Raw genomic sequence first — 144,179 nt, 5'->3', positions numbered from 1 at the left:
ATCGAATTTTATTAAGAAATCGCCTTATTCTCCATTAAGATTTATACATTTTTCTCTTTGAAGCAATTATTGACCCACTTTTGCCACTCTGATTGATTTATCTCCCAAACATCCCTTTTGAACACATCAGCCGCCTCTTCAGATGTCGAAAAAGTTGATCTCCTAGTTTATTTTTTACGAACGGGAATAAAAAGAAGTCACTCGGTGCCAAGTCAGGACTATAGGGTTATTTCAGTCGATATGTGAGAGCTAGCATTCTCCTGTTGAAGTGTGATCCTCTTCGGCGATTGATTTTCCTTATTTCTTGAAAGACAACTGGCGAACATATGGTTTCATATCACTCAGAATTTACTGTTCTGCCTTCCTAAAATGGTGTGAGTGCGTCATGTTCAGTTTTTCCAAAAAAAAACAGGCAACCACCAACAACTTTCGTTGGATTCGGCTCATCTTGAAACTCACGTTCTATCGACTGCTCTTTCCTTTCGAGGTTATAGGCGAAATCCACGATCATCTATCACGAAGTCACAGACGTGTTTCGAAGCACCGATATCTTATTTTGTTAACATTTCTCTCGACCAATGGACACGAGCCGGTTGATAAATCGATTGGGAATTATTGCGAATAATTTTTTTTTTAAGTGAAATGTTTATGCAATATTAATGTATGCTTGTCCCACCAATTCCCATAGTTCTCTAAATCCCGATAGGACACATGGCAATCTTGCATTATCAGTTTGAAGTGATCTTCGACCAAGTTTGATGCACCATAACATCGATAAACACTGGTCCTTGATGGAGCTTCATCGCCAAAAATTGAATTAAGTTCACCTTTTTATTACCAGAAAGTTGTAAAAAATAATTGCGTGGAAATGTACGCGATCTAGTTTCATTCCCTTGTTAGAGAAAAATATTTTAAGTTACTGTTAAAAATACAAATAGCGCTCGTATGTGAAAACGTTCTGAGTATGCAAACCATTAAAAGTGTCAAATTTTCGATAAAATTGTGATGATTTGGATGGCAACACTAGTGCTCCCAAATTTCTAAATATAAAAGGCAACTTACGTATTCAAATCTCTAAATATCGTTTAACTTCCGGACTTAATTTCAATTAAATGGATGAAAAATTTAATTAACTTCTCATGTCATTTGATTGCATTATTTTTTGGAAAAAACAAACAATTTTATTTCCAATACACCTCAATTATATATAAAATACTTACTTTGTCAAATCATCCAAATTCATGACGCTGGGATAGCACTGGAAGAGTATGCGATCGGACTCTGGTATGTACATCATTTGACCCTGAAAAGGTCCAATTGATCGGAATCAGTTAAAAATGTTACATTCACAATTATACATAAAAAATTTGTATATTTTAATTTTTGAAAGAAATTCCCCAATTCATGTCTCGCCCTATACAGAACTCACCTTTAACCTCAGGTAGCGTTCATGCTTGCCCATCGCGCCTTGACGCGTCTGCAGTACGTAAATGGTGTTGATGTGCGACAAAATGTTTTCGAAGCTTAACTGTAAATGCGGACGTATGGCCTCGAGTACCTCCAATATGGAACAGTTTTCCACCGCAACTCTGTGAAAGCATTGGACAATTCAATATTTTGAAATAAAATAGAATATGAAAAGAAAAATAAACTGTGTTGTATATGAAGTTGTGTGCGTGTCTTTTGTGATGAACTTCGTAGTTTGCAGTGACATATTGTTTCATCGTATGCCATATTTTGCACATTGCTGTTGTTTGTGTCAACGTTTGAATTTACCTTGGAATGACGCGCGAAACGGATTTGCCGGCCTGCACAATTTTCATTTGGCGGTCGAACATCAAGTGGAATGGGAACACCTTGCAGAATGTGGCGGGCGAGATAAGCGGCGCTGCGTTCCACGGTTGAGTGGACATGAATAAAGGTGAAAAAATAATATTTATCTGCGTTATTATTTGCTATTGGAAATGCAGCCAAATATTGTTTTAAATAAAAAGCTTTATGCAGCATGCCACATGCATACCCACTATATATATTATACATTGTGCTTTTGAACTATAAGAGCATATCGATTAAACAAACGAATAAATTTCGAAAGGAAATGATTGTGTGAAGTTGTGAGAATTCAAAATAAATTTTTTTAAAACTAAAACAATCGGTTGAGAAAATAGCGATTATTTGTAATTTAATGACAGCTTCGAAGGCCTTCCGGACCGTGTTATTTAGAAAATGATAAACGCATGATGCTAGCCTCATTCCGAGGTACTGAAAACATATCTAAAAATTCTATAAAATTTTATGTGCGAATGAAATAAATTTTGGTAAGGGTTTTAGTAGATATTTAAAATGTTAAAAATTTAAAATAAAGTGGTTCATCGTTATTCGTAAGCATTCTTAAATTCAGTTTTAGACTGCGAACTTGTTTCGGTATCGCGTTCAGAAATTTAAGTCTCTTGGATTAGATTGCTATGTAATTTAGTTTTTATTAAATTACTCGGCATATTTGAACTTTGGGCAATCTACTAAAAGGAGAACTGTTTTCTCAAAAATCGATAGCTGCCGAATATATATGTTTTATTGTCGTTAGTTGTCTACTTTAGCTCGTCCTGGCGAACAAAATGGAAGGAATGAGCAGCTTTTGTTACAATAAGGACATGAATTGAAAGAATTTGAAAACTGAAATCAAAATTATTAATACAATACGAAAATCAATGCACACATAATTTAACTGAACACACATACACATTTTGCCTTTACATTTATCACTTCAAAACACATACACACGAACTTGTGGAAACTAAAGTAGTCATCTTTATACAAACCAAATGAAGAGCAAGCATAGGACAAGCACAGAATAAATTACCATCACCATTAGCATTGGCACACCACCCAGTACAGGTAGGTAGCATCGCAAACGTTTTTAGACACAAAATCAATATTGTATACATAAGTATGTATGTTTGCTGTATAAATTTGGAATAGATAATTTTGCAGAATACTGAATTTCACATCGACTATTTTACATGGCAAACAGCAATTCATATTTATGCAAGAGCGCATAATCACAATGACGCTCCGATTGCAACCAATTTACAAACTGTATTAAGAGCCAATTCAGTGCTCACCTTCGCTTATAAAATACACTTCATCCGGCAGATCAATCTCTTTGCTAGTGCTTGTGCACTCTGAATCTTCCTCACCTTCACACAAAAAGTCTATCTCATCCGGCGGCTCCTTGGCCTCCTCCCGGCAAGTGGCTATCGCGCGCTCGTCCCCGCTCGCCGACGACGCCAGCGACGTGGTGGCCGTTGTGGTAGCGTTGCCGGCACACGCCGTGGCATTGCTGCTGCTGGTGCCGATTTCACGTATTAGAAACTGCACATGATCGTAGCGTTCGATGTCGTCGCTCTTGTTTTTGAGCAAACGCAAACATTTCTGCTCCTGTTTGTCGGGGTCGCTGTCGAAACTATCCGTTTGCTTGCTGCCGCTGCTCATCGACGAGGCCGAGTGCGATTTGGTGCGGCCAAAAGGACAACGAGCTGTGGAAAGCAGTGATTGGTAATTCGTGTGGAAGAGAAGCAAAATATGAAATAAGTATGTATGTTGAGTATATGGTTGTTGTTGTTGGGTAACTGGTTGAAATTAATTGATTGCGGTATAGAAGATTTCACTCAAAATGGATTTGGGACGTGCCGCCCCTGCAAAGCTTCTGCAGATTTGCATATTTGCCGTGACTGTGCTGTAGTGTGTGTTTGTGTAATTGTGTGCCAAATTGAGCCATTTGTTGGCCTGATTCAATTAAGCCATAAATATGTGCCGAGTAAAGTGGAATTTTCTCACTTTTCTCGTTTGCATGCTTCTGCAGTCATTTGACTCGGGGCTATTAGATTACTCACATCCCCCCACGTACAGTATGTTTGTTTTTGGTGTTGCCTGCCCCCTTCCTGTTCTTCTCTGTCTCTCAATGGTGTTTGTATGCTTACCTTGCTTTTTATTGCTAACATCTGCGGCTGATAACACCACCACATCATCGTCGTCATCCGCATCGTTTTCGTTGTTATTGTTATTGCTGGCATTATTATTGGTGTTATTGTGATTGTTATTCTCTTCTGGTAGATTTTCAGTTGGTATTGTGCTACTTGATTGCTGCTGCTGCTGTTGTTGTTGTTGTTGCGTAAATACATCTGTGCGGTCTTCTTCATCGATGGGATCACCTTTCCGCTTGACGATCTCAATTTCCACCTCGACACCATGCAGTTTGGATGCCACCGCCTGGAACGATAGAAATTCTATTGAGATAACGCACACGACCTCAGCATATCACAAGCCCTAATGAATTATTGCGTGGAGCATTAACATTCATATATACTATATACTCGTATGGTGGTAACGGTCTAAGATTATGTGAAACTGTACAGTAATTTATGTACCTGGAGCGAGTTTGCTATGGTTGCAGGAGCTAAGAGCATGTTTTGGATATTTTTTTGGAGAGGGAGAGCAGTAAATAAGTTTTTGTTTTGAACAAGAAAAATCGTCTTATGCTTTAATGTTTGGTTTTGATGCTTTACCTTGCTAAAACCGTCCCTTACTTGAAATGATGGGATTTCAAACCCTAATTATATTAAGTATTCCTCCACTTGGGCAAGCACGAGGGTTCTTACATTTGGATATGATTTCAAATATGCGTTAATTCTCTTTCGCTAGGCCGAATTGATGAATCTTTCAATGTAGTTGAAACACATTCTTGACCCACATTTTTAGGTCTGTTTTTAGGGCTAACGCCATTTCTTTCTTTTAAATTTTCATAAAAAGACTTTTGTTGCCAGTTGAACTGAACTGGGGTTAAACTGAAAAGGGATTAATCTCTTCTATAAACTTTTTAGAACTACAAACTACCGCTCAATACGGACTATTCAAGCTCTAATTTTTATTTGTTTGCATTTCAAGTTATGGCATTTTTTTAATTGGGTTTCCTTCTTCTGCTTCCGAAAATTTAGCTTGCAATTTACTCACCTTAACAATACCAATTACGATGTGCTCCAAACCGGGACGTTCCGAGTAGTAGTGCAACAATAGTGAACCATCCTTTTCTGTACAACGAAATGAAGGTGCCCTCATTCCGGGGTAAAGGGTGCCCAGATGGTCATGCAGAGCATCTAAGTTCTGTGGAAAATAGTAAGAGTGCATGATAAAAGTGCGAAGAGTGAAATTTTTGAATGATATGTTTACGAATGAGATGGATACAGGTGAGGAAGATAATAAAGTGCATTAATAAATGGACACTTGAAGTGAAATTGCGATAAAATTCAATTTAAATTTCCATTATGGCGAACTGCTGAACGACTCAGACCGTGCGTGGCATGAATGGCGGTGGTGATAAGGCGTTATAAGTCTATGGATTGTGCGTTGCTGTGTCTGGCTCGCGCAGGAATCGAATTGACTGACGCCAAATGACAGGAAGTGCGGAACTACCGTTACAGTATTGGTTTTGCGGTTTCACACCCAGAGAAGCTTTAAAGAGGAAGATGGGGAATCGGGCAAGTAAGCAAGTAAAAGTGGACGCAGGTATTCTTGCAACATTTCTGAAGATGCGAAGACTTAAAATAAAATGAAATTAAATTAACGTGGAGACATAAAACCCATAGCTTTATAAAAAAATTTTAAAAGTGTATGTCCAATATTGCTATTTGTGACACAGATATTATAAAAGAACACCAGTGAAAAATATAAACACATTTTTCATCTATAAAATCTGGTTATTTGGCTAAATAAATTGCCTTAGTACCTAAAATGCTTCGAACATACATTTCTTCATTCAAAAAGTACCGGGCTTATGTTTAAACTAAGTTTTCCCGTTCGCTGACAGATTCGCTAACGTCATTAAAAATACTTTTTTCGGTTTCCAATAAACTAGAATAAATTGGTTTCTATATTTATATACAACATGCTTTTATTTCTATTATTTTCTTCGTGTTTTGAAGTTCACGGGCTAACTTTGGAAATATCTTTCTGAGGTACATATTAGAAGGGCGATTTCTTTAGTTGATGAGTATGTCTAGGCCTCAGGCATAACAGGCCACACAAAATGCCGTTAACATCCATTTTCTCACAGAGCTTAAGACTATTGTTCGAGACGTTATTTGGTTTTATATCTGCCATTAATATTTCTTTTATATTTAACCGGTTCAACATATTTCACTCTTTTTTCACCGCTTTTGACTTTTATACTTTTTGTATTTTATTTTTACGTACTGACTAACATTTCGGTAATGAGAAAGAAAAGGAAGATAAGTTAAATTAGTGAGTGGTTGGTGTGCCGTTACGAAAATAATGAAAAATGGCGGAGCTGATTAACTGTTCTTTGTGTACTCACCTGCAAAAAGTCGCGCGGTGTGGCGCCCAGCACTTGCAAAATTTTGTCATAACCCGAATCCTGGCAGAACTCGAAAAAAGTCTTACCAAAGAGCTCCAATATATCATCGGCTGGTATATCTAGGGGGGCGAAATGGGAAAAGCGGCAAAAACAGCAGAAGTATAATAAATCGTGACATTATCTACAGCCCCCATTGTTAGAGCTCGTAAGCGAGAGCGCTTAATTATGCTTATCGTGTATATAGCATTGCAATTTGTAAGTAAGCATGTCGGACTTACACCGTTACGTATACGTATTTATATATATATGTATGTATGTGTATAGGTATGCAGGCGTTCTGTACTCACGTAAAATTTCCACCGCCGCGCCGATGAGATTGTAGGTGATTTCATCGTCATATGTTTGTCGCACCAAAAACTGACCTTCCATGCTGACCATCGCTTTTTTTCTGCGGAGAGTGAAGTAAACAATAGAGCGTGACGTGAGAAAGGATATTCAAAAGCGAAAGTGAGATAAAAATAATTTTTAATTAAAACGCGTTTCTGCCTTTCATGTGCTGCGCGACCTTCCTCACTGCGCCGTGGACATGCTCGGCCGCTTTTGCACACACACACACAATCCTACAAGCGTGTACGTATTCCTGTGTATATGTGCAATGCGCAGTTGTGTGTACATGTGTTCGGCTTGTGCACACTTAATATAGTTTAAGTACTTATCAAAGGGTTAATTAAGCTGTGATTTTTTTTGGTTTTGGTTCTGCTTGGTGAAAAGTTTTGCGAATGAACAGGGTGCTGAAGAACTTAATTAGGCAATTATCCGATTTGCAGTTGGTTAATTCGGCGAATGTTCTTCTAAACTTTAAGCGCGGGAAAGCGCATCGATTGTAAACAATTTATTTTAATAGTGTCATCATTTAAAGACTGAAAAAGAACAGTTCGTCTTTTATGTGAGAATCCAAATGGGGAAAACTGTCGATGTCGAACATTTGCTTATGCTCCTATATTTTTGCCTTCAGTATCTGTCATTATTCTTTAAAGAGCAGGGAAGAGCTTCGGTTTGGTGCATATTTTGACAAAAAAGCACCTGGAAAGTGTAACTAATTTCCCCGGGTAAATTATATAAAAAAAATATGATGCATAGCTTTGTAAAACTGTCCTTAATTACTATGCCAAATGTGACCCGTATCAACTAATTTGTTTACAGAAGCTGCTTAAGTCGGTACGCCTCAGTGGTGCGCTGTGATTTTTACAATGGATAAAAATATCGAAAAAAGAATTTGTCTCAATTTTAATAATAATTTATTTATAAACAAATTTCGTGTGCGGAATCGTTGGGAATGCTGGATAAGGCGTACGGTGATTCAGTTTTACCAAAAACGTTCGTTGAAGAAATGACTCATTTTGGGCGACCTTCGACTTCAACTGATGAAAATGTTAAAAAAGTGAAGAATACTCGTATGGCGCTTGAAAATCGTCAGGCAAGTTTTGGAGAGATGGAAAGAGAAACTCGTCATCTCTCATGAGACTCGTTCCGGTAATGCTGAATTTTTTTTTCAAAAGAGTACGATTATGACCAAGTTTAAAGCCAAAAACGCAATTAATACCATCGGTCAACCACCGTATTCACCAAATTTGGCTCCGTGTGATTTTTTCCTGTTCCCGAAACGGAAACTGCCGCTCCGTGTAACCCGTTTTCAGTCGATCGAAAAGATAAAATAAAATTCGCTGAAGGAGCTAAAGGCAATCTCTAAAAGTGTTTATGAGAAGTGTTTCATAGAATGGAAAAATCGTTGGCATAAGTGGTTTACATCTGGTGGCGATTACTTTGAAGGCGACAAGATAAATATTAATGACAAATTACAAATTTGCATTTTATTTGCGATTTCTGGGTACTTTTTTTGTCAAATGTATGTATCGGATCGCACGAACAACTATGCCTTCGAACGATTAAACCAACTCAATAATTATGTCAGCAAAATTTTTTAAATGAATATAATCATTCGTTAATATAGTTAAGAATAAAGTGGAGGCACAAACAAATAAAAATTAAATTCATTACTTTTGAAGTTGAAAATACCAAAATATCGCATTACTTTCATATTAGAAAAGTTGGCGCATAACCGCACTGTGACGTGTGAATGGATGATGGTAATAATATGGCTCAAGCGCCTGTATGTATGCTGTAAATTAATTCGCACAACTGCTAGTTCCTTTCGCCGCAACATAACTTTCCCAAACGTGTTAAATTAGAGGAAGAAAACGAATTTTTAATGAGTATGAAATTACGATGAATCCCTCAACCTCTGCCAGTGATGGCTATGAAGACGGATGTAAGAAACTGTAGTAAATACATTAGTGCACCATGTGCGTGTAAGCTGTTTAGTTGCTTGTGCCTGAAAACTTTGCTGGCAATGTGAGAAATCGTGCTCTAAAAGTTTTTAATTTTGTAATTCATCATCACTCATTGTGCTGTGCGAAGCCTTTTGATGCTGGCTCGCATGTGCAATCATGAATAATGTATTTTCCAAGTATTCAATTTGACAGAAAATCTATGCAATTCGGAAAGTAATGGCGATGCGATGTATGGAACCTAACACCCAGTAGATGGTATTGCGATAGGTGTGGCTACCATTGGATTACCCGTGTGCAACGGGTTTTTAAATATTCGAGTAGTGAGCGGGTGAGAGATTAACCGGGCGGAGGATGTATAGAGCATCGTTAAACGTAAACGAGGATGTAATGGCGGCGATGCCGCAGACATTTGTTGACTTAGGAAATCAATCACTGACAAACATGCATCTTTAGATAATTACCTACATATGGTATATACATACTTATGTATATGTATTCCCGCTATTTCAGATTCTGTCCACCGCTCTATCATTATGCTTACAATCTCAGGAGACTGCTCGTCTATACTGTCTGTACTGTGGTGTTTATTACTGTGGATCCACCGCAGACAGTCAGACCCAGCAGCTCCGCCCACTCGCTTCACACACTCAATATTGCCAAAGCTTTACAATATTTCTGCCATCTTTCCTTTCCACAGTTTTTCTTCGACCATTTTTTCACCGGTTGTGTGCCCAGTTGGCGGTCCGAAGCTCTGTCCGTCGCTCGCTTTGTTGCTTGTTTGTCGTTGTCATCGTGCGATTCGTTGGAGTAACGGCGCTTGCCATCGTGTTAAATGAGCCAGGAAATTCAATCTGAACAAAATATATTATATATACATATGTATATATATATTTATATATATGTGTCCTATTACATATGTATGTATGTGTGCATGGCGCTTTCTATTCACTTTTCAGTTCGCTTGAGTTCCAGTGAATAAAAGTAATCGTCCATGCACATGTACTCATACACACACATGTATAGATGACTGTTTACTATATTTACACGAGTGAGTTTCTTGTAGCCGCTTGTCGGGAATGTGTTTTGGGATTTAATTTAAATCTTTTTGGTTGATGAAATGAAGGAAATGAAAAGTGAAAAAGTATCCTAAATCGATCACAAAAAATGCGATTTGTAAAATTGTACAGATTTATGTCATTGGTGGGTTTACGGTGTGCCTGTGTGTGGTAGTGATTGGCTCGGTTCAGCTGTCGCTTTTGCCAGAACATTCGTGACTTTGATTAATTTGCTTTTGAGACTTAACAAATGGCTTAATTAGCTAAACGAAGGAGTATAGGGCGTGCCCAGTATTTTTTGGGAGTGTGGCAAGTCAATTTTGGGGGTTTTGTTTTATATTTTTCCTTGTTGTTCAATAAGAGAAAATTTGTGTATTGAACATGAATTTCAATAAACTGACAGCCATCAAAGAATCCGGTTGTTAATTCCACCACTTTGTCTTGAAAAATATTAATATCTTTCATTATAGGAGATTAGATCTTTGCAAACCAAATACAAATATTAACATAAATACGAAAAATAATATATAATGCATTAAATTGAAATTGCCTCAAGAAACATTTTTGTCGCAAATAGTATACAAACGCGGCAATTAAAAAGTCAATACTTTGGCAAATGATACAAATTCAAATCCACCAAGCCTAAGTGTGGCCCCATTGCATTTCTTAATGACACTTGTCATAAATAGCCACCAATAATTAGTCAATCACGGAATGCCTCAACTGTATATGCTGCGTACCGTAGCGACTAGGTGTGGCGCCACTTGTGCTGCACGCCATGCCGCATGTTCAAGTGCGCAGAGCTTAAAAACTTCACAAACACCGGCGGCACAGCTGCCATTCCGGCACGCCGTGCAATCCAGTTATCGCGACAACAACACCAACAGCTGAAGCGATTATTGCTACTGACAAGTTCAGGGAGATGCCAGCTGCCGCCTGTTGGCATATCTGCTGTCGCCAGCATACCTTTCCACCTGCAATTTTCCACAAGCTTTTATAGATGACAGCACGAGGCACACCTGTCATCCGCACACAAAATTTTCCGCTTAGCCAAACCAGTCGGCTGTTTCAGCTGATACGCATTTGGGGAATGTTGGCAAGCTTTGCGGGAAGTGGTGCCTGCAAAAGTTCCCCAGTGCAAATAATAGGCACACATAAAGAGAAATACACGGTTTTATTCAGATGAAGATAGGAAGCTAAAGAGGTGGCCTGGTCCGGCGATATTGGGTTGCTTTGAGGCGCCCTTAAAAACGTACTTTAAAACCCATCAATCGCAGCAAAGTTTGAAACCATGACCATACCATGAGTGGCCATTTTTATTGTTGCAGGTTTTTGAAAATCAGTGGTCCGGCAGGATATACATATTAAACTTACTCAGAAAAAGGAATCTATTATGAAACTCAAAACAGAAATTCTCTTTATATTTATTATCAATTCACAACTGAGCACAAGAGGCAATAAAACGCATTGGCTTATTGCACGCAATAACGGTGATTGCTTTTGAAAAGCAACGCATTAATGTTTTTAACTTGCATATGAATATTTCATTCTCATTTAAAGTCCTCCAACTATTGCCATTACCATTTCCACGGGAGCATATGCTTATATGCATAAGAATATATTTTTTATTTTATCAGCGAGTTTAAGCGATTCTTTTATGATTACATTTAAATGTGTGTGAGCAAATATTTCCATATGAATAACTTAGCTGCGGTGCTTGACAAGCAAATTTGCACCAGAGCAAAGCAAGCAATATTATTGGTGTAGAATCACAAATCAGCGAAGCGTACCGGGTGCACCAGTAGCGGGTTACCTACCCGGCTGGAAAATTGGCGCAGTTTTACACTACAATTTATAATATCATGATAAAGCTGAGAGTTAAGACAAAGCTCTAGAAGAAGGCTATTACAATGGAAAGCAACTTCGCTTGCTCCTGGAAACATTTGGCATCTAGTTTACGTTCCCACACAGTTTCCTTAGATTATTCCACGAAATTGCTTGAAAAAACTAAAGCAACATCCTCGCTTTTTACCGCCGGGATTGGCATACTCGCGTCGATAAAGTAGTCTTTGTCGTTTTGCATAGTTGCGTTGGACTTAGTTGCAAGCTCTGCTACGGCTGATGATATACCCACAGTGATCTAGATGATATGTGCAAAGAAATGCTGCACTGCAGCGACTTGACAGTTGTGCCAGTGACTTACTTGAGCTAACGCCCTTCACCGCCTCCGCTCGCTCGCTCACGACAAAATAATACAAGTTCGTTGCGCTGCGCACGAAGTTGGATGTGCTTTAAGTGGCTTTTAACCTTATTTCACAACCACTTCCGCCCAACCATATAAACTCAAACTAACACAACTAAGCGATATGTCTGTTTGTTCTTGTGAGGGTGTGTGTAAAGCGCTTACAAATATAATATAATATTATTATCATTACGTAGCGATGCAAATATGTGTGGGTTTGTGCTTTGCAAATTTCATTTTCTTGTATTTATTGCGCTCGTGCTTCAGCCTTTCGCGTGTCTTCGCGGTTCGGCTTGAGTTGCAGTTGCCTGAATGTGCACGCTTGTAACCACGCACTTAATGCGCCTAGAAAAATTTATAACAATACAATAATCCGCATTTGTTCCTCTACATATATTAGTAAATGTTGTCATGCACCCACACATACAACAACACACTCGTTGCACGTTAACATTTCCCGACACTTGGCTGCTGCAGACGCCGTTCAAGCTCACATGCTTTCGGCAGTGGAAAGAGGTCGTCGCTGCAAGTTCATTATCTGGCACATTTGCAGCTACACTGACACATTATGTGCGCCTATGTGTGTGTGTGTGTGTGTGGGTGTGGAACTACACCCATACCAACACTCGTGTTCTTGAGGAAGTACACAAATCGTTTTGTTAGCCAACTCAGCGGCAGAAGCAACAATGCTGAGGCGTATTTTAAGCTGCTTCCACTTCAGATGCCTCACTTTACGCTTTTCGTTTCCAGCTCTTCATCACTGTTGGCATTGTGTAGAGGACATTTGTAAGGATAAGCATGTCAACTTAATGCTTGTAGCTTAGACGTTTAAGAAACATGCTTAAAAATATATTTGAGTTTTTTTTTTTTTGATTCGGCCCTGCTTGCGGGTGTGGAAATGGACGCCCCTCTTCCGGTGTGCTGTTTATTTGCTCTTATAATTTCCCTTGAGAATAGGAGAATAACAAGCACTCGGCCTACGAACCCTCGCTGTCACTCATAAAAATCAAACGAAGCGTATTAATCAAATTTATGAATGTTAAAACTGTCCTCTCAGAGTCAATTTAAGTAAATTACTCATTCACAATTTTTTTTTTGTTGAAAATTACATGAGCATGAGTGAGCTGCTCCCCGGGGAAGAAACGACCGCAACTTTGCTTGCTTTCAACCTGAGTGCTATTCTATTGCTTTTAAAGAACTCAGAAAAGTTCAATTGTGATTGCTTTTAGGTTTAGGTATAAAAAATGGATGCAGTTATGAGAATATTTGATGCTGAATAAATCAGATTTTTATGCGGATTCTTGGGAAACACTATAATTTATGATATACAAGTAAACATTATATGTATGCATATCATGATAAATATACTCGCATCTATACATATATATTAATCGGCTTTAGTTACGACATGAAAAGAGAGTTTGTAATTGCACACGATTCGCTTTGTCTAATTGTTCGCCCATTGTGTGTAAACACAGTCTAATTTTGTGAGTTATTTGCTAATTTACTGTTTAATTTAGTAGCTGCTTCCCCCCCTTAATGCGCTTGTAAAGGCGATTAGGCGCTATTACTGGTCCGGTCCAAAGAAAAAGTCGCTCAATAAGTAACAAGTAGTTCATAGTAATAAAATGTCGGCCGAGACATTTGGTCATGAAATGCCCATAAGCCGCATTAGTGCGCACAAGCCAACAATGAAGAATAAAATACCAAAGTAAAATCGCAGTCAAGAAAAAAATCAAATGATGATTGTGGAACGCATAACGGCAAGGGAGGAAATAAAAACGAAATGTCTTGTCAGCCGTCAAAATGGCTTTCGCTAGAGAAAATACAATAACACGATTTATGCTAAATGTATTTAAACAGCATTCATCATTAAGCGAATCAACAGCAGCAAACGAGACCACAGGCGCAATCCGGAGCTTGTCGAAGAAATGGAGCATCTGCCATGATGGCAACTGCAAGGAAGAAGTCAACATACATATATACATCAACTTCTTATATAAATTATATAACGAAATCATCAGCAGCTCATTTTTCTTGCCGCTGTAGAAGTAATCACAAGTAATGCTACCGCCGCCTATCTGATCCTTCCGGTTTCTCTCATAAATTTTCTTTAAATCATTGAGACTTTGCGGAATCGAAGGTGTGGTCTAAAACATGTTTTATCATAAATCATTTTATTCGATTGTGATAAAGTACAAGGGAAGCTACTGCGATTTGACTTTTCGCGGAACATTTTCAAATGATGTGGCTTCGAAAGTTATTAAAAGGCTTCAGCAAAGCGAAACCAGATATGAGGATAAAATTAGGCGGAAATGTAAAGTAATTAATATTATCTAAATATTTTTGATACAAGAATGCAATATTTATCTACGAAGATGTAAGTAAAGGGTGATCCATTTCAAGGTTCCCTACATTTTTAAAGATGAAACACAAAAATTTAAAGGGAAATGTTTATTATTTTTCGAAAGAATTTTCTGAGGTATTTATTTTTTGAAGATTATCTTTTTCAAATGTTGGCCGCGGCCTCAGAGGGTCCACCCGTTGAATGCTATTTTCGATAACTCGTTCGAGCATTTCGACCGAAGTGTTCTCTCAATAAATTCATTGATTAATGCGATATATGGGAACTGGCAAGGCGAAACTAAATATCGCTGAGATCACGTGCTTTCGATTTAAAGCATTTTATCGTACCGGCATCATTTGAGGAAATATGGACCCATGATATCACTGGCTCACAAACCACACCAAACCGTTGGTTTTTTCAGGATGAAATCGGTCATCATCTTCTCCTTGGAACTTCTCAAGAGCCCATAGAGCAAAGCAATGTCGCTTGGGAAGATCACTCAGTGGGCCGATTATGTTGACCATAAGTTGAGCGATGAGTGCGAAACACATTCTTGAAAACATTGTTTATGTGTTAGTCTTTCCATGATAAAATGCCAAACAAGTCTACAATGCAATTCTTGTGCATATGTGAAAATAGTGGTTTGATTACAGATATCTAAAGTCGGTCACGTATTATGTTAAGAAATATATGTCTCCAGTTTCTCTATATTGGTCTGACCACTTCTTCACAAAGGCATAACTCGAGTTTAAATACTTGTCAGATCTTTTAGCAGTTCGTTTGGGACCTTTAGGATGTTTCGTTAGAAAGGCTGCCTCAAAACGTTACTTAGCACTCATTTTTCTCTGTAAACTTAGTTTTAATTACCAACAAAATATTTTAATTCACGCAAAACGTCCTCTGCTCTTCCTTTCTACGTGAGTTACATATTCATGGAAAGCAAGCGGTCGAAAGGGCATCCGAATCAGCGTCTATTAAGGCGACAAAAGACAAGCGCAGCTGGATAGCGAGACGGTCGAGTTAAGCAGATGTCAAGCTGTCATGCCGTTGATTATTAAACAGTTTAGCACACCGGTTAACACAGACAGGTCAAAACATGTTCGTTCCCAAGCGCAATATGCATGAGTGTGTTATTGTTGTATGTGTCGTTGAAATTTAATCGTCAATTGCTGTGACCTTCACAAGCCAAACCAAGCTCGCCCTCATGTATGCGTGAGCACACTACAATGCATTCCATTGCCACTGTGACATACCGTCTGCTCTGAGCAGTAGGAGCCTTCAGGTATAGACCGACCACGGTGGCGTGCCGATATCGTGAATTGTGGTGGCGACTGTCTCTCACTAGTGGCGATTGCGTAGTTGATGATGCCGCGCTGTAGTCAGCAGTCGTTATTGAAATGCGGCAAGCTGGCCGACCGTGATGGCAAGAGCCAGCCCCCAAAGACTTGTGTATTTACATATGTACATTAAAATGTGTGTCTCTTGTCGCTGTCGGAAGTTCTTGTCCATAAAACGAACTCATTTTGCAAGTCCACCGTTGTAGTCGAAGGACACGGCGTTCGAGCATTTTACCTGTGCGAAGCGCATAAAATAGTTCTTACATACGACAAAATAACTACGAATGTGTGGAATCTTCGCACAATTTCTTGTTGTTATTTTTAATTTGGAACCTTGATACGTGGCGATTTTTGACAATTCTCAAATTGTTGAATCAAACCTGTTACAATCAAACTGCCGCTTCAACGCATCCTCACTCTGTCAATTCACTATTACATCTTTAAGTATATATAGACAAGTATATCATAATTTGTTCATGCTGACAGCTTCCATACTGAAAACCATTCACGAACTGCTTGCTCTCTGAATTTTAATTGATTTTGTTTTTTTCAAACTAACTCTGTACAGCCTTACACTAATGGACACTGGATAGGCCAACTGCTGGTACTTTACGCAGTAATCTTGCTAATCTGTTTATCACCGCAGCGTGGTATTTGCCCCATCAATGGCCACTTAAGATTAAATAGTCCGCCAAGGGGAATAGACTCAGCGGACCATTGCCTACACTTTTTTATTTTGAACTTCTCGCTTTGCTGGCATTCACTGACGGGCCACGTCGAATGTCATATTGGTTCTTGAAATTAGAACCAAGGTGGATTAAAAAAGTTTTTGTAGAACAATTTTTGTTGAATGTGTTTAAATTGTTGAAGAAGGAAAACCCGTATTTATGTGTGTTCGAAGACAAAAGTCGTTAAATTAAAAAAATGAGTTTCCGTAGTGAACAAGTTTAGAGTACCATTAGGTAATGCTATTAAGACATGTTTTAATTTTTCCTTAAACGAAACTTCAACTTTTTGGTTTACTTTCTGTCCGTTTTGTGGAGGGTTTTTTCATGCTTTTGTTTTTTAGTTTGTTAAACATGCACGTCGGCATTTAGGTTCGGGTAAGCAGCACGAGCGCGGGCCACCGTTGGATGTTGATTGTTTATTGATGACGGCGTGTCGAACACGTTGAAAGTGTCAAACAATAAAAATTTAATAAAGCTCGTTGTATGACAGGCTGTATTTACGCTTGTGTCTGCGTTATTTGATTGTTGACGTTTGTGTTTGCTTAAAAGCTTTTGCCTTTATTTATTCTTCTTTGCTAAAACACAGACGTGCCTCATTAGCTGGGGCAATTTTTCATCATTATAACTTGGCAGGTTTTGTTTGTATAATCGGAATTGATTGGCATACATATGTTTTCCATCTGCCCTTGTGCCTGTACATTCACCTGCAGAGGTCCCGGAGTAAGTGGAACCCAATGTTGAATAGACAAGAACCTGTGCTATGTCAATGGAATTAAAAACTTTTTCAACTCTCTTCTTCGTTGAATTGCAGGGAGTCTGGAGTCTGAAAGAGATTCTCAGAATATTTCAATCGACATTCTTAGCTGAGTGGATCGTAAAATTATTAACCAAAATATAGACCTTTTATCAACTCTCTGTTATTTGAGTTAATCATTGTTCTGATTGTCAAGTTGGAAACGGAAATCTGTGACCAATCACGTCCTGTCCATTTGTTATGGCAGCGAAGGGAATATCATTTTATGGACACAATAAAGTTGCGCAGTTGGAATCGGTCGGCAACGGAGCGGATTATTATTTCTTCGCCGTTATTCTTTATTGTGTCAACATTCCTGAAGAAGTGCGTAGACGCACTCGAACATAATGACATTTACGAGCATATGTACGAGCGGATGATAATAATATTTGTGTACAACCTCATCCATGTAGACGCACTTGATAGACATAAGCAGGCCCATATTGAATGGCATTACAAGCACCTAAAATAACATTAGAGAGCGGAGCGGTGCGGATAACTGTGTCTGCGGCATATGATACATAGTGCTCATGTGGAAGAGTCAAAACATAAAAGTATAAAAATAAAAGCCTAAAAATAACAGCTGCTTGTTGGCCGCAAACACATGGCAGCCCTGTAGACAGCTTTTGTAGAAGAGCGAGTGGGACTAGTGGGAGGGCAAAGCCACAACACTGCTAAATATACTTTATTTGTCTTCGTACAAATAAAAAAAGCACACACACATGTACACCGCCTCCCATTGATGGTTACTCATACGCACCGCAGATAAAAGACCGAGATTGTTGAGGTTACGCATACGCCCTGCCGACATTTTAAAGCGCACTGACACGAATTCATAGATATGTACATATATATATACGCAAGTGTGTTTTGGAATGGCAGAGTGCGCACTTAGCACACTGTAATTGATGAAAGTGTTGCTGCCACTGATACACGGTTGGCTTTCATTTTGTGTACCCTCGCTTTCGTCGCTTCTCGTGCGAAGCCGCCACTCTTCGGTGCCTTTGTTTGTCGCATCCGCTGATTGCATTAATGTGACGCTTGTTTCACACTTCTTCTTCGCACATGTTTTGTGTTTGTTATGAGTCCGAAAGCTGTTCTTTCCATTGCCTGCCCACAATATGCTCCAGAAGTCCGAGGACCGAGAGTTCACTATCTTCATCTTTATTTTTAGATATTTCTCAATGTCTGCCATTCACACACTCAATACATGCACATTCTGCCTTAATGCGTGGTATTCGTCTCCATTGTCTTGTGGATGTATGTGCTGTTTTAGTTGGCCTTACTGGGGTTTGGAGAATTACTGCATCATTAGCAGTTGTCGATAGCGCTTGATAAATGTGCGTTGTGGTCGGCTAATTTGTTTGTTTTTCGTTTTGCTTTTTGTTCTTATCTTTCTTTTGTCTTTTGCCTGCGTTTTGCACTGCGAAAATGCTTTCTGACTTTCCATTTGTCTAGTAAGTAACGCGTTTGTGAAGATAATTGTGTTTCATGCTTCCGCTTACTCGGGAGTATTCATTAAAGCAGATCACGATTGGAAAGTGAAAAGTTAAATAAAGGAATTTATTGTGGCGAGAGTTTGGTATTCAGTAGTATTCAACTGTAATTTGTGTTTAAAAATATGTGTTGTTAGCCAACTTAAGGTCGAAACTTGTCTAAATCCAACAAAGCCCCTGAGTCCCAAATATATGGATATGTGGATCAATAGTTTATTTTTCCGAAAATATTGATTATTGTGTCAGATTTATAATTGAAGTTCGAATAGAACCCTTAGCTGATAGTGTCATGTCTTTGTGCTACAAATGGGTCGAATCGGGTCAATAATTCCCTTAGCTCCCATATACCTAATATATATATTTTCGAACTTCCAGGTGACTTTATACCCATATATTGCCGAATATGAGAGCGTATTTTCTCAGAATACTCGTAGTGTATCTTATTGCCTAAAATGGGTACAATTGAACGAAAACATGACCTAGCCCCCGTATGACTTTAATCCATGAGACTGGTAATGAGAGGGTTAAAACGTGAAATTTTAAGTAAATTTTTAAAACGATTTTTCGTTTTTTCAAAATTTGTTTGCGTTGTATCTCAGATTAAAGCCAGATTATCGCAGTTGATACGCAGGGTTCAAATACGAATTTTTTGAAATATCTTTCAGAGGAATCACAAAATATTAAAAAATATCAACAACAATCTAATATAAATGCGAAAGAGCAACATGAAAAAGCACAACAAAAATGAAGCAATTAAATGTAGGCAAACAAGCCCATTAAGCATGTATGGGTGATTTACACTGTGTAACACTGACTTTTGGCACAAAACGCACACAAAAGGCGGTAACAACAATAGCAAAAAGTGATGCGCCGCATGCATGCCACTTGCTTCCGTTGGCTGCAACCATTCGTGCCACAATGCGTCGCATTTAGTGTTGCTGAAACTCTGCCACTACCCGGGCCGTGGAGGCTTGAATAGCCTTTGTGGCTGGTTGCGGTGTCGTTGGCAGTTGGGTTGACATTGTTGCTGCTGTGTGTGCGCTTGTGCTTGAGGAAGCGGCAATAGCCGAGATAATGCTGCCGCACAACTAATATTAATGCTGAGAACATGCAGCACAACAAGGCCACAATAATGACTGCTCCGTTTGCCACAACTAGCGCGTGGAATTGTTGAATGCATCCGAAAAGATTTCAATTTGCTGAAATGAAAAGCTCTTGTGGCTTTCCTAGCTAACATGGCACACACATACTCATTTGCCGTTACTTTGTCGTTTGCAGTGGTCAACCGAATGACTGCCGCCATAGAAGGATGTGTTTGTGATATCCCTTTAGCTAGGCTTAGGGCTGAATATTTTCAAGGAGAAATCAAAGCCGACAAATTTAGCAATATTTCAACAGTTTCCAGAAGCATCTGTAAAAAAGCACCGCAAGCAATAGCTCGTTATATTGCAATAAGTATATTTTTCGATAGTGCCTAAAGGGAACACAGGATCCGAGCAGAAGTTTGATAGCCATCAAATATTTTTGAGGAATGATAATATTTTACTTTTAATATAAAATTCAATCTAAACAGGCAGTGAAGTGGAAGTTGGAGAGAGTGGACATTTGTGTAGGAAGGGGAGGGCTGGTACAATTTAATTTTTGCCGCAATTTATATATTGTGATTTATGCCAAGAGGTTTTTAATTTTTCCGAAGTTGGCCTTCTGTACTATGATGTCGATGAAATGGAGATACTCTGGAAGTGTGAATGGGCAGGAGGTCTGCACATCACTGCAAAAGTAAGCTCAAAATGTAAGCAGTCTTAGTACACTCAAAGCTTTCTCTTCAGAGACACGAAGTAAAATGTAAAATCTAAAATGTATGGTTAGAAAACTTGTGTAGAAAATCCCAACCAAGACACCCTGGAGCGAGTCTTATAAACGAATTTGCCTGATTTGATGCCTCAACGTTCGTGAATTCAGTAGATTTGGGTGTTCTTCTTGTAGGTATTAAAAGTAAATCTATACAAGATACACTTAATAAGTAAAATCGCGGAAGTAAACGACAGCGCACAGAAATTAGTAAGACATTTTAATTTAAATTTCATGCGAAAATTTATCTAAACAATTTTTTTTAGGTTAGTATGCCTGTCTGTGACATCTGTACAACAATACTTACTATTTAAAATTGCTTTGTTTTCTGACTAACCAAACAAATTGATTTTGGCAAACTGAAAGCCTCAAATTATTTCCAAGAAGACAAATTACCTTCAGGCAGAAATTCTGAATTTATGGCAACCGCATGCATGGAATGTAATGACTAAGCCAATGAATTTCGCTATTACCTTATACAATGATTATATAATATATAGTTACTTAATAGGCGTATATTAACATAATATTTATTCAGAAATTTCAGACCTTGGTGGTTTGAGTGTTAAATATGGTTCTCACACCTTTTGCCAGCAGTAATATGCGTGATATTCTGCCAAATTGAGGTTATGTACATTACGTAGAAATGGAAATTTGCTGATTCACGCCTCAGAAATTACAAACACATAAAATGTGGTCCTCACACTACAACCCACATTCGTGCATTTCATTTAGCAAACATGGAATTCTAATTATCCTGTGTATTTAACGCATATAATTAAAATTAGCTAAGCGTGGTCGCAACGAACTTGCTCGCTTCTACTCTCGCTTTTCCTGGCTTTAATCTGTTGTGAATACACATTCAAGTATAAGTAGCTCTGAGTGTGTCTGTATGTTTACTTGGCAAGTAATTTTCTAATTGATTTCGCGCTTTTATAAAATGCTCGGTCTACCTTTTTACCGTATCAAATTTGCTCAATGAAAGGCACTTGGCGCGCGCCCATTTACAGCTAAGCAATTCTTGGCTTGCACGTATACAGCTAACCGGTTGAATATCTTTTTCAACTGATTGCGCTGATAAATTTCCGCAGTTAAGCAGGGTGTTGAACTCATAGACATGCATTCCCAAATACATACATATAATCAGAAATGATTTAAGGCAGTCTAGTTTAGCAGACTTGGACCTATTTTGATTGACGAGTTTAGCGAGTACACTGAATGTCAATTACAAAAATGTCTACAATTAAATATGGAAAGTAAATAATAAGTGATTGGATAATATTGTTATACATATATTTAGCAAATATGACACTCCTTTGGAAGTAATCTCGACTAATCTGAACATTATCACCAAAAGTGAGGTGAGCTGTGTGTATTTCAGCATGCTCCCATTCACCGTGTTTTGAAACTCACCTGCGGGCTGGTAAATACATTTCGTTGTTGTTTAAAATTTAAACCGTTTTAAAGTGAAATCATTGATACGAATAAAGGACCAGATCGGCCCGAGTTCTTGCTAAACCATAAAATGTTCCAAAGCATTTAACAATTCGATGCAAGGTGAATCATCATGAGAATTTCACACATCGTTAACCAAGTCACCATACATACAGACTTACTTTTATATGGACGTGTGTGTTCTCTGGCGCTTGCTCCCTCAGCTATTGGCAGTGGAAATAAACGTTTGATAAGCACTTCTACGCACACATTCGCACTAATTTACTGCTAATTAACGTCAGTATTGTTTTTACTGCATCACTCTGGCTCTTTTTGCTGCTGTACTCGCTGCTGGTATCATAATTGAAATGATAGGGTGCAAATGTGTAAATTTGCATAGCGTGTGAATTTATTGAGTGTGCTGAGAGAAAGTGGCGGGATGGAATTGTGTTAAGCATACATTTTCTTATTCGAAAGTACAATTTAACTTTCATCCAGTTATTTTGTGCCTGTGTATGTGTACTTATATAGAGTTCAATATTCTGCTAACATAAAACCAGGATTTGCATGGGTCGAAGCTGAGCTGCTAGTGTAAGCAAATATGTTTTTATATAAATTTTAAGCATTATCCTTTGGAATATTCAGACTGTCCTGACATTGTAAAGAAACTAGTCTACACCATACTGTACAGACTGTATTAGGTTTGATTAACTAGTAAAGTTAAGTTAGTAACTAAAGCTTGAACAAGCTATCAGCGGTTTGGTCATACTCGTATTTAATTAGTAGTATACCATTTATAGAGAAGATGAACTACATTAAAATCCTTTCCATATTTTCAGGAATATCGTAGGGAAAATTTCTTACTTGAGTTATTTTCCACTTAAATATAATCTATATTCATTTCATTAATTCGCCAATAAAGTAAAGTAAACTAATCTACTAGTTTCGAAAATTCGTACGAACAGAAATATTGAAAGTACCACCGGGCGTATGAGTAATATTGCATTTGAAAAACAATAAATGTCTGCTTACTAGTGCGTGACTTGCTATTTTATTGACTCCTAAGTTAAGTTTAAGTCAAAAGCTGCAGAGTTTTTGAAATTTTATGAATGTGTGAAAATGGTTATTTCTATGTCACTTCAGACGGAATCACAAAGCGACATGTTGCATCAACGAAGTTCGGGCAATTAATTTGACTAATATCAGCACAACTTTTTAATGTCTTCCGATTATATAAATCGATTTACGAAAACATAATAAAAGAATAACAAAACTTTTCAACTTTTCAATCCATTTGCTCTTCGAGTGTTCTGGCAGAAAGGCAGCAAAATACGTGCAAAGCGCACACACATTGCCGGCGCACACTCCCCGGCATGCAGTCGGGCGTGCTCTGCGGCTGGTCGGATGCCATGTTCACACACTCTGCGTTTGGAGCTCATTTCTATTTGCTTGCTTAGGTCATAATTTTAACATGGCATGACGGAGGTGTGGGTGAGTGCGAACGTGACTCCGGCTTGCACTGTCAGCTTCGAAGGGTGCCGCCATATGCGCCACTAGCCAGCTAGCATTCCCCCATTTTCTTAGGAGCCGGGTCACCCGGTTTGCTTAGCTGTTTATTTGTTTACTTTCGAAAGATTTGAGGTTTCCTCTTTATTTACATTTAATGATTCTCTTATATGCATGAATACGCTTTATCGTCTAAAATTATATTCAAAGTTACGCAGAAAATGTTATTCTTTTTACTGAAATTAAGAGTTGCAATATATTAGTCAAGTGCTGGAGTTGATGTGATAAGATCCACTCACAACGAGTTCCTTTCAGCATAAAGAATCTTCAATTTAATTTTGATTTTTGAGACCCGGGTGGTTTAAGACGCTGGTCTTTTTAGATAAAACAATCATTAACTTAGGCATAAGTAGGCGTGTAAATTGCTCTTTTCAGTACTATAGTGTGTTTCTGATCCAATTTGCTTGCTATAGTTCAACAAACGTGTTTGCTTTATAAAAAGTTCACATAAGTGACTTACCAGGCTCTCATTCAGCCAAGTAATATTATAAGAAAGGTCCTAGGCGCATAAATATGAGTAAGCATGTTCTCGCCTTGCAAATGACTCTATCAGCATATTCTCTCATCAAAGCCGTAAACTCACAAATCTTCGGTAAATTACAAGACGTCCGTTATTCAAATACAAACACAAGTAAAATGTTGCGACATGGCCGTGTAACGACTGCCATTGCACATTGTACTTAATGACCGTTAGATATGTACGCACGCGCCACTTGATGGCCGCCGACTAATGAGCGATTTGTAAAACAAATCACTGTTGACTATAGTTAAATAGCTGCAGAAATGTTGGTGTGTGTGTATGCGCATATGTGACTCTGGGAGACGAATGTCTGGAGGGACTCCTTGGCCCCTATTAACAAACACATAAAAAATGTGCTGAATAGCAACAAGCACTCACACACATGAATGCATAAATGTATGCATGGCTGTAAAATTCGGGCAAAGCAGCAACGTTGAATCACTGTTGACATTCGCTGAATTAACAGTTAGTTATAAATTGCGGTGGAAACAAATTTCTCGGCCAACACATCATCGACAAAGTGACACAAAGTTGTCCACACCACCCAAACACAAGTTTGCTCGAAGCCAACGCAACCCTTCCATGTTTGGCCTGAGTTTTGGAAGCAGATGAAAAAAGAGAGAGGGCGAGCAAGTGGAAGCAGAAATTGCGAAATGTGAAAGAGTAAATAATGCCAGAGATCATCAGAGACGAGTGCAGGAGTGAGTTTTATAATCACGCTTTGTGTTACATGACATGGCGCGCGTCCGTGCTCAGCTGAAATGTGAAAGCCAACATATGACAGGGGTACTTACGAACTCCTCCCAGACAGATGGAGGATATGATGAGCAAATGAAAGTGCTGCTGTCTGTGCTGTAAACAATTCGCAAAGTATACAGCAAAGTATTAAAGGCGAATATAAATGCGCGCCATTGGACTTGGCAGTGACACGAACGGAATTAACGGCGGCGACGACGACTACAACCCATTTGCTGATGCTTCCGCTTCACTTTTTTCTAACGGTCCTCTCGTCTTATTTATTTGCCGCCATTTTTGTGTCCCCTTTCCTGTATGCTCTTTGTTTGGTTATCTCGTTTGCTTTTACTCACTCAAGCAGGCAGGCTGCACGCCGCCAAGCGTTGCCAATATTTCAATAAAATTACGCACAATGCTAGACATAATAGCCCAGAAGCGAAGAATATGCATCAAACTCAGCTTAGACTTCGCCTATGCCAGCGGACGCAATTACCGTACGACCTTCGTCAATGCCACTTGCCTTGAATGAAATGACGCCGAGGGGAGGGGGACACATTTGGTATTCATAGTGGATTAGTTTTCTATGCCTACGAGGACCAATGTGAGCGGATTACTGAAGTCTTCATTCAAGACATGAACAAAATGACATCAGAGCATGTGAGTACGTGAGGGGGAAATTAAAGCAAACACTAAAATATTAAAATATAACACAATACTCAACTTTTGGGATTGAGTCCAACGGTTGAAATATGTTTATGTATCGACATAATTATGGGATTAATTACTTAGCCACTCTGCCTGCTCGACCAGGTTAAACAGTGTTCGACAAATGCGTTCTGTCCCTAAAGTCCTTTGATCTCTTGTAAATAAGGTCCCTTTAACGCTATGAACTGACATAAACATAACAAAATGTCGATTTCTATTTTTAATGACGTCGTAGAGTTTTAAAACCCCGTTCAGTTAAGGAAAGTTATGTGCGTACACACTGGCGTCGCGATGAACATGGAATACTGCGAGGAATTCAAATTGACGAACTCACACCTTGGCGCCATGCTAATGCCGGGAGCTTCATTTGTATCGTACTGGCGTTGAAGGCAATGAATGTGACAGGAATTCTGTAGAAATTTTCAGCGAGTGAGAAAACCTCATTGTAGATTCCGCCTACACAATTTTGGTGTGAAAATGAAAAGAATTTCAATTTCAATGTCATTGCTGATGCCACTGCCGATATGCCTTTATCACGCCCGGAATACATATAAATTATAAAGGCTGCGATGGCATGAGTAGAGAAGAACTGAAGTGATGAGCGAATGTGAGCTTAGATAAATACCGTTACATATATACGCATATGTCCTCATATGGATGAATGCCCTGCAGGAAATTCAGTTGACTGCATTCAAATAATGTGTGATACAACGTCGTTTCACCGAATCCCGTGTCTGGCTACCAACTCGAACTTGCTGCCTGTGCTTGTAGATGACAATAAAAGCACAGAAACTTTCATATTTCCCGTAACAGTATTGTTTTGACATTAGAGATGCTTCGTAAGTTGAGAAAGCGAAACTGCTTCGAGTCATGTCTTCTTAACACTCGCGTGTAGCAGTAAAAGGGCGATCGATTTGCAGGCCCACTAGGCGCCAACAAAGTTCCGTTCGCCTCGCGCTTAGCTCCGGGTTTGCTAAGCTTATTTATGTGTTGTACTTATGTGTGAGTGTATGTATTTGTTTGTGTTCATTCAGTTCGCTTTCGCTTGTTTTGCTTTGCAATATATCATCTGAGTGCGACTTCAGCCTCGAGTCGAACATTGTTTCCTCCCTTATTGATTACACTCTGCTGTATAAATACGAGTATGTGCATACTGCGGGGGGCGGTGGAGCTGCGGAAAATACTTGATTTCTTGGCAATTTTCTTTGTTTGCAAATATATGTTTTGTATTTTCTCTTACAAATTTTTATATGTTTGAGATGTTATCTGACAGCCAAGTCTAAATGGTGGCCATCCACCTCAATAGGTGCAATGCGAACAGTACTCAGGACTCTGCACAAATATTTGCGGAATTTCGTTCGATAGGTTTGTAAATACCTGAGTACCTGTGACCGTGTAGGTACTTATATACAGTTTGAAATTTCTCGTAAGACTTTAAGTATCAGTAAAAAAATGTAATTTTTCTAAAGCAAAAATGGTAACAACTTAAAGTCAACTGTAAACAGTAGCAAAGAAACTCTTAAAGCTATGAATACTCATTAAAACATTTATGCAAATACTTGTATATGTACATACACTCATTATAGACACAAAGGTTAGGAAATTCCTGGGAGTGCTGGCAAAGGTAGGGAGAAGTTTGAAGACATTTAATATAAATTCGTGCTTTTTGTGAGAAGTGAAACTTTTTTGGGTGTGGGAATGAAATCGATCCGATTACTAGAAAGTTTCAACATTATTATCACTTTGTATGCCACAACATTTATAAGAGAAATAGGTTTAAGAAAGTTAGAGCTAAAAATATATTTCGAGAATGTTTTACTTCAATTAAACTTGTTTGCTAAACATAATATCCCATAATAAAAGGTTAGAAACAATTTCTGTCGAGACCAAAGTGGCAGATTCATAGGGGAGAAATGAGGTCGTGCGATGTTTGAAGCTGAAAGGTGAACTTGATCACTTGTAGTACCAGTGGGGGCAGACTACTGCGTTGGAAACGTTGAATAACTGCGATGTTCCTGTGACGAATGTGAACTTTGAACGGTCTTTTTCGGCACATCACCGTAAGAAAATGTGACTGACGACAAACATACTTCAAGATAAATTGATCGGCCTGGCGCTGTTGCCCATCATCATGACATTGAAGTCACTGCAGAAATAGTTTTTGAAAGATTCTTGGCCTACATCGTTTTGTTTTGGGAAATTTTTCTATTCAATACACCAATTATACATTGCAATTAAGTAGACTACCCGTCTACGATTTGTAATGTGTTTTTTCGATTTAGTAGAATTTGACAAAAGATGGTCGATTTGAAATTTTTCACACATGATATTAAACTGTATAAAGACCACTGTATTTAATATAATGATCTTGATATAAATCTTTATTTGCCCCGAAAAACCGGTTCTGGAACCGCCTCTGCTACAACTATTTTCATATTTTATTTATTTGAACGTTTATTTAAGAAAAACATATATTGTATAACAGTATTGTTCAAAGTATCGTCTAGCTGAAGCTATTTCACATTTTCCTACCTTTCTGTCAATTTGTAGACTACATCCCACGAGAACTGCGCCGGCCTGACGGCCTAGGATGAACCAAGCTCACTTTGGCATCTTGAATATTAGACGTTGAGTTTGATTTGACTGATTCGCTAGGTTTCTCATATAGTTTTTACAGGTGGGTAGGCGTAGTGGATCCATTTTGGAAACAATCTTCATCGAGTAATGCTACCGGGTCCTTGGCCGCCCAGAACGTTCCTCATCTTCCAAGCCAAAATTACGACTCTTAAATATTCCAAACACTTTTGGCACATTCGCACAGCAAGATCATTTTCACTATAAAGTTCCACAAAAATACGATAACATTCTGCCAGAGTTTTCTTCAAATTAAAGTAATGAAGAAGAATGTCTCGCAAAACTTTTTTCGACATATTTCTGTATATCATCATCCACAAACAACAAAGTTTTCAATACAAGGACCTCACTTGGATTGTTCAGTTTGTATGGTAGCTATATGCTTTAGTGGTCAGATGTTGGCGGATCCGATAAATCAGCCGGATATGTGCAAACAGACAGACGGGCACGGCTAAATAGACTCACATTTTATATGGTCTTCGACGTTTCTTTATTAATGCTACAAACTTCGTGCTCACTTTGGGTATAAAACCTATTGTGGATTCCGCACGGTTATTGTTATAGACACAATAGAACACTTCGTTGAAAAAGTCTTTTCGTATTTTGTCAATAGATGTCATTGCAGTCGTATATCTCCAGTGCTACCACTCACATTGTGTCATACCATATAGTGTTGGAAAGGTGAGATTTTAAGTTTATTTAACCAAAAAATAAATAAATTTGGGGAAGTTGAAAAAAAGTTACAGCTTTTCAAAAATTAGTGAAAATAATGAAGAAATTCGCTACATTTTGAACTTTTTGTATAAAAACGGGAAGAATGCCACGTAAGTCACCAATGGAATTTGTGAAGTTTACGGAGACGATGCTGTATCAGTTCGTGAAGCACAATAATGGTTCGCTCGCTTCCGCTCTGGAAATTTCGATTTACACTGAGGGAATAATTTCTCTAAGGGAAAAATGGCAAAAAGTGGTCGACCAAAGAGGTACATATTTGTTTATTCATTAATTATTTTGATTTGATTGGAAATACAAAAAGGCTTTTTCGACTACCCAATATATTTTCTATGGAAACGGTAGGTCGAATATTGTGAATCAGTTATACCACATCAATTATGTCCGTCTGAACACATAGGGATATGAAATATCCTTTATACTTTTCTGCTCTTTATTAAATTAAATTTTTTTTCTAAATTTCACTTGAGCGTGCTCTTACCCACTCAGCTTAATGTGCGAGGATTAACAATTCAGAAATTTTAAAATCTCGACGTATTTCAAAAATCCATCTCTACTTTGCATGAAGCAATAAATTTTTAGGAGAGAAGCCGTCAACACTGCAAGCCACTTTCAACTTTAACGAACGTACTTATGCCACATTATTTTTATATTTACATGCAACGCAGCACGGTTTCTAAGTAAAAAGCAACACAATTTTATATTTGAATTTAATCACCATAATATCCGAAATAAAATCAAATAGCTCGCAAACAACCACATTGTGGCCAGGGCAATAAGGAGCCATAACTGCCGAACTGCGTGCATGCAGACGCAACATTTTCGAGCAGCCTCCATCATGCCTACTACCCTGTGTGTGAATGTGTTGAGCCTAATGTGTGTCAATGAATGTCCAATGAATGAAAAAAACGAACGTGCCACGAATACGCATTTGTTTCCGCATTTACGCTTCCACTTCCGCCTCCTTCAAGGCAAAAGAGTCTGCTAAATTTTCAAGTGCTGGTCACATTTGGATGAATGTGTGCAACTTGATTTATTTGTATCCAACCATTTCATGGCATTACATATACATACATATGGAAAATCCGACTTGTAAGCGATTTCATCAATGATTTCCAATAAAACAGAAAATAGTGGATGTCTGTGGAATGGAAATCATCTGTGTTCAAAATTACCACTCATACAGTCCATTACATTTGTTGTTGCCTTCTTCACTTTAATTATCGCCATGATTTTACCTTCATTATGAGGGACAATTCAATTGACTTTGATACGGCTATTTTCATTCACACAGGCACAAAGATGTCAAGGCCTGAGGAGAGAATGCTTGTACAATCTATTCTTGGCCCAGCGTTGCATACACAGGACACATCTTTTAGACGAGGTTAATTGCTTCTGACTTAGCGATGGACACACATACAAACACTGACAAACAGCAAATACAATTGTACTTGCATGTGGATGTATGTATGTGCTCGGTAATGTGTGCTACGTTCGCTTCGAGTGACTAATTGAGTTGCCTCAACCAAACCTCAATTTACTATACCTCCTCCTACGCTTTTACGATACATGTGATTTGTTAACCAAATTGATGTGGCATTCGTGAATACATAGACGGGTTCATATGTATAAGTAATATGGGAAGAGCGCGAAAATTGAGTATATGATTTATAAGTACTAAAATAGCTTCGAGTCTCGATTCGCGATTGATCCTTAACCAGTTTCCCTGTGGTGTGTACAGAAAGCCAAAAAGTTGTTTTTTGTTGGATATATTGTCATTTCCGTGAAGCATAATGTGAATATTGGCTTAAACTTTTATTCCTAAACATCCAATCATCCAACCGGTTTTACGCTTTACTGAAACATTACGCGATTTGGAAAGTTTTAGAAACCGCAGAGGTTCAGCAGAGGTTTGTTTGTGGAATATATGTCTCGAACTGTTAAGTACATAATGAATATGCTACATACATACATACATATATACACTTCTATTGATTTCTTAGATGTATTGGCGGCGGGGCGTTTTCGCTAACGGCTTATGGCCTTCAGCTTAATGCTTCTGTAGCATCAATTTACACGTTCTCCAAATTGCCATTTTCATCGGCTAGTAGAATTAATACTATGAAGAAGGGTGTTTCGTTATGTTACCGTAATATTCCATTTTACAAGCCAATAACAAAATTGGAAGCAAAAACTACAAATATTTTACTTAGGTACACTAAAGCCAAAAATGGACCACGAGGTTCTCGAGGTTCGGACAGAGAACTCAGACTCTGCGTTTTTGACGAAACCAAACAAAAAAGTAAATTTAATAAGTTCAAGTTAAAGGAGAGTTTTAGTGTAATTTAGGCACACTCGGAAGTTGCGTTATCCTGGTTTTGTAGGCTCAATAATAATGAAATCCGAAGGAGCAGTAAATAGTCTTCAGGAAAACAATTAATTCACAATGTTCACATCTCGTATCTGTGTAGCGACGTTCTTTTAAATAAATGGTGTGCTAACGGAATACTCGAGCGATGCGCCTTTATTGTTGCACCCTTTCATCAAGTTCCTCCTTTGTTGTGTGAACCGTTGCAGACCAAGAAACCGTTTCTCCTCGATTGCTTGCGGCAAACCAAAATCACCAAAAGTTAAATCGACTACTCAGCGTTTTCGGCGTTGACTGATTGGGGTCAATTCAACCGCATTCGAACTTTCACGATGAGTTTTCGATAAAAGTTGCAAAGCGGAATAACATACGATTACATTCGCTGTGTATGTGTGTATATGCATACTCCCACATGTAATGAATGAGTATTGAATTCGTGAGGCCTTCTCGTGCATGTGGGTGTTTTCATTGCGAGGGCGAGATTAACTAGCTGGCTCTGATAGCTTCTGGTGTTGCTGGCGTTATTGTTCAATCTTTTTATGTTTAACATTATGGACACGTTCGGCATTTTACATAACGGCAAAATGAATCTAATATGCGAACATGCTTACATGCCACGGCGGGGCGGGACGCGCTTTATGAACTGTTGACACTTTGGTCAAAGCATTTTGTGAATCTTCCTCTTTGTACTTAATGGCCAATACAAGGCGATGTATGAACATTGTGTGTTTGCCCTCAATAAATAAGACAGTAAATATGAGTTTTTTCTTCGGGAGTGCATAATCATTTGAAGCATGAAATTCCATGGCAGTAAGGTACTACTTCGAATCAAATTTAATGAAATTATAACTATTTTTGAATCACGCTCAAATAACAAACAAACCAAAAAGAGAATTGACGACTTTTTGCATACTTTCTGCGACATCTTGAAAATACACATACTTACAAATATATTACATTGGATTGGAAATTTGAATTCATCTAATGCTTGTCTTTCCTTTATCATAAATGTAATGCCAAGAGACATTGACAGCTGTACGCTTGAAGGTCACGTGCTTTTGTCACCGTACATATGCGCCGACCACATTAAATATGTATCAACATTTAACCCACAAACAATATCACACAGTTGTATAACGGTATCATTTCGCTCTTGCTCTTAGCCGTCTGATAAACCATTCACAATGATGGATTGCTCATGATCAATCATGCCAGCAAAAGGAATTAGCAAGTGACAACCGGAAACGAAGCATGTGCTTAATAGAATTGTGAAAGAATTAAAGTGGCTCAGTGCAAGTTCATGAATATGCGAATGATTTGTCTTGAAACTGAAATCTATTTTTGAAAATTTATTCAGCACGGTCAACAGCAATTTAAAATTCAATCTAATTTGCTAACTTTCTAAAAAAAAAAACAACAAAAACCGTTTCCTAGTTATCTTAGTTATTTAGAATAGTTGGCTGGTGAAAAGCTGGCGATACAGTTTAGGTAATAGCAGGTGGAAATAAAATTCAAGGCAGTCCATTTTAGAAAGCCAAAAAATAATTCGTTCGAAAGTACCAACAATCTCCGATTCAAAATGAGTCGATGATTAGTTTACTTACTATAACTCTGACCTACATTTTGATGTGACAACGTCTCTCGCTTGTAAAAGTAAATTGATCATATATTACATTAATTACGGAGATCTTTGAAGGTATATCAGAAACCTAAATATGTATATTACCGACAGTCGGACACACTTTTACAGTGACATCCTCATATAGCTCACAGCCGCTGTTAGGAGAAAATATCACTTTAGCAGTACAAAATTACCATTCCCCTTTATCTAGCAATTGAATAACCGAAATAATTTTTTGAGGAATATATACAATGTAATTTGTGATCTCAATTTGATGATTTATGTAGCCCAATTGTAGAGGTCATAAATGACTAATTGCAAATACCATTTTGAGAGAGAAAAAGTGTAGTTAACTTCAGCAGTGAGTGGGAGCGATAAAGGTTAAAGTGATGATAATTACTTGGAACATTGCGTGTTCGCTTGATAATTGGGTTGGAGTTATATTCAATGAAAGCAGCAATGTATTTATTATTGTGCCGATATTCTATCGAATAATCCGCTCTTTGCGTCTGTCCACTTATCTCTTAGCAAGGTTTGTAATGAAGGTGACCTTCGCTCTACTAAATTCATTACTTAGAGTAGCTGGCGTGCTGCCGAACTTCCATTTATATATACATATAGTCGCAACTATTTCCTAAATAAGCTGTTTAATTTATGACAAAATATTTGTTCTAAGTATAGCAAGATATTAGCAAGTTTCGCGAGGCCTTAACGACAACTTATTACATTGTATATATGAGGCTTAAACTGGGCGAAACTGTATTTTAAGAAACTTAGCAAGCGAAAGGACTCATTTAACACTTGAGACTATTGAATTGTATATTTTTGTCCCCATGAATGTATAAGTTCAATTATAATAAAATTAATATAAGCGTAAGTATGTATATTTGCGCACATTGTAAATAAAAGTTGCCACGAAAAGTGGAAAGCCACGTAAAATATGGTCGGATGTGCGGCTTAAACAATTAATTTGCAAAAATTCAATAAATTCTCCTCATTCATTGCAATAATCCGCTGCGCAGCGCTACTTCAATATTCATCAATATGGGCGCGTAATTAATATTGCTCATACGCAGTGTATTCCCACAGTGGAAATGAAAGTGTACAAACTCCATTTGTACATTTGCCCGGTCGCATTATAACTTTCATAATTTCCCATTTTATTGAATTTACCTGTGTGTGTGTAAATGAGGGAATCGAAAACGCCGTTTAACGGTGAATTCACACATGCGCGCACGAAATAAATAATATTTGCCGTTTTCGTATTTAATTAATTGGGATTGTTCGGAAATCCCTAGCCATAAATAAGCAACATGCCGTTATAATTCATTTCTGCTCATTGAACTGCTTTCGCTTCGGTTCAATAAACAAATGCCGTTATAATAGTTGTGATGAATTTATGGTGATATTTGCTGGCTCGTTTTAAAAAATCTTCTGTTCTATTATAAATGGGGCTAAGTCTGCCTTTCGCTTGAGCTTTGTCCCCCCCCTACTTGCTTAAGAATAGATTCATATAACAAAAATATAATAGATCTGGTACCATAATTACACTCTTCAGCCCAACAATTATCCACCTGAACTAAGCCAGCCAAAGTAAGCTCCAAGCGAACTGTGTGCCCCTCTATCAGGATCTTAAATTCTAGCAAACTCTCGAGTGCCTAAGCTACTTGTAAGCACATGCTAAGGCACTGCTGTTGTGTTCGTGAATAAAGGGTTTGTGTGCGGGGGCGAGTGCGTTTATTGCTTTGCCATCGTGATAAGGTTTTAACAACGTCCGTCCGAGCGTCCACTTAAATTAATGAGCTGTAGCCCAGCCTCGCACAAACGCACACAAACAAAGCTGCTGGGCCCGCGTGCGTACGTGTGCCTGTGGGTATGTGTTCCATCCAATCACTCGAAAGCTTGCAGACTGCACTTTTAGTGATTGAATTTGGTTCCGGTGCACCATTACAGATGCATCGAATGTGTGCAAATCGCAATCTACCGTTCGTCGGCTGTGTTCCGCACTGTTTGCTGTTATGATAGCTGTGTGCTAGAAAAGCAAGAACTTTGTGCATATGAATGAACTCAAACCGACAAAGTAAATAAGGGCGGAAGGCAATGTGCGCCTCTAATAATGTGCTTATAAGCCGTTAAGCTGTTGAAAACAACTACAAAGACAACAAAGCCGGCTGGCATACAAGCTTTCGTCACACACACACACCACAAAAAATGAGTGTGCGCCCATGTCATTGTACGTGTGTGTGTGTGGACAACAGGCAAATTAGGATTAAAAGCCTCAAAATTATGGCGACATATGTCACAGCACTTTACAGTTATAATTGTTTTTAAAATATTCACCAGCTTCCTTGTGCAATGCGCTGTAATGTGGAAACTTGCGAGCTCGGGAAGCCACCACCTCCTTGCTGCATGGACGGTCGTGCGTCCGCTATGTGCAATTATGTGCTTGAAAGAGTGCGGCGGACATTATGTTGTTTGGAAAATGATTTACTTTCCAGCACAAAGCGGGCACGAGAAAAATTATTGCAAAACTGCACTCAAACGGCATTACGTCATGTCAACGATGTGTTGCAGCAATTAAAAGTTTGCTTTTGTGAAGAGCTGCCACTGCAACAAACACATGTACACATGCTCATATATGTGAATGTCCAGGCAGTATAAACATATGTTCACAAAGCCCGGCTGTGCCCTCGGACTACGTGCCACATGCGCACAACTAAATTAAAGTTTTAAGTGCAGTTTGTGCGGGAAAAATTTAATTGGGTTTGCGCACGGTGCTTTCACACATACTCTCACAACACGGCAGACGGCACTCGTGCATTTTTAAAGAGTTGAAATGCCTGGCAGTGGCATTCTTCACTCTGGTTGCACTTTGGTGGGACCCTCACCTCCAGGTTGGTGTTTGTGACAGCACTAAAAACTTCACTTCACTTCACAGTTATTCGCCAAAATTGCTTTTGTAACTGTGAAAGTTATTGAACACGTATATTCAGGATTTTTCCAGTGTCACGCGTTTTGAAGGTGCAGTATGTATGTGGGTATAATGTACGATAGAAAGGTTACATTCCTGAAGATAAAATATTAATGGTCTTTTGCATTTTGTATTATTTAAGTTTAATCGTTCGGAAAACAAATCCTGCATGAATTTTATTGGGTAGTCGAAAAAGTCTTTTATTTAGTATTTCTAATCAAATTTTAACCTGTTTTTTTCATCAGAGTAAATCGAAATTTCTCGAAACTCCCAGAACGGAAGCGAGCGAACCATTGTTATTCTACATTCGACTACACAATACAAGTATATGCTGCAGTCGTTATTTAGGTTTGTTTTTACTAACAGTAAATTTAGTTTTCTCTGAATAGCAACCTACTTCCCGGAAACATCAAATCAAACATTTTATGAAAAACTGAGATTTTGATTCTTCTTTTTTTCTTCTTTTCTTTTAACTTTCCAAAGAAATTGGAAGTGGTATGAGATTTCGATAAGAAGACTGAACGTTTTCATTTAGCTTAGTTTTTCTATGAGTATTCTTCCTCGGCAGATTTTTTTCCAGAGTTAAGAACCAAATATTTTTCACCATTATCCCACAGTCTACTATTTAATTACCTTTTCAACATAAAAAGTATATGTATATACATATGTATGTACTATATGTAAATTCCGAGTAAGAATAATAAAACGAAAATGGGCTCGTCCGTGAATGTGGCACATTATCCGCCGGTATGACTTTAAATTCTCTTTGTCATGTGGAGCACAAAACATGTGACTGTGAAAACTTCTTGTGACACAACAAAAATACCGAAAAAATGTGGCTGCCACGTCTGCTTGTGTATGTGTTCGCCGCGACCACTAAAGGCAAACTCGGTGAAATAATATTATATTACTCTGTGAGAGTGCGCGCGGGGGTGGGTAAATATAAAAGCCGCTGCAAGCCGAGTGCAATTTGGCGAAGTGAAAAAATGCGAAAGATGAAAGTTATAAAAAATGCAAAGAAACTTTTTTGCGAGTGTAAAACTTTTCATGTCCTCGCATGTGTTTATTTTATATGCTTCGCTTTGGTAATTGAAGCATATAAAATATTGTGGTCATAAATTTATATATTCAAAAGTGTTTAATTGGCCGGGCGTTGTTTATGTTGATTTATTGTTGATATTTTATAGTAAAATATTGGAAGACATTGAGAAATGGAATTTCCGGAAATTCAAATCACTTACCTATATTCACTCATACCAATAACATACCCTTAATGCTAGATTAGTTGCTCCATAGAAATGGATTTCTAGCTTCTTCCCTAAAACTTCGCAAGTTGTTAATCTGAATTTATTTGTCTTTTAGTTAAGCCGATTTGAGTGTGTGACCGCGTAAAGCTGTAGCATATTTGTCTTCCGCACAGCGCAAAAAATAATTCATAAAATAGCAAATACCTTTATGATGATAAATGTGTACGATGGAGCCATGCGACTGTCTTGCTTACACAAAATTTTTCACTTTCTTCGCATTCCAGATGTGGAGTCTCTTGAGCCCGGATGTTGGACAAACATTTGCGCAAACATACCCGTTACACCACTTCCCTGACATAAATCTTGGCACACGTTTTCCTACTCTCAAACTCACAATTCATGCTTATTGCAGCTGTATAGTCATAAAACTGTGATGATGCATACATGCGTGTGTGTGTGTATATGTTAGTTGAAATGTTAGAACTCACGCCATTTCGCATCTTCATGCAGATAATATACCGCAAGCTTAATTACGGAAAATATTATATTATTTCTCCTTTGTCAATTTTTCGGATGTTATGTAAACGCTTAACCTTTTCTGTATTCTTTAAATGTTTGAATAATCCAAATCGAGATTTATTAATTCCTGAATTGTTCGCCTCGAGCCACTGGCAACACTCGTTCTCTATTCTTGTGACAACCTTAGACTTAGCGTTAATTAAAGACTGGTCTTCCAACACATAACCCCTCAAGCCAAAAACGGCAAGGTTCTGCAGATTGTTATGACCGTAGAAAGCAATAATTACGAACGCGAATTGTCTTCAAAGAAAATTCTATGAATAACCGCAAGCTTATTATAATCTCCCGTTATTGCTCTGTCATCTACATGTAACGTAACTTGGTAAGCCAAATAGGCGTAGACAATTGTGTAATTGATAATATATTTTCGCTTTCACCGTTGCATGCTTCAATTTAGCAGGGAAAGAATACCTATACTCAATAAATATTTATTAAAGTTTGCGCGTCATAAATATGTGTACACTGCTCTCTTAATGAACTTGTTTACTGGAAATAAGTGTGCAAAACGAACATACTACTCTGGCAAGGCACACTCGCTTACAACCTGGTGAAATAATATTTACTTTCGCCGCCCAAATAAACATATGTGTGTGGAGATGTCCAAGCAGACAACCAGGTAATTGTATTTGCCAACCTAAGCCACCTTTCCTGCTTACAGAAGTACAAAACTAAATATAAATAATACATAAGTAGATCTTGCGCGTCTGGGCGGCCGGCAGAAAACGTGTTTATAGCAGCAATTTCATGCCTTGAACAGCAACCAACCAAAGTACGAATGGCAAGAACTTCGTCACAAATGCGAAAAGCCCACAAAGTGTATGTATGTGTGGCAGCAAAGCGGTGTGTGTTTGTGACGACGCAAATCTATCAGTTCATTGCTCGTACTTAAGCGCTGCAGTTTATTTGCTGGTGCTGTTTGTTGGAATTGCTGCGGATTATCCCTTAGTCAAACTGAAAGCAAATTAATAGCGTCGCATAGTCAGCACAAGCACGTAAAACATATACAATATAATACCTATATATGTCGATTTGTACCAGCAAAGTTTGCAACAAGTATACAGTTCGGTCTTGAAAACACTGAGGTTACTTATACGCAGTGTAACCCACCTTCCTCAGAATATTTAAGTGTATGTAGTTTTGCTTATGCCTACTTGCGTTTAGTTGGGTTTCATAATCGTTTCAACTTCAAGCCCAATTGACCACTGTCATGAGCCTACGAAATTGTGTTGCAAAGGACAACGTTTAGGATTTTTATCAAAGGAAAAAGTTAGTTCAAAAATGATTCATAGTTTTCACATAAGCATTTGTAAAGATTTACGGATTGTAAAACTTTCTTTACCTTTATGCTTTTATATCATTTTCATTTAGTTTCATAAAAATTTTGTCACTGACGTAAAAGACGAAAAGGAAGACTTCATTAGTTAATTGGAATGCATTTCATATTCATAAAATTCCTATTTCTCTCACTTTCAACGAATTTGGATATAATTTCTTCTTCAATTAATTTCCTCCCGAAAGCCGAGAGCTACCGCAAGCAGTTTGGTTTGATGTGGATATTTCACACACCTCTGGTAATGCTTTTAATGGACACCCTCGTGCTTTAATGGGCATTATGAAAAAGTTTCTTAAACTTTTTTGTTATTTCAAATATTTTCAGAAATTTAAGTGTGAAGCAAGGCGATGAGTTTTTCTTCTGAATTTCATACAAACATTAACAAATACCATTTTTCTTTACGCTTTTCTCAATTATTGTGAAAATATGAAGATTGTCATAAATATATTCTCCGAAAATATGCTTACACTTGTGTGCGTACACACATATCCAATAAAGAAAGATAAAAATGTAAAAGTAAATGTGAATATTTCGATATAGGTTGCTAGTTTGCTAAATCAGCAATGCCACAATTGTCGGTGTGTCTGCAGACGGACAAAATATTTCTGAATTTATGGAAAAGTGTGATAAATTATGCAGAAATCACGAAAAAGTCAAAACGAAATTGCGCCTACGCAGTAGAATTCCTTAAGCTGGTCAATTTCTACTCAAATAATGTATGTAATATATATTTAAGATATATATATTGTCACCAAAAATGCAAAACAACGTATCATCAAAAAAATCAAAATTGAGTTTCTTAATTCTTATGATTCACTACAGCATTTTACATACATATAGCAAAAAATGTTCAGCATCCGTGGTCAGATGTAACCAATATATAACAATTTATAACCAAAACTCAGAATTTGTTTCAATATGCGTGATTTCTTTAAATCGTTTTTCTTTCGCCTGTAAACTTAGGAAAAGTGATGTTACGTTATTTTGTATTTTAGGTGAGGATATATACATATATCAAAGTGGAGGAACTGCATCTACTTGTATATGTGGTTGCCATGTCAACTTCTTCATAAAATGTAATCAAGCAATATTTAGTCTGATTCATTGGAAATATACGAATGAATACCATATTTACATTATTATAAGTGGGCAGATGGTCGAGTATTCGTGGCAGTCTAACTTCTTTGGTTAAAATACAGCTAAAAGAGAGTTTTGTATATTTAGTTTGAATTTAGTTTCAAATATTGCCAATTAAATGGAAAAATGTAGAACAACTTCTCACTGCGAAATGACAGCCGTCTGAGCTACATGACATAAATGCCAAAAATAAACTGTAGAAATAACGGAAAGAGAGTTTGAGTTATTGAACGCATTCCCTGTGGCAATTCTCCTCTTAGAAAAAGATGATTTACATTTTTTTATTGCAAATGATTTTATCATTTGAAATTCAAATTAAATGTCTCATCTAGGGCAATTTCAATTACTAAGATAGATAGTGAACTTTACAAAAGTTTTCTGGTTTAAAGCCACTTTATGATATTCTTTTTATTATTGTTATAGTTCTAACGGGTGATCCAACTAAAAATACTTTTTTCAATAGCTTACTTTTGACAGATCTCGCGTAAGTCGTGTCTAGAGGTCATGTTATTTTTCTTCAGTATTTTTTGGCATTTCATCGTGGAAAGACTTATACTTGAACAACGTTCACAAATCGCACAAATTCAAGTACTGTAAGGAATGTGTTACGCGCGGTTCGTTCAACTTATGGTCTACTGAACTTGAGACCCAGCATTCATTTTTCGGTAATATTCGACCGAATAACCACGTCCAGCACGCAGAGAAGAATAATTAGTAGCCGTAGCTGAGAGTGTTCACGATGGCTGTGGAGAGTGAACCATCCCAAGTGATATTGCTTCGATATATGAGCTGTTGAAAAGTTCCAAGAAGATCCGACGTTTTCGAACCAAATTTTGATCAGCGTTGAAGCCCATTTCTGGCTCAATGGGTATGTAAAAAAGCAAAATTGCCGCATTTGGGACGAAAAGCAACCTGAAGAGATTCAAGAGCCGTCGTTTCATCCAGAAAATACCACGGTTTGGTGTGATTTGTAGGCCGATGGAATCATCGGTTCACATTTCTTCAAAAATGATGCCGGTGAGAACATAACCGTCAGTGACGACCGTTAACGCGCCATGATGCCTGAAACTAAAGCTCGCGATCTTGGCGACATTTGATTTCAACAAGAAAGCCCCACTTCCCACACATCGAATTAATCAACGGATTTATTGAGAGAATACTTCGGTAAGCAGATAATTTCACGTTTGGGGCCGGTCGATTGGCCACCATTTTCCTGTGGAGATATGTAAATAAATGTCAAAGAATATTCTTTCGAATGATAAAAAATATTCGCCATTAAATTTGAAGTTTTCGTTATGTTTCTGGAAAAATTTCTTTTAAATTCCAGAAAATTTTCGATTCATGTTTTTATAGTAATTGTAGAAAACTCGCAACGATACTTTTAAGGGGCAAGTGCTCCACACATTCTCACAAAACCCCCTCCACACATATGTTTAGCAAGGTTTAACTGAAATTATTTGTGAGTATAGAAATGCTGACGGAATTTACTTACTTTATTTGGTCCCATATTTCTTCACCGAAGTTCTTCAGCACAAGCAGCTCCAAAGCGTAATTAACGAATCCATACTGAAAAGTAGGGGGAAAATATACATTTATTTTTAATAAGGCACTAGGCGAAACGGTTCTTAGGCAAATGAGTGTGGAATAAAAACTAGGCGAAATGAAAAGTTTCAAGAATTTCAAATTGTGTGTGTATGTGTGTGCGGAATCTCGCTTTAGTGCGGTGGTTTGAAAAAGTGGGCTGACAGCAACAACAACGTCAGCAGTGAGCCACTCAGAGTGTCTGTGGAAAATTAATTAATTTATCAAAAGTGTGAATGCGAAACGAATGCAAGGAGAACTGAAATTCTAATGGCATATAAATATGCGCATACATACAGACATACAAACGCAAATGACAAAAAAGAAAAACTGTTTCCCCATTCCAAGCGGAACCAAATAAATTTTGCGGCAGCAGCGCCAGCTTGCGTCAAGTAAGCGGCATGGAATCCGATGTGGCAGCTGCCAGAGTTTTTATTTTTCTCTTATGACTTTCGCCATTTCGCATCATATTTCACTTAACTGATGTAATTTTCTTTATCCAATAGTATTGCATTTGCGCTGCTGCGTGCTTCATTCAAAGTGTGAGGCACGCTTTCTCTTCCCATAGACACGGACATACTTGACCCTTTGTGTGGCTGAACTTCTAACGGTAGAGATCTCGAGCAGCGTTGTGGACGCTGAGCGGATAAGGATTTTTATCTTCACGCCACTGGGCACACAAAAGCAGGTGTTTGCTGGACTGCTTTGAGGCGCACTCAACCGAAAATGGATTGCCGCCTGCCAGCTTTTAATTTAATCTTGTTAGCGATTTTTTTTACGGTTGAGAATTGAAAAACGCGACGGATAACATGTATTTAGAAAAACTCGAAGTTTACGAGATAATTCTAAAAGTGAGTGATACATGTCTTATCGTTATGTTCAAAAAAATTAAGACGAGATAAATAAAAACTTTGGCTTTGCACGACGTGTAAATAACTGTAGGTTTCATTAAATTCATGAAGCCCACTGTTTCAGTTTTTATTTATTGTTTTCAAAATCAATATCATTTTATCCGGCAATGATTGTAAATACAGCTATGTGTATCAATAACTCTGTACGCTTGTATCCGGTTTCCTAGTGATACAATAGCTTAGAGGACAGCTTAAAATTAAGTGTACACAACTGCACTTTAGTGGGTGAAAAAACGAACCGTCCTGTGTAAAATTGCTCTGATGTAGTATATTTATAAATATTTGTGTGACTTGAATGAAAACCCCATTATTTTACGCATTTTTGCGGCTACATTTAATTTCAGGCAATGGAGATTTTTCAGTTACTACTTCCTTTCACGAACTCCAAAGTTTCGCACTTACAATTTCACTACTGCTGACTACACTTTTAGGGTAATTTGGTATGTGTTCCTGTACATACATATATAGTACACAGTGAATTCCTCTGGTTAGCCGATTGAAGATGTGAAATTCAAATCTCGGCGGCGAAAACCCGTCAGCAGTCTAATTTGCTTCATCATTTCTCATTTATTATTAGCCCACATCGCTGTTTACTGACATTGAAAATGTACAAAAACAAATACGCGAGCGAAAAGTTCAAGGCAGGACCGTAGACTGTCTGCTTAATCGCTTGTTCAGTCGCTCAGTCAATTATTCATACCTTCTGCCCGCTCATGCTCACACACACACATATATATGTATATGAACGCATTAATGCCCGTCGAGGGTATGAATTATAAATATTTATTAAAGCTTAATGTATCTGCCAACAACCGCAAAGAGCAACAACACTGACGACCCGCAAGAAACAAATAATACAAAAACACGAAATCATTTTGCCCTGTCAACTTCAATATTACAACAGTTATGTGAAAATTTAAACTAAACAAACAAAACTAAAATCCGAGCGTAGACCGCAAGCACTCTCCCTTCACGTCGAGGACTTTTAAACTTTTGCTAACGCAAATAAACTATATACTCGTATATACGTGTGAATGTATATGATATATATCAGCTGTATGTTCTGCCTCGCCCTCGCAATGATGCGCCAAGAGTTTTCGCAATTTTCCATTCACAAGCAGCCCCTTCGCCGCAAACGGTCGCCTATGGCGCGGGCGTTAATCCCGAGCTCACTGCTTACCTCATGACTTTGAATGTAGGCAGCAATGCACAGACATATGTTAATATATGGTCTGTGTGCAAATCAAAATGAATTGATTGCGCATATCCTTGAAGGTGTTCGCATGGAAAGGCCAGTCGTGCAGCCCGCCGGCTAGTGCAACCCGCGTATTCCCTGAGCGCAAGCAGTCATTATCGGTTTGGCCTGGCAGAGCTTTTGCTGTATTTAGCACTCCTTTTGTCGCTGTCGTGATTAGTTCTTGACTTGGCTTTATCCGCTTGGATTGTTGGTCTTTATTTGCCTGTCATTTCTTTCATATTTTATTGACTTCTGCTGGCTAACCACAAAGCCGCCTAAAAAGACGCGCGTTCCCACGACAGTCGGTTCTACGCAACCGGACATCCTTCCCGCACATGACACTTTCATAGTTTTAAGTGAAAAGCAACAAATTTTTTAAGCTATTTTGGCTAGATTGGAAAATATATTTCATAAAAATATTTATATAAGTATAAGGATGTTGTTGAAAAAGTCGAGTTGAAAACGGATAGCTTTTTAAAGAGAGCCGTCAAGCTCTTATTTTAAAGCTTTGTAAAAATGTCTATCGCTTCGGTTGACTTAAAAAAATATCTCGATCAATAAGAAAGTCATGAGATATTCCCGTGTGAATCAGTTAGGATCAGGAAGTTGTCAGATAACTTTAATTCCCGCAAGCGCATAAACCTAGTCTTCGGAAGTACTCAAAATTAGCGCTTCGTTCATTTTTGTCAAAAATAATCCACTTTTCAAGCAAAAATAAAAAAACCTCATCAATTACTCTTGATACATTAGTAATGTAGTTCTCTACATTCTGGATCTGAGTAGAATATGATAAACTGAAAATGTGTGCAATGAAAGAAAATAAAAACTGGTAAAAAATAAAACGTATATTTGTTTAAAATCGCAATCACTCACCATTTTGGGTTGGTGTGGCTATATCGTTTGATGAAGGAAACTCCGTAAATTTAACTGCTCTGCTTTTAGAACATATGCTCGTGCATAAATTCAATTTTGGTCTACAGGTAAGCTTCGTATTTCTTATATTATATTCCACCCATTTCAGGGTAATAAAACGTAGAGTTTAAACCCGGTGCCCCACTTGTTGAGTCACTTGCACAGTTGAGCGCGAATTGACTGTCGCGCGCAGATGTCGAGACCGAGCGGATTTTTGTCACTTTATTGAGCCACACCGGTGTGTAGGCACGCGGAACGAGCGATAAGCGACGGGATGACGGGACAGACTTAACTGTGTCTACACTCACACACACAAATAAACAAACAACAGTTTATTTTCACCATTGCATTTTGCACTTGCACACTCACGCCGACGGGTCGATACGGTTTCAGCGATTTTCCGGCTTCACTTCACTTCATGTTTTGTGTTGTTGCTTTGTTTTATGCACACCGGAAACACTATGCACCGTTATTTTATCGGTGACTTCAATGGAACGGCGAACTCTTTACTATTTTTTTTGCAGTGCTTTGGCTAAGGAAAACTTTTCAACTTATTTGCATGCACTTTCCTCCCGCCCTCTCTCTTACTCTCGTTCCGTCGCAATTGTTTATTTTATTTTGTTTTTATTTGTGTTTTTCTTAATTTTTCTATTGCTTTCGATTTAGTTTACATTTTTACTTTTAAATTGCCCGCTAAGCTTCGCTTTCCTGCTGAAATAAAAAATAAAAGTTTATTTTATATATTTTTTACTGGAACAGCAAAGCTCTCTACTCAATCTGGTAGAAGGCCATCAAAAACAGAGTTCAGGCAATAATTAATATTTATTTTCACGACAGCCTGAAGGATTACAAGGTTTACTTTTGTTAATACGTCTTCTGTCCAGCCTCTTAAGAAGGCTCATGCTAGCTCGATCAATCTTTTCTATATCAAATATCCCTATTAACTCCTGACTATGTACTATATAAACCGATTTGTGTATGCATAGGGCAAATTGAATCTCTTCAAAATCTTACTCAAGCAACGCTTTCACCGACGCAGAAGTATTTTGGCCAAGCCGAGGACCAATTAGTAAATCATTTAAAACAAAAATTTAAATCCTTTCCACCTGCTTTCAAACACATTTTTGTCTCTTCACTATTTCGGGTATGCTTTTGGCAAAAAAGACTGTCTTGGTTGCACGTTTCCCTTTGCTGCGCTTTTAAATTTTGTTTTCGCGTTTAAAATATCGATTTTTCCGCTTCGGTCGTTGTGTGAGCAAGTTCGTCGTGTTAATTTCAGCGGCCTTAGACGTGCCATTTTTCATACATACATGTGTGCATGTATGTGTGTATGTGTATGTAAGCATACAGAAATATGTTGCCAGAGCTGCGCTGGATTATTCTTTTCATGAGGAAGCTCGTGTGGAAATCGTATGAATAAGTACAAGTAGTGTTTTGAGGAAGACATATTTACCTCCATCAGGTGTGTGGCCACTGTGGCATATACAAACGTTGTATCGGTTGTAGCTGCTGGCGCTTAGGATGCGAATACATCAAGAAAAAGCATTCCGACACATACATACATACTTACTTGCATATACATGTAGTTCCTGTGTAAACTTCCACAATGCTCATAGCATTTACAAGTACAACACATATATACGACTGCACATATGTATGCATATACGTATGTTTAGCTATGGTAGAACATTGCCGTTATTGTTCGCGGTGCTGTTGTCTGTGCCGCATTACTCATGTTGCTATAAACCTACTGTTTGCTTGTTGTTGCTGCCACACAATAGCTCACGACGGCTCGGTGGTTGTCAATGACCTACTCTGCCAAATGGTGTGCAACAAGAGGCGAGTCTTTAGCGCTTGTTCCTCTGGCTTAGCGAGCTCGTTGCGGCTGCCTGAAATTGAGCCAATTCTTCGTAAAGCACAAAGCCACGTTTCCACCTATTTATGTTCATATATGTACATATATACATGTGTATATGCACGTTCATGCTCGTGTGGCAACATACAAGGTGTGGCCAAATATTAAATCGCACACATAAGTACCAAATATGACCAAACAAACCAAAAGCTGACACACACCAAACTCAACGAATTACTGTGGACACTTTCTTTACGCTTTACATTTATCACACTAACTTTCTACCTATTTCAGTATTGAGCTGTGGCAAAGTAACTTATCCGCCACTTTTTCGCTTTTCCATTTGTTTCTATATAGAACTAGTTTTTCGAACAGACATCGCGCTCGGTGCAAAATTCTAAAATATCGCATTTTGAAACAAAGCATAATCTACTTTTGTCAGAGCTTCGTGTTTTTTTCCTTGAAGCATTTTTTGCGATTTCAAATAGAAATTTGTTTGAACCGTGGTTTTATGGAACCAAATATATGAAAACTCATATGGAAGTTTCTATGGTGCTTTTACTAACAATTAAAATCAGCGAAAAGTCTACAACTAGTCGAGATAGATATAGGGCTATATACGTATATATGTAAATCAAAGTAAAGAACTTTTTTCAATAGCCTGTTTCGCCGCAACTCGGGCTGACATATGGAACGACTTAGCGCATTTTACGCCGAGATTTTAAACTGAAAGTGTACAAAATACAGCTTGTACAAGAACTAAAGCCGCTCAATCTTCCCAAGAGGCATGGCTTTGTTCTTTGGTCTCTTGAAAAGTTCCACGAAGATCTGACGTTTTCGAGCAAAATTTTGTTCAGCGATGGAGTAATTTTCTGGCTCCATGGGTATATAAGCAAGCAAAATTTCCGCATTGTGGACGAAGAGAGACCTGAAGAGATTCAAGAGCTGCCATTTCATCTAGAAAAAACAATGGTTTCTTCAAAAATGATGCCGGTGAGACCGTAACCGCCAATGGCGAGCATTTACGCGCCATGATAATCCACTATTTGATGTCTAAAATCGAAACTCGTATTTGGTTTCAACAATGGCGCCACTTCCCATACATCGCAACACTTCGGTGAGCAGATAATTTCACGCTTTCGGCCGGTCGATTGGCCACCTAGACTGTGTGATATCACCCCATTAGACTTTTTCCTGTTGGGATATGTAAAGTTTAAAGTCTATGTGCATAGTCCCGGTTCGATTCAGGCCTTGAAGCAAAACATTACGCGTGTCATTCGCCAGTTACCAGTTGAAGTGCTCGAACGAGTTATCGACTGAACGACTGCACAGATGGACCATCAATATGTAGACGTGGTCAACATTTGGAAGAGATAATCTTCAAAAATAAATGCCAAAAAATGTTCTTTCGAATGATAATAAAACATTATCCATTAAACTTGAAGCTTCTGTGTTTTTTCTCTAAAAAAGTAGGGAACCTCGAAATGAATCACCTTTTATTAATGATCATGATGACGAGACGAGTTAAAATCGGGTGACTGTCTGCCTGGTTTGAAAATTTTTTAAAAGTGGCACCGCCTCCAAGTTAGTTTAATGTGTTTATCTTCTGAATCATAAAGCTATATCACACAAATATGCACAGTACAGATCTTTTCAACCCTTCTCACGATAATGTGAAAAGTGAGGAAATCGGACTACAACAACGCCTACTTTCCATATTTCACAATCTCATATTCCATCTGCTTCTTTCACATTCACAAAAACGTTTCCCTTAGCAGTGTACCACCTTATAACCAAGAACTATCGTAATCGACCCAAAACTGTTCAAGCCGAATATGTGGACCCAAGTGCCTTTAGTTGACTTTTTATCGAAAATATCGATAAATATGTCAGTGATCTCAATGAAAATAAGAAAGCGTGTTTTACTAATAACAGTTTTTGCCTAAAATGGATAAAATCTGGTGAAATCTTTACTTTGTCTCTGTCTAATTAATATCAGAATTTTCGAACTCCGGCTGACTTTACTCCATATAATAGGTTATTGTATGTGAGATACCTCAGCGTATTTTAAAAATATGTGATATTTGCAAATATAAATAAAATCGGGACGCTACTCAAATACCATATTTTAATATAAAATATTGACCACAATGCAAAGAATTTCTCGGACTTTGATTGCAAGTTCAAAAGGTGTAATATATATGATTAGTCCCAAACAGCTAACGAACGATTTCAACACCTAATCAATATATGGTAATTTAATCTAACAAAATTTGCCGTCCATAGTTGTCACAACGAGTGGCACCGAGTCTCGTTTCAATAATACAAATGTCATAATCAGGTAGATTAACTTATGTATATTCTCGTTTTTTCATTACATTCTGTTCACTTCTAATATAAATATTTTGCAAAGTAATTTGTTTATTTGATTCCCGTAACAAAAAGTTTGCATTGTGGTTGCACGTAGAAATTTCACCTCTTTTTCCCAGTGGTATGTGAATTTGTTTTATTTTATTTACTAAGGAAATCCATTTAAGTAGTACCACATACATAGTTGAGCTTCATCGAAGTTCTTTGCACAATGCCCCACTGGAATGCAATAGCGGACCAGTTTCTCTTCCAAAGAATGACACTTTTTGTTTCCAATTATTAACATATCAATCTGAAGTCGATACTAATTTTAAATATTTAATTAGCGGCAACACACAAAAATTTTAATTTAGTACTCTCTTACCCCCAAGGCTTGTTTTTAACAACCAAAACAGTTTCAAAATTACTATTCCGTAAATAACTCAAGGAGCACCCTGAGCTATGTCTAGTTGGCGGCTATGATCCAGTCTTCTTATTTCATATTCCATATGTGTTGCGCTTTACACGGGAGCACCCCACGACTCAAGTGGAGCGCATTTTAAATGCAAGAATGGGGCATTCGTGACCTTTGAGGGACGAAGGGAAAGCGAAGCGTGCAAGTAATGTTTGTGGTGCGATTAAATGTGTAAGCAAGCGCCGCGACTGTTCTATCATGACATAAACAGGCGGCATTAGTGTTCAAATGTAAACAACTACATGTTCCTTCACACACCCACACACATACACCAAAACATATAAGTACATGTATGTGAGTGCATTGTACCCAGTTCAACTTAGTGGAGCATGGTATTCAAAGGTAAATATGTAAGAGCCCAGCACCGTGCCTTCTTGAAGGTCCTATGACAAGTGAACAGTGCAACGACGGCAACAACAACGCCAATATGCCAGCAACTAGCCGAGTACAGAGGCCACCTAGTCAATTATTCACATGTGTGTGGGTGGGTGCGTGAGGGTGTATGGACAGCTGGAATGGTGTTATTGTTAAGTGAAGCGGACAATTGGCTTTGCGCTGTCGCCGGAGCTAACAAACGGTTTTGCAAACAAAATAAACATTGTTGCTACAATATTTGCGAGTGTTCAATGGTCGGCAGCCGAGCTACAGTTAATTCTGTGATTATCATCTAATTTTATAGACACTGCTTGCATTTCGATTCGAGTAAACGCTGAGCGATGATAAATGACTTTCATAGTTCTGCAAAAGGAGAGATAAATTATTATTGCGTGGACAATACCGATAGTTATGACTGCCTGAGATTGAAAAATTTACAAGCACACATCTGGGTCGTTGCAACTTTAAACTTTTTAAAGCGATGATCAATTTAACTAAAGTAGAGCTTGGGAAAGAGTTTTTCCAGTAGAAGACATCGAAAAGGTATTTTTTTATTAATTAAGCTATGCATATCTCTAGTGAATATTTTTTTGTTAATTGGAGAAAGAATCCCTGAGCTATCGGCTATTCACCAGAAACGCTAAAAGTATTTTGGGATCCAATTGAGGAAATAAAATTAAATGAATTTAGTCACACTCTTTGTCAAAGTTCATTGCGCACCTCTTTGCACTTTGTAAGAACACATAGAATAGCAAAGCACAGCCTTCATTCAATAGGGAAATATGCAGCATAGAAGTACCGAGCCGAGCTCCTCATGTTTCAAGGCAACTTATCTTGAAATTTGGAGAATTCTAGACGTTCAGATTATTATTACTTTTTCAATCCATTATCTGGCGGACTCTTATTTGTATATGTATATGAGCGCACAATTTCGACACTATCTAACTACTTAGACTTGCTTTGTATATAATTTCTGTGTCTGATTACTTAAAATTCTCCATTATGTTTGTAGCAAAGATGCAAACACAATTATTAAATATTCTTTTATGTTATTTATGTTTCAGCTGGCATTTTAGCCCTTTGCTTTAACTTGTTGCTATACATTCTTGTCTTCAATCAGAATTCACCAAATGCTTAAAGTGAAGCCTGAGCCATCTGTGCATTCACAATTGTTAACAGTTTGTGTGGAATCATCTTATCACACGCCCTAATGCGTTACGGTGGCGTATACGCGACATGCACTCGTGAGCAAGAAAAACGCGCAGATTGTGGAGAGATGCCTAGCAGCTTACGTCTTTAAGTGACCGAACCGACGAAAACTTGCACCAACGGAATAATACCGTTTTAAATATTTGGATTTGGGTACTTTTTATTTCAATATTATATTTAATCGTTTGTCACTGTTGCCCGTTAAAGAGGTAATTCGCACATCAAAGAGCCGTCAACGACTGAAGATTTTCCACGCAGTTTGCGCTATAAATATTGCAGTGCGATTTGCGACTGAAAAGGATGCTCGGCAGCTAAAGGATGATGAGCTTTTGGGAGCATAAGAGAGCCGAAATCGGAAAGGAGTCTTTGAATTACCAACCATGCGCAGTTGGGAGCGCCCATGTACTCTTAGTTTGTACAAAGAGAAATAAGCGATTCCAGGAGGGACAGAACATCTACGCTTGGCAGCTGTTAAACTAAAGTAAGAAAGATTATTTAATTTTGTAAAATGATTTTTATTTGCCTAACCTTACAGAAAATCATAAATCACCGGCATAATTTAACAACAAAATGTGAGCAACAATATTTACAGATGAAATTTTTTAAACAACGCAGGATGTACATTTATTACATTCTCGCAATGCATAAAAGAAGATACTTCACTTAGTTTACGCTGTGGCCTAGGCTGTAACTGTAGCCCAGACGGCCGAGCTGACTGAGCTGAAAGATGTTAGCCGCTGCCGGCACACTGTTTCCGCTGAACGCATGCAGACCATTTTTAACGCCCTGGAACTGATAAATTTTTGCACTCGGCTCAAGGCTGTAGGCTGGGGTATGTGTTGGCACCAATCGCTCAAGCCCGCTCCTGTAACCCGTGCTATTGAAAGCAATCGAATTCTCATCGTTTGTGTAGAGAGGGCTTCTGACTTGATCAGAGGGTGTGAAGAGTCGCTGCGCGGAGACCGCACTTCTGCTAGGATACTTAAATCGCATGAGCCGGAAGTTGATCTCATCCTTGTTCACCGTTTCTAGTGTGAAGCGATTAAATTTCGAGGACATGGCATAGACCACGCCACTCTCCCAGGGTGATGCACTTATATCGGCCACGAACTGCAGGGCATCTACGTCGTAGAAAAGCACCGCCTGTTGCTTGGTTTGTGGATTCCAAGACACGATCGCAGTTTCCGTAACCGGGCTGAAGAGCAGGCTTCCATCCTGTGGCGCCAGGTAAAGTGGAAGGCCTTGAGAGGACTTTTTACCCAAGAAACGTATCGGTAAAATGTCATGTAATCGTCGAGGTCCAGCGCGTAGAGCATCTTTGGTTATGGAGAAGATGCTGTAAATTTGTATGCAATTAAAATTAAATAAATTTATTGTTATGAAGCCTTTCAAAATTAAATTTTGCTCTCATCGTTGGAAAGTGTAATATTTATAAGTGATAAATTCGTTTTCAATGAATTTATTTTTTAATCTAATTCTACTGAATAAAGAATTTAAAAACTCTTACCGGTCCGTGGCCAGTGGTTGGAAGTAAAGTATTCCGCTTACTGTGTCGAAAGCTAAGCCAATAATGCCGTCCATAATGAAGAACCGGTCATTCAACACTTGAACCAAACCCAGATCGGGGTCGGGCCACATGGCTGGGTGTGAGAGGCGCCACATCATATCACGTGCTCCGTCGTACACAATTATGGCTGATCAATAAATGGAATAGTTTCAAAGTTAATAAGGGTAAATAAAATATTTTCAAAGGTAATAAGCTATTATTAAGCTTCTTAACCTAGCTTACTAATATAGCATCAATATTATTTTGCCTTCTGGCCACTACGTATAGTTTTAGGACTCTGGATAAAACTCCGTCCTCGCACATTTTTTGTTTTCAGAACATTGTCTTTATATACTCGTATGTTTCCATTGTTCTAAAACGAAACCTACTAGGTCATATACTATATCGTGGAATAAAGAAGATAACGGAACCAGATGTCCTAACAATTCCATGTAAATGCTATTATTGTAGATAATTCAGAAGTTTCAAACTCACCAGGCCTTACAGTATCCGCGATGTAAACAAACACATCGTCGCATGTTCCTGAAATGGAAGACGTTTCGTCAACGATCAAATTGACGAGGATCGACTGATTGCGTAAGACATCTCTCTGTAAATGAACATTTCTCAATAAATATTAACGCAACTGCCGCCACTTGAAGTTACTTACTGGAATGTCGATGCGTCGAACCACTTGATCTGTATTCAAATCGAATACCAGTATTTTGGGTTGGCAAGTTTGCTCGGAGTCTTCGAAGGTGCGCGAGACACCGGCGTCTAAGATCCACAAACGGTTGCACGAATCGATGCGCATGCGATATACCGACACCAAATATGAATCGCTGCAGTTGAACGAGCTGCGGCCGCTAACCGTATATGACCAGTCCGGGTACGACTAGAAATTAGTGTGTAAATACATGAGAATTGTCGAATTAAAGTGCGAAAATGTGTAACTTTGATTGATTGCGGCAGTCAATGCAGCACTTACACGCAAGATCGGTGATTCGCTGTAGTCCTCCTTCGATACATAGCTGACGGTTGTCGGCACGCCGGCAAAGAGCTTGGGTGTAGCAATGTAAATCCGATCATAACCCACTGTCATACTCGTTGGCACTATAGTCAGCGGATTGTAGTAGTTGGTGTCGGACACGGGTGCATTTTGCGGAAATGCATACGAGAAAAGCTTCCATTGCTTAACAATTTCTAAATTGGATCGCACAGCCAGGGAGCGTGCCGGCCTAAACCCGCCAAACAACACGTTGTGGACAATCAGCAGTGTCACTATGAAACCGGTGCGCATGCGCCACATATTGACGTTTGGTTTACCACGTTTTGCTGCGGAAAATGCTTGTGTCGGGCCGATTCAACGCCTCGCTGATTTGGTGTATGACAAGCAGTGACAGAATTTTTGACAGCTGCGCTTTTAACTATCGGCACCATATACAAATAAAAACGAATGTTGATTGGTGAGTTAATTGGTTTTACAAATTAAATAGTTCTTTTAATGGCTAAATATATATGTATATTCAGTGGCCTGATTGCAATTAACATAGCAAACTAATCGCCTTTTAAAATAATTTATTTTATTTTAGTGCAACTTGAAACATGGTCTTTTAGAGAAAATAAGCTTACTAAAACATCTGCGAGCATGGAGTTACTCATCTCAAAGTAAAATATGCCAAAAATATTAGAATTGGTTGCAATATTTTTCTAAAATCGTAGAAAAGCCTAACCATACTAAATTTTATTTGGTAATTTCAAAAGTTCCAATTACTCAAAAAAAAAATGTCTTCCTATGGTCTGTATCTCAAATACTACCGATTTGTATACCCTACTTGAGACTTATTTACCTCCACTGTTGTTTATAGTGAGGCAATGATTAGAAAATCATTATTGATACTATTATTATTTATAGTTTTGTTGTTGTTGCTATCTTACACAGTTACTTTTATTTTAGTTAAGTGAACTAAAATTGAAAATTTGACTGAACAGCAAATTTTCACAAACACAAGTGTATCAGAGACCAGACACTCCTTCAAGCAATAAGCAATTTTCTTTTTTTCATATTTAAACAATTTTCAAAAAAATCATAATAAAGGGTGATTTTTTAAGAGCTTGATAACTTTTTTTTAAAAAAAACGCATAAAATTTGCAAAATCTTATCGGTTCTTTATTTGAAACGTTAGATTGGTTCATGACATTTACTTTTTGAAGATAATTTCATTTAAATGTTGACCGCGGCTGCGTCTTAGGTGGTCCATTCGGAAAGTCCAATTTTGGGCAACTTTTTCGAGCATTTCGGCCGGAATAGCCCGAATTTCTTCGGAAATGTTGTCTTCCAAAGCTGGAATAGTTGCTGGCTTATTTCTGTAGACTTTAGACTTGACGTAGCCCCACAAAAAATAGTCTAAAGGCGTTAAATCGCATGATCTTGGTGGCCAACTTACGGGTCCATTTCTTGAGATGAATTGTTGTCCGAAGTTTTCCCTCAAAATGGCCATAGAATCGCGAGCTGTGTGGCATGTAGCGCCATCTTGTTGAAACCACATGTCAACCAAGTTCAGTTCTTCCATTTTTGGCAACAAAAAGTTTGTTAGCATCGAACGATAGCGATCGCCATTCACCGTAACGTTGCGTCCAACAGCATCTTTGAAAAAATACGGTCCAATGATTCCACCAGCGTACAAACCACACCAAACAGTGCATTTTTCGGGATGCATGGGCAGTTCTTGAACGGCTTCTGGTTGCTCTTCACCCCAAATGCGGCAATTTTGCTTATTTACGTAGCCATTCAACCAGAAATGAGCAGAAATTATGTAGACCATAAATCGGACGTAAAGCGCGAAACACATTTCGAACCGAACACTGATTTTGGTAATAAAATTCAATGATTTGCAAGCGTTGCTCGTTAGTAAGTCTATTCATGATGAAATGTCAAAGCATACTGAGCATCTTTCTCTTTGACACCATGTCTGAAATCCCACGTGATCTGTCAAATACTAATGCATGAAAATCCTAACCTCAAAAAAATCACCCGTTATTTCGAGTTAGCAATTTAACACATTTGCTTCACCGCTGAAGCTCAAACTATTCACACAGAGATTTATCTCGGGTAATTTGTTGGTTGTAAGAGCCAAGGCATAAACGGAAATATTGTTGAAAACCACACATACCCATTTACAATTACATATATGTATGTATGTTTAACTTAAATATTATTATTTAATGTATCGTGGACGGAAACGCAGCCAGCTTGCACTCTCATCGAATTACACGCGCTCAATAAGCATAAACGGCATAAATATGTTAGCGCCGAAGTGCGACTATGTAAATACTCGTATGTATGTATGTATGCATGATCAGTTCAGCGCACGTTTCGTTCAAATCGCAATTTTCAATTGACCACAGCCTGCACTGGCTGCACGTAACCCCTGCGGCGCATGCTGAGCAGACGAATCTATGCATGTTTAGTATACAAACAGACGTACATATTTACAATAACACTCGCATTCAGCGCATTTCCCAAAAATAAACAAAAAGCAATCCAATAAATTATAATCTTTTTGGCTCACCAATTCAATTAACATTGAAAATGGAAACTTTCATACAAATATTGATAAGTCAGTGCACATTTGCAGTGAGCACATGAGTGTATGTGTGTATCCACAGCTATTGTTTTTCGATTTCAGAGCCACACTTTCTACTTCCATGGGGAAACATAATTTTGCTGGAAAATTACAATATATGTTTTCTGCGGGGCAAACCATTGAAACTCGAAAAACTGCTCTAAATTATTTACAGCTGAATGCAACACTGTTGTCAATATATAAATATTTTTATAACAATGGTACTATAATGAGGGAATAAAGATATTTTAAATAGTGAGATATATCCAAACTATATATGGCATAAAGTGTCTTGGCCTTTTATCAGTTATGACGAGTCGCAGAAGTTGTTGATCACCAACTGCTATTGCTGATTGTAACAAAAAGCAATAACTTTGGTTGTAACCGGTGATCCAAGTAGAGCTATTTTTTTCAGAAGCCTTTTTTTTTGACAGATCACACGTGAGTCGTGTCAAGCTGTCATGTTATTTTGGTTCATATTGTTTATTATTTCATCATAATCGGCCTACTAAATGTACTACTCAGCATTCATTATTGAATGTTATTCGACCAAACAGACCACGTCCAACACTCTGATAAGAAAATCTAGCAGTCATAGCTGAGTGTACACGAAGACCGTGAAGAGTCGATTCGGCACCGTTCGCAGCAACTCGGACAGACGTATTGAAAGCGTACGAAATGCAGCCGCTGGACCTTGCCAAACGACATCGTTTCGCTCTATGGGCTGTTGAAAAGTTCCAAGAAGATCCGAGGTTTTCGAGCCAAATATTGTACAGCGATGAGGCCCATTCCTGGCTCAATGGGTATATAAGCAAGAAAACTTGCCGCATTTTGGACGAAGAGCTGCCATTTCATCAAGAAAATACAACGGTTGGTGTGGTTTGTGGGCCGGTGATGTCAGTGGCGACTGTAAACGCGCCATGATGCTTAAAATTGAAGCTCCTGATCTCGATTGGTTTCAACAAGACGGCACCACTTCCCACACATTGCATTAATCAACGAATTTACTGAGGAAACACTTCGGCGAACAGATAATTTTACGTTTTGGGCCGTTTTGAACACCAAGGTGGTGTGACCATGAACCGTTAGACATTTTCCTGTAGAGGTCCGTAAAGCCTAAAGTCTATGAGGGCAATCCCGCTTCGAGTCAGGCATTGGATCAAAATAGCACGCGTGTCATTTGCTAGTTACAAGACGAAATGCTCGAACGAGCCTTAAAAATTTAACTCAACGGATGGATCATCTGAGAAGTAGCCGCGGCCAACATTTTAAAGAGATAATGTTCAAAATATAAATGTCAAAAAATGTTCTTTCGAATTAATACAAAAACATTCCTTGTTAAATTGAAATTTCTTCATTTTGTTTTAAGTGGGAAACGTCGAAATGGGTCACTTTATATAATACCATTCACAAAAGCTTCCTTACAACCACTTGATTCCGATCGTTCAGTTTGTATTGCAGCTATGTGCTGCAATATCGGCATTTCCGACAAATGACGCTATAATAAATATTCTCTCAGCAGTAAAATCTCCAAAAGACTTGGTAGTTGATAGAATCATTGACTTAACGCCGAAGCATTGATATACAAGTACGTCATCTAGGGAAGAAACTTTTCAACATTTGGTAAAAGAAAAAAGTCTTAAATAATGCAGAAATGCAAAGTTTCCCTATTGCATAATAGAAGTTTATTTTAAATTCTTGAGCGAACGTTGTGCGGCCGCCTTCTACATTGAATTCATTAGTCATAAAAATTAAAGTTAACAATGTGTTCATACATACATACATATATGCATAATTACATATTTTAAGAATTGAGCTCAGCCATGCTCTATTTATACCGCAAAAGAACGATTTTCTATTTTGTGCAATAAATTGCATATAATTATTTGAACTGTGAGAGATACTTGTATTGATATTTTATTATTTTTATATAAAATAATTGCGGCTGGTCGTGTGTGCGCTTGCTCTACTTTCAGGTATATGTTATGTTAAACACACTATATATAGTATAAATTAAGCCAATTAGAGTGGGCAATAAATATTTGCAAATCTAAACGTTGTGACCGCACCTGTGGGCTTCAACATCAGGCATTTCTTGGGTATCGAACGTTGTGTGAACTTATATGCGCTTGATGGATATGTCTCAATACAAAGTGTTGCGGCGCGGGGATCATGAAGCAATAGCAATAATGACAGCTGTCAGACTACCATAAATCGAATGTATTTTACTATTTAAATTTATTACATTGAAACAAATACTTGAAGTGAATTATTCACTTGTCGTCTCGAAACTGGCAATTCGTTTACTAACATAAGGGGGTAACCAGGACCGTTTGTTTCCATCTAGAAATAGCTATAGATTTATGTTTATACAATACAACCCGGTATCTATGCTTGGTGTTCTTATAAAACAATCTTTCGCACCTGCCCTTAGAAGGCATTCACTTCACATAAACAAGAGATTATAGCTGGAACATGGACTGGTGGTACAAGGAGCCGCGTTAAAATTCACGTCTCTCGTCGAAATATAATATAAAAAAGGATTTATCAATAGTTTGAGTGACTTTGGACGAGGAGTTGTGCTTGAAAACGCCGCACTTCAAGTAAAGATAAATTGCCAACTCGATAACTTATGACAAACAAGAGCCACAACAACAACAGTGCAATGGCATGCAAGAGCTACATACCCATTGGATCGACCTACATAAGTAGATCAAAAGTGTCGATATTTGCAAACCTCTCATGACTCACGTATAAGTAAATATGTACACATTGTAGCGTGACCGACCGGCAAGCGAACTGAATCTGTAGGCGTTTAACCAACTGTTTCGCGGTAGCTCCATTTATGCTCGCTTTATTGCCCCGGCACTGGCTGCACGTGACTGTCGCAACTTGCCGCGGAGTTGGAGCTTGTGCGCAGCACATAAGCACCGCGCTACAACATTCAAATTTAAAGTTTGAGTAGTTCGATTATTTTTTTTTTCAAGTTTTCATATGTCAGTTTTGGCGTCTCACATTTATTTGTTGTTTGTGTATTTTTTTTTGCTCTAACATCCTTGTGGCCGTTTGTGCCGAAAATCATATGCTGGAAAATTTGAGCTGGTAAACTACTTCTAAGCTATGCGCTGCAGTGTTATTTAATTGCCTAAACATAGAGTTAACCATCAGGTGCCTTGCACGAAAAAAACAAAAACAAAGTACATCCGCTAAAACAGCGGGACGGAGGCTTGAGCCCAAGGAAAATTGATATGTGTGTACATATTTCGGAGTTAACTGCTTGCTTTGTACCTTATACCACTAAATGTATATACATATGAACACACGAACAATGGACATTCCTAAACGAACAACAAAATAACGTTAACCACGTTTAGTTAAAAGGCAGATTTTTAGCAAGAGCTGTGACACTTGAGAAACGACAGTAACCGCAGTTGACGAGGGTTTCAATAAAAAGTAGTGCACGGACGTATGAGCGGTTATTTAATTGCTGCAGTTTTAAAATTACACAACAAAAAAGTTCGGAGATCAGATGATAGGGAATCACAAAACCAAATCAAGCATTATAGTATGTATACTTGGGTTAATTACAGATATTCAGGCTCATTTACTTTATAATCACAAGTTCTCCTCTAATTTGTTTTAAAAGGAAATTCATGTAATAATTTAATTAAATGATTAAAGCTCACTGTGGTTTATAGCTAATCTACTTATATTGTAAAGATCATTTATTGATTTAGTCCCACACTCACTCGCACTTAACTTTTCCATGCGATTTATGTACCGCACTCTGAGGTATAATCTTCATATTATTTCGTTTAAAACCCAGAAAAACGTCACGATGACCTTGTCATTTGTTAGTCATACAATAACGACAAATATCGGAGAAACGTTGCGGAATCGATCGCTTTTGTGTTAATATCGGAGTTCAAATGTACCAAATTTCGTATGTACTTTATTATTCATACTTCAGGCCTTGTAAACATTGAAGAAATTCTAAATTTTAACTGCTCTCCTTTGAGATATATGGTCAAAACGTCACTTGTTAAACCCCCCGACAGAGTGAAATGGACTTCGTTCAGTTATAATGATATTTCTCCTTTCATCTTTACATTTGATTACATCATTTCTTCTATGAGCACACAAATGCCGGTTTAAACTATTCGTTTAATTCATGTCATGGGTGGCAAACAACGTAACTTTTACGAACAAAAGATATGACTTTTCAAGATATTGACAAGGCTTAGCTCAAATAAGTACATACATACGTGGAGTACAATAATACACAATTAGAATTCATATTGAATTAAGAAATGAGATGTTTGTTGTTTGGTGAAGAGCTGAGATAACTGTAGCACAGTTTAATGAGAATTGTATTAAATTATAACACATGGAACGATATTACATGATCTTTCTCATTGAAGCTGTGCACAAAAAGTGACTTCAAGTCGAAAGAAGTGTGCATAACCCTCTGTTGTCTTGCTCAACTATCATTTAAATTTGCACTCATTCAACTAAACTCTGCAAAATACTACCTTAATGACTCAAAGGTTGTCGGTGGTCCGGCATGAGAGTAAACAAAAAATAGCCACCTTATATCAACCAAGAACTGGAAATCAAAAGTAATTTACATATGAAAAAGAAGGCGCGCCACCACTCCACGTAATTTTCATGTAAATGAAAGCTGTTGAAAACAAGTGAATGGCTTAGTCACTAAGGCTAACTTGTTATTGAAGTTAATTTTGCGAAAATATTTATTTTCTTCGAACTTTCAAAAACACGAGCTGGTTCGGCAGTTTAAGCGGACACTTCTGTCGCTCTTTTCTAATAGAAGTTCTAGAGTGCAACTTGTTTAGGCGGCAGGGGTTCATAGCCAACGGTATTACTCACCAACAATATCATTTGCATGAGCTATTTGCATTCGCCACATGCGTGTATCATGCTTTAATTGTGGCTTTTCATATTTATTGTCTGTTTATTCACGCCCGAATGTGCCCGAACTCAGTTATTTTGACAGAATTCAACACATGTTAATAGTGCCTAACGGTGGTTACATGGAAATTAAGTCGTTAAAAGTATGAAAAATTGAATATGAATTGGCGCTTTAATTTTCTCGTATTTGCTTTAAGCTTATTAGAGCGAATTTATGAGCAAAATATTCAACTAATTGATATTGGATATTGTGGTTAGGTGTGAAATATAGTTGTTGTACTCGTATACAAGTTTTGTTAATTATAGAGTATATGTTCTCGGCACAGTGAGCACTTATTGTTGGTTTTCCAACAATGTCTCAGATTTCTAAACAAAAAAAAATTGGTGGGTTTGAGAAACACGTAGTAACAAAGCAGTTTAAGCAGTTTTAAACCCCCACTGCTATTATGGGAGAGAAAAGATTTAGTCTTCATCACGTTTTCAGCCGTTTAATATCAGCTCTGTTGCAGAGAAGAGAAACGAAGACTAATAAATACCTTTTATGTGACAGTTCATTACATATTCGAATGCAATAGAAGATGCCGATTAGTCCTAAATGGGTTTTTTGTTCGTAAGTAGAGGTTTTGTCTAGTGAATATTTATTTTAGTAATTCTAAATAAATATCAATTCATCTCGATGTCGAAACTGCGTCCTTTTCCAAACATTTTATTTAATACCGACCCTCATGGCCTTCTAACTGAGCGAGAGATTTCGAACATCGGAGCTAAAGACACATATCTGCTCCGTTTGCATGTGTGTAATTAATATATTATATAATTGTTGAAATGCTTATCGAAAATCGTTATGTCAAGTAACGGCTATTATTTAGTGGTTTCATGTGAAGAAAATAAACATCAAAATGATCAACTTAATAAAGACGTTAGTCACTCGTTAAGCACGAGGAGGAAACAAATCGTTAGTCATACGTCAACATGCCGCCTAGGCATTCCGTCACGTCACGTTTTCAACATCGAAGTCAGAGCACATTTGTTGTCTTTGTGGCACGCGAGCGCTTTTTGAGTGTTTGAAATTCTCCGCCTATTTGCCGGACAAGTTTTTCCGAAAACATTATGCAAAACTTTAACGACTGTACGTGTGATCACTTGATCACTTATGCCTCACACATTTAATAATTACGAATTTGCACATGCGCCACCGGTTGCCATTGACGTTGATTTGGTAAATTCGCGATCAGAAGCGAACGGGTTTCGGCATTTATTAGATTTGCAAACGGTCGTCAGCGTTTAAGAAAAATCTGTTTATATTTTAGCATATCAAAAAATGTAACGGCGCTGCTGCGCAGTCGTGTGCGGCTCTATTTGATTTCCGATTTACACCTATTAATTTAATGATAGCCATTTGTTTACAGTCTTGTCTAACGCATAAGGAAACCATTAAACTTACTTAGGTTGACATTAAGTGTCAGGTGGCACATGCCATTTGTCGCTGCCATTTCGCGTTTTATTGATGTTTTTACTGACATAAAGTGTTTCTTGCAATTATTGCTTTCACTGAAGAGGTCTGCTAATAAATTTTGAGTTAAATAAACTTCACACTTCGATTTTATGGATAATTAATGTTCCATCCACACAACCTATATTTCGCAAGAGTTATTCAAGCATCGTAATCAATTGCCGAGTTGCTTCAAAGTCTATAATTTTGGATGATTTGTGATCATTTAGCAGATTAATTGGATGAGTCTTGAGTGGGCTTTATAAACTGTCTTTTATGAAGCGAAACGTAATTCAAATTCTCTAAAATCAAAACTCAATTATTACATACGAGAAGACGCTTGCCGGGCTTACTGAATAATCTTTAAGGACAAAAAACAAAGACAGTTATATTTTTATTATTTCAACACTAGCGCTATATACCGAGATAATTTTAAAATCGTTTTTTTTTTCATATGGTAACACGTGGTCCTATTTAAGCTAAGACAAGCCGTTGTTTGAATAGTAAATTCGAAAAGATACTGTGCCCTTCTATTTATCCAACAACAATCAACTTCTTCGTTGAGTCATATTTAAGTAAATGTAAATACATACATGGTCCAAATATTTGTTTATAGTTTGCTGTTTAACAGAAGCCAAAAGACTTCAAGGAGCTAATAACCATGTCCACGAGAGGAGCTTAATGAAGAACGTTTCTTTACTGATTGCAAGATTACTGTTTTCTTGAATATAGTATACACACTTTCTATCAGATTTGCATTTCTTACACTCACTGTTTTTTGTTTGCAAATATTCGTGCTTTTCACCACTGTCACACATAAAGTATATCACGATTTGGTTTTCCGTTATTTTGGCTACAAATGTTGACGAGTCCTTTCAGCCAAAGCCATTCACCTTCATTCGTGTTCGTGTGCTAAGAGTGAGAGCAGCGTAAGCCAGCGTACGTCAGCTTGGCGCGATAACCATGAACCGACTGCTTTTGCCAATGCACTTCAGCGGCGGTTAAATTCAGTTACGCTCTCCAAAACCAGATACCACGCGTGCAACAGCGAAATCAAAAGCAGAAAACAAGCGCTCAAACATGCAAAATAAACGAGCGAAACAATTGCAAACAAAGTGAAAAGCTAAAGCCACTGCCGACACCACACACACACACTCACACACACATGTGCAATAGCGGACAAGCGCCGCGCAGGCGCAGTCGATAAATTGACATTTGCACACTCCAATGAGCAATAATGCGTGTCTAGGAACATTTAATTAGACTAAGCTTGGGGCTTGTAGTGTTGATAAGCAGGCGCTCGATGTCTGCAAATTCTCGCATTTAGTCGAACATTTCCGTATTGCATTTCAAACGCTTCGTGCGCGTGCCATGCGTAAACACATTCAGGTCTTTATTTTTATAATATTCAAATAATTAAACCTGTGCTTGCAACATTTTTGCGGCACATAAATTTACGTCAAACATCTTCTTGCGCAATTATTGTTGAATGCGCTGGCGCTTGATTTTTGATACACTTACCTCTTACCACTCTGGGGCAGCACAACATTGCCAGTGTTTGCGCCAAACTAACTGGTTTCTTTGTGCACTTCGGTGGCGTAAATCTCCGCCCGCTGCAAATATGCACCGAACGCCAGTGACAGAAAGAAAACGGCTTTTTAAATATTTTATCGCAATTGCAAAGGCACACACACACATGCACACCTTAATATGAATATGTGCAAGTTTAAGTACTCATTGCAGCGCCAAGCATCAACTATCGGTGTCCAAACCATATTCATGCATATGTATGTACACATGTGTGTGTGAGTATGCGCGGTTTGCAACAAAGTTACAGTGAGCGTGGCTTTATTTAATTACGGCAAGCATTCAAGCATAGAATAGCAATCGAAGGCACATGTTTGTATGCGATTAGTTGGATTACTTTTTAAATATTTTCGCAGTGCTTTAATGTTTATTATTATTTATATGCAGGAATGTGTGCGTAACCGGACTATCAACCTGTGTTCGGCAATTAAGTACTTAATTTTTACGATGCAGTAAATTCCGAATTACACAGATTATTCGTGCATATTCGCACTTGCGTTTGTGGGTATGTGTGCACTTTTATTTTATGCAAACTTTTGGAATGGCGCGCCAAAGTGGGCACGGCTCTGGTCACTTCTCACCAGGCACCTGATTTATTTCAAAAGCAAAATTTGTCATCGCAAACATTTTTGATCGATGTACGGCATAACAGGTCTCGTCTAAACTGAAAATTTTCCACAAATATTCAAAATCCACAAAATATATACATATATATAAAAATTAAGGAAGCGCTAAGTTTGGGTGCAACCGAACATTTTATACTCTTGCAACTTGCAGGAGTCAATGACAGGGAAATATAATAAATAAAATAAAATGTAAAACATCAACCTGAGAATCAGAATCAAAGCAATTTTTTATATACATACATATATTATATATAACTTATACACTGACCGACATAATAAGAAAACGAAAACCGATCCGATCACCGATCATATGGAGTATAAACAGCCGAATGTTAGCAACATTTTTAAAAATGGTTAATTTTAATTTATTGTGAATGAAAAACAAGCAACAGTAACAGCTTTTTTTTTAAATTTTCATTAATAATAAAAGAAGTTTTATGTATGCCGTTATGTTATGATGCAGTTTTAAAAATAACTTGTTAATATGTTTTTGTAATAATAATTGATCGGCTAAAAACGGCAATATTTATCTTCTATCCATTTTCACTGAAAATATAACAAAAATGACAATCAGTTGTTTACGAGAGTTTCAAACTCGCATAGCCGCCTGTCACCTGCAAATTTGGATCTGATTAAGTGCGCAGTTAATCCGGATTAACGCTGTCGTCTGTCAAGGCTATAACCCTATATATATCCCGCAGAGTTTTAGGTGATAGGTACAACCGTTAGGTGAACAACAAACCGTGAAGGTTATAATACTCTATAGCAACATGTTGCAAGAGTACATACACAAATTTAATCGGAGAAGATTTTCAAATTTTATTTTAAGATTAAAAGTTAATAAACATTAATCTGTTAATGGAAATATAGTAAGAAGCGGCATAGTCAAGAACTATTTATTATTAATATTGTATTAAGAAACGAACAAATGAAAAAACTTGGCCACCTTTAACCCTGAGTGTGCCTATACAGAATTAAAATTAATTTTGATATTCTAATTCTCGTTGCTAATAATTTCAGTATAATTCCAAAGCTGAGTAAAAAGAACCTTGTTTTACTAGCATATAGGAAATGTTGCACGTTACCTTTGCTACTCAACTACTCAAGAAAATTTAAAGAGACTTACATATATTTATTTTCGATAACAGAAATACAAGTGAGCAATTTATCCAACTAGTTTCAAATAAAATGTTAATTAATATTACAGCTGTACAATTAAGTTCCTTATAATCGAACCCACCGCCGCAGTATTTTTGTCCATCTAAGAGAACTGTCCACATAGAGGGGCGGTGCAAAAATGAGCTGCAACTCAGAACTATACTTACATATACTGAATAAATGTTAGTTTCCTTTGAGCCACCGCAAGCAAATTTGTTTGCTCTGAATTTTAGGTATTGTTCTTAAAAAACAAGCTGTCGCACAACCCCACAAATTAATTAGAATTAAAAAAAGAGAACCACGAATTTTACACAATTTTCTTCAAACATTTTATGAAATCTTGTCGGTTTATTTCACTGTTTACTATCTATTTGAAGTAGTGGCCGCTTTAATCAATAGGAAACTCAATTATCGAATTTTTTGATGATACGTTATTTTGCATTTCAGGTGATGATATACATACAATTATGGTGGGTCAGAAAAACAAAAATAAAAAAAACGAATGTGTTTCTTTTTCGAAAAAAAAACATAATTTTTTAGAGCAGACAATTTTCTACACGACTATAAGCTTAGCCATTTAAAACAGGAAAACTTCAACCGTTGATTTCTTTTAAAAGGTTAAATTTACGAAAGCATCGTTAGAGACCTTTTTGAAGAGCTTTAAATTTCATACAAAATCTATATAACAAAATATATTTTCAAGTAGTTGGACGCGAAATATGCATTTTTCTATCTGATAATAAGAAAAAACTAGAAAACCGTTGCTGGAGGAGAGAGAGCTTTAGTTAGAAATGTCTCTGAAATAATTTTTCAGAAAAAAGAAACACTCGTTTTTTTCTCACCCTAATATATGTATGGAATTTTAATAAAATAAATATAGCAACTTGTAACGGATATCCACTTTTATTCAACGTCATACGAAATAATCTAGTGAAAACAAGAACACAATTGCCTTCACCAAAAGATTTGCAAGCGCATACACAATACACATACATACATATGTACAAGTCATTGAGCATGGTTGCTTATTCGCACAGTTCTTGCATTGCTGCAAGTGAATGAGTATGAAACCCCCAGTAGCAAAACGACTATAACAAAGTTCGTATTCTATGGCAGCCTCTCAAAACTGTCCCAAAATGGTTATGTTGAGTTAGACAGTTAAACTCAAAAAGTTTAGCCAGAGGGGAGCAATGTTGCTTATTTCTAATGAGTATAAATAAAGTCACAATTTTCTTTAGGGGTGGTGTGTATTTGAAATAAATGAGTTCCCTAATTGGCACTTCCGTAATAATATGAATTCAATTTTATAAAACAAATTTCTAAATGTGAAATATTGATACTACAAGATGCCTTCCAAAATAATCTGGACTTTTTGAATCTAGCGCCCCTGGAGGCGTCATCTATATGTCGACTGGTGCGTTAGAATCTATCTATCTACCTATATCAATTTTCCAGTGAGAATTTCATGACATTTCATTGATTGGAAGTGAAGTTATTGCGTTTTGAGTGTCAGTATGTTTGTATTATCGGTGCGAAAATGATTTCAATTGATGAAACAAACCGTAGCAGGGCACACGAGTAGCTTCAACGTTTTCAAAGTGGTCGTGAGGACATAAATGACGATCAACATGTGGGCCAATCGAAATCCGCGAAATTCCATCGAAACTGTGCGTGAATTCATCAAAAATCAGCCGAAATCATTATTGAAATTCATGGAAATCGAACATTTCCAAAACATAGATTTACCGCATTTTGACCGAACATTTGGGTTTACGAAAAGTGTGTGCACGGTTTGTTCCGCACAAATTGACTGACGACCAAAAATTGCTCAGAATCCAACATTCGAAGGACATCATTGTGACCGATTATTTGACCAAAAATCTCATTTTAACCATTACCCACTCCCCGTATTCACCTGATATGGTCCCGTGCGACTTCTTCCTTTTCGGAAAAATGCATTTGCCCATGAAAGGAAAGCGTTATGCAGACATAGAGGCCTTTCAAAAGGTTTGTACCGGCATACTGCCGGCCCTACCGGCCAACGAGCTAAAACACTCGTTCGACATGCTTTCGGACCGTGCAAAAAGATGGATTGAAGCAGAAGGAGACTATTTTGACTAAAATAAATTGATTTTGCCGAAAAAACCATTTGTTCTGTTTTTTTTTTAAGTCTTGTTTACTTTGGAACACACCTTGTATATCGATAAAAAAAAAAACAATCCATATTTTGTCGTGATATGAATATTGATTTGAATTAGGTTCGTCATAAACGAACTCGCTTTGCTACTGGGTATGAGCAACTAACTTAATCTGTGTGTGCTTATATTAAATAGTTGGAATGTACGCGAGTGTTAAGGCTACTACCCTGAGTACTGGATTTGCAATTATAATGTGTAATTTAAAGTTGAAGCTTAACTAGTTGACAGTCAGCAGTTAGTACTGGAGGGATTTACGGAGAATGGCACGTTCCTAATCGCTGAGTACTAAATTTGTTCGAAGTCTTGCAATTTATGGGTGGAAACTCTTGTTTTTTGAAATTTACAATAATCTAACTTTGTTTATTATTTGTTCAATTGTTTTGGTTGCTGTTCATCACTTTATCATTTTACACCCAATGGGTGTTCCAATTTACATTTTGAGAGGCATTTGCATCGAGAATTATACTCCCTTGCCACAAAATACGAAGTATGAAATAACAAAACAGAGTGTTTCGATAAACAATATCATTTTTATGTTTCCGTAAAGTTCTCAGTATCCTACGGATTTCCAAACATACTTTTGATCACCCTGTAAATCGTTCTCTTTCTTTGTTCATTTATTAAATACTTTTGTTGCAGGTTGCAGCTTTTGCTACTTGTTTCCGACGAGCTTTCATTTAGCTTATTTTAAAAGCTTTGCAAATAAAGCTTTCGATGAGGCTTTTCAATGAAGCTTTGCTTGTAAGCACAAAAGCGAAGTGTACTCAACCCAGTAGCGGATAAAGGTGCCACAAGCTTTTTCGCATATTAACGTTAGCTGTGCGCTATCAATACAGATAAATTATGGAATTAAATTTTTTCACACCCTCTGTGCTGATAACCGCTAAAATTATTTAGATAATATGTAGTACTCAGTATTACACACAGTCATTTAACCTTCAACACAAAATGAAGTAATCACTGAGTCAAACAACGATAAGCATCAGTAAAATATCAAGCGGATAGCCATAATATGTATGTATGTGTTATGATGTAATGATGGACTTCTCTTTGGCGCAGAGATACGCGAATATACTCTTCCAGAAATGTTGCAAGAGTAAACACTTGATTAACTCTTTTGCTAAAGTCCGCAATCCGAATACAAGCTGTCAACGGTTTATGAAATGCAACTCGCACAATCATATGTATGTACGTACCGTTGTGTACAGGAGCTCCGGGTATCTCAAAACAAATGGAATTCAGACATTCTTCACTGTCTGGCACATTCCTTCAATATTAATATTATTAACCCTTAAATTGACAGAGGCCTTGTGTTAATCCGCTCAAAAGAAAGCAACAAAAAGACAGCGCAAGTCATTGGAACTTCGAGTCAATGTGATGTATGTATGTTTGTGGGCTACTAAAAGATCATCAGAGTCACTTTTATTAATATATATTTTTGGTACTTTTGTTCAACACGCTTATGTCAGTAAAAATGAAGTACATATAATATACAAGAAAATTGTGCATACACACATGTACGTCGGTATATAAATATATGTGGCACTTAAAACTAGAAGGTACATAAAATACTTTTGCAGCATTCGATGCCGATTATTGTCAATAAACATGTACAAATGTATGTAAATGCGTGGATGCATGTAAATGTTATTATGGAACATAAAATGTTAATTCAAGTGTGTGTGTGTGGATTAGCTGAAAGTAGAAATGCTGGCGCTGCACAAAAATATGTGTGTGTGTGTGTCAACTCTTCAGTCTATATTGATTTGATTCATGCGCCGCAAATGCCTTACAAGGGAGCTTTTACAGTGTAACATAACTCACATTGACCCAGCCTGACCCTGTAGCTGAGAGGCCTGTGGCTGGGCACCTCCATTCGCATTTCTGGCCTGCCGGCTTGTGGTGTCGCGCGCGCACATCCCACTCTCCAGACCCGTAGAAGTCGTCATCGATTGCAATTCGGTAGAGCGCTTGCTGGTCTGCTTCTTGCTTTGTGGGTGGAGCAAATGCAGCCAGGCACTGCGCGGCACCTCATCCAGGAGAACGAAATATATGAACAGCACGAAGCCTTGCAGGGTGGCAGTGAGGCAGAAGAGGTAGGAGAAGAAAACGCCGGCTTGCATGTAAGCGAATAAACCAAAGATCCACGAAATGCCGAGCAGGAAAAACAATAACACCGACAGCCGTATCTGCTTGATGATCATTTTCTTCTCGCTGCGGTGTATTGCCTGATTAAGCGTGTGCGAGATGCTGTAGAACACATAAATGAAAATGGTAAGATTGACGACAACAACAGCGGTCACCGGCAATATTACGCCCAGCGTCAGACCTAATCCGCTGGGATAGCATATGGCAGTGCTCGTTTGAATCTCATACTCGGTGGGTATGTACGAGCTGGGGGCTATGCAGGCCACGAGCAAAGTGGGTATGAGCGGGAAGCCCCACGCTACTATCGCTGACTTTAGAATGTATCGTTTTGGGCGCTCAATGCCGATAACGGTCACATAGCGTTGAAATTGTAGCACCGCTATAATTAGCATCCACATGAAGAGCACCAGAATGGAATACTGCAGGAAAGCACCCAACAGCACGCAATTTATGTACAGCCGATCCTCCACCAGCTCGGCGGACATATCCTCTGTGTTGACGAAAACAAAGAGCACCATTTGCAGAGTCAGGGCGACACAAAGGTTTAGTAAAATTTTGGTGGAGGCAAGCGTTCGCCAACTCTTAAACATTGCTGCCGTGACCCAAATGCACAGAAGGCCCATCAGGGAAAGCGAACAACCGATCAGCGATATTATGTCCAACGCCCGCAGATGTATGGGCGTAATGAGCACGTCATCGGTAATATCCGCCTGTTTGTAGGTACCGCCTAAGAGAAACGAGAACTGAGTCAAATGCAGAGTGCGACACTCTATAACGGAATGCTTGAGCAAATCCTTAGCGTCCGTCTGAACGCCATTATTAACCCAAGTGCTGTAATTCCAATAGCCGCAACCAGTTCCCGGCTGCGCTATGAGCGAAGGATCCAAATAATCGAAACGATTTCGCAGCAGGAAAGTTAAAGGTTCCGGGAAGTTTTCTGAAATATTGAAGTAGAATATAAGAAAATGCATGCAACTGCTCTAAGGCAACTCACCGTTGTATCCCGGTATGGAAATGGAGAGGATTTTGCTAAATGGTTTGCGCGTATGCACCAGTGCCGGATCCACAAACAGCGCATCATGACCATACACTTTCATAACAATGACAGGCAGCTTGCCTTTCGCCTGCAGATTTGCGCGCACATGCTGCCAGAGTGCCGTGGGCAGAAATCCGGCAACCTGCAGCTCAGGCTCCTGCGCCAGCGCAGCCACTGATTCATTCATGTTAATAAACCGGTAGCGGAAGTTTGCGACTACCGTATTGATCAAAGCATGTGGCTCCGCCGTACTTTGCTGGGCCGTCGGTGCGTACAAAGCGATGCCGGATATATTGGCGCATTCAGGATTCAGAAAGAATACGCTTATGTTTGTGGAAATGTGAGCATGTACACCCAAGTGCCCCATCTTCACTTCTTCCACCGCCTTGGAGTAGCTACTTGCAATATCCGCCTCCGATTCCTCACTCGGACGCGACACGGTAGATGATGTTGCTGTGCTCGAACAGCCACCTGTGGGCACTTGACGAGCGGATAGTGCATCCATATACTCCTCAAACGTCTGCAGAATGGAGTTGGTAGCATTCAAATCAGCCGATATGCGCAAAACCTGCTCATCACTCGACATCAGGCGGTCGCAAATCCGCACCATATCCGCCGAAACCTCGGGATCTTGCGCCGTTATGGCGACCTCATGCAGTATCTGTGACGTCAAATGCACGTCGGCGGGTAATAGTTTAAAGTTTTTTTCACGCAACATTGTATACAGTTCGCCAGTCACTTGGCTGCGCTGGGCTACACCAGCTTGCAGCACCTGCCCTTCGAGCAGCTTCTCATGCAATGAATTCAGCTTGTCGCTGAGTATGCATTCGCGAGTTTGTCGCATGCAAACGATGTGCTTCCAACCGCTGATATCCTCCCACTCAGCGGCGCGAGTTAACGGATTGTAGCGGCACAAGCGCGTCAGCGGCAAGCCATTTGGCTTCAGACACACTTCCCTTAGACCCGCACGCTCTCCAATGCGTGCGCGCTTCCAAATATTTGTATTAGGTTGAGTGTAGTTTTCAACGATCACGTAATCATGCTCGAAAACTTCCGGCAAGCAGTAGAGTGGGTGAGGTGAATCGCTGGTACTGCGCTCAAGTTCTGTAATGTTGCTTTGCGATCTAGAAGTGGGCTCGAAGTTGACTTCTGCGCTGCCACTGACACTTTCACTGCCACTGCCATAGCTATCAGAATATTCTTCATCATCCGTGATCCAGTCTTCGTTACGGGTTAGGTTTTTCACCATGGGAGCTGCTGCAGTAGAAGTTGTTGTATTAGGATGAGATAAAGTATTGGAATTAGTAGTGGTGGTGTGAGGCGTGGTGAGTCGTTGCCAATGTCCATCGGGACTAAGTACAGACGGCAATTTATAGCCTAGTCTATAGCCTGCACCACCGTCTTCATCGCTCTCTGGATCGGGATGCAGAGGTCTCAAATGAGCACTGACAACTTTGTATTGGTATTGGTGTACAATGGTCACAAGTAAAATTACTATTTTTAAATTCATTTTACAAAAATCGGCACAAAATATATGCCTCGTATGCACAATAACTGAATCACTCCGTTTTTGTTCGTTTATCGATAACTTAGTTTCCGTTGTGCATTTCCCGCGCATAAATCCGCGAAGCGCTTGCAATCTGACGTGCTCCGCTACACTAGCCAAACTGAAAATCCGCACTGACTGTAGAATTTGCACTCGCCGCTCGGCGCAAACACACTCACCCACACATGCGCCATTGCGCGCACCACTTGCCACTTGCCCACTAACCGTTCTCCGGCTTCAACCGACTGCGCTGATCACTCCGCAGTGTTTGTCGAACACACACTCATTCCGAATCGATTGGTATTTCAGTGGAATTTTCAATGTCTCACCTTCTGTGCTTATCTTGCTATTAGAACACTAATGCCTCCGCTCTCTGCTCAACTCCCTGCATTGGAGTCGCTTGGAGAAGCTCTGCATTCTGATGTTTGCCCTCGCTCATGAGCACTTACCTCTTTAGTTGTTTTTGTTGTTGCTTTTCGTGTGTTTCGTATGTGATTTTCGTCAAGACTGTCGACCGCCTGCCTGCCAGTATTTGGTTGGGTCGTGTTCATAGATTTTGTTTATTTTTCGCGCCTTGTCATACTGCGCACATCGCTTTATTATTTTATTTTATTTTATTTATTCATTACCGTTGTTTTTGGTTTTGTTTTTGTTTAATATATACTAACTGAAATAGAAACGAACTTTTTCATGCCCGGAATTTATTGGAAAATCGGTTCAACTGCAAAAGCTCACGTAGTGAAGTCGTCTCGTCGGTCGCACACATAACGGCACCCATGTGAGGTAACTTATCCGATCCATATACAAACATACATACATACCTTAGTGTCCAGACATTTGGACTTTCCTCATGTGTGTGGCAATGTACATAATTTTGCATTGTTTTGCATGCCGCCAATGTTCACATCATTTACGATTTTATAACTCGACAGCCCCTCTTTCTCATAAATAAAGATTAATGTAAAGCTCACGCAAACTCTGTCGCTATTTTGCACCCCATCGTGTAGTTAATGTGCAGTAGTGCGATTGGAGGCCTACCACTTGGTTGAAGCACTCAGCCTTTATAAGAATGGCTAACAAGTTGAGGCTGCCAAGAAGGAGGGATTAGTAACCGAAATATTTACATTTTTCAAACCAGAAGAAGAAGGGAAATCATATCATGCAGAATATCGTATGAAACACCCTTGAAGTACATCATCATAAAAGACCGCAAGCAATTATGTCTACTCTCTGCTCGGGGGGTCTGATAAAGTGGCACATTCGCAACAACTGCAGCCCCAAAATCTATCAAATTGCATATAATTGCATAATGCGGTTCCATCCGGTTGACTAACTTATGTAACTACATAGGGAATAATGACTTCCTTATATGCGGTTGCTGTGATTGATAGCCGGCTAACAAGGGAAAGAAGACACATTCACTCAGAACGGCAAAGTCGTCTTATTGTCGAACTAAGGCACATTTATTTACTTATTTTCATAATTGTGAATCAGCATTTGAAAGATACGTGCAAGCACGAACATTGCCGATAACGCGCGAACAATAGCAAAAGCAAAACAAGAAAAATTATAGATTAATGAAAGAAACATTAGACCCAAGCAGCGGCCCCTCAGCACACAGGTACCTACTGGTGCTGGTCTGGCCGAGCGCGCAACAGTAGCTGGAGCGTGTCAGGTGAAGACGATTTCGTGCTGACATCTGACTGGATTATTATACATGTATGTACCTAGAAGTACATATGTTTGCAACTGCTTATAAATAAATATTTACAAATGTACACAGAGATGTATAAATGCTTCATTAAACCTAAGACTTTGCGCGCTGTCTTTTGCCAGACGTCGACCGTCAAAACATTCTGAACTAATGTTTGAAACAACAACAACACTAGTCGCGTGTGTGTGTATGCATTATTAGCCACAGCACGATGTGAGGCTGCGGCGCGGCTGACGGCGCGAACTTCATGCGAAGTCTTTAATTACCAGTAGGTTTGAAATTTCAGCGCGGCACTTGAGCCGGCAATTGACTCACGGATGCGGCGCAAGAGCAAGTGGCGCACAACAACAAAAGCAAGACTGCGGCAAACGAAGAAGAGGAGGTGAGTAGAAGCGGCTGTGCCATCAACAGCAGCTAAAACTAAAAGGTAAACAATCTTTTGCTCCGGCGACCAAAAACGAACAGAAATGCGCGCAGAACAAACAAAAAATCCAAGCGCAAACAGAAATAAAAAAGTAAAAGTAATTCAATTTCAAACCCGTTTGGCTTTTTTGTTTAAACAATAAAAAATATGCAAATTATGCTAAATGTATTATTAAGACCACTTTTATAGAGCAATGCTTTGATGTCGGAATATTTGCCCAGCGCCGTTGGCCAAGTCGATTTAAGCAAATAAAAGGTAATAATATCGTGTTCAAAAAGTGCTGTTTTCGCAATTGAAATTGTGCGCGCGTCATCGCTGGCGCTGGCGTCGAGTCGCGGCATATGCATATGTATGTACGTACATGTGAATATATTTAGAAACCGCAATGATGTGCGATAGCTTACATGTGTGGAAAAACCGCAGTAGCGTTCGCATATAAATGCTAGCGAATATGCTCAGCCGAAATGAAAAGCTCTGACTCACTAATTTATCGCAATGGCAATCTGACCACATTATTGGAGGAATTATTGTCATTATTTGCCACTGCCCGTTCATAACCGCACACTCACATATTGCTATCTTATCTGGCAATTTTAAAACCGATATGTGTTAGCTAAGTACGTACGCCCGTAGCTATGCACTCACTCATTTATAATATGAGCACTCATTTCCGATTTGGCGATGAAACCTTCTATGCTCCACTTGATCATCATGCGAGTCTTATTTGTAATCGAAAACACACGGTTTTATCGGTTTAAAGCCATTTCCAAATAATTGTTGCAAATACAGTGAAGCTTTCGTTGAAAATACTCTGCTACAGAAGCTCACTGAGAGCAGGTAATAAAGAAAGACATATCACATATAGTAGTCGAAAAAGTATTTTCGTATTTCTAATCAAACTTCAACTTATTTTTTTATATTTATACTAATAAATAAATAAAGAAATATGTACCATTTTGTTCGACCACTTACTGCCATTTTTCCACTAGAGACATTATTCCATCATTAAATCGAAATTTCGAAATTTCCAGAACGGAAGCGACCGTTGTTGTGATACACGACCTAATACAGTATCATCTCCATAAACTTCACAAATTTCATTTGTGCTTGCGTGACATTCTTCCCTTTTTATACAAAAATTTCAAAATGTAGCTAGGTTCTTCATTATTTTCAGTCATGTTTTCAATTTTCCCGTTTTTTTAGTTAAATTAAGCTTAAAATCTACAATGTGATTGGTAGCACTGCAGATACTCGACTGCAAAGACATCAATTGACAAAATACGAAAAGACTTATTCGACTCCCCGATGTTTATAATAAAAGCTGTCCATCGGAGAGGGTAATATTATTAATATAAACACATGTTTCTTTGCGAGTAGCTGCAATTTACTTTTGGAGGAAGGGGTATCTGATGACAATGTCAGAACCTACAATTATATGTTTTTACTTAACACTCTCTTTTCCAACTTTTATTTAAACACCTACATAATATCCCACAGAAATATGAAATAAAGTTACCGAAGCCCCACAAAGTCATTGAAAAGCGAACTTCTAATTCCTCATACTAATCTCTTAACCAACTATTTACCGCATTTTTATAACGAATGTCAGATTAATATAGACTTTCAAAGAGAAGTAAAAATTGTATCCCCTTATTCTTCTCCACTGGTGCAATGTCCCATTGATTACAACGGAAACTATGTCGTTAATATAAAATGATTCCTGAACACGATTCTCTAAACAATTTTACAAACTAATACATTCGTTTTTATTGGGAAATTGTTTTCAAAACAATTTGCACTTAATAATATCACACAGAGAAATATTGGCAGTAATTTGGAATAATAAAATAAAGAAAAAATTAAGTTTATAAATAGTAATTAGACAACACAGCAGACACCACGCGAAACGCGAAATTGTTTAGTGTTTGAAGAATGCTTTCGGTGGAATGTAAGCATTCGTTAGCTCGGGCACTGACGCCGCCGCAGCTTCCACAGCGGGAGCGAGATACTGATTATTTACATTGGACGCGGCCGGTGCAAGGTACTGATTATTCACGTTGGAAGCGGCCGGGGCGAGGTACTGATTATTCACATTGGAAGCGGCTGGAGCAACATATTGTGTATGCACATTTGAGGCAGCACCGCGCCCGCCTAATTCAATCACATGACCGCCGCCGTATTGCTGTACAATCTGCTGTTGCAGTTGTTCCGCCTCCGCGGGTGTACTGTACTTGAGGTAATGCACTTCCGGCTTGTGCGTTTTGTATGTGGTGGTGTGCTGCTGGGACGCAGCTGGCCTAATCGCCTGACGACTGGGCTCCTTGTTGAGTACGTAAATCTGTGTCCGTGACTCCTCGGTAACATGGGGCACTGAGGTGTGCAGTGGCTGGTAGCGAGATTTGCCGCTCTCAGGCGCCTTAATCAAAACCACATTCAAGTGTTTCTTTACAATGGGCGCGGGCTGAGCTGCGGGCACAACCGACTGATGAACGACAGACTCGGCGGGCGCGGTGAAGATGTAGAATTCCTTACGGTATACGGTGGCAGGTGCAGCTTGCTGAATGTGTTGCTGCGTGGCGGCAGCTACTGGAGTGGAGACATATTCTGGAGCAGCTGCGGGTTCGGGTGGCGCAAGAAGCACCTGTGGCTCGGGAACGCTGGCGCTGGCGTAGTTATAACCCACATCCTGAGCCGAAGCGATAACCAACAGGCTTAGACACTACAATAACACCAAGACAGAATTAATTAAAATCCAGCCAATTAAGTTAACTAATATAAATTCCTTACCACACAATAGTGAAACATTATTTTTAATCTGCTTATTTACTGTTCAGCAACGGTAAATGAAATAAGCTCGAGTTCTTTATTCCCGCTATTTTATATCAAAGTGAGGAGGAGTCGGTCTGTTACCAATAATTCTTGTATTTCAAGTTCAGGGCTTAATATGCAGTTCTTAAGCGATTATCAAATACAAAAATGTATATCTTTCAAAAAGGCCGGCAAAAGAGAAGAATGTGAAAGTTAAAAGCGGCTCGAACGTGCTATAAAAGCGATTAGAATTTTGCTCACTCATATTTCTTAGGTCTCCAATGTCTGCAAAAAACATCAGCATACATTAAAGCATTTATTTATGAATATTATGCAAATAGCCGGCAAAAATAGTGGGGAGAGGCATGTGTGTTCATATCGAATATTCAATTTACACACGTCCCACAAACAGACGGGCGAGAGAAGAGCGAGGTGCAGACTGGTCGAAAACTTGTATTGAAGAAATTCCCAACATTCATTATTCCCAAAATTATTCAATTCCAATTGGCAACGAATTCGGCTTCAACAGTTTTAGTAAATTGGTTAAGCCAAATAGGAAACCAAAATGTTCGACACCTTGACTAAGCAGAATGCTAATTTAATAAGGTTCTATATTTCACTCCTTCTACATCTATACCCTACACGCTGCTCGGTGTTATTGGGCCTTACACGGTTTCACGGTTTATGCTTTAGTTAATTTAAATGGCCGATGTCCGTAAAGACATGTCGTGATATTTTTTCTGCCGCAAGAAGGGAACTATAGACATTTTGTTGTCTCTTTTGATTATGTTTTAATAAGAGAGACATTCGAAGTAATCCTTCTGCAAGTTATTGATTTTTTAGCATTTCATTCTATTTCTGGACTTGACATTTCTTCTTTTTGGTATATCTTCACCAATTTCATTCACATCTCTTGACACCTAATGCCGTTAATTAAGTCAATTTTAATGTTTAACTAGTGATTTAGTATACAATGTGTGTTATCCCGTTTCTTCAACGTGTAACATACCAAAAGACTGGTTTTTAGCTCAATATGTTAGCGCTAGACTAAGTTTATTGCTTCTTCACCGCTTACAAAACGCTTGCATAATTAATTCAGCTGTTAGCGTTGTATATATAATCTCAAGCCGTTAAGCGTTAGCACGTGCTTTATAACATTTAAGACATGCATAACAATTCGGGCAGATCAAAGTTAACTCTTGTGGTTGAGTCTAGCAATGAACTTCGATTTGTGTAGCATGCAAATATTTATAGAATTGTGGACCCGCCGCTTATGTAAATTATTTCGAACTTGACTTTTAAATTTGGTCCATACATGGAGCAGACTTTGTTGAGCGCCAATTCATTCACTCAGCTTCCAAATTCAAAATTAATTAATTTTCCGCCTGGAGCTGTGGGCAAAAAATAGTAAGACTTTTTAATTTAAATTTTGCTCGAAAACCCAGTATTCAAACTTTTTTTATGTTAATATGACTCTCAGTGACATCTATGCAAAATGTCACATCAAACTAATTATTAGTAAAGTGATTCAGTGATTTTTACATGAATGAAAATATTTTACAAAGAAATTCCATTAAATTTTGTATGAGGAATCATACGAAGTGTGTTCAAAAAGTATCGCGAATTTTGTGTTTTTTCAAAAATTATTTATTTATTCATGAATATCTATTTTGTCCCCTTCCAAGTAATCCCCATGAGATATTATACACTTGTCCCAACGGTTTTTCCAATCTTCGAAGCACTTCAAAAAATAATTTTTTTATCTTCTTCAGTTCCTCCTTCGATGCCGTCTTTATCTCGTCAAGAGAAGCGTAACGTCGTCCTTTCATGGGCCTCTTCAGTTTAGGGAACAAGAAAAAGTCACAGGAGGATGAACATTCTAAATGGCCGAGCATGTCGGCATAAGTGAGAGACATGAGTACCAACATAACGCCACAAAAAATTCGAAATTCGAAATATGCTTACGAAACAGACGATCAATCGGCCGAATATCGTGGCAAAGGCGAGTCGAAGCTGAAAAACACCACGTCAGAGCAGGTCAAAATTAAGATTATGTTGACAGTTTTGTTCGATTATCGAGGTGTGGTGCACTCTTTCCGACTGACCAAACTGTCAACAAGGAATGCTATTTGAGTGTTGTGTGTCATTTGCGCGAAGCTATTCGTAAAAAGAGGACAGAATTGTGGGCGGACACCTCTTGCAGCACGATAATGCACCGTCGATTCTTTATGAGTTTTTCCACCTAATTTTTAACCAATATCATATTCACCTGATTTCTTCTGGCAGCCAACTCAAACTCAAACGGGAAACCGATTTGAGTCAATTGAAAACATTAAACGAGAATCACTACGTGTGCTAAAGACTATTCCGAAATTTGCATTTAACAACTGTTTAGAGGATTGGAAAAAACGTTGGCATAAGTGTTGTGGGAGCAAGGGGGAATACTTAGAGGGGCCGACATAGACTTTGAAAAATAAATTATGAATTTTGAAACTATGAACAAAGTCTTACTATTTTTTGACCATAGTAGTATTAATCCATATAGCTTATTAAAAGATACAGATAAGTATTTGCGATTAATAGCTGTTTTAGTTCGGAGAAATATTCAAAATAGTTTTTTTCTTAATTTTTTTAATTTGTGCCTTACACTTTCACCTTCGTTCAAACCAATATTTCATAATCGTGCACGAATTAATTAATGAGACAACACACAAACACTATGTGATTACATATAACGGTGCTAACCTAAGGTTCTCCTAAAATAAATAATAAATTCTAATATCTAATATTATTGTCAGCTATCAATGGGAATAAATTCAGTGAAATTTAACCTCAATTAGAAAATAATTGCTCACCAAATACTTAATAAAATCCAATATCTATCAGCATTGACCGCAATGAAAATTTCACTCAACGTCCAAGATAAATAAATGAATTTATTTTCGTTTATGTCGTGTGTCTATACATCTGTGGTAAATTTGAGTACAGATTTTCATTTAAGTAAACATCAAAATTCATTTTCATTTACTTACATATATACATACATATATAGAAATACGTACTAAACTCGTATACTATCACTAAGTGATAAATGATATTTTATTAAAACGAATGCACACATACATATCTAAAGTATACATATATAAACAATACAAATTCTATATGCTTCTATATACACACTTGGACAGACAAACACATATAAAATCAAAGCAAAACAGTTGCAATTAAAGCTGATACATTTATACGAGTATTATTCGCAATATCTATTACAAAAGTACATATCAACTTTAATACAAACACACTCACAAAGAGCCGTGTGCAATACGTGTGTAGTGACTCAGGAATATTTGATAAGTACATATTTACAAATATATAAGAACGCAGTCAATATTACTTGTTGACTCTTCTGACTGCCAGTTGTTCTTCGACTCAGTGTAAGCTTAAGAACACTTCGGCTCCGATGTTCGCATTTCCGGCAAAAGACATCATTCTCGAAAATATCATATGACTGCGCTTCCGTTATTGAGTTGATTTGGGTTGGAACAAAGGAAAACTTGTCGATGTTGGATAAATTCCGAGGGCGAGCACAATTTGCTTTGATCCTTACCAATGAATCCAAAACTGACTGTGAGGTAGGTAAAAAGATAGTAATATTCATATCAGTTATCCAGTTTTAGGAATATCAAGTTTCCCTTAGTCCGTCGTAAGATACTCAAAGAGGAGGTCATGTACCTTTAGTGCCGCGAAATCCACACCTTAGGGTCGTACCAAAGCCTCTCTTGGCAAACCAAACTAACTACGTATAACAATATATCATTGGAATTATATTTATTCTTCTGTTTGAGTTCCCTCATATTTACATACGTGTGAGGACCAATACCTTCGAATATTCAAATTAGAAATAAAAAGTCATACAAGCCTTTCACACTGGCTTTACAGGTATAATAAGTACATTGGTAAGCGTGTTCTTGCATGAGAATCTTCTCCACCACCTAGAGTCGTTTTATTTACAATATATTCAATTAACCCTATTTTTAATGGGGAGGATGATCTCTTAACTTTAAACTTAACTTATATTGTACATTTGCTCCAATGAAGTACCGCTATGCTACCACCCTTGTTCACACACAATTGCGTACTCGATTATTGTACCGTTATGTTCACTTATTTATTTCCAGTGGCTATAATTTGCTTAGATGTTTGCTTTTTGATGTCGTACACACTTGAAAAGAGCGCTTGCGGTCAAAGGTTGTGGACTTTTGGGATATAAAAACACCTAGCATATGTTAGTTTAATCAACTTGTTGACTCGGGCACGCACGAGCGGTTTCACACAAAGAATTTTTCGAACGGCTTTCCTTGTACTTGTATTGCTTTGACAGCATTGAATGCCATCTCGTTTTCGATTTTCTTGTAAGCAGACTTTGATACGCCTTGGATGTCCCTTACATATATTTTGTAAGCTCTTTTGTAAAATATCTGCCATTCATGCTTATATATAATAGTTCTCTCAGCTCAATTCTTGGAGGCGATTTACAATAACCGCTCCATGTCCTCGCTCTCCGCCTCACTGGTGAAGGAGTCGGTATCAGTAAAGTAATCGTCACCCCGATTTCGTCTACAGCAAACCTGCCGACTGATCTCGTCGTCGCTCCAGTGTTCAAACTCCTCTTTGTGATGTTCGAGTATCATTAGTGATGGAAAGAGACTATCACATGCGTTGCAACTGCAAGAAATAGTTTAAGCAGAAGAATACAAAATTTTATATTAAAATAATGATACAATTTTCTAATTTCTGTTTCTGCGAAAGGCCGGATCCAGCTTTTTCAAATATATAGTTATATTTGTCAGGTAATGATCAAGGGATTAATATTTTTGGGATATAAGTCAATTTTTTAAGCCAGTCTGAAATATATATTTTTTTCCAAAGTGAGTGAGTTTTTGAGGAAGCTGCCATTTTGCCTACAATCAAAGTTTTGACTAGTCATTCTTAATTATAAGCTTTCTTGGTTTTTGGTTTTGAGTTAATTTTGGGCACAAAGCCTTCGTCCCTGCCAAACACCTTTTCGGAAGTCCTCTTGGATATCGGATGCCAGAACAAGGAACTTCAAAATGATTCAAAATTAATCACTGATTATTAAAGCACATTAAATTCCGTAAATGTGGAAAACTCATAGGATAATTTCCCTATTTATATTTTCATAAGTCCACACCTCAGATGATCTAGCAATCATGATCCATATGCAACATCTCCTTTTGAGGTTAGTAAGCAAAAAGATGTCAGCGTCTTCAAAGAATTCGAAACTCTCTGTTTGTGAGCAAAAACTCAGTCCTCACGAACCTTCTGAATTATGTGAGTACAATTGCAATATATTCTTGGACAGTCTACTAATTGTAAATTCTTCATTTCAATTCCGACAAGGAACGCAGCTGAAAATTAAACTCAAACCGAAATAACTCGTATAATTAAACGCGTATAACTATACCAATGACGGTTGTATGGTCTGGAAAAATATGCTGATTTATGCCAAACAGACAAACGAGAACCAGCAGCAAGTGAATCAGGCGGCAACAACCAGGTCATGATGCCGGGTAAGGACTCATTAGCCACCGAATGCATTGTGGCGCAAAACTGCCTGCTAATTCCAATTAGACATGTGTGGTTGGAGTGCTGGTGTCAGTGTGCGTGTGGGTGTGGGTGGTGAGCAACTACTCCTTGTCGCTGCCGATGATATTGTTAATGATCGTAATGATAATGGCCTTGACGACGCAAAGTGTGGAGCACCTCTGCTGTTGACTGCTGGCTGCCGCCTGCTGCCTTCGCTTAGAACCCATTTGTATAAATGAATAGAAATGACTGATTACTGCTAAATGACTGCTCCTGGTCGGCTGGACTCCCGGTCTGCCTTGCTTGTGGGATGCTGAATGTTGTCGAGCTGTCTCGTAATTAGATTCCGCTTTCAGATTAGTTATTCTCATTATGTTTGCATAATTAATTTACTAAGTATGTGTCAGTGTGCGTTTACAGCAACTCAACTTTGCACGCTCATATTTGAATGATTAATTTTGAGTTTTCAGAGCTATTTGTTTTGAATTCGCTGACTTCGCCTGAACGTTCATTGCTTTCAATATTTGAGGCAATAAATATGTATAACCAAAATTTAACCGCCTAAATGTAATGACTTAATTATGCGCGTTCTCCACCCTAATGTTATTTTTAATTCAAAATAAATTCTTAGGTAGGCCCAAAATATTTGTCGTTTGCCTTGCACTATTAAGGCAGCAAGGAATATTCTTTTTATGCGAAAAACCGTGCACAACTTTCGGTAGAAAACTTGAATTACTTAAATTGTTTGCCATTAATAACGAAATCCGCAGTGCGCTATAAACGAAAGTCCGCCATCAATCCTCCATCAATCCGCTATCAATTGTGCTTATAAAAATGTGCTAAGCTGAATAATTGAAGCAAATAAGTTCTCGCATTCACGGAAATGGCGACTTGAAAACAAAAAAGTTTTCTGAATGCTGAAATGATTTCTATTGAATGGACAAATCAATAACTGTAAACATGAACCTATATATTTTTGATAGATTTAAATTTTTACGCACGCACACATATACTATACATATGTAGTGGTATATTATTATACGAGTATGTGCGAAACTGCATTTATTAAAAATACATACATTCACATAGGTGAACATACATTCAGATATTCTCGACTATTTCGTCAGCAGATTTACGCTTTGTTGCTCGCAAAATAATTTACAGTTTTTTGTTCGAAAGCATTTGTGTGCGAAATCCTGCTGTGTTGAATTAAATCTGTGGCTTCCGTGATTGTGCTTTCATGAATTCAATTATTTTTACTGAATAGAACTCTACATTCTCGCGCATTTTTGGGTCAGCACCCTCTTATTAACTATAAACTAAACCCTAGCCTAACTATTGTTTCCAACATCTATTCTGTAATATCAAAAGAGTTTCAACGCCTGATGTCTTCCACGACAAAAGTAACCAAAGTATGTTACAGATCCTTCAATTCCTTTCAGTGCTTGCCATAAGTGCGTTCGTTAGAGAAAAAATGTGCCGCAAATATTGCTGACCAGCGTAGATAGTGTTCGGAAAGCATTGCCAGATATAACCGTAAACTCAATATTTCGAGGTGTCAGAATATATTCAAAAATGAATTTTAAGAACAACACAATATGTGCACATACATATATGCTTTACTATTTATGCTCGAATTTATGTAAACTAAAGTGAATGGAAGCTTTTATGATGAATATTCATATTGTGGCAGCCACAAGTTTTGCAATGAAATGGTGTTCACTAGAATATGGGAAATGACATTTTTGCCTCGGACAGCTGTCAAATAAAATAAAAGGGCTTTTGTTTGACGTGAAAAATCTGTCAACTACCATTAAAATAAAATCGTTTTTGGAGTGCGGCGAATCATTTTGTCATGATTTCGATATTCCGCAAACCAATTTTCGCTTATTTAACATATCGTTTATTATAAAATTTACACATTCTCATAAATATGTCTCTATTCATTTTCACCTATAATTATTATTTGAAAGGGTTGAAATGAGTCCTTAGCCCTTCTTACAAGTGTGCTTTTATGGTAAAATTTAAGGATTAAAAGACAAATGAATATTTCGGCATGCTACATTGCACAGTAGACCAATAGGGGCAGCAAACAACGTCATATTTCTATCCACTCTTTTGACGTTTCTCTTCAATAAGGTTTGACATTTCATCATGGAAAGATATTCAATCTAACAACAAGTCGAAGTTAATAAAATTTACTTCCGAAATTCGTAGTCAGTGGCTTCAACATTAAGAGCACGGCGTCCAATTTATGGTCGTCATAATCGTCCTGTCAGATCAACAATTCAACGCTTAGTGGAAAAATTTCAATCCACAGGAACAGTACAAAATGTTCCCGTGTCAGTGAGACAAAGAAGTGCCCGTGGTGTCGAGAATATTGCTGGAGCTTGCGCATCGATCGAGAGAAACCCAAATCAATCTCTCACACGTCTTCAAAAGCTTTGTGCAACTCTGCGGCATCGTTGTTGCGAATATTGCGAAAAGATCTTGACCTACATCGTTACAAGATCAAATTGACGCAAGAACTGAAGCCGCGTGACTACCAGAATCGTCGTACAATATATTCGTGAATTGGGCTGAGAAACAACTTTAAAATGATCAGGATTTTCATCGAAAAGTCATCTTCAGCGATGAGGCTTATTTCTGACTGAATCGCTGCGTCAATAACCAAAATAGGCGTTATTGGTCAGGCAGCAATCCACACGTACTTCATGAGTCACTATTGTATCCCGATAAAATTACGGTGCAGTTTATAGACCAGCGGCGTCATTGGGCCGTACTTCTTCTATAATGATCAAGACCGGCACGTTACAGTGAATGGGATTCGCAGCCGCTCAATGATAACCGAATATTTTTGGCTCGAATTGGATGATATGAACTAGGGCAATATGTGGTTCCAACAGGACGGCGCCGCAAGCTACACAGCGCGAATGTCACAATCAATTTATAGAAAACCAAGTTTGGTGAACGTTTTATTTCACGAAATGGCCCAGTCAATTGTCTGCCTTGGTCGTGCGTTTTGGTGCAGTTAGACTATTTCCTGTAAGACTACGTCAAATCTATAATCTACGCCGATCATCAGCGACAATTTATGAACTTCGTACGAATATCGAAAGGGGAAATTGCAACAGCATTGGCCGATTTATGCTTGAAAACCGTCGAAAATTGAGTTCAGCGTCTGGACTCTGCAAGCATGCCCGTATTGGCCAAAATAAATCGAGTTTCATACATCTTGACATTGAATGTACTTCCACAGCAATTTCATTATTTTTCATTTCGTTTTTCTTTTATTTAAAAATTACTGAAAAACCCGTTACATCTTCAGGCATTCAGGTGGTAACATACTAAGTCAGTCGTTTGGAAATACGATAATCAATACCTTTTTTTTGTACTCCATTTTTTTGGTTTTGCAGGGAAAATATGACAAATCATTGTTTGATCAATAATGCATAAGTAAGTACCCAATAAGTTATTTACATCAATAAAAATTAGCTTGTGGCATTAAGTTGTTTTCTTGGTTTCGTTGTACCCGAATAGACACTCACCCGAAATGACGTTTCTTCTGCTGATGCGAAGCCAATTGCCTATGACAATGGAAAGCTCTATCACAAACATTGCATGTCAGAGATTCATCTGTAAAAAAGGCCCAAATTTGTTTGAATATATCATATGTATGTCAATATAAGCAAAGAGAAAACGAGAAAAAACAACAAAAGCAATAAAATATTGGATATCGAGATGTTGTTCTTCTATTATTTATACATAGTTAATACATATGTACGTACTCTAATAATTGCAATAAAGACCCTGTTTAGGTGGCGCTTGAAAATTTATTGCTTCCTGCTTTCTCTTTTCTTTTAATTTTATTCCCACCATTTCTCAATGTTATTTAGGATTTTTATGTTTTATCCCCTTTTCCATTTGTTTGTATGTATGTCTGTATGTACTTACCGTAATCATCATCATCTGACATCGCCATCGCTTGCAGTCGGTTAATGGTGTTCTCATTGACTTCCTTGTGCCTCTGCATTGCGGATGAGTTCGATTTCGATGCGCCACCGCCGCCCGCGCAGCCCGTCGCATCATTTAGGTGGCACATGCCTTCGTTAACGAAATTTCCCTGGCAATCGGGCAGTGTACAAGGAATCATGGATCCATTAATAGCAGCTGCGCCAGCGCGGCCGCCTCCTCCGCCCCCGCCATCGCTCACCCCTGAGTGCACATGTTGGCATGTGGCGCTGCCATTGCCGTTGACGTTGCCATTGCCATTGCCATTGCCATCATTACATCCACTGCCCGAAGTTATTATTTTGAAATTATCAAATTCGTCAAAGGGATCATCGATTTTGTGCTTTTGCTGTGAACTGGCATCGTCCGAATCGGCACTAAGCCGCCCGTAAGCTTTGCGCGGCGGTCGCTTCACATATTTATCTGCAAATAGAAGGGAGTGGGTCCACTCAATGTAAGTATAAAAGGTAGTCATAATGAAGATAAGCAAGTAAGTGCAGCAGGAGTATTGAAGGGCAATAATTTCCATATGTTTACATAAATGAAATTTTAAATGACATGAAAGCTGGGAGTATTTAATGATACTTTGTAGAGCAAACTTAGAATTTCCTGGTTTCTTTCAAATATATGTTTATTTTATTGTGTGCATATGCTTAATATATAAAGGTTTGCGTTAAACATATTAATGTGCCTGCATTTACTTATACAGATGTAAACCTTGATATGAAGTTGCTCAACATTTCAAAAGGAATTTACAAGCAACCCAAGGTAAAACTTTCTCAAAAGTAGTTGTTCAAGTCAAACTACATGTTGCAGCTAACTCTAACAGAATATGTCAGCAATGCCGAGGGTGTATATACACTTCAATGGGATTTATGTACGAATCATTGATTTCTTAAAGGATAATCCATAACAATAGGAAAAGCAGAAATGAGCTTCACATTTTATCTTCATCCTGATTACCAGCATTCTAAAACTAAGTATAAGAAGAAGTGAAATGAGAAAAAGAATTAACAAGTGAGTTTGGGCGGAACTGAGTATACAGTACAATCCACTCGAATAAAGTCATTGACAAAATTATTATATTGATATTCTGTTATTACCCAAAATCTTAGAAAAAGAACTGCATATATAGTAGAAAGAAGAACTACCGACAGCATATCACACTGGAATCGAAAGACATTATTTTGGCGTGAATTTCCTTCCTAAAAAGGGAAGAAAGAGCTTTATAACTTTGGAAAAATAGCATCAATAAACCCGTTAATGCTGGCAAAGAAAATATTCTACTGTTACTCACATTACGTTCGGTATATTTCAGAAATGCATTAACTGTTTTGCTTTCTTCTCAGTTTAGAGCTAAACTAACAATTCGACTAGAACCACTCCAACAGCTGCTCTTGAAAGCTTAGTCATCCTGTCACCAATTGACATACCAGTGGAAAGAGAAATCAGATGCTGGATTGGCGGTGTTAGGTGAATTTTCCAGAACCAGCAGACATAGCTCGAAAAGCGGGGGGTCCAGACCATAGACCATAAGCCTTCACTCTTTATATGAGAGAGAAAGTTTCAAGTCACGCTAAGGCCCGCAAGCCACGAGCAGAACTCTTAACATACACAGGGACGGATTAAAAATAACTGAAGGAGTGAGCACCAGGATCTATTGCGCGGAACTAAATCTCAGACAACTCTTTAAGCCGCCGCAAGACTGCAATATCTTCCATACAGAAGCGTTGGCGCCAGAAAAGCTGGTAAGTTAGCTAACAACGTAAGACATGACATAAAGAAAATCAGTATATACGTCGATAACCAAACGGCAATTGCGTGAAAAAATGTCCTTAAAAGCAGGGAGGCAGTAGATGCAATGATTGTTGGAAAGCGGTTGCGTATATACTGGTTTCGAGGCCACTGGGGTATTTCGAAAAACGAAATAGCTGATGAAATTCCCAGAAGTGCAATCCGCTGGCCCACCAAATAAGTCGAGGAACTACGCAAATAGTCGAAAACGATACACAAAGTGAGATGGCATATCTTAGGGGCATGAAGAATCGCCACAATCATGTGCAAGGCAGCGGAAGGAAAACTCGCAGGTTTCTACTCACACGGTATCGAGAATACTGCAGAATGGTTGTTGTCCTAGTCACAGATCACATCTTACCGGCAGCGCAAGCAAGCCGTATGGACATCAATAACGACAGCACATGTATTAAGTGCAGGGAAGAAGGTATGAGAGAGGCACTGGAAAACCTCCACTGTTTATATCCGGCCTTATCTAGAACTAAGTCCAGTTCAAGGAACTGGATGAAGTGTTAGGATTAGATATGAAGTCTGTATTAAACCTCGCAAAAAGTCTTGGCGTCTTGCACGACATAAACTGTAGCGCGTATTAATACACCTTAATCTTGTATTACAAAGGACCAGTAGGCCAGCCATTGTAATCCAACCTAACCTATTGAAAACTATGAGAAGATTAGTCTTAAAGCACTTTGTAGTAAATTTTGCAATTATCCCATTAAAGTTTTAAGTAATAATGGTGGAAGCTTATGGCGCGGCTCCGCTTAATGCAAGAAGAAACACGGTTATTTTGCACATACAAAAGAGAAAAGTAGAAATTCGCGTGTAATCATAAGACAATAGAGAGTGACATAAAACAGCGAGATTCTTCTTCCCGCTTGGTAAGTATTAATTCACAAAGACATACCGAAATACTTGTGAACTTGCGCGGGATATCGGATGTACATAAAGTTTTTCCCTCACAAAGTACTAACGTATTTACATACATATTTTATTTCCAAGGAAAGTACTCCAACATGCTTTCAGCGTTAATGCGAGCAGAAAAACATTCATTCATGGATGTTGATGATAATGACAGCACTCAATTCTACAGACACGATGACATTTAACGCACTCGAAAACTCTCCCAACAATTTTATGTTTCGCTGCCTGCAGCTGTGGGTCTCATATTATATTATATACATATTTACGTAGGTCTGTATGGATGTTTGCATGTTTATATATCAATATGGACATATTATGGCCATCTTCCATTGTAAATGAATTTGCGACTCGCAAACCCAGTGAGAAAATGAGTTATAAAGCACAATTCTATAACACAAATTATTCATGTAGGTTTTAATACATAGAAGATATATGGATTTTACATACTTACATGATACATCTAAGACTCTGAAAAAATTCCAATTGTGTTTTTTTTGGAGGCAAATATCAGTGTCATTCATGCAAGGAAAGAGTCTGCTGAAACGAATACTCAAATAGAAATGTTTGGAAAATGAGCCAAGTTGGTCTATGGATGCATAGGCATCGCACAGTTTTCTGTAAGGAATCACAGCCCACCAACATGAGACTGCTATGAAGAAAAATAACAGTACTTTTTCATAATCTCATTCCTCCGTCTCCTCTGAGTACATGTATCTTGTGCAGAAGCACTTTACATTTTTCACTGAAACTTTTCCTTTGTCTTCAGCCTTCAACAATGGCGCATGCGATTTTTCCGCCATTATAGCTTAAGTGCATTCGTTTGTGCGAAATGCCGCCTACACACACTGTTATATGTATATATGTTTGTTTGTAAGTAAAGCATGCAAATATGAAAGTACAAATATTTACTCTCGAACAAAAAAGCAACGAAAATATATAAAATGTTGTAATCTAAAAGGATCTGCCGCGAGATAAATGTGTTACCATCATTGCCATTATTATTATCATCACTTTTATTTCCTTAAAGTTTATCATGCAACCACTTCGTGAATACTTTATTTGTTATTCTTAAAGATCACATACTCATAAAGAGAAATAAATTTTAATCGAGAATGTAGGGTAACCGCAGTTGTTTGTTGCTCAATAAAGCAGGCGGAGCCACCGCCAAAATTGTATTGATTCGATCTTTAGACAATATCCTAAATTTGTAATGATTACATCTGATTTTATAGGCCTTTTGAAGCACGTCTGGCACCCTTCATTCCTAGAAGAAAGCTCTCTTTCCATGAGCATTACTCCCGAGTGCGAATGTCTCATAATCCGAAGGAAACTCGCTTCATCCATAACTTCAGGTGCGTTTTATTGCCACATGCCCTAAAAATGCAATTTTAACTTGCACTCTCCTCCTCGAATTTAAATTCTTTGTTGTCGTTTGACATGTTGTCAGAGTTGTTGGTTTTTAACCACCTCTTTTGTTGTTGTAAATGACATTACATATGCGTACATTCCGGTAAATGTTGTTGCTAATGATTATTCCTTTGTAAAATGTTGATCTATACAGAATCACCCGCAAGTTCTGCATAGTGAATTTATGACTGTACGTGACTTGAACGCACATCGGTGAACACAAGATGGTAGAGACAACGTCAGGATGACAACAAAGCGAGCACTCCACCTGCTGTCAACTGCGTTCACCTTAAATACAGCAAGTGACATACCGCCTCCTGTGCTGCGAACCGAACATGACTATGGAAGATCCAACTTCTTCCCCTCTCTTGGCGCTTAGTAAACACCACAGCGGGAGAAGTCGGAGTTGTAGTGAGTATCGTACATATCGACGGTAGTCGGTGAGTTTATCAGTACAACAACTTGTTTTCTTAGTTATCATGGTGCTTCTACTTGTTATTTTACACAGCATTTGCTGTTCGCAAGTTTCACTGCAAGGTGCACTCTTAGCCTAGCCTTGTCGTAGTTGCAGCCATTATGCATTATACATAAATCAATGTCGCTGTCACAGCCTGGTTGGTAACTCAACGGAGCGATGGAAGTGGTGCAGGACGTTGGACCTGCAGAATGTTGAAAGGTTTATGAGGTGCTCGCTTGACTAGTGAACTATGCGAAGCTATAACGTGAGGTGAACTTTCAAATGATTTCTTACTAATTTAACTAATGATAATATATAAACATATACGTAATAACCTACGTAAAACCTCGAAATCTAAAATTCTTAAATTATACATTTGTACTTCTATATTTAACTAATGCAATTCCTATTGTTTTTTCAAAGTCCTAAAATAGCATAATCTAAACCTATGACTATCATTTACCTATACCCTGATCAGGGTATATTAAATTTGCCATGAAGTTTGGAATACCCAGAAGGAAACGTAGCAGAACCAATAAAATAAATATATGCAAATGTGCAGCGTGACGAACTGAGTCGATTAGTCTTAAAGATATAGATTTAAAATTTCGTTCATTTCTTTACAATTAGCTGCCCATTTGTTGGAATTGCAGACTACTACCGGGTATAGCTGCCATACGAACTGACCGGCTAAAATTTAGTTCTTGTATGAAAAACTTCGTTAAAATATAAGATATCTTCACGAAATTTGACATTGGTTATGGTGTTTGGCGGGTTCTATAATCTGTGAACAAATTATTCAGATCTGACCTTAATTCGACTAAAAAGTTGTCAAACATTGTGGGAACGAAGTTTGCGCTGGATGCAAAGCCGGTTATGTTTACAAATTTATTCAAACGCTAGGAAAAAAAAGCTATCAGTGTGACAAAAATAAAACTCATTGGACATGAACGTGTTCTTAGTCATCTTTTTTACTAAATACAGAACAACTTGTCGAATCTTTCAATTATCTTCACTACCCAATACATGGATTATCATGTCATTAGCGTTGTAATTCACATCACTTGAGATCTAAGCAGTCACAATTACAACTGGCGCTAATGACCAAATGTCCGAACTCACGGACACAATTCCTCTCTTTTGGAATGCTCAGGCTTGAGCAACCAAATAGTCGCGACAGCACTTCATTAATCAAAGCGCACAGAGATAATCTACACACACAGCCTCTTAGTATATAACGCGCATATAGCTGAAAGTTGTGCCTACAAAATAGCTAAAAAATGAAGTAATTTATCAGCACATCATCTCCCACAACAACAGCTATTTTCGGATTGATTGAAAAACTGGTTTAACAACAAACTAAATTATGTTTTTGAAAAAAAAAGTTTAAGTCAATCCTTTCTCTCGTTTTTATTTTGTTAGTGACCGTCTTGCCCCAAAACCATTGTTTTGAACAAAAACGGACCGTCCTTAAATTGGACCAGAGTTTAGCCATTTTGATTCTGTTTTCTGCAATTTATCGCTGATGCTACGTTCATCAATTGGTGCTCATCCTCGTGAGTTTATCGCCCAGGCACTTTTGGCTTTCCGAGTGATTTCAAATCGCTTTATTACCATTGACACATGCCATAATCCATTCAAGCAACCGAAACCTCGCATTCACGCGTATACATATGTATGTGAGTAAATTTGGCGCAGTGGTTTCTGTGGCAATTTATCGACGCCCTTCGGAAAGTGGGGTGCTTTGAGCAGGGCAGGACACATAACGCTCGAAAGCGGAAGCAGTTACTAGAGGAGAGAACCGCTGTGAATGTGTGTGTCACAGTAATTAAGGATGCCGCATATGTGGTTGCGGGTAAGCCATATTCGTCTTATTCTGCACGAATGTAGTGAATGTAGCAACAACCACTCAAGCATCGTGCCAAACAAGCCGCAATTGCCGCAATTTCTCGAGCACTAATGTGCATATTCGCACATGTTTTGGTGTGTCATAATTGTACGTCTCCATTTACATTCTTGGATTACCATGCCTCTCTGTCGAATACATCACACAATGTTCGCCACCATCCACATGTCCGCATTTATGTACTTACACATGTGCCTCCTTAGTTTATCTGGCTTTTGAGTAAAATTTGTATAAGTATAATTTAATGTTTTCGGTGGATTAAACTTACACGTAGGTGAGAGCCTTTGTTACTCATGCCTACCCAGCCATCTTAAGAAGACATTGTAAAAAATTAAGTTAAGTTAAATGTGAGCCTCTGCTGGTTGTATCAACTGCTGAGTTCGCCGCTTATTGATGTCCACAATAGAACATGATTCAAACATTCTCGTAATTAGTGCGGTTTTCTTCCATTATTTCAAGGAAACCAAATATAAAGATGTGTATCAAATCTTTATTTTCGGTATAAAAAATCACGTCTACTAATTTTTCTAAATACATATATCTATCACTACACCATAGGTCATTATACTCATAGTGAAACTATAATTTCATTCCAACACACACAATGTATCCACCGCCACACCTGACGATTGCGTTGTGGAAGCAATAAGCACCGAACTCAAATCCATTTACGTTTCACATACGCTAGAAGCAGAATGAGTTCAATAAATCCGGAATAACCGCAAAAATGGAGGAAATGTAAACAGCGCCCTCCCCACAACTCTTTCCGTGCCCTTTTATTCTTTACCCGCCAGAGTGAATGTGCAAATATGTGCGCACATCGGATGCAGATCCTCTCTGTTGACCAGCTTGCTTGTTCGTATACAATATATTCGTTACGCACACCAGCAAACACATGTGGCAACATGCGGTTAACGTTGTTGACATTTGTATTTCGGCGTCACCCATATTCAAACTAGCGAGGATGGTGGAAATGCAATTTTAACAACAATGCCGCGCCCCGAGGACATAATATGTGCAATTCTCTCTTTCCATTTTTTAATTCACGCACCGCTGCACCACTCTGACGGCGACGAACAGATTGTGGAGAGCTGCAGAGCCCAGGAGATGTCGTACTGCTACCTTATATCTTCATGTACATATGTGCATAGTATGAGGAAAAAATGGCACATCCGCGAGCGCGAATTACCCAACTGCGGCAGTCCTGATAGGAAATTAATTTCATTTAAGTGCGACGCAGGTGATGATAAAGACACGCGCATAATAGAAATGCCGCCACAGGCCCGGGCGGTTCACATTCTCAGCTGCTGGGTATTGGTTAATTAACAAGCAGTATTATTTTGCTCGTTGTGAGCGTCGAAATTTCAAACATTCTTCCGCCACGAAATTTTTATGCATAAAAAATGCGCTTTGTATTTTGTACATCAGGGCGTATGAGTAATTTTTCTTAAATGCTGTTCTAGTTAACTCCGTAATCATATTATAGGTAATAATATTACATCATAAGTGTAAGCATGTCCATGTGAGGTGAGTTTGAAGGAACTCCTGACGGCAAGTGGACGCGCCTAAGTCATCATTGAGCCCATTGTACTCCGGACAGTAACTATTTAGTAAATCACATGAAGAATATTGGTTACTTGGTGAGGTCCCACATGTTTTAAAAACGGAAAGTAAACTCCTTGCTGAAAGTAAACTAGAGTGTGTTAACGCATATGAAGCCTCTAATAAAAAGGTCTAAGGTCATTTTAAAAGTGCTAATTTTTAGCCCTATGTGTATAAAACAAAGGTAAAAGCAAATAAAAAATGAGCAAATTCACGTAGCGTGAAGGAAAGATATGGTATTCGCCATTATATTAATCGCATGTGAACAATGCTCTTCATTTACATAGTTAGCGATTTTTATTTCAATGCAGAAGACCGTCATATTCGCACTCATAGTGAGGGCACTACAAATATATACTTATAGTTAAATATGTGCAGAGTAGCTCAGGCATTTGTTGCAATAAAAGGGCAACAGCAGAATAAATAATGAAGTTAATAATGAAATTATATCATTCGCTGAATGGAAAATTTAATGAGATCACAGCTGGAACACTCACAGTAAGCTCATGAAAAATGTTCAGTACTTACTCGTCAAAGGCGAGGGTGAAGGAAACTGAAACTTTGTTAAGCAGGTAAAGAAATTAGGAATTACAGAATGCGCAAAGAGCCGGGTGAATGAGAGATTAAGTAAATGAACGCATAAATGCAATAAAAAGCAAGGAAATATGAGCTCACAACTGTTGATGCCTCGAACTACTTCTGCTTAAATTATAGCGAACGCCAGGGCGTATACGCAATGTTGGAATTAAGGGCTGGGCGCAAGTAGCATGTTGAAGTAGAACCAGAAGCTAATACCAATCGTGTGGGTGGTTGAATGCGCGTGCCTGCACAACATTGCGCTTTCGACGACGTCCGCGCACAAATGGCCAGCAAAATGGGCTGCAAATCACTAGCAATGCATTCATTCGCCAGCAATGTGACCGCTCCTTATTGCATGTGCAAATACTCAAATGAAAGGCTTTGCCGACTATCCTTGCAATTGCATAATGCTTTTCATCATTGTTCGCGTAGTTGCCAAGCAGATTGATTTAAGTAATGATAATTCAGTAGAAATTTTTCCCACTCGAACGGCCAATTACCGTAATGCTATAATTATCAGCGATTGCAGACAATATGGGAAGGGCGCAACTGACTGAACGTAGTCTAAATATAGGTGATTTATTCCCGATATATTTATGTTATTGCAGTCTACTAGATCGAGTGAGTAGGTACAATTTGAGGAATTAAAATTTTTCTGATGATAATTGTCAGTTGATCATGAATTCAATACTAAAATTGACAGATGCTAAAGGCCTCAAAAATCGAAACTAAATCTCTCTTGTTTCGAGGGTTTGCTTTTCCTTATTAAGAAGTTTTTAAATAAAAATATTTGGAAATGCCACAGGCTGTGATGTAAAAGCAAAAGCTTTCGTTATTATTTCTAATTCAATTCGAAAGCTAATTGGCTCCATAACTAACGGTATAATCTCATTTAATGCCGCAAGCCGATTTAGGTTGCATGTTGCAACTCCCTCCTTTCGCTATTGTGGCATTGCCATTTCGCTTTACATACAATTTCAAATAGTTATGCAATCAACTCCGCATGAATTAGAAACCACAGTAATGAAATTAATTAGCAAGCATTGTAAGGGATTATTGTAAGGGATATTGTTTACACTCTTAGATTACCTCCAAAATAACCTAGCAGCATTCGTGCGGCAAATAATACGAAGCAGAAGTATGGTGAAAAATTAGAAAGTTATTAATTTTGTTTCATCTAAATAAAATGGTATTCTGAAAAATGCTTAATTAGTCTTCTTATCCTAAATGTTTAGTAATCTTACTGGTAATATGCAACATATTAGTCCGAGTCCCTTACCATAAAATTGAACTGAGGCTTTAAAGATTTAATTATATGCCTTTTATACATGCCTACATAAACTCCCTCTAGAGGAGAAGTTTTAAGATAGTTGTTGCTACGAAAAGCTTGTTTTAATGTCCTCATTCCCATACCTTCATGTTTCCCACATAACACACATAGACGCATGCATATGCATGTGTACCGCTAGGCAATTTCTAATTTGCTTTCGTTAAGTGCTTCTTAAATGTTTCAAAATACTTGTTTGCCTCTTCTTTCTTTTAATTTCCATCCGATCTGCCATCTGTGAAAAACTTTTGGTTTTTCTCTATTTTCCTGCTTTTTCCTCTTTGAGCTGCCATCTTCTACCGTGTTTCATTGTCCTTTATTACACAGTTTGATACCTTTGAATTTAGCCATTAAAAACTTATTAAAGCAATTTTCTTGTTTTCCTTTCTCGCTACTTTCGTTGCGGTCAGTTTAGTCATGGATTTTAAGTGATTAAATTAGGATCGGTCATTCAACGTATGCGCCACGTCACCTTTAATGGATGCTACGAAACCATTAATCTCTTTCTAAAAATCAAGGGGAAGGAAGGCATGAACATCAAATAACGGTAATAATTGCGAAAAGAGTGGAAAAATTGGAGATTCATGTTAAAGAAATGATGTTAAACTTTTGACTATTTTAAGCAAAACATATTTTGTTGTATCGAAACGATACTTCATAAGAAGTAGGAAATTCAAAAGAAAAAAAAAAATCGAAATATCTTTATCAGATATATTTACTCTGAAAGTATGATTTCTATGATCCACTACGGGTACTAATCACATATCTAGCTAAGGAACGCTTTACGTTATTGCACCCATATTTTCAAACTGCTTTTTCCCCAATGGTTTGTAATATTTGCGTATAGAAGAGTAACTAAATAAGTAACTAAGAAAACAAACAACCAAACATAAAATGCGATTTTTTCAGAAGAAGAAGAAGCAGTGGCACTCAAGTGGAAAATATGGCTTCATAATGCATTTATTTATGGCCACAAGAGCCAATTGCAGCAAAGCAAGATGCACAAGCAAGCATGAGGAGCATGAAAAGTGGCAACGGTGTGGAAAATCGCATGAGAACACACATACATGCATTCTCCTGTGTACAAACAGATAAATTGACTACATTTTACAAACCACTTATTCCATTTCCAAATTTGTTTGCTCACACACACATGCCACATCTGCACACGTACTCAGATGAAAGCAGTCAAGCAATCAAGAGTCGGAAAGAAAATATTCTAGCTTTGATATAAAATTGGTGCACCTCTATTCGGCGGACTTTTGATTGAATTTGTATTTCTAACGCAAACTTCAGATTAAAATTTGAGCCGACGAAATCAGACTGACAATATTTTAAATAAATTTTTGAATGAGTGGATCTTAACTCTTTCGCTTTGTTTTATGTTGTATTGTTTTTAAATTAAAAGCATTGGTTTGGCTTCATAATGGTCGAGTATTAGACTGGTAAATTCCTGGCCGAACCTGAGAATTGTGAAAAAAACTACATGCCAGTCTAGAAAATAAAGACTCTACTGCCCAGGTGGACTTCCGGTTCATACCAGCTTAAACTATTATATCTTTAGTTTATTTGACTAGTGGGTGCATTCGATACAATTCTGTTGCAACTTCGTTTGTTAAGAGTAAATGCAAACACAATTCTGCATTTGCGTGTGTGTTTGAGCATGTAAGTAAACAAAAAGCTCACTGAGTAGAGCGCATCATTGAGTTAAAATGAAGTATGTAAAACCAGAACAATTCTCGAGCAGAATAACAGAGAAAGGGAAAAGAAAAAAATTCACGAAAAAAGAAGTAAGGTATGGTCGGACTGGGATGATTTCGGAAGTTTATCACGCACGTTAAGGATGTAAACACAATGCAACAATTAATAGTCATCTACATAAATCAGGTAAATCTGATCTAGCTTCTTTACACATTGAATTAATTATACTTGTATACACAAAAATATACTGCAGATAGAGTCAATACCTTCTCAGCAGCTGCTCCACAGTTGTGGTCCAAAACATGCCGGTTGAGCGTATTTGTGAGCTGTGTTATTGCGTACGATTCGCCAATCGTAAAGTACCGGACAGCTGCTAAGGCATTCGTCTTGTATGTGTGTGTGCACGAGAACATATGTGCAAAGTGCAAACACCGAAAATGTTTCGATTTCTGAACAACAAAGCTTGAAAATAAGCAGTTGGCAAACAAGTCGTGACAAATAACGGGAAATGAACATGGAATTTCATACAAGAGTCAACTTTTCTACAACATAGATTTGCTATACTCGTATATACATACACATAGTTTTTCGTAAACATACAAAACAAGCTCAACGCTTTTCCATTCAACAAATTTGGAGTAAAAAGCTGCTTATTTCTCCGTTAGTGAACCTGTTGTTCAACCAGTTCACTCACTTGGCAGCATCCATTTTCAACTAAACAAAACCATACTTGTTAACCGAGAGCATAGAAAGTAAATTTTCATTCTCTACACGCACACAACCTTCCTCGCACAAACACCACCGTTAATCTATATTGGAAAACTTTTGGCACATTAGTTAATCGGTTGAGTAAGTTTGCTCCAAATAAAATGTTGTATGTACGGCCACAGTTTCATCAGAAAGCCATTACAACATAAATTACCCACCGGAAGAATTACATTTACATGGCTACGTACATACATTTATATAACCGACCACAAAATCGAAATTTATCACCGCAGATTTGTGGGAAACTTTGTGGTCAACTTGGGCTCTCAAAGGGAAGACAAATCGAGAGAATCAACGAGCAAAATAACTGAAAAAGTGCACTAGCACACAAAGGAAAGGTTGCTGCCTGCTCTTCAAATGGCAAAATAAAAACACTTCATTCAAACGATATCGAGCATGAAGGCCACGTTGAACCTGAAAGCAGCGCAAAGCGTTACCTTAACGCGGTGAAGCGTGAAATCGTTCTAAAGGGGCGACTGTTTGACGTTGCTGCAGAGGATTAACCAAAATCGTTTCCCAAATGTGGCTATCAGCAAGTAAAGAACGCTCACGAATCTTTCCCGAATGGTTCCTATGACCGAGGGAATTGCAACTAATTCCCATAAATGGCGGTGCCTACTCCTTGTTTTGTTGGTATCGGATGCATGTAGTTTTCCAATGCTTTCACCAGGCTCACATATGACTAACAGTTACATAACTGTATAAATACGACTTATACAATCTGCTTCACAACGTATAATACCACCTCCTGATCGAAATTATCATCTTTCATAAGTTCTGACTGCAACGGCTCACACATCGCCCGCCTGTGGGAATTTTGTTGGCTACTCGCCGTTCAACAAACTCATACGCCCCGGTGCATCGCTGTGTCCCACGACCAGTTCCCGCGAAAGGCGCGTAGACCACAGACATACGTACAGGCGAGCCTTCGAAGCACCGCATCCATTTTATGCGTGCAAAACTTTTCACCAAATTAGCATGCGTAAAATAAAATTATTCATTTTCACAGACCAGCATACCTGCGGATGTGTGTGTGCGCCGGTGGGTACCAACGCTGTGGCGCGCACACTGGTGCTGCAGTGTCTCGTCGGTTTTAATTTGCCGCAGCTAATTGGCACAACATTTCGACGCGTTATCTCCGCTAATACATCACTTACATCTGCGGCGGCTGCTCGATCCATTGTCGAACCCGATGTGCATATGTGTCTCTCTCACTCGCTTGATCACACGCGTAAATCAAATTTAATTTCAACGCGTACTCGAATTCAAAATTTGCATTTCCCGCTTTTTCGCTGATTTTTACTTTTATGTGGCGCTTGTAACTGTGGTTTACCGAGGGCCCTTGGGTCAATAGTTGTGATGATTATATATTTATTATTTCTTTTTTACGTTCAATATTGAAGCTTTTTGAACTTGTATGTATGTATGTGCAAAATCCTCTAGAGTTTACTGATTTGATTTGATTTGATAAACACAATGTAAAAAATTATCATTCGCATCAAATAACATAACGCTGATTTATACACGTATATTTGATTTAATAGAAGATAACAAAGATAACACAAAATGGAAAATATTTTTTTATCATATCTCTATTTTATCGAAACAATATTTGACAATAATGCAAAGCAATATATATAACATATTCACAATTTGATAGCAAAGGTTCTGCCAATTTACATTTAGTCATCCTATTATTTTACAAAAATTCAGTCGTACTTATTGATTAACTCATAAAGGCAGATAAAACATGTAATACAGTGAAAATTATTTTAAATAAGCTTTGTTAAAAAAAAAAATATTATACTTTTTTTTGATACCAAAAAGAAATGTAGGTTATATTAAAAGCCTATTGATTAAATGTATCACTAATTTTTATATACGTACACTCACATATACACACTTTTTCTTATATAAATTTCCATCACTCAATTCCATGAGCTTAATGCAATTAATGGTTATTATCTTTTAATTTATTAATTGCAACACATGCGAGTGTTCGATTATCTACGGTAATGTTTATTAGCCCGACAATGTTTGAAGTGTTTTGCTTCGGAATTCTGATACCTCACAGCGAGTACACGCACTCATTTGATACAGGGTGGGCTCACGCTCCGAAATTTACGAAAGCAGTCCTTAGACAGCTGACACCTCTGGGAGTACGTTGAAATTTAGAAAATTAATACATAATGCTTCTGGATAATACGGAGAACGCCTTCCAGTAACGGAAATATGTATATAGAAATATCAAACCGGTTTAAGCCGACAACAACTACAGTATTATGTGTTTATTGCATTGGGGCTATTTTAGAACACAGTGCAATCAATTAATGTATGCACCATACCTGCATATGAGTGCAATGAGAACAGAGTATAACTTTCGTAATTGCATGAATAATCGCACGTGTTGTATTAATGTGCTTGGTGCAGCCTTTTAAGAGAATTACAATTTTGCTAATTAGCCACGTGACACATTACCTCGCTGTTACGAAAGCGCTGAGTTGTTCATTGTACTTTCACATGCACACATATGTACGCAGATATAGCAACTAAATAAATCACAGTTGTAATAACTACTCGGTAAAAAATCCCGACTTCATCACACTTCTATTTAAATCAATTAAATTGTTAATGAGGGACAAGAAGTTTAGTGGGAAACAAGTTTTACTAAAAAATATTTGACTCTATATTTCTGCTGTTTATCTCGAAACTGTCTAGAGAAACAACAGTATAACGGAGCATTCTTAATACTTCGATTATTATGCGTATATCTCATCTTTTAGTTGATGATTTAAAAACCCCTTAAACTATAATTATGTGGACGGAGATAGAAACAGGGATAATGGGTAAAGACATTTATGAAACTTAAAGGCAATTAATAAACAATCATGTGTTATTTTTTTATAAATTATACGACTGATAACATCATTAGGAATAAGAATATCAATGGCTGCAATGACTTCAGTCCACCCTAGTGTCAACATAGATTCATCCCTGCATGTAAAGAACAAAAATCGTAAATATGCTTAAAACGAGTATTCAAATAGATAATATACCTACATACCATATACTACTCTCTGTATGTGGGTAACCACAAATCGAAATAGAGCTAGAGATATCATTAAAATGCAAGTGCTTCGATGTGGTCTTTCTCACCACGAGTGTTCATGTGTTTTCACAAGTGCTCTCAGCTAACATCAATTTATTCATTTTATGTTCGAATACAGGGTGATATGCGAATACTACTTTTTGTTTCTATGATTTCAAATACAATCAAAATGTGTCGGTTTCAAGCTAGGTGAAGATAAGGCAGCTCGAACGGAGCATTCTCAAAACAATATTTTCTTAAGTTCACGCGAAGCATTTTGTCCCTTGTCTGTTCATCGATGACGATGGAGCGAACGTTCCATTGCCCGACCATGGAGAAGCTCGAATAGAATCAATTACCCGTCTGAAGAACAACAAAACTGCGGGGACTGATGGATTGCCGGCCAAGCTATTTGAACACGGCGGCGAATTACTGATAAGGAGCATGCGTCAGTTTCTTTTTAGAAAAAGGTCGGACGAAAGCATGCCTAACGATTGGAATTTAAGCGTGATCTACCCAATCCACAAAAAGGGAGACCTCGCAACCTGCGCCAACTACCCTGGGATAAGCCTTCTTAACATAAGGTTCTACCGAGTGTAATGTGTGAAAGACCACCGTTAACAAACTGTTTGGATATTATTCGTGTGGATTTTGGCCTGAAAACTCAAAAACTAACAAGCTTTCCGTCAAATCTTGGAAAACACTCGTGAAAAGACAATCGGCACCTCCTCGTCGATTACAAAGCTGCTTTTCACAGCGCGGAAAGAAGCTGTCTTTATGCCGCGATGTCTGAATTTGGTAACTCCGCAAGACTAATACGGCTGTGTAAAGTGACGTTGAGCAATACCAAAAGCTTTGTCAAGATCGGGAAGGACCTCTCTGACCCGTTCGATACCAAGGTTTCAGACAGGGCGACTTCTTCAACTTACTCGTAGAGAAAATCACTCGATCTGCAGATCTGAATAAAGAAGGTATAATCTTTCATAAGAGTCTATGTATGATACTGCTCCTGTCGTATACCGATGATATTGATATTAGTGGCCTCAACACCCGCGCCGTTAGTTCTGTTTTCTCCAGAATGGATAAGGAAGAGAAGACAATGGGTCTGCTGGTTGCACTTGGAACCAGCATTCACACCAACAACAATATCAGCCTCTAAATGTAAAGTGGAATAACTCTTACCGACAGGTGCTACTTCGGACCGAATAGACAATTGAGAAACAAAGTCCTCACTCGACGAACAAAAACCAAACTCTATAAGTCACTCATTATTTCAGTCCTGCTATATCGTGCATGGGCATGGACGATGACAACGTTTGATGAGTCGACGTTACGAGTTTTTGAGAGAAAGGTTCTGCGAAAAATGTATGGCCCTTTGCGCTTTGGCCACGGCGAAGATCGCATTCGATGGAACGATGAGTTGTATGAGATATACATTGAGATTGTTCAGCGAATTAAGAAACAGCGGCTCCGTTGGCTAGGTCATGTCGTACGAATGGACGAAAACACTCCAGCTCTGAAAGTACTCGACGCAGTACCCGCCGGGGGAAGCGCAAGAAGAGGAACACCTCCACTCCGTTAGAAAGACCAGGTGGAGAAGGACCTGGCTGCTCTTGGAATCTCCAATTGGGGCCAAACAGAGAAAAGGAAGAACAACTCGTGCACCGTTGTAAGCTCGGCAATAACCGCGTAGGCGATGTCTATGCCAATAAAAAAAAGAAGAAGAATTATGCACAATAAATTCACATAGATGAATATCAGCAATTGAGTTCTCTTCCTTCTGATAAATGAAAACGAATTCGACACTGTTGGTCTTTCGACCGGTGTCAACATATCAAGTTATTTTTTCGTAAACTCCTTAATGCCAGAGGTTGAGCCATTTCTCAGCACGACAATATTCAATCAGAGTAAAGTTGTTTATGTAAATGAAATTAACAGTTGGGTGCTGAAATCGGCAAACGTCGCTGGCGTCCACTTTTCAGCAGCAACTTTTCGTTCGTTCTTTTATTTTGATTTCTTTACTGAATATTTCATATTAAAAGGTAAAATAAACATCTTTCGTTCAACATACTTGGAAATAGCAACTGAACAAATGGCTGACACAAGCGACAGGCAACTACCAACAAACTTAAAAATATCTCAAAACCAAATAAAAAGCAGCAAACACCGAAGAAAAACAATGTCGAATTAAAAGGAAACTTCAAATGTCAACGAGTTTGCTTCGTGTGCTCGTTTTTCATTCGACAATTCCTCCGTTGAAACAGCAAGCGTCTCCCAGGGGTAACGATGTTAAATTATGTAAATAAAGTAACAAAGTGAACGTCACTAATGAAACTCAACGTCAACGAAGTGTTTACACAGGGCCGGAGACTGACGCACGCAGGAGATTTCGCCTTTCTGTTGACTCTAACTCGTTTTGCTTTGCCAAGGCCAAGTGTCGCTGCTGCAAATATTTCTGGAGCAATAGTGCGAAAACGAGAGGCCGTTATAAAGTAATTTATAATTTAATTGAAGCATTATGAGCAAAATTTCATGCAAATGTCCAATCAACTGCTGCCATATGGCAAACACGGCAACTTTGGGCTCAATTTAATGCTCTTATTTCTTCATTTTATTTACGTTTGCCTACGGCTTATTTAATTTGCTGCACATAAATTCTGTTTAGTGTCATTCCCGTCCGATTGAGCATGCAAATGACGCAGGTTACGTATACGCACCGTGTGCTATAGTTGCTCGTGCGAAAGATTGCTCAATTATATGCAACTTGAAGAAAGCCGAAGATGAAGAAGGGCAGATTTCTGAGTTTCATAAGTAAGGGCCACTTGAATATAATTAGGGGAATAGCCTCAGCAAACATGACAATGACGTAGCTCAGTGAAACAGTCTAACTGCACACCAAAAATCAAAAAAAAATAGGATTTTCCTTACGTATAAATATGTATAGAGTATATATGTATGTACTTATTTTGCCAAAATTCATGCCGAAAATAATTAATGATAATACAGAATGATACACCTTAAAAAAGCACAGAGTGGTGTCCAAGTACCATCACCACACCGTTAAGGACTCACAACAACAGCTAAAAATTAACTTTTAAATCGTTTGAGTAAAAAACATCACTCAATAGTTTAATAGCCGACGGAAAGTAAACAATTGAAATATCTTTTCGACATTTTTTAATTAAAAGTCACTTAATGCGTCTGTGTGTACTTAGGTCCATCCGCCCCCCTTTTCGTTGTGTAAATATCGAAAAAAAACGATTTCGACTACAAATGCCCACAACTTTTATGGCCTACGTGTCGTTCGAAATGTAATCACGCTCACCCTCCGACGGTTTCATTTGCAGTATTTAAACGCAACACAAATAAATCGCACATTCTAATGTCCTCCACCGACAACTATGTACACGTACAACGTGTCAACGTTTGGCGGACAAATAAAACCACAAAGTACCTAAGTTTCACGTAACTTAATACAAATCCCTGCAAATGTCCTCCCATTGCGGTTTGCACAGACATGCACACACTGTCAAAGCACAATTGTGGTGCGAGATTTTTGTGGCCGAAAAAGTCAATAGCAAAGAGAAGTGAATGGACGAAGGTGCCTCACATGTCTGACCAAGTGCCAAAGCCAACAATTTTTTGTGTATATTCTATGTCATCAAAAGAGCTCCGCCGACGCGACACCCAGTGGAAATAGAGCACCCACCAGCAAATCGTTTAGCTGGCGAGGATTATCCATGGCAAATACACATGAACCCAACAATAACGACACGGGCCAATAAAATTTATATCGCTACAAGAATTTAAATTAAGCGAAATGGCCGCCTTTTGTTTGCCACAGTACAGACCTCGTATTTCGGGTGAGTTTGGCAGGTCGAATACCGTCAGTGTCTGCACACGGCAGGTACCAAAAGCAGCCTTGGATATGCGGCACATTTATCGCGTGCCTCTACTAATGCATATATGTATGTGCACACATCTCTGTTTGCCTACCAATTATCCTTGACTATTCAGAGCTCGTTTTGTATAAACAACAGATTTTGACAGCTGACAGCTGGCAGTTAATCACAACGATTTTCGATATGTAAAGCAAAGTTTGTGCGGTGAGCCTTGGCTATGTAAAAGGTTTACAATTGCCCTTATCTGTACAGGGTCTTCCAATGGCTACAGCAGCTGAACTCCGCACATCCGATTGAAGCATTAGTCACGCTTGGATATACCAATATGTATTTATACTTGTACATTATATATGTATGTGTATATCTAACAAAAAGCAGTTGCCTCGAGTAGCAATCGAAAACAGAATATACTTGCTTGATAGAAGAATAACACCGAAATACCGATTACCAGTGATGCATTAAATTTGGGCACAAACTATTATGATTGTTATACATGTTATATAATTTTCATAGAGATAACTCAAATATCGGCCCATATATCCAACATAAAGTCACCTGAAAGTTCGAAAATTTTTATATTACGCATATGGGGGCTCAGGGAAGTATTGACCCGACTCATTCCATTTTTAAGACACAGAAATTCAATTGTCAGAAAAGGTTTCTGCCTGAATTTCAATTCTATATCTTACACGTTGACCGATATTTTCGGTTAAAACTCAACTATAGATAAGTATAATGATAATATTTTACACTATCGATCAGAGTTCTTATAATATTTGTGCTCCGCAAATTTGGTTGTTGAAACTTTAGTAGTTTAGAAGATATGTACATTAAACTTGGAGGGCAGAGCCACGCCAACATTTTTTCCACAGGTGCCACTTGCTACTGCGATCCCCTGTATCGAATTACAGTTATATATCTTAATTTAGTGCTTAATTATGGCAGTTTTTCGGTTAGTGGTGATTTGTGGGCGTGACAGTGACCTGATTACGCCCATCTACGACACTTTTTCAAGTGTGAACACTTTGCGCTCCTGTGTAAACCCACTGAACAGAGAAACTCCTTAACATCTGCGAAAGTTTCCAAGTTGTTTCAGCGTTTTTCTGTTTCTTGCAAAGTTTTTTAGGGTTAATATAGTTAGTATTATTGGGTTTGCTTTGCCTGTGATGGTGACCAGAACTTGTGCAGAAACTTTTTAGCACCTTTCATGCAACTTTTATGGATTCCGTTTCTCACAACAGCGAACAGTTCTTAAAGGCCTGATTCACAAAATTTATTGAGGAAATTTGAGGATTTGATCAAGTTGAGAAGAAAAACATTTTTATAATTCTCGCATATTATTAAGAACTGTTCCTTAGTTGAACACAGAAGCGATCTAAATAACCCCTCATTACAAGTCATATAACATCTAAAATTATGCAATAAAACATCAACCAATATCATTGTTTCACATTTTAATCAACCAGTTGAGACGAAAAAGCAACCAAAAATTCGTTTCTAAGGCACTTGAAGTCAAAAGCAATGATTCGTAATTCATTGTTATTAAAAGGATTTTAATTTTCACACGTAATTGTCAGTTAATGTATTTGCAGCTTTCTAATATATTGCAAATGGCCAAATATACTGCATAATTGCTCTTGGCTTAAATAAATATTTATCCAAATTGCAGAGAAATAAGCACACATACACAAACAAACAGAGCAAACGAAGACGGTCACAATGAGACAAACCGAAAGACAAATGAAATTTAAACAAGCGATTTCTGCTACGACAAGCACGCAAACGTGTACAAACATATCTACAAGAAATGAAACGAACTAATGACCTTGAGACATGCCACGAAGGCCAGCGGATGTGCTTGGGCCAGCCTTCGGTGTCAACCAACTTAAATATTTAGCTATTTTTGACATTGCCGAAATTCAGCCAGCAAATATTTATTCACGAGCGCTGGGAAGCATAACTCTCAATGCAAAAAGACCACGGCACTTTATTAAAATGACATAGCCCCGAAGGAAACATTTTAAGTCAGAAACCCTAAACAGCAAATTTGTTCCGAAAATCTAGTTTTCCATGCATGCTATGAGCACATGCAGCAACCACTCAAAGTTTCCTTCACACACAGCACGAAATTATTTCCTAAAATTGTAGCAAATAAATTTCCATAGAGGCAAGGAACACATACCTAGCCGTGCATGTGTAACTGTACCTGCAAGTAAATATTAGAAAGGGACCAGATACGAGTATTTGCTGCTGCCAGTGGCAGCTGACTCGAATTGCTGAATTTGCGGTTTTAATAACAACAAAATTGTGAGCAACAAATTGACCAAACAAACCGACATAATAAATGTTGTTTACTCAGAATGTCGATGAACGTCGATGAAAGCAGATAAACAATTCAAGATGGCCCATGGGGCGAAATGCAGTGATGGTGACCGAAAAGAGCTGCAATCCGGAGAGCAATCGGTGCAGAGCTAAACTCATTAAAATTTTGCCAACAAGCTCGAATTGACCTGGCTTTTATTGTTGTACGAGTAGTTTAGGTTTTGCTATTTACCGCTTATAAACACAAAGAGAAAAAGTAACAAAATGACAAGTACAACAACGCATTTTTCTCCATTTTCCTCTCCCATTTTGCCTCTCATAAAAAGTTGAATTTATTCCCCTTTATTACTACACCTAACTGGTAATTAGCGGGTGGCAATGTGTACTCGAATGGGTATTTTCAACTATGCGAGCGATGCAAACGACATAGACACTTGTTTTGCTGTCATAACTCTGCGTTTTTACTCCGTTTAATTAAATCGGTTTCTTTTAATGGGATTTTCGCATCTACAATGACACGAACCCGCCGTACAGTGAGGTGGAAAGCACAATCAGGTGCACAAAACAACAAGAAACAAAACAATAAGAAAGTTATAATAAAAATATACCGTTTCTCGAGAAACGGTTTCTTTTTTCCGCTTCCAACCAGCCCCTTTAAATAACTTGATCTGGGGTGTAGGGCGGCTGCGAAGGTGTTGAGATGCCGGCCTTGGTTAGGTAGCTGTTCCCAAGAAAGGCGGTGTGAGCCGGAGCGTTGTCGTGGGGCAACTTCCAATCGGATGCGATATCTTGTCGGACCCGATTAATCCTTCGTTTCAGTCTCTTGAAGACTTCCACGTAAAATTTGGCGTTGACGGTTTGTTCAGGAGTAATAAATTCATGCAGGACGATGACTTTGATGTCAAAAAGGCAATCAGCATCGTTTTCACTTTGAATTTACTCATTCATCAGCGACCTCTTCCCAGTCTTCCAAAAATACCTGGTGCCACCAACGCACGCGACTTCTTGTCTGCTTGATCATATCAAACGTCTCTGTCGTAGATTTATCGAGTTTCACACAGAATTCGCGTAGCTCTGCTCTCACGAACGCTGCATTTTCGGCATGCACCAATCCCAATAACACATCGCGCGAAAATATTTGTTCTGACTCTCCATCCGCTCGTTCGTTAGCTAGGAACACCCTCTACTGAATCCTGTCGGTGCGCGCGCGCTTCGAAGTATAGGCGCGGCAGAAGAAAATCAATCCCGTTCCTTTTCAGACAAACCCTCTGTATTTCTTATTATCGTGTTCCCTGTTTTACAATAACAAAAACTGACAAAAACTGTGATATTAGCTTTATTTGTCAGGTATTCTGTGTGGCAGTAATTCGAAAATAAAATTAGATTCCTGATCCCTTTCACATTTCCTTTATGAGACTACAATGATTAAGGTTTTATGATAACAAAAGCCAAATAGTTTATAGATCCATTAAAATTTGCATAACCCATAATCAATAAATTCTAATTATGAAGAAAGGGCATTTCAATTAAGAAAATTTAGCTCATCAAAAAAACCAAGATGAAAATTTGTCATTGAATTTAAGATCCAAAACACCCAAGTATCATTTTGGAGCATTTTAAGTTAAATTTACTCTTCGTTTTGCATTACCTAAAACAGGGTACTCGGATTGCTCATTAAGTCGCACTTTCTGAATAGGCGGGAATCGTTGTTGTGTGTTAATTTTTGCTATTGATTAGTTTTTTGTCGTTTCTCTTACATTTTGTGGTCATTCGTTGAGACGCACACGGGGCGTTGGGAAAGCTCATGCACCACAAAATGCAGACGCATAAATTGATGTGGGTCTTAGGTAACGGTAAACACTCGCAATCGCTTCAGTGCTAAAGTTCAATTACTGTGTTGTTTGCTGTTCTAAAAATTGTGGGTGTTAATGGGAGGGTTTTTCGTTATTTATTTGTTAATTGTTCACAGTATCTCCAGTGTATATGAAGGCGTATTAAGTGTTGGCGGTTTTGCAACCGAAAATATTTGGTTTAGTTGCGAATTACATTTTTGTGTAATCAGTTGAAAAACTTCCGCATGACAGGAAATTAATACGCAAAATAATTTTAAATAGGATTTTCATTGTATCAACGGTTGGAACGGAATAATGCGAACAAAGTAAACCATAATTAGTTGGAATATTTTAGATTATTAGAATAGGTTTTTAAGGTCCGCCGTTTACAGCAAATCTTTGAAAATACAACACAACTTATTTAACATAAAACGTTTAGAATTTGACCTAAGCCTGGCGCACTAGAAAATAAATCCAGAAAAAATAGTTTTTGACGCTGAAACCCTCTTCAAAATCAAAATCGGGTAATATTCTGCAAATAACATTGATTTCTAAACCACATCAGATTTAGACGACAACCTTTAGGCACCTTCGAGGCTTTAAGCTTCTTTCATTACTAACTTTTTTTCCATCAACTGAAATATATTAATATTATTAATATTCTACGCATAAGATTTTTTCCAAGCACAGATTCATTATATTTACCGATATATTTTAAAAATTCTTCTTCTTCTATTGCAATTAATTCACAAAGCACAAATGGAGGTTAATATCCAGCTTTAGATCACTGTGAGAAATTAAAGAAAAATTCGCAAATTTTTATGTGTTTAGCCTCTTTTAAATATGCCATAAAACTTTAATAAATTAGACACCTTTCCTTTGTCATATGGCTGTAAGGGTTGCAATTGCAGGAAAGGTGAACCAACTTGTTATATGAAAAATCACAATTGTAGAATTATTAAATTTTTTATCGCAGCTCGAAACCTTCGAAAGTTTCTAGTTTAATCTTTCAAACCGACGAAAACCCGGAACCTCTAAGTCATTTTTTGCACATAAAAAATAAAGGAACGGAGGACCCTGTAACAAAATGCGTCATTTCGTGTTACTACTTTATAATTTAGGGATTAATAAAACATAAAAAAGCAAGCAAATTTTGTAAAGCGCATAAAACTTTTGCTGCTTATGGCTTATGGCTTTTGTATCGGGAGAGTTTTGAATATTTAAGTAAAGCTGCACACATTTGCACCTTTTCAAAACTGCTGGCGTATAGTATAAATTATGGCACAAAGCGGTAAATCCGGCATGACTACGCAGCTCACGGCTGAATTGTGGTTCCAAACATCCTTGGCAGACGGGAATTGTAGACACGTGACAACCAGCGTTTTTGCCGTTGCTAGTATCTAGACAGGTCCTTACACATACCCACACACATATGTACATATGACATACGCCGCGGGTTCGCTTTTATATTTTTGCCAAAGTTTTATTTAATCTAATCGCTCATTCGCGGCGAAAATGTGTCACAAAATGCCGCACAAGTTTTTGCCGCTCAAGCAAATTTCGAATGTGTCTTGTCTCGACTTAAAAAGTTTACAACGCTCGTGAAATGCAGAGATAAACTGTGATTTCCTTTCCACAACAAGATAGCACATATAAAATAATGGTCGCCAGGTGAATACAAATACAAACGCCGCGAAGTAAAAGTTGCACGCCTTTGCGATTTAGACTGTGATTTGTTACACAGCGGTACTTTGACAAGCACTGTGTGCCAATGCGGAGCGAAAAGTATATATTTTCATCACGTTCCTCTTTGCAAGAAACCCGTTCCACTATGCAAATGGAGAACAAAACCTCTAAGTACTTTGAATAACCCTCCTCATTACTGTCATCGAGCTGCTGGTGGCACGGGTTACTACCATTCTTTACAAAAGGACCTCAATTAATCGCCTTAAAAAGGACTCTAAACCTGACTTATTTCACTGGCGGTCGGTCACCATGCGCCTAAATTGCCCTCATCAATGTCGATTTTGTATTCTGTGAATTCTTAGTCCACTTTCTCATGAAAGGAAACACATAAAAAAGAGTAACGGTAAGTGTTTAGGCCCAAAATTAAAGATGCCACTCGGCTGCTGTGAAAACCAATAAATTATTATAAAAGCTGGGAGGCGAAAATTTACTGCCCGCAATAAATACATTATTTATCCTTATTGGAGCAGGTGCAAAAGGGTTTGGACAACACTTGCATATCTATAAATATAACGGCGTTTTCTTTTCTCGATGCCTCATTATATGGCAACATTGTGCAAGTGCTCTATAACACCCTGTGGAAATGTTTCCATTTCTTAAATGATAAAAGAACAAAGAAATGGCACCCTATCATAAATCAGCTGTTGCATTGCTTTCGTTCATAGTTAGTACATACAATACCATAAACATTTTAAACTGTGATTTAAGAAAATAGTGAAAATTAGCTTGCCATTTAATACTTTTTCTTTTTCCTCTGAGTCTTCTACGATTCCTGTCACCCTGGGTAAGGCATTGCTTTCAACAGCTAAGATCCTCATTTCATTATCTGATGATGATGAGTATAAATCGACCAACTCATTTGCAATTTCTAAAATTGATTTTAATAAAATAGACCGACTCCTTTTTGTTCGTGCAAAAACTTTATCAAAAATCTTGAAACTTTCAGAGACCATAAATCAAAATTCAGGGGGCAACAGTCACTCTTACATTTTGAGAGGGTAGAAAATAATGTACTGGTTAGAAGGCAACACTTCGAGAAAAGGACAATTGAATCTGAAAACATGTTAAGAAAAGAACACGCAACTTTGACAACACGAAAAAAAAGAACATGCTTTAAGATTATTGTAGTTAACTGTTAAAATACACAAATGAATGGTGCCACTATCTCCTCCTGAGAGACTATAAGTACTGCTGACGAGAGGGCCTTACCTGACCTAGATAACTTTCCGTTTGATTTAGGCATGCAGTGTGATGCCTAAATATTTACCTAACGCATACATAGACAAATGACTATGTATATGCCTTGCAAAGACCTATTATCAAAAATTGCATAACATTAAATATAAATTAACTAATTTTACACACTTCTATAGAAATTGAGTATTTTTGACGCATTAATGACTAAATTTAATACCCAATCCCACTAATTTTATCACACTCTAATTATAACTCAGTACCAAAATATGAGTAGCGCCTGAAAGTGTGAGCGCTGCCGTTAATTACGGTTTTGTGTTCGCCATCTCCTTGCTCTGCATGTAGCGCCGCCATCACAGTCTCTGCGAAAAGGCTTAATCAGCATTAACTGAATTTCCATTTTATGTACGTCATTGCTGCCTTCGTCAGTCCTAAAGTTTTACTGAGAAGGTATTTTCGCATTGACGCGTAAAATCCCTTAAAATTGCCAGAAAATTTGTTGACTTCAGAGAAACCGCTACTCGCGTTACACCAAACGAACTAGCCGTCACACACAAGGCTACGCTCATAACAAAAGTTTGTAAGTAGAAAGCCTTTTAGTTCGTTTATATTTGGAGAGCTTAGCTGCGCTTCACCTGCGGCGCTTCACTTGTGTCAATGCAAAGAAACTCCACTAAAATAGGTGGGAATTATCAGTGCTGAATTGTAGTCACGAGCTTCGCATTTTTCAGAATTTGTGGCGTTAATATTTAGAGATTATTTGGCAGAATTTGTTTATAATCACAAGGAAGAAGATTCTTCCTAGTCAAGACAGTTATGTCTGGCTCTTACAGAGCGAACGTATCAGAGTCGAGGACGTAAGTAATATTCGTTATGACAAAGTCAAAGGTGAACCAGAACCAAATAGAAGCCATCTTAAAATACACCTTTTGAATAATTAACGCAGCCCTACGGTAGTAATTAATTTTACTTTAGTAATGAGCAACAAAATTGTTCAACAAAATTGTATACCACTGACCAAAAAAGGAAATATTCGCTAAAAATATTCGCTTCAAATAAAGACCAAAGAGCATATTTTCAAGCCAAGTCTACCAGGTGCAGACAAAAGAACTTGATTTATTTTTATAACAAATTTTTACCCCCGACTCGGAGTGATTAAATAATAAAATAAAAAAAATCGCTTCTAAGATACGATTTCCATGCTCATACAAGGCTTCGAACTACGCAAGCAAATGCATGGCATACTTTGGATTACTTCGCAGGTTTGTCTACACGATGAGGCCGTCGTCATCTTCGGGCGACATAACGGTAGAATGCATTCATCGTCCTTCCACTCTACTTACGACAACCATTAAGTTTGTTATTTTACGCACAGTTGCACATTTCAAAAAACTTTATGACAAAGATTCGCAACGTTATCCTTTCTGAATGGCGCATCCTGCTTCGCACGTATAAACGCCGCCTTTCGTACTCTCTCGCTTTTAACCGCTATACAGATTTGCTGATGCATGAGGCTTGGAAAGATACAAAAGGTCGTCAACGGAAGTAGGTGTCTAATAATAATCATAAATCCAGCAGAGAGCTGTGCGACCGAAGTTAAATGGCGAAGGAATGAGTCGATAGCGCTGGGTGGCAATCATATGCATGAGAACATACATATATATGAATCTAACTATATACGAATACATACAACCCAAAAAATAATGTGCGTATTTCCGTAAAGGCAAGCGACGAAAATGTGTCAGTGCGTAGTTTAGCGAGGGACCAACGGGAACTGGAGATGCACATCATCTTTACGCCTGCTTAGACGAAACCATCCGCCATATTGTGGCTCAAGTCACATTTTATCAATTGCTCTGCCATTTGGCTGGCTTCGCTGGGTCTGCCGACTGGTTGGAACGCTTCACTGGACTTCTTAGTAACTCCCTATGGCCATTAGTATGCCCACTTATTATAATAACTGCTTCTGCTATTAGAGGACCCCAAATACTTCCGTTTCCACCCGCTAGAATCATCCCTCTTATTTTGTGAGCTTGCATGTGCTTTTGCAGACGAAGATTCTGTATTTTTCGTTGCTGCAACTTATCTGCCGCTCTGCAATTATTTTGCCATTTTCTTTTGACTTCTTCGCCCTTTGAGAAAGTCACCTACCAGTCGTCTGCTTAATATGCTGCACTCGTGCGCAAAATACACTGGTATATTTTTGAGTGACTGCGTAAGGGACTTCGTGCCTACTTGACTCGAATTCATTTTTAATTTCAACATATTTCTTCACAGCTTCCTTGGGAATAGAAATTAAATATTGACTAGGTATCCAATTGTGAATTCCCTGTTGTGACGAAACAAGCAGAAATAACAGCGAAATGCCACTAATTTAATTTAATAATTGCGCTTTTGCCCCTAATTGCATGGACCCCCGAACCAAAGCATAGCGTTAAAAAATTGAATCCCATTTGACATTTCACAGTTTTGTATGTAATAAAATATATTTAATGAAAGCAATAGGTTTGTTACTGAACTGCTAACGATCACCAGCTAGTCAAATTGACGCTGGAAAAGCGTTTCGTCACCCAAAAAACTAGCTGAAGAGACCACAAGTTAAGAACGTGTGATAAAGATCCAGAGAGATCTGCTAGTAGGTTACTGCTAATGAAATTTCTGCTAGCAGAAAATAGCTGCTTTCAGTCAACAAAAAAGCGACATTTGAGCATTTAGTCGATTCGCAAATATCAAGACCTCTATTTGAATTATATTTTTTTATGCATAAATTTCTCTGAATTTTAACATAAAGTGATAAAAAGAGCATATGTCCGACCATTGATACATAACGAAATACCATATCACCTTTATTTATATATATATTTATAAGATTTAAAGAAAAACAGCAGAACCACAAAAGCACCGATGTTTTTTCTAGAAAAAATAATGAAAATGGAAAAAACAAGGAAAAAAGTGTGAACATACCAAATGTTAACACATACATATTAGGAAGAAAAGGCGAGGGCTAAGCGGTTTCTTTTTCAAGGTCACTGTTTTGCCACTTTTTCCTCTATGAAATTCGCTCAAACATCACGCTATGCTCTATTTATATTTACTAACGCGTCATCTCTCTGAGAAGCGCACATTTCTTCATTCATTATGCATGCGGCACTTATCCTCGAACGCATATGTTCTACATGCTTAAGAACTCGTACATCCGCCCACGCATTAACATAATGAACACCCATATGAGGACACGCTCACTTTTTCTATTCCCAGCCATAATTAAAGTGCATCGAAGTGCAGCTACATGTGCCACTGTAGGCGGCGAACTGTGGCAAGCACTTCAAGCAATCTTTTTTAGTTGTAAACACACATGTGAGCACAGTGAGGCGTGGTATACTCCACAGTGTGGCAGTAGTTCCTCCATATGCTTATGCAAACTTTCATTGACTTTGTGTTAGTCTGCATGTTGTTGTGGACAAAACTGTCGTTGCTTTGCATAGTGTTGTGTTAGCTGTAGTTTTATGGAGGTACAGGGTGTGTCATCTTTTATGTCGGTATTTAAACATTTCAGAACCCAAACTTTTATGAACCGATTGACTCTCTTCACCCTGAAGGGAAATCAAATCCATCATTGGATCTAAAAATATGATATAGACGATTAAATATGTGGTAGTGTAGTACGCGAACACACTTGTGACAGTGTAGTACCCGAACAGACCTGTGGCAGTGTAGTACGCGAACACACCTATCAGCCAAGGGCAGCACCATCAATTCGATGGTTTGGCAGCACTTTTTATTTTATGTATCTGCATCGCAGTTAGCAGAACTGCCATTATTCTTTCGCAAAAAGATCACGCCATTCTTTTACATACAGTCAACGAGAACACGCCACTTTTATCAAATAAAGAATATTACTATAACCTGACACGTGTTTTAATCTAACGAAGGAAGATCTATATTGGTTACACCAACGTCGAAGATCCATAAATACATCTATCGCAGATTATCTGGATGAACTCAGGGCAAACATTAAAGTCGAAAGCATAATGAACGAAGAAATTTTGAAAACTAAATTTAGAAGGCACTAAGCCTATAATACTCTTCACAATAATATTTCTAATAATTGCGTAATAAAATCCAATAACATAATCGGCCAACGGTTTGCATCCAACGAAAAACGTGTTGCTGTTCTTCCTAGCCACCCTTTATGATACAAGCAACATTCAGTCGAATTAAGGTTTCTTGCTAAGGAAACAAAGATAAAGATATTCATATTGATTTTGATCGGCCATTATGTTCGAAGATTGTGACGTTATCTTGGACTCACACGGACAGACATGGATAAATCCACTCATCTCGCCACTCTGATTTTAGGGTCTCCAAAGTTTCCCTCTGGGAAAAGTTTCGTGTCAAACTTAATACGTACTAAAATATATCAACTTTATAGATGGCTTGTTTTTCAATTATACAATAATGTACCACAGAACATCAAAGATGGTACACCCTGTATGTCGATGTGTCCGCGGATGTGCTACTTGCTATAATGTGGGAAGTTTGCGCTAAGCTTAAGCACTCTCAAATAAAAGCGGACATTTACTCATTCTCACAGCCATAGCCTTTTGTTTTCATTATACTGTTACATTGTATGTTTATAACTATAAAGATATGTACATATAAACATGTCTGACTAAATATATGCATATTAAAATTTGAGCAGTTTTATTGCACGTGGTGGAATACTCACATAACGGTCTTTATTAACACCTTAAAGCAATGGAATTGTAATATTATATTAAGTCGTTTGTCAAACATATCCGAATATGTGTGTCTGTTCCATTCCTTCTGCATTTCATTCGTTTTTATTGGAACCACAAATGCTTGTGAAAGAATTTGAGAACAGATTTATATGCAAATTTAATTCTTTCTTTGAATGTACTTTCTTTTCAAAAGTTTGCAAATAATGTGTCATTTGTTTATACAAGTATGTATGTAAACTGTCCTAAATTGCAGGGCCAATTAATTTCACGTTTGTAAGCTGCTTTTTCAACTCATTTTCTTGCCAGGAATTCATTTTCTTCTGAAAGTACGCGCATATTATTGATTGCGGATCGAAAAATATAGAGAGAAATATGAATTATTTTGAAAGCTTGCCAAAGTACTCTCAAGCGATTGGTTTGTTGCTAAAGAGTTTTTTAAGAGTTAATACGAAATTCATTGAATTAAAAAAGAAATATCGATATGTTTCTTTCGCTAAAACTGTCTGGTTAAATACCTTGTGTCTAGTCATACCATTTAGTGATCTACGAAAAGTTTTATTATCGTTTCCTTCATAATTTAATTGTTTATTTTTGTTAATTTCTGAAGGTCATTCTACCTGCCACAATGGATAGAAACCTTGATACCAGAGAATCCTGAAAAACTTAATATACATGATTCTTGATACCTTCTAGACAAAGAATTTCGATTCGAATTCAATTATTGGACAATTATTAATCTTATAAACTATCATTAGTCTGCAGATATGTAAAGAAAATGCTCTTTCGTGAGCATAAATAAACTGTTCCTGCTTGCTGCCTAAAAATTATGTATTGCAGTATAATATAATGCTCAGATTATAAATTCCGTACAAATATATTCCACGGGAAACCCGAAAATGTAAAAAAAAGTCAAAGTCAAAGATCATTGAAGCGAAATCCACAAAATTGGATTTGAATTCAATTAGTTGCAAGTATGCTGTAATAATCGTTAATTACGTTTCAATTGCACAATGGTCTTTCGCACAACCACATTTCTCCTGTCAATCACAATGCTGTCGAATAAAATCAAAGCCACCCATAATTTTGATGTTCAATGGAAATGTGAATTAAATGAATACAATTGCTCTCATAAATTGACTTTTATGTAACGGGTAATTTTGCTTACCTTGTGTGCCCGAACTACTTCCGCCCTTCGATGAGCTGCAATTGTTGTTTAGCGAATTGAAGAAATTCGCTGCACCGGTGCGTCGTAAAATCCAAAACATTTTGTCGGAGGAAGTGGAACGTTCTGTTGATGATACCTAACTGTACTTGTAGCTTTTAATTGTAATTTAACTTTCTGATATTTTTTTTTGATATCCTGTTTCACTGATATGTTCCGTTACAAGTTTGACTGTGTCGTCGTGTCTTCGTATAAAACTGTTGCCTTTCAAGGTTAATTCGAGATTTTACTTCCCATAGTATTAGCTGCGTGGATATTCAGTTAAAAATTTAAAAAAAAATGCTATAGAATGTCACTATTTTTAAATTTCAGCTACAGTTTATTAGATTTCATGCAGTGGCACTGAGTATACCGTACGTATACGCAATCATTTAGATCAAATTCGCAATATTCTTTAGGAAGCAAATATTTAATGCCCCATTGCTTTGTCTGCTTTACATAATTAGTATTTATCTATTTGTTAGCTTACGCAAAAGTGGTGAACAGGAGCATGGCTCACCGGCCGCATCAAATTCCATCATTACATTACATTAATTGCCAGTGAATGACAAGGCAAGCATATAATTTGTTTTAAATAATCAGACGTCTTACTGGATTTAATGGAACGCTGATCTCAAAGTTACTAATCTGGAGATGTGAATGCAATATGACCAATAGACCATTAAAAGCGTAAATCTCATTTAATGAAAAATACAAAAATTATTTTCTTATCTTTTCGAAATATATTACATTTCCTTCCACATTTTGATATTTATTTTGTTGCTATTGTAAGAGTAATAAATAATGTTCCGCAAAGAGAATTAGGTTTATAATCAATGAAAATAGCAGACCAGGGCCGCTTAAAACTTAATCGCTTGGAAAATTGTGTAAACTACACCTATCACAGCGGTATCACCAACAAACAAATTCAGAAATATATAAAACACTTGGTTAAGCCATTTTCAGTAATTCAAGTCCCGCAAATGCGCTGAAGTGCCGACGGCAGGCAACAATTGCGCCTAATGCCGGGATACCTCGCGCATTGTCCTTCGTATTTCTCCTAATTAGCAATGAAACACAATGTCCTCAACACACTTCCAAGCGGAAAAAACATTGCATTCGCGTACAATCGCTAACAGCTGTTATTGTTTACTTGTTTATTTGTTGCGCTGTCTTTTATTACACATGTGAACACTTGCACTCACACACACACACACCACTGTACACATGTGTAAGAGCCGTCGGAGTCAATTTGGCCACACAATACATTTGAAATGTAGATAAAGTCGCTCATTTAAACGCGTCTACGTGTGACAACTTCATTAATTCCGTCGCTAAGCGCAATGAAGAGCCTCCAACACACACATGTACTCCAGCATATGTGTGTTGGTGTGCTGGCCTTTTAAACTGGTCTGATGCACTGGAATCCTAGGCTTTCGGCAAAAAAAAAGGCGAAATCCATCACAAATACCATTCAACAGTCGGATAAGAAAACGTCCCAACTCACTACATTGTTGCTTTTCTTTTTTTTGTTTTTTCTCTCTTTAATATCCAACAACGCGTTTCATGGCATTTGGCGAGCTGTTCGCGTAATCCACCGTTACTCGCTACGATTGCCGACAAACTGATTTGATATCCTGTCGCGTTTGCCAATATATTCGCCGAATTCGCTCAGCGTTACGCAACGTAAGCACGTAGTGAACGTAACGATGAAAGAGAGCGCACCAACAATCAGAAGGCTTACAAATAGAGAGCATTTGGAGCTCAAATTGCACTATGCACTGAAAAGCAAACTTATTACAACGGATAATAATAACTTACCAGAAAATAAGTTATTCTAAAAACTCAAAATTGATGACCTTGAAGTCATTAAAAAGTTTCAAAATCAATTCAGATATTTTTTAGTCAGTAATGCATTTTGAATTTCCGTTTGTAAAATAAATTTTTTAAATTTCTGTGCGCTCTCAGGTACACTCAACCCTCAAAAAGAGCGGGAGAGAGAACGCACCAAACTGTTCTCAATTTCCTTTGCACTCGAAGGATGCAAAGCCACCGTTCAACACCTCTACAAGTGAATGGGATATTTATGCTTCTTACACTTTCAGCGAAGCTCCCGTCGATTCGAGGGGACCCACACAATAGCCAAAACTTTCTCTTTTATTAAATTATATCACAAAAAAAGTTTTCCCACACTCATACCAACAATATTGAACTCATGTTTATTTGTACCTGCAAGCACTCTGACCTTACCCTTCGCACCAACAGACCCATGACATATTACTTGACCTTTTTGGCGACGACCGCGGCAGTAAAACAACCCAAATACAAGCTTATTTGCCAACGCATACATGTGTGGGAACTTACATATGTATCACAATTGTATGTGTGTGTGTTTATATGCCAACAAGTTGTATTAGCTTTCTATTTCTTCCGATACTATTTGTGTTACAAAGAATGAAAAAGCGATCGCTTCTATTTATGTTACTGTTACCGATCCATGTAAACGAAGTGTTTACACACACACACACACACAGAAGTGCATCATATGGCAATACAAGTCTTCCATCTTAAAACTTGTCAGCGTTTGCGAAAGTTCCGTTATGATTGACGTCACATTAATCAATCAACGTTCCATCCTCTGTGAGAAAGCTGCATGTATGTGTGTGTGTGCCCGAAACAGGTGCCTGTGGCTGAATGCACTCGTCAATGCCACATCGCTGCTGACAGACCGTGCAAGAGGCGTTTCTGCACCATTTCCAGAGTCAACACTGGATTTGCACCTGGTTTGCCAAACAACAACAACGACCCAACTATAAAGCTGTGAATTATGTACATGAGGTGTACTCAAGTGAATAAAACACGCATTGAAATGATTTATATGTACATGTGTATGTGTGTGCTGGCATATCCGATATGTGCGCGAGGCAGCGCATGAGAAAGTTGCGTATACGCCGCAGTGGGCAGCTGAAGCGAATGCGAAATCAAGATGTTCAGTTGGCAGCTGATAATTTAGTAGGTCCATCGATCATGTCATCATGTAAGAACTCTGCTGCTCAGTATTTAATCAATTAGGCAACTTCTTAATGTATATTTCAAGCGCAACGCCGCAGGTTTCTCCTCGTGCATTGCTATTGAATTATTTTCAAAGATGAATTAAATGAAATTAAGCGAAACACAATAAATTACTCAAATTTAATGCAGTTTGTTAAATTATTCCAACTAAATTTTTTGTATTTTCTTTGAAAACTTGGTTGCTTCCCACACCCGCCTGCCATGAGATAATAATTGCTTTGTCCGGGACCTTCACGCAGGTTAGCGTCTGATTTTCAAGGTAAAACATTCAACTTTTAATTACGCCAAGCGTAGTCAAGTCACTTTAGGCACTTTAGCCTGCAGCGTTTACCAAAGTAAAAGAAACAGTGTCGTCTTCGCCCATTCAGGCAACTCTTTCGAAGCACTTGACTTTCAACTTCGGAAACTTTAAAGTGCGCGCACGAAAACAAAAACAGCAATTATTGCGCAAACCTGAATATTAATTAGCCTATTTTCAGCAAACGGCGAGCCAAAGCGGAGATAAGCGAAGAAGCAATAACAAGCCGTAATGGAGGGCAATTAAAATTTCGGTAAACGCAGCGGGAATTCACCTTGACTACGAACCATTGGGAAGTTGAGGATATATTTTGTATTGTCCAACAATCACAAAGAATATACGGAATATCTAGCTCATAAAAGTAATGAAAAAGCCTCGGGCTAAGGGTTGGTTTCCCTGTTGCATGGATGCTCTCAAGGCAGTGCTTGGCTATTTCGGTCAACAAATGTGTTAGGAAACGTTTGTTCTGATACAAAGTTAGCCTAGGAGAGACATGAGGATGTGCCTATTTGCTCCACGCTTTGAATTTGTGAATTTCTACACTGCAAAAATTCTTATTGTAGGATAGGATGTTCATGTGAACGAACTTTTATCCCAACAAACCGGCGCTATATACCATACAGCCAATGAAACAATCATTTTTTTGAAGAAAACTTTCAAAAAGCGCATTATCTGACAGCGCGTGTCTTTGGCGTGCTCTATTTTTTGTGAGACTATGTGACCTCGCTAGTCTATGCAAATAAATCCAAGACTATTGCCCTCTAGGAATAGAATATTCACGGTGTGATTGTTGACATTCAGACTCTCTTTTTCCCGAAATCATTTCTAAAACACCATGGCAAACACTGAGTTTTGAGTGGTTTGACAAATTTAAAGTGTTAATCAAAGCGTTGTACTTTTCGACTAATTTCAGTCACAGCCATAACACTTTCACGACTCTTTTCCGTTACAGCTCGAGAGACACAGTCAAAGATTGGTGGATCATGAAATTCGAAATATTTCTTCAAATAATTATGCGGAATATCTCTAGTAATTGGCATTTCTGCTAAAATACAGTCATTATTTGAATCTGTCTTAGTAAAATTATTAGAGCAGTTAAAATTAATTTTAGATTCCTTTTTTTGTATGCCTCTTGTATCGCCAAGTTTGTCACAGTATTGCATTTTTTTTTGTTACTAGGCAGTGTACTGAGTCACTAAAAAAATCGTCCCGCTCTAACATAAATATATGTATATTCGTTTGACTCGTTTAAGCTACAGTTTGTTGTTGTTTTGTTTGCCACTCTGCGTTACGAGCAAACACGCGTGTACTCCTCTTTTCAGGTCCAGAAAAACTTTGCCAAACCACAACAATGACAACGAATTGCTGTGTCATTGCCAATCTAAACCGAACAAGTCGGTTTTTAATGGAGCAGCAAAGCTGGAAAGTGGTGCGAATACCGCAGCTTGCACACTCGCAGTAGATGGTTTTTGGCAGAGGGCGTGCATGCCACAGAAGCCGCAAACACAGCACATCAGCTTCACTAATGTGACCAGTTTCACCAACATACAACAAACAACAATAACAAAAAATACTAAAGGCAACTATGAGTACAGACGAAGCCTTCTCCCTGCGACCAGCGCGATGTAGTAAACAAAAGCAACACCACGTGCAGGTGAAAAAATTGGCTGAATTTTATTGGACTTGGTATAGTACCTGATTTTCGACAGAGAAACACATAGGTCAGGAGTATGCTATTCTTTCCAACCGAAGTAGAGTCTCCTTATTTCTTCGCTTTACAATTTGACCTTTATTGGAAGACTACCATTTTGGTTTTGCCGCTTTCATTTCGCATTTTCAGCTTCTATGACCTTTACCATCGCCATCACAAGGCCACTGTTGTGTCACCCATTGTGGACCCTATTGCCTGCCGTGCTCGGTTATTGGCTACTTTTTCTGCTCGCATTTTTCTCAATTACGTAAAGTACGGAGGATATGTTTACAATGTTCTGCGTCGCCATTTCAGTGCTTCCAAAGATTTGCACGAAGCAACGAAGCGTGAATGTGCTCAAAAGTCAATGGCAGCCGGCTCTGACTTCAAAGTGCATACCGTCACTGTCACCCAGGAACCTGATCTTGTGTGTTAACGCATTCAGGCAATTGGCACGTGGCGAGCTTCTGTTGAAAGGCACATTCTGCCTCGCCTCTGTAATTTTGCTTAAAATGCGTAGCTAAATTTTAATTTCCATCAAGTGTGTTTATTCGTTTTTGGTATTTGAGTGGAATTTGTCTGGTCGCAATCTTCAATGCCTTGTTAACTTTTCGGTCTGATAAACGGTACCATTTGCGTGGCAAAAAGAAAAACGAAGATAATGGCCGAAACCCGAGAGAAATGTTATTGAAAGTGGATGATAATGACAACTGTGGGAAAAATAACCGTAAATTGAATTGGAATAATTGTATACTCACATTGGCATTCAGCTGCAAGTAACTTCAAAATAAAGTGAGAAATTTAAATTTAAATTTCGTAAACAGAGTTTCGTAACAGATTTTTAAGTGTGGCCAATGATAAACTGCAACTTCCAGCTTACCAAATTCCAAAACGTAATTTGAACATCGGAAATCTCAAAACTATTACTTCACACGCAAAACTTACTTCGAAATCTCATCTGATATCCTTTCTAAGTCAGTGTCTCTCCGTATATTTTAGTAGTTTTCTGAAACCGTTAAGGGGAAGTCATCTTTTTAGCGCAGAAAAATTTGCTCTGAATCGCTATTCCACTCCACACCAATTTCGGAAGACCAGAGACCGGGTGTATATGTTACATATTTAATCGAATGTCCGCATAAGCTCTTAAGAGTCATCAACTGAAAATAACTAGAAAATTAAATTTACATTGCTCTTGAAAGCAGCATGGCACTTCAAGCATTTATAGCGAAATAAAATCGATTATCTTGTAGTACAATGCTTCGGCTGGTGTGTAGTTGGGTGAGTTAGAAACAAAACGCAGGTGAAAGCTGCAGGTAGCACCACCCAACCGACAATAAATGACAGCAACGCACATATGTTTCTATGGCCCAAGCCGAAACGCCCTCAAAACTAATGAATGTATGTGTGAGTGTCGACATGGATGAAAATGGTGGGATGGCCAAAAAGTGCAACTTACAAGCTGCTCGGGACAATTGACGTGTAAGGAGAATCAGATGTGAATGAGTGAGTGTGTGTGAGTCACGAATTCGTACGATGAACGAGTAGTCAAGCAGGAATAGGCAACTGAATTTCTATTTATCTTGAACTTATTACAACGCACTGTGTGCCACACACAGCCAGCCATAACCAAGGCGCACACAAGTAACGAAGTACCTGCCGTGTGTACAAAAATACTCAATACAGTCCGTGCTAAAGTATCGAGAGCAAAGCATCACTTCGAGAAATTGCACGTCTGCTTAATGCATTCCCAGGCTTGCAGAGTATTTACTCAAAGGAAAGAAAAGTACAATATCTTATTAAATGTACACATAAAGACAGAAAAAAACGGAAACTTAAGTATATCAATTATTCAATGTTATGTGGCAGCTGGCCAGCAATAGCTAGCAAAGCAGTCATAACAAATTTAAGCCTAAGTAAATGCTCTTTGGCTTTAATAAAGTTAAGTAAGAATTTTGGTAGCTTTGTGGTAAGGTGACCTACGTAGAGTGGTCGAGCTAGAGACAGCGCTAGAAGTTAAGCGTTGAGCCAGCCAAGACACTGAAGTCCTTACATTCGATCTGGGACTTAAAAATGCACATATAGTCGGGTTTCGACCATTTTATGTTACCGGTCGAATATTTGAATTGAATATTTTTTTATATTCCAAAACCTTTCTCGATTGAGCTATTGTAAGATAATCTGATTTGGTTAAAAATTATATCATTTTCATATTGAGCCATTAGGTTGGCAGCCTATCTTTCAATACTTGCACTCTATATGTCGGTTAGTTTTAGGTGTTAAAAGTAACCGTTAAGTCAGCAAAAACTCTTGTTCTCTATACAGCAAGTTGCGTGGGTATAAAAAGATCGAAATCTAAAAAATTTAAAACATAATTACATAAGTTAAAACTTGCGATGTTTTAATGAAACGAATTTTATGGACAGCGCTCATCACGCTGAAGCGTTTGTCTGTTTGGCTTAGTTACAGCCCATTTCTAAATGAATTGCTTTGTTCATCTTAAACATGTATATTTTCTAACGCATTATAATATACTCGTTCTCCATTATATTACCGTAATCAATCCATTCACGCTTCATGATTTTCGCGCCTTCGAGCAAATCAACAGATCTGCACCCGTCAAACATTCCACAGTGACACGCCTCACTCACACGCCACCCAAGTGCAAATGTCAAAATCGCGCATTTCAAAGCCGAATTTCGACGGGCGCATTCCACGAAAGACAATTCTTACTAGAACAACGAGGCCCATTTTGCATTTGTTCCCTTGACGGATTCATTAGCGGATTGAGAGATGTTTCACTTGATCGACAGTTATAGGCGCAGTTTTGCATGAGCTTATGTAAGTAGGCTACGTATAATAAAATAGTAAATTCCAATTTACTCAGAATTCTGTTTCGAAGAATAATGCACATGTTCATGCTTGCATTTCCTGATAAACTATATCTTCGCCAGATATAATTAGATATAGTAGAAGTTACTCAGATACGAATACTATAGCATATAGCTGCTATACAAACTGAACAATCAAACTTGGAATTTGGGCGCTGGTGTTTGTGTGTCTAAACTTCTCTAATTCCTACTAACACGACGAACAAGTCTCGGCGACATTTGTTGAGGCTGTGAGTTAATCCCATTTGCCGCAACAATAACTTTTCTCGTTAACTTATTGATTGAGTCACGCTTTAATTCACTCAATATTAGAAGAAAAAACAATAAAACGTACATGTTTTTGTTTTTGGGCGTAAAGCAAATGCTAATTTATACATTGACAAATCAATTTCCCGTTTTCGTAATGGGAGTGGAAAAAAGCGAATAGATGACTGAGCTGATGGAATACACTTGCTTTTAAACAAAAGAGCTGGTACTTGCGTGCTTGCAAGCATGTGTTACAGTGCCTAGAAAAATACATGAGGAGTGAGTGGAGTTAGAGAATACTGATTCAAGAAAGACATTACATAAAACAGGAACTTTTTTGGCAACCCTAGTGATCTGCGATCTCGATTGAATCACCATAGATAGATAAATACTAGTCCTAGATGGAACTTCATCGCCACAATTTTAATTCTGACAACACACAACTTTATCGTAAAGTTTGATACTTTTGATTTTATACGAGCCCCATTTGTGTTGTTTACAGTAACTTAAAATATTATCGCGACCGAAAAGTGAAATTAAATGGCGAACATTTTCGCACGATTATTATTCTTTCGACGTGGATTACCTCAGGAACAGTGACATTATTAATATTGATTGAATTTTCGGCGATGAAGCTCCCTCGAGGACCAATGTTCATCGATGGTATGGTGAACTCAGCAAGGTAGCAAGGCAGTCAATATGCCCTCGAATGTCCACCACTGTGTGATTCGCGAAAGTTGACAATGGAAAACATTAAACTCTGCAAATCAAAGTGAAATGATAAATTTTCCATTTACATTGTTGTTGTTAATCCCCATTTTTCTTATTTGTGCCACAAAACAAGATGTCTATAGCTAGTTCAGCATTCCGTTTTATTTGAATACTTTTATAATCAAAATTCAAATTAGAGTTCAAAATAACCTCTTAGTTTGTCACCTTCAGCTGTTGCCATGGGAACTCCTAATTTAGTCATATTTAATTTGCTTCCACTTCCGCAGTTCATTTTAGCTACTTCCCGCCGCTCTGCAGTCGTCGCCATGGAAAAGCCAAATAAATGCTCACCGTAATTAAACATCGTGTTCGTCAGAGCGCGTTAAGTTGAAAGTCAAAATTTCTAAAACAAGGTCGTTTGCACTCGAAGTTGAATTGCTTTTCACCTCCAAATTGTGGGCGGCCTTGACAGCTGCTTACCTAGAGAATATGAGGTTTGTCAAAAGACACCGTTGAAGCAACGGATGACATGGCTTTCGCACTTAATTGTAATAGATTTATGGAAGTATGGAAGGGCTTATCTCAAATTTGGCAGTTCACAGATTTCCAATAGTCAAACCGATCGTTTTCCAATAAGAGTGATATGGTTTCTTAAAAAACCACTATTTACTAAGAAAATTATTTTTTTTATTTAGTGGAAATACAATCGATAAAATTAAGTTCTGAATAACAGTATTCAAATGGCCTCCACGACTTCTTTTATGGGAAAGAATTCGAGAACCCTATTTTTCAGGACTTTTTCCATTAAATCAAGTCGTAAATCATGAGAAGCACGTTTAATTTTGACTTCTAAGGCCCGAAGAGACTCTGGTCTATTGCTTAAGGTTAACGACTTCAAGAAGTAATCTAATGGTGTTAAGTCACAAACTTTTTGAAGTCACAATGGTCAATGTCACAATTTCTTGAAATAATCGATTCTCCAAACTTTTCCAGCAATAACTCGGTTGCTGCGGTTGGTATATTAAAAATGGTCGAAACGACACTTAAAAATCATATCATCCTTATTGGAAAACCCACTACATAGATAAGTGCATTGTAAATGTGCATCGAAGTATCATCCAACTTTTTTGGTACTAGCAGTTCAGACTAAAAATCCAATATTTAAACTCTCCTAAAGCGACAAGCACTACGAAACGGTGATGACGAATTGACGAAAATGTAACGGTCTTGTTTTAGTACCATTCGCGAGCATGGATTTGGAGGCTAAACCACAAATTGCAGACGCAAGCAAATCAAAAGAATATAGAAAGAGCAGCGAGTGCGCACGAATAATTAAAGCAGTCACACGTAAATAACAGGTAAATAAGCATAAAGTATATAGGACCAGGCCAGTGAGCATTCCGTCGACTATCGAACTCCTTTAATGCTCGTTTGCTTCGTTATTTTCTCACAATACTGCGAAACATTTCTACCAATAAATGAGATGCAGCATATATTAACCTGAGTAAACGATTATATTTAATGCTGAGGATGTTTCAACACAATAAATTATCATTATTCTTAATATTCATTGCTTTCCTTTTCACCTTATCGTGTGTAACGGTGCGTATACGCAACATTGTGCAGACAGAAGTAATCGCCCACACAAGCAATTCAGACACTCCCTTGTAGGACGCACGCAGCACTGAGTTACACATGTGGCAGCCGGCAGGTAAACCAACCGAAAGTGCGCTTTTGCAGTCAAGCGAGGAAAAACTGTAATTGCTTTTTGCTTCGCCCGTCGACTGCATGTTTGTGGTAAAAAAATAATTTACAATTTATGTTGTCACTTGAAACCATTGGGCTTTGAATTGATTTTCAGAAAAAACTGAGTATTTGTACATCGTAAAGACTCAATCAACGGAAAAATATGAAAACAACAATTGAATTTCTTAAACGGAAATACCAAACAAATAGAGGAGAAAATGTTTTGTTTTATAACACAAATGAATGGCAATTGCTTTACTGAATTTAATAAATGAGCAGTGGATGTCACATTTTAATCTAATTCTTAGAAAATAGCACTGTCTATTGGGTACTCCCTTATCTCCTCTAGTGCCAAATCTAGATTTAGATTCGATGGCGTTGTATAACAGAGCCTTTGATCTTCTTTCAATCTTTGATATAATTAATTCTCAAATTCTATTTTGTTAGTTATTCAGTTAATTTAGCATTTAAAAAAGGGTGACCGGGTAGCTTAAAACGAAGATAGCACATTATTAGACAACTTACTAAATATTGGGCTTTATTTTCCACCATTAAATATTTATGGAGGCGTGTTTTTGTAGGACTTTCCTATTCATAATTTTGATTTAATTCTTTTGCCCTAAGTTCGAATTCCTCTAACGATGTCCATTTCTCTGATCTGTTACTGTCATCAGTAAAAGTTCTACTCGCTTTGTTTCGTTAAACAAGGAAATTGTTTACTTAAAACAGGTGAACATTTGATACAGCAAACTCAAGCTCTGACCCATTCTCCCCTACATTATTATTCATTTATTCATACATGAACACAGTTACATATCTTTCGTACATCACTGTCAGAGCTTCTTTACAGGTCATTCATGCCTGATTTATTTAAAGCAACAAACAAATCAACCACTCCTTCAAGGCTCGGCCTGCTCAAGCGTCCCGTTCGCAGTTGGCCAGCTAGCCTGAAACCGCCAGCAGCACAAAGGAAAATATTGGCGCGCGACACAAATGTAGAAAGCAACAATAAGCTTCAGCGAGCGAATGAAGCAAAATAAAGTAGGTTCACAAAGTTGAGGAAAGGAGGATAAACGGGCAATAAAAGCAGATGAAAGCAAAGGTAAACGAATCCGGCTGTCAGCATAATGTCAAATTCAGTCAAAAGGTATCTAACTCAATCACAGCCAATTCAGAAAACACATGCATACATTTCTACAACAACATACACTATACAATGCACAAACAAACATGGCGGGGTAGAGCGGAATAACGGTGATTTAAGCAAATAATCACCGGAGACAGATGAAAGCACATAGTTTGGCAACGAAAAAGGGACGGCAGCAGACAGGCGCAAGACGAGCGCTCGGCGGACCCCAAACGAGAATTTCGGCGCATGGTCCCTACCACTTTTCTGCCAGCGCCACCCCCAACTAATCTGAATAACAACCAGGAATGCCAACGGTAAATGCTCCAGGTTTATGACGGTGAAAAGCGGACCTTTTTAAATCAAAGTCAGCAATAATGACCACACTGAGCGAAGTGAAGAGAGGCAACAGTTGGATGGTGAACACAAATGAAAAGAAGGCATCGAATACTTTTCAAAATTCAAATTATACCATTAACGGTATATTACAACAAGATAGAAGAAGAAGATAAATGATTGTGTAATTCTTCAAAGCACGCAAATAGCCGAAGTTAGGACGAAGATATAAAACCCCTTGCGATTTAAATTAAAATTGACACATTAAAAAGTTTAAAGATTTTCATAAACGGCAGCTCTTTCTTTAAGCCACAAATATAAAGTATTGAATTATTTTTGCTTTGTTCTTTTGTAGTTTAATCCGCAAATATCTTGTCATATTTATGTTTGAGTTGTTTACTACTCCGAAATATTATTTACGGAGCTGCATAAACTATAATCAATACAGATTTGACTAGAACTGATTATCTTAAAATCCAATGTTTCTTATCAAATATGTACAAATACATTTGTTTGCCCTGTGAACCGTCAAGTTGAAACTATTCCCACTTTTTCAATTGCATGGTAAGGAACAGAGTAAATCGCAGGGCACTAACTTTGAAGTGCGCATGCTTGTTCTCTCCCAATAAAATGTAATGAGTCTTACGTTACGTTACGCCGGGCACGGTGAAATTGCGAAAGGTTGTGCACTTAGTAGGAGCCTTTGTACGGCCGAGTAAAGTCGCTGCAGCGCATAGTACAGCCTTTCTTTCAAAACCCCTTTTCTCATTTTACGTATTATAGTCAAGGAACTTAAAAATGTCGCACATATTATTTTCAAAAGTTAAGACTTTATGACTCACAAAACCTCGAACCAATGCTAAGATCCAGGTTACCCCTCGGCAGGCATTGGAAAAGGCTCGAATGTATTTCTATAGAAAAATTTTCTCATAAAATCCATCGGGCTTTCGGTGGGGCCGAAAACTTTTTGGTTTTTCTTAAACATATTCATATATCATTACCATGACATTTAATTTAATTGCGGTCAACATTATACCAGTTCATGTAGATTCACTTATGGTTATGACTTCATAAAGCTTATTGCATTTCAAAAACTGTTCGCCTCCTCAACACATACGCGAAACAGGGCAGGGGGATTGCATTCACGCATTGCAGGCTCCATAATTAAATTAATTATTTTCAGTTGATGAGTTTATTTGCCGTGTGGCTAGTGCTGAGGTCATAGTTATGGGGCGGATGTCAACGAGGAAGCCCGTGGATATCCATTTGCATGCACACGATACACTATAACGGTACTCATGTGCGCACGAGTGCAACAAGTTCTTAATTATATTATGAAAGTGCGGCAGTTTGCCGTCGTGTGTAGAGTTACACAAGCACACAACTTTACATGTGCATGTGTAAGTAAATAAAGTGAACACCTAAAGTTACAACTTCAGTCACATTTTGTATTTGCTGTCTCTCGGCCCGAATTTAACATTTCCTACAACAACAAAATAAACCTTAAAAACTAAAGCTATGCGGTTGAGAGAACTCAGCACACGTTTAAGAACTGAACCTTCATAATTTTTAGATAAAAATAAATCTATCGAAAAAGTCATTTTAAATCACCCCAAATCTTAACTCTTAAAGAGTTAGACAACAGAGCAAAGAAAATAAATTCATATTCCCGTTCAATTTAAATATGTCCGCTGGGGAAAATACGAGCCAAGATGAATGCAAATTAAGGCAGAAACAGCATGACAAAAGAGCGCTGAGGAAAGAAAGGTGCAAAAACATAAAATATGATAAAAAGAAAATACCCAAAAGCAGTTTAAGAAATGTGGGCGAAGAAAAATGTGTGCCCTTTGAATTTTCCGAGAAATTCTGCCCATAACGTATGGATGGAAAATATTTCTCCACAATACCGCCATTTAAAGACATAACCGACAGTTGGCATATTTTGCAATTTCTGCGAATGCACACACACTATACAAGGACCTATTGAACTGCCAAATTTGCGATGTAAAAACTGCCGTGTCACACTGTCTTGCTAGGAATGTGGCCTTCCTATTTTTAAGTTTCCACACGTTCACACAATTCCGGTTTACATGCCAATAAAAGATCACCTTAAATGGGAAGGCCATTAATTTTTTCATCCAAAATTCTTTTATATCATATTAGCTATAGTATACACAATATGTTCCCGACTAACTTCGCCTGAAATGCACATGCCACGAAGACTTCTTAATATGAGCAGGGCATCGTACATGTGACTTGCGAATGTGAATGTGATGCAACAGCATGGACTAAACGCGGAGTTTAATACGGTCGGTGACTAAGTAGCCACGAATGCAGGAAATAATAACGTTAGTCTGATTTTATCAATGAGTTGAGTAACCTCATCGGTTATTTAATAATGCTCACAAATGCGCAACTTGAGATGGACAATGAATATTCAAAGGCACAATATAATCGTGGGTATTTGAAGGCTAAGATTTTCCAAATAAAGGGTGGCTTATACTGAAGGTATTTTTTTATGTTTGGAATTGCATATCATATAAAAAATTTATAAGAAAGGTTATAAATGTTTCGCTGTTAAGATAACTTCTAAGCGAACTTCAATATGAATTTAAAGTTAGAAATTACTAAGCTGCAACACAGTTGTTTTAAGAACGCCACCGATTTTATTTACGATATGTGTTAATACTTCTTCGATCCGAATAAGTAGTTATTTTTGAATATGATGCATCCTTGAGGAACACCTTGTCTTTACGTTAAAGCTATTAATAGCCAGCACGAAATCCGAGAAAATAACCAAATTCGTTGCAGAAGTCCCCACACGTGGCACTCGAATAAATCCTTTTCACCATAACAACGCTCACGTTCGCCCCATTGACGCTTAGGCCCGCATACATACGTGCGCGAGAGAGTATGTGCGAAATCCGGCATCCAAATGTACAATTTAATGCGTACTGAAGTAGCATTCCAGTCGGTCACCAAGGAGCGGAAAAATACAGGAAAGATGCCAGCAGGTGCGTGGAAATCGTATTTTAATGCTTTATCGTAATTTTTATGGAAATTAACACGGAACAAAGACGACTCTACTGCACATTAAACTGCACATACTAAATATTAAGCAAACATACGGAAATTGTGCATGAAAGTAACGGTAAAAGGAAATGTACGCAATTTATGGACGGACTTTTGGTGTTTTTACTTTTGGCCATCCGTGTTGTTGGTGTTTTATTTTTTCGAAAAAAAGTCTCTCAGCCATTAACGCCTCCGTTATCGATCTCCAACGGCGCATAGTCGCCAAGTCATAAAAACCCGCTGCTCAGCAAGTGAGCAACCGCTCTGCACCAGGGCAAATACACAGGAAAACGCTGGAAGATATTTTTACACAGCGTGCTCTTTAGATATTTGCCAATATATGTATATGTACTCATATCACCGCTGTCGCTGCTTAAATTATTTATTTATTGGTAGCAATAAATTCCAACGGCTGACGGAATTCTCGCTTCTGGCGAAATGCATAGCTGAGCGTGTTATGCCGATATTCAGCGACGTGTAGTTAGGTCTCAGCGGAGTAGAATTTTGGCTTACCAGCACTGGAGATGCTTAATTCCTCTTCATACTAGTTTATCTTTGCTTTGCTTTAATTGAAGGAAATTATACTTTCACTCAAATCCATATCATACTTCATATAGGTATTGTATTTAAAGAGAAATGATGAATCAAAAAAGACTTGCGAGAATGTAAGTAGTAAATATATTAAAATTTAAAGTACATAGAACTATATATACTTATGTTTTTGGTAGCTGGAGTAAGACACACTTAAAACTTATTACCAAAAAACAATACCAAATGGTTTAATTGCTTCTTAAATGCCTACACTTAAATTTTCGTATCGAAGTTCCTTGCGTCTCGACGAGATCTATGTTTTAAAATTTCCACCATGAAATACCCATACACAATCACATATAAATGGAAATTCAATGTGCTTATATGTGCGACTGCCCATGAAAGAAACTCAATGCTCTTAATTTGCCATCTTCGATCTGTCTGCCTCTGCAACACACTTTTATTTGTCAATTTATTTTTTAATATTTCAAGTTACATATGTTGGTATGTACATCTAATGGGACCGCATCGCCGCTCCCCAATGAACTTTGCGCAACCAAAATCGTCTTTTATCGCTATGTTTTGCCCCTCCTTTTATCAGTCGCCACCAAATCCTTGTTTGGGAAAGTAAGTATTTTCTGAAAAATTAAAAACAATTTGTTCGATGTAAGCTCTGTCTGTCTCATTCCTTAAAAAGCCGCGGTTGAGGGAGAAGAAAAGTTCTCCCTTCGCCCATCGTACGTTCTTTTAATAAACTCTCCCTGAACACTAATAGACTGTCTTATATTTTATCCCTTATTACGTTGCCTCAGTCATTTCCACAGCAGAACGTGCATTTACTTATCGGCAAAGAAGTCCCATCATTTGCAGAGATTTGTAAACATTTTATAGCTCATAATAGTTGGCCATTAAATAGAAGTAAAGCGCAGCTGTGCGACCGGCTTCATGCAAAATAATTTACTTGACGCAGCTCTCGGCCTACCCTTCTTCTTAGAAAAAGGTCTCACCATGCATACAGTTGTTTCCTCACTTCTACGTAGAGAGTATTCACATATTGAATTTGAAAGCTGTGAAAATTGTAAGCGACACTGATAAAAATACGAGTGAGCTTCAGAGCATCTTGATATTTATTTATTAGGGGCTGAAGAGAAGTTCGCAACTTCATGGGATTTCGAGCATGTATTTGGATGTTATCTGAAAAATATATTTAGGGATACGGGAACTACTGAATTGTCAAGGTAACAGCTCTAAACCAGCATTCTATTGTAATACTTACCGTATTAGACATCGGTGGTACCACAATAAATTTAAGTCAATTATAAATATCTCAACACCTCTGAACGAACACATATCTTATTCACTTTTTTATAAATATACAAGTCCCATTGTTTTCTGGCTGGTGTTCATAACAACTTTCGCTTTTGCATTCCAAAGCTGCTCACTCCCGACAAAATGCCCACGAGACCCAAGGGAGGAATCTATCCTTAGTACATAGTAGAATTTTCAGTATTCAAATAATGTGACTGCTTGCACCATATGTGGCACGTCGTAACAGCGAACAATGCAACAACACAAAAGCAATGAACACATTTGTCTAACCTTGTGTACAAGAAGCTTTTGAAAATCTAAGAGTGTCTAACAATAACTTGAAATTTATTGAATTGGTTGTACGTGAGGGCGACACTCAAAGGCAATGGAAGCGAATGAATAAACCCGGCAAGTAGTGAAGGACTTTACATGTGCGTTCGTTATGGAAACTCCTCCAAAATATTTCAAATTATTAATAAAAGTGAGATAAAGCAAAATAGAGGAACATGGGCTTAGGACTTTAAAATACGGTCCTGTTCTTTTAATAATAATGTTATATGTATATTATTGAACAAACAATCCGTTTATCACCTCTCATCTCTATACTTAACCATTTGGCATGATATGTCTAAGGAAATTTAAGCTCTCATTTATTGATTGTATCCTAACCTGAAGCTTCGTTCACGTATTTGTATCAAGGAATCCACTTCGTAGCCGATCCAACTTGAGTGACTTGATTAAAATAACTCCGCCTGCATCTCTTTAGTGAATAGCTCGTATACCAAATCACGTGAATGTTCTTATGTTATTTTTTTTTATACCCTTACAACATTTTGCAACAGAATATATTTTTGTCCACCAAAAACTAATCGGATAGATAGAGTTGAACTACGGGAGACTATCTATCTATGCGTCCGATATATATATCTTATAATTCATACCAAAGGTATGAAAATGGATCAGATTGGACCCCGCGTACTCCTCAAATAACGGTACTGTTAAAAACTATATACTATACTCGCGATAAATCAATAACTAAATACTCCAGAAACAATAAATTTTACACTCTAGATGGTATAACAATTCTTTATTGGAGCCGGGATCAAAACTCGAAGGCACCGCACATTTTTAGATGAAAATACATATGTATCTCGAGCCAGGTAGTGGGGTAATGAGAGAAATCAGACTACAGCCACGCCTACTTCCCATATAAGACAATTTTATATTCCATCTACTCCTTTCCTTTCGAGTGAACAAATCAAGAAACCGAAATTAATATACAGGGAAAAAACTTTGCACGAATAATGCATTAGAGGAAGCAACCTTATGGACAAATATTATGTAAATCCAATAAGAACTGTTGAAGCCGCTAGGTACCCAATGTGTGGACCCAGCAGCTATAGTTTAATTTTTACTGAAAATATTGGTCAATGTGTCAGATTTATGATTGAAATTCAGAGAGAATCCTTAACTCTATGTACCAAAAATGGGTTGAGTCGGACCAATACTTCCCTGAGCCCCCCTATACCTATTATAAACATTTTCGAACTTACGGGCGACTCTATGCCGCATGTACATTTGTGAGTTATCTTAATAAAATTGAGAGAGCGTGATTTTCATATAACGGTGCATATTTGTGTTTAGAATGAATAAAATCGGGCGAAAACTCGCCCTAGACCCCACATAACCATACTTTTAACCCTTGCAAGTTGCATGAGTATGGAATGTTCGGTTATATTCGAACTCAGCTCTTCCTTACTTGTTTTTAACTGAGTACGGTCCTATCAAGTTTTAGGCGCACATTTGCGTCCGTGTGCATTTGATCTGGCTTTTTGCGTTCGAGGTCGTTTAATCCTCCTTTATTGTCCCTGCACCAATCAATGCCGGATTCGAACGACACGAAATTGCACAATAAAGTGTGATGCGGAATGTGAATCCGTTTTTCATCGCAATCGTTTTATTGCTGCTTCTGGGTTCGGTGCTGCTAGTGGCCCATTTGAGCGCATACACATCTACACTTTTGTAGAACAGAGGAAAAGGTGTAAAAGAATTAGATTGTAAAGGTATATTTTTTCAAGCGAACAATAAACGCCAATTATTGAAAGGCAATCAAAAATAAAATGCTAGTGAAGCTGCAGCATTTACAATGACAAAATAGTTCATGGTATTCGGTTAATTTTCCATTATTATTAACCTCAAACTTTTGGCTGCATTTGGTATACTCATTGATTGATGCAAAAGGTCACATTAACAACTGTTAATATATTGAATTGCCTTCATCAACCAGTTGGTGGAAATGAGTGAATCTTAAATGATCACCTGTCCCGGTTGTTAACAGTTGTTGTCGGTGGAAAAAAGAATCCTGGCATTCTGTGACTCAGAAAGTATTGCCGATGAACGCATTTTCACATTATTGTGTAATACCCATGGTATAGCTATCGATTGCTCTTCCCCAACCACTTTATTTTAACTCATCTGCTGCAATTTTGTTTTGCTACTCACATATTTACTAAAAGAAAATCCAATGTCGAACAGATTACATTCAAATACTACAAATTCCAAAGTAAACTATAACTTGGCATGCAAGACAATATCAAAGCTTCGACAGTAAATTTATTGATAAATAAGACCAAATTGTTTTGGATTGCTTTGAACACATATAGTAAGTTAATAGGCAACTCGTCGATGTATTTGTCATTGAACTTCAACGGGTTGTCAAATATGCGTTCTATTATTGTACAGAGAGTATTTGAAAAATTAATTTTATTCTTTGCCCTTGGCAATCTTAATCAATGTTAATAGAACTATACTCGTATATCAATTTATGCTTTCTTAACATTACAAAGTCTGTTTATCCGGTTTCACGATATTCCTTATCTCGCAAATTGTTGCTTTTCTGGTTCATTTATAAGCGAGCTCTTAATGTAAAGGTTGAAAATTCTCAGAAATTATTCCTTTTATATACTATATTTTCTACCTCCTGAGGTGCAAGGATATTCGCTTTTTAAATATAATAGCAGCATGTTTAGGCATATGTGTTTGTACATTAAGAATCCTCCTCAAATATCATGAGATTAGCATTTACTCGAGCACGAAATTTGCAAAAACGGAGTCCCGCCGAAGGGAGTGGGAATTCTGCAAATAAAAATGGAAAAGCCCAAGCTGCTCTAGAAAAGCAATTTTTACTTACGTCACCCTGGGGAGGCCTCCTTAATATGCAAATTCATAGAAGCACTAAAGCCGCTGCGTAAACAAAATAAATGACGAAAGTAGCGAAGTAATTTCTATATTCACGAATATATGTTTTGCTTTGCATTCGTCTGCTCCGATTGGTTGGCGGTAAGTGGAAAGCTTTCGGGAAATGCATGCAATCGCTGTTATGTTATGACAAAATATAAATATATGTAAAATTTATGTACATATGTATATTCTCAAGCATTTTAAAGTATTATTCATTTGATTCTCTGCGAATGAAAATATTATTTGAGATGTGTGTAATGGTTTGAATATGGGGTAAAACTATGGATCTGAAAGAACGGGACCATGAGTACACTTCACAAAAGTGCAGATTTGAAGACTATAGAATTCGATTAGTCGTTTCCAGCTAACAGCTGATACGAATTGTAGTTCTCACTCTAACTTCTTTAAAACAAAAATGTGAAGCGCCTTCCAAGTCGCTTGATGAAAATGTATTACACGTGTAATACTCGCTCAATTCACGCAAGGGCCATAACATTTTAAATGGCTAAATAAATGGTCCTACATTTTTATGGCCGACCAACAGCACTCGTGTGTCATGTGTGCTTACGGGCGCGCTTAATACACACTCACATGGTACAAGTTTAGCTCCGAGCAGCTAAGTGCCGCGGTTTTCGTAAATTTCGTTAAAAGCTACAAGTGATGGCACATAAAGCATACAGATGCCCTCGTCAGTCGGCAGGCGAAGGTAGAAGGACTCACATGACAGGCTGGCGAAGACGCACAGACACGCCTGGCAAGTAGCGGTGACGTGGCAAGGACGAGCAATAGCTGAGCCGCCAAGAAATATAAGCACACATAAGTACGGCTAACGGTAACTCACTCAGTATGCAGGTGGTCTATACCACTTACACAGTACCTTGTACACTCATATTTTATGATTTCACACACACACAGTCACATGCTGCGAAACAGAGCATAAATCGGGCTGCTCATGCGAGCCTCCTAAGCAGTGCTCTGTCTAATGTAATTAAATTGTTACTTTCTAGCCCTTATGATGCTTACCATTCGCTCGCTATTCAACTTTCATCATGCCTTTCTTTCTAGTTGGCATAACAGGTGGTCACAGGTGGTAAACGTTATAGCTCACGTTCGCTATCTTTTCCAGTATTCTCTGGCTGCAGACAGTTCTGATGTAAACCAGTTGCGTTGAAAATAAGATTGGATTGCTTTTGCTCACCCAGTAGAGCTGTGGAGCTTTTGGACTCCTCATGCAGGCATGCGAGTATGAAAGTAAACAAGTGCTTTAGTAGTGCATTGAGCTGTTTTTCTCGTTTGTTTGCCTACCTAATCACATCACACCTTATTGTTATGTAGGTGTATAGTCAAACGAGATTGTAATTGAATACAATACACCTTGAGGAGAAACATCTCCAGCACATAAACCTGCACTTTATTTTGAATGCCTCGAGGTTTGTGCAAAAAGTTGTTTTTATTTAAGTGGCAACACTGACAATTCGCTTACTTTGTTTTGACTTTTGGTTCAAATACATACAAACTTGAAGAATCGGTGCCTTGATTGCGATTTAAAACTTTATTTAACTGATTGAGCTAAGTTCAGTGTAGATTTCATAAAATTCCTTAAGGCAAATTTGTGTACATATCAACAATTCAATTTCCGGATATTTGAAAAAAGTTAAAAATGGAGCTTAAGTTTTAGTTGCTTGGAAGTTTTGTTATCCTTAATAAATTGCTTATATTTTACCCAAACTTCGCTGTACTAAAAGTTGGCTTTATAAGTACATTTCTACGAAAAATTAGTAAATGTCGCCGATAACCCTCACAAATTGGCTCTCAACGGAGATCTATAACTTTTCAGAATTGACCAGCTGTAGACAATCGGTTGAGGCGGCCGAAAGCGGCCATTCCCTACATCTCATTCGTCGGGCGAAAGGCGAAAAGTAAAAAAATGTCAGAGGAATTTCTTTCAATTATCGTTAATGAACTTAAACGATTTATTGACTCCCGCCAGACAATTACTGCAATACTGAAGCACCCGCTTGCGGTACGACGCGTTTATACTGTTATTTTATACTATTTATTATTTTCACTTAACGCTTGCTTTTGGGCCATTGGCTGCTGCTCGAAATGTCAACGTCGCAATGAATTCTTAATGATGACATGGGTTTGCACTCTCCAAGTGCCCTTACTGCAAGGACTCTCCGCCAGCACATACACACTCTCATATGCAGCCCATTATGAATTCTATCTGAGGGCGTGAAGATCTTTGTGGTGCTTTAGACACTTGATACTATGGATACATTATGAAACCTCAGTTTTTGGCAAACATGTGGTGGATTCAGTGCAATTTGTGCAGAGCAAATGTATGCATTTATGTATTTCTTAGTATATATGAAAAAAATTAGATAAAAGAGTTTCACTGCTGTACATAAATACCATTGGTGACAACGCTTCTCTTCATCTCGCGATGCCACAAATGCAGAACTCCTGTAGCGTCCCGCCATTTAAACACTTTACGACACCTTTCATTCTTAACTGCAAATTTTATCGGTATATTGATGCTCGTATACCCTTATTTTCAATCCAAAAGCACATAAACTGCAGCTACTTCGGCACAGAAATGCAATAAAATAAGAGCTTCAATTCACCTCCCGATATCATCACCCATCTCCTGATTAAATTCTCCTTCAGTCGAGGCTGGGTTCGTTGAAGATCACGTACTTTGTGAAAATTGTGTTTGAAATACAATTAATTTATTACACAATTAGGTGTCTTATAGCAATAACTATATCTGATTGTCTAACTGAAAATAATGTATTCGACTCATTTTTGTACACGAGAATCATTGTAATTCTGGGGCTAAATAACATTATTTTCAAGAAAATCGATCATAACACTAACATCGCACATATTCACCGATGGATGCGGTTTACCCGATTCATAATATATTTAGAAAATAATTAAACTCGTGTATGGAACTAGAAAAGGTTTGACACGATTTCTACAATTTTAAGCCGAGCGCTAAGAAAAGTTGCATTTATTCAAAATTCTATTATAGGAGCTACCATGAGCTCATGGGTTTCAAAATGGCGCTATACTGGAAATGGGTGTAATTGTACTCTAAAATCCCTCGATTATTCACCAATTGCGATGTGTGTTGATAGAATTGTAACAGATCAAATTTGGTTATCGCCGCTTTAAGAGTTTCAGAGTTATGAAGTTTGACCACGCCCGTTCTCTCACTTTAGAAGAGCACATTATCATTCAATTTAACGCCATGCTCACTTTGAAACTTCACTCCTCAGATTTCTGGTATTTGTAATTGCTTTGTGTAAAAGCTTTTTGGTGTTGCAACTTTCCGACGAAATCAATTAAAGTAATTGTAAAATAATGTACAACTATTCCTTGGAGATGCTTTCGCAACTTGCCTCATTTACTAATTTATTAATCAAGGGTGGATTATATTGCTTTTGCCTGAATACACATTGCTCGATTAATTAATACAGATGGACATGAGCACTTAATTGATTTCGACTAAGTACATATACTCACAAATACAAAACTAACAGTAAATAGCGCAGTAAACCTTGGAATTACAACACAAGCAACAGTCAAAGTTCGATTGGCTACAGGAAAGCCCAAGAGCATGTCATCTCATAGTACCACAAAGGGGAAAACCCGCATTTCTGCTCTGATTTTGGAGTGTCAGCTATTATGGCGATAATTGTGCGCATTCTGGCTCTCATTACAAATGTTTTGTGAACCACTCAATCAATGAGAACTTGTTCTGAAAATACGAGCATTGATTATTTTTCAGGAGAATTTAATGTTCTGACACCATTTCTGTCCAATTCATTCCATTCCATTTATGTAGCAATTCTGTTTGTACCCACAGTATGTCTAAAATGACTTGTCTATGCATACATACTTATTAC

General features: G+C 38.0%; 5 protein-coding genes and 1 long non-coding RNA gene across 12 annotated transcripts in view; 1 reads left to right on the top strand and 5 right to left on the bottom strand.

Moving 5' to 3' along the window:
• The window catches only part of LOC105232516 (guanylate cyclase soluble subunit beta-1), a 55,476-nt gene extending 10,581 nt beyond the window's left edge, over positions 1-44,895 (bottom strand). Inside the window, exons 1-10 of one of the 2 annotated variants that reach the window (XM_049448605.1) lie at positions 44,755-44,895; positions 41,645-41,718; positions 6,718-6,818; positions 6,371-6,489; positions 5,011-5,160; positions 3,981-4,269; positions 3,123-3,536; positions 1,777-1,888; positions 1,430-1,589; positions 1,221-1,303 (exon numbers count right to left, since the gene is read on the bottom strand). In XM_049448605.1, coding sequence (XP_049304562.1) covers positions 1,221-1,303; positions 1,430-1,589; positions 1,777-1,888; positions 3,123-3,536; positions 3,981-4,269; positions 5,011-5,160; positions 6,371-6,489; positions 6,718-6,818; positions 41,645-41,718; positions 44,755-44,757 — 1,505 coding nt within the window. In that variant the 5' untranslated portion in view covers positions 44,758-44,895. The remainder of the gene's footprint in view (positions 1-1,220; positions 1,304-1,429; positions 1,590-1,776; positions 1,889-3,122; positions 3,537-3,980; positions 4,270-5,010; positions 5,161-6,370; positions 6,490-6,717; positions 6,819-41,644; positions 41,719-44,754) is intronic. The other variant, XM_049448606.1, reaches the window with a different exon arrangement.
• Positions 44,750-51,712, top strand: LOC125776482 (uncharacterized). The gene is made up of 3 exons (XR_007421748.1): positions 44,750-44,861; positions 50,968-51,537; positions 51,592-51,712. It is a non-coding gene; the product is annotated as an uncharacterized LOC125776482 (long non-coding RNA).
• On the bottom strand, positions 51,548-63,668 carry LOC105232517 (major royal jelly protein 1). Of its 4 annotated transcripts, none has more exons than XM_011214214.4 (6): positions 63,543-63,668; positions 53,591-54,029; positions 53,273-53,497; positions 53,098-53,212; positions 52,564-52,750; positions 51,548-52,392 (listed from the first exon to the last, which is right to left on the bottom strand). In XM_011214214.4, the coding sequence occupies exons 2-6, from the start codon at positions 53,909-53,911 to the stop codon at positions 51,720-51,722; spliced, it is 1,521 nt and encodes a 506-aa protein (XP_011212516.2). In that variant the 5' UTR covers positions 53,912-54,029; positions 63,543-63,668; the 3' UTR covers positions 51,548-51,719. The 4 variants fall into 4 exon arrangements, with proteins under 4 accessions (XP_011212516.2, XP_011212514.2, XP_011212512.2 ...); XM_011214212.4 differs by having other exon boundaries at positions 63,243-63,638; XM_011214210.4 differs by having other exon boundaries at positions 63,422-63,638.
• Positions 63,669-69,602: 5,934 nt separating this feature from the next.
• Positions 69,603-73,185, bottom strand: LOC105232518 (adhesion G-protein coupled receptor G6). The gene is made up of 2 exons (XM_011214215.4): positions 71,361-73,185; positions 69,603-71,303 (listed from the first exon to the last, which is right to left on the bottom strand). The coding sequence occupies exons 1-2, from the start codon at positions 73,018-73,020 to the stop codon at positions 70,039-70,041; spliced, it is 2,925 nt and encodes a 974-aa protein (XP_011212517.2). The 5' UTR covers positions 73,021-73,185; the 3' UTR covers positions 69,603-70,038.
• A 3,631-nt stretch (positions 73,186-76,816) lies between these two features.
• LOC105232519 (uncharacterized) lies at positions 76,817-78,032 on the bottom strand. The gene is made up of 2 exons (XM_011214216.3): positions 77,874-78,032; positions 76,817-77,805 (listed from the first exon to the last, which is right to left on the bottom strand). Exons 1-2 carry the CDS (start codon positions 77,889-77,891, stop codon positions 77,005-77,007), a joined length of 819 nt encoding a protein of 272 aa, XP_011212518.2. The 5' UTR covers positions 77,892-78,032; the 3' UTR covers positions 76,817-77,004.
• A 3,788-nt stretch (positions 78,033-81,820) lies between these two features.
• Positions 81,821-121,636, bottom strand: LOC105232520 (uncharacterized). 3 transcript variants are annotated; one of them, XM_029553030.2, is made up of 5 exons: positions 121,207-121,636; positions 119,966-120,267; positions 87,456-87,935; positions 87,050-87,137; positions 81,821-82,619 (listed from the first exon to the last, which is right to left on the bottom strand). In XM_029553030.2, exons 2-5 carry the CDS (start codon positions 120,063-120,065, stop codon positions 82,427-82,429), a joined length of 861 nt encoding a protein of 286 aa, XP_029408890.1. In that variant the 5' UTR covers positions 120,066-120,267; positions 121,207-121,636; the 3' UTR covers positions 81,821-82,426. The 3 variants fall into 3 exon arrangements, with proteins under 3 accessions (XP_029408890.1, XP_011212519.1, XP_049304566.1); XM_011214217.4 differs by having other exon boundaries at positions 121,473-121,633; XM_049448609.1 differs by having other exon boundaries at positions 121,509-121,633.
• Between the last annotated feature and the right edge of the window lie 22,543 nt (positions 121,637-144,179).

Source organism: Bactrocera dorsalis, chromosome 2 (genome assembly GCF_023373825.1).
Source record: "Bactrocera dorsalis isolate Fly_Bdor chromosome 2, ASM2337382v1, whole genome shotgun sequence".
NCBI lineage: Eukaryota > Metazoa > Arthropoda > Insecta > Diptera > Tephritidae > Bactrocera > Bactrocera dorsalis.
This window is presented reverse-complemented; position numbering and strand designations above follow the sequence as displayed.

Excerpts from the sequence above, each read along its gene's own strand:
- LOC105232517 (XM_011214214.4), bottom strand. The coding sequence starts at position 53,911 with ATGTGGCGCATGCGCACCGGTTTCATAGTGACACTGCTGATTGTCCAC. Across the intron at positions 53,498-53,590 it reads GCGAATCACCGATCTTGCGT|TCGTACCCGGACTGGTCATA; the intron begins GTAAGTGCTGCA and ends ACTAATTTCTAG. Across the intron at positions 52,751-53,097 it reads CGCGGATACTGTAAGGCCTG|CCATAATTGTGTACGACGGA; the intron begins GTGAGTTTGAAA and ends TTTATTGATCAG.
- LOC105232518 (XM_011214215.4), bottom strand. The coding sequence starts at position 73,020 with ATGCGCGGGAAATGCACAACGGAAACTAAGTTATCGATAAACGAACAA. Across the intron at positions 71,304-71,360 it reads TTCCATACCGGGATACAACG|AAAACTTCCCGGAACCTTTA; the intron begins GTGAGTTGCCTT and ends TCAATATTTCAG.
- LOC105232520 (XM_029553030.2), bottom strand. The coding sequence starts at position 120,065 with ATGTTTTGGATTTTACGACGCACCGGTGCAGCGAATTTCTTCAATTCG. Across the intron at positions 87,138-87,455 it reads GTCAGATGATGATGATTACG|ATGAATCTCTGACATGCAAT; the intron begins GTAAGTACATAC and ends CCTTTTTTACAG. Across the intron at positions 82,620-87,049 it reads CAGAAGAAACGTCATTTCGG|TTGCAACGCATGTGATAGTC; the intron begins GTGAGTGTCTAT and ends TATTTCTTGCAG.